The 102,042-nt window shown below is 45.4% G+C and overlaps 1 protein-coding gene and 1 long non-coding RNA gene across 5 annotated transcripts; both read left to right on the top strand.

Moving 5' to 3' along the window:
• Nucleotides 1-1,219: 1,219 nt before the first annotated feature.
• Nucleotides 1,220-5,379, top strand: LOC146428891 (uncharacterized). The gene is made up of 2 exons (XR_014855978.1): nt 1,220-1,734; nt 4,668-5,379. It is a non-coding gene; the product is annotated as an uncharacterized LOC146428891 (long non-coding RNA).
• Nucleotides 5,380-16,150: 10,771 nt separating this feature from the next.
• On the top strand, nt 16,151-82,194 carry RALGAPB (Ral GTPase activating protein non-catalytic subunit beta). 4 transcript variants are annotated; one of them, XM_085079227.1, is made up of 31 exons: nt 16,151-16,369; nt 22,952-23,164; nt 23,837-24,039; nt 28,151-28,314; nt 28,914-29,100; nt 34,113-34,244; nt 35,437-35,615; nt 37,921-38,069; nt 38,178-38,394; nt 43,617-43,652; nt 45,342-45,543; nt 46,961-47,128; nt 47,873-47,987; nt 48,220-48,367; nt 51,034-51,098; nt 51,267-51,399; nt 53,409-53,530; nt 55,600-55,782; nt 57,807-57,958; nt 60,454-60,641; nt 63,087-63,193; nt 64,777-64,929; nt 65,538-65,747; nt 66,723-66,881; nt 68,827-68,992; nt 71,721-71,843; nt 72,552-72,688; nt 73,450-73,558; nt 75,947-76,025; nt 76,440-76,588; nt 78,167-82,194. In XM_085079227.1, the coding sequence occupies exons 2-31, from the start codon at nt 22,982-22,984 to the stop codon at nt 78,358-78,360; spliced, it is 4,512 nt and encodes a 1,503-aa protein (XP_084935353.1). In that variant the 5' UTR covers nt 16,151-16,369; nt 22,952-22,981; the 3' UTR covers nt 78,361-82,194. The 4 variants fall into 4 exon arrangements, with proteins under 4 accessions (XP_084935353.1, XP_084935352.1, XP_084935355.1 ...); XM_085079226.1 differs by having other exon boundaries at nt 16,152-16,369; nt 53,397-53,530; XM_085079229.1 differs by lacking the exon at nt 43,617-43,652 and having other exon boundaries at nt 16,153-16,369.
• Nucleotides 82,195-102,042: the final 19,848 nt, after the last annotated feature.

Genomic DNA, 102,042 nt, shown 5'->3' with positions numbered 1-102,042 from the left:
TGAGAACAATTGGAGAATGGTGGTTGAAAAACAGATAAAGGACAATATGTCCTTGCCTCCTGAGGACCCTAGGAGCATGACTGGGGCTGATGTACTTATGGCTAGAGGATATTTCACTAACCCCAATGTCCAAGCTGCTTGGGATCCTCTGATTCTGGAGCAAGCCCAAAAGCTTGGTATGGGAGCCATTGTAAAAACTATAGAGATGATCACCCCACAAACACAATATTCAAAAATACATTGGGGGCAATCTGAGCTTTTCCTGACCTTTGTAGAGAAGCTAGCAGCAGCCTTGGAAAAGCAGGTGGAAGATGATACATTGAGACAGATATTGTGCAATAAGTTGGCAAGAGACAATGCCAATGGTACAAGCTTGTGCTAAGGTGCAGGCAGACAGTCAAGGGAAATCCACCTTGGCTGCATTTCTATCATCTGGTCAGGAACCCCCTGATCAGGGACAAAAACAGCCCAAAGCTGGGAACAAATGCAAACAAGTCAAATCAAAGCAGAAGGGAAATTCGGGGACTGGGATTCCTCAGTGTGGGGGGTGTGGTAGGCCAGGTCACTGTCCAGAATATTGCAGGTCCAAGTACCATGCAGATGGTCGAGAAGAGGGGTGCAAAAAGGGGGATTTGCCCCCCATCATGACAGTTCCCCCAGAACAGGGCGGTGACACAAGCCTATCCAGTCAATGTGGAGGAGGCACCTAAGGCTCAGCCCAAGTCAACGCCTCCACTGCAGCAACAGTCATCTGTCCTAGGTTGCAATATAGATGTATTTAAGTATTCTATTACCACCAGCTGTGGGCCGTTAGCTGCTATCAGCTGCTAATGACCCACTCCGGATGACAGGCAATGGGCCATCAGGGACCCACCGTGTGACTCATGGACTTATCCCATTGTGGGATGCTCTGCCCAGGAGGGAAGAGCCAGGTGTTCCCACCTGCATATAACCTGGCCTTGGAACTGCCTGAGCTAGCCCTGTCTACTGGGTTCCCAGAGGACAAGAGCTACCACCGGATCTTCAGCTGGAGACTAGACCTTCACAGGATCACCGCTTCAACTGGACTACTTCAGTTGGACTGCTACTACCATCCTAACAGGGTGTTAGGTTGTATCTGGCTTTGTCAGTGCTTTTCCTTGTATTATTTCACTTATTTTTAATTTCAGTCTTGCCTTGTGATCTCCCACTGGTTTGTTTTCAAACCAGTACATCGTCCTAGAATCTGGCGATGCCAATAGGATACCCTTGGATGTGCATGGACCCCTAGATCAGGGATTCAGTGTGCTGCTTGTGGGAGGGTCTGATGCCACCAGCCAAGGGATTCTTGTTATTCCAGAAGTTATAGATGCTGATTTTACAGGCCAGATTCATGCTACGGTTTCCCCACTGGACCCCCCGTCACCATCCCTGAAAAGACTCACATTGCTCAATTGTTGCCTTTTGAGTCTTCTGTTCCCAGGGTAGACCAGCAAGTTGGCGGAGGTAACAGCACTGAACTACTGGGACTTCTGCAGGTCTACTGGGCTGCTGCCATCTCTAATGAGTCACCACAGATGGCATGTACCCTCATCATGCCGAAAGCGCATCCGCATCGAGTTCGGATCCAAGGTTTGATTGATACAGGTGCTGATGCAATGATCCTTTCCTCCACTTCATGGCCTCCTTCATGGCCTCTAGCCCCTGCAGGATCAGCTATTGCAGGGCTGGGAGGAACCACACAGAGCCGACTGAGTAAGCAACCTGTGTTGGTGAAGGACTCAGGGCCTCAACGTGGCCCTTTGTCACTCCAGCTCCAATTAACCTCTGGGGATGTTGCTGTTGAGCAGCTAGCAGAGTAATGAAAGCACCAGTTCTCAGTGGCAAGAAGGAATGACCTTTATTGTTTTGATTTCATCACATATATAGAGTTCTCAAAAGTGACCCAGATTGGTCAGTCAGAAGCCTTCCCCCAGGCCTGATTGGCCAGGCCTGCACTGTCCAAGTTCTGAAACACTGTTCCAATAACATCCAAACTTTATCTTTATTTATAAAACACAAGAAGAATTCTCGTGGGAAAAACCTGTGCTAGCCACAGGGGGATGGGACATGTTGGAAGCTTGGGGGGTGTGAATCTTGATGGATTTTTAATAGGGGTCACTGTGTGCAAGGGTGCACCGTATTCCATGCTATCTCTGCGATGGCTGACCAAAACACCTATATGGGAACCACAGTGGCCCCTGCAAAAAGACAAATTAGTCACCCTTTGTCAGCTGGTTCAGGAGCAACTGCAACAGGGACACATTGAGTCCCTGGAATACCCCTGTTTTCGTAATTAAGAAAAAATCAGGGAAACGGAGACTGTTGCAAGATCTCTGAAAAGTTAATGCAGTGATGGAAAGTATGGGGAGCATACAGCCTCGCATGACCTCACCTACGATGATTCTCACAGGGTGGGAAATCTTGATCGTTGATTTGAAGGATTGTTTTTTCACAATCCCTTTGCACCCCAATGACAAGCCAAAATTTGCCTTTACTTTGCCTGCAATTAATAATGCGGAGCCTGTAAAGAGATTTCAATGGAAAGTGTTACCTCAGGGCATGAAAAATACCCCGAATATCTGTCAAGGGTATGTCGCTCAGGCCTTGTCTGGAATCTGTGAGCAGTTTCCTGAGGCAATCTGCTACCATTATATGCATGATATCCTGGTGGCAGCATCCACCCAGGATGAGTTGCGGAGGTTACAGCCTCGACTGCTCGATGCCTTGCATTCTTATGGGTTGCAAGTGGCTCCGGAGAAAGTTCAAAAACAGCCTCCTTGGAAATATTTAGGAGTCAGAATTTTGGATCGAACCATACAACATCAAGAGGTGCAGTTTTGAGACTCTATTAAGGCTCTGAATGATGCCCAAAAATTGCTAGGTATCATCAACTGGTTACGTCCGTATTTGGGACTAACCAATGCACAACTTTCCCCACTTTTTAAAATTTTAAAGGGGGACTCTGATCTAAACTCACCTCAGAAATTGACTCCTGAGGCGCGACAGGTGCTGAATGAGGTGCAGCAAGCTGTTTCTGCTCGTCAGGTTTATTGAGTGGATCCCTCTACTGATACCACTGTTTTCATTACTGCCCCAGACCTCCATCCTACAGGTATCATTGGCCAGTGGAACAAACAATGGGATGACCCTTTGCATATCCTGGAATGGGTCTTTTTGCCCCATCAGCCAAAGACAGCACCCACATTGTTCGAGTTGATAGCTTGCCTGCTAATCAAATGCCATTATCGGTGTTTACAACTGATGGCAGCAGATCCTGCAACGATTGTTGTTCCGGTATCATGGGACAGCTTTGAATGGAGCCTTGCTAATAGCACTCCTTTGCAAAGTGCACTGCAAAGTTTCTCAGGGCAGATTGCTTACCATCTGCGCAGCCACAAATTGCTGCAGCTGGCAAATTCAATCAGTTTTACATTGTGGCCAAAGAACAGTTGGGTGCTAGTTCATGGACCCACCGTCTTCACAGACGGTTCTAGAAAAACAGGAAAGGCCATTGTTGCCTGGAAGGAAGGATCTGAGTGGCAGGTGCTGAAAGGCCACGAGACAGGCTCTGCTCAGTTGGTTGAATTGAAAGCAGTTGCCACGGCTTTTCAGCGGTTCTCTCGGGTGCCTTTGAATTTGGTCACCGACTCTGCTTATGTAGCAGATATAACCAAATGTTTGGATTGTTCACTTTTAAAAGAAGTCAATAATGCAGCTCTGTTCTCACTATTGCGAACCTTGTGGAAGGCGATTCAGGTTCGAGTGCATCCATATTGTATTTTGCACATTCAAAGCCACACCAAATTACCAGGTTTTATAACAGAAGGCAATGCCAGGGCTGACATGTTAGCCAACCCTGCATGGGTGGCACCTCAGCCTGACAAAATTGCATAAGCCAAGGCATCGCACAATTTCTTTCATCAGAGTGCACATACCGTGCAGAAGCAGTTTCAATTGATGCCAACTAAGGCTCGTGACATTGTCAGCGCTTGTGCTGACTGCCACGGACTTGCTGCACCTCTGCCACCGGGGGTAAACCCCAGAGGTTTTTGCAGTTGTGGCAGACGGATGTGACACACATCCCTGAATTTGGCCGATTCAAGTATGTGCACATGTCTATTGACACTTTCTCCTCAGCTATGTGGGCAACTGCTCATACTGGAGAAAAAAGTCGTGACACCATTGCCCATTGGAAATTAGCCTTCTCGGTCCTGCCTACGCAGTGGGTGTGCCAGCCACTGTGAAAACCGATAATGGTCCTGCCTACGCCTCGCAGAAGACACGGCAGTTCTTACACCTATGGGATGTAGACCACACATTTGGTATTCCGCATTTTCCTACTGGCCAAGCCATTGTTGAACGCGCTCACAGTACTCTGAAGCGTGTCTTGGAAAGACAAAAAGGGGGAATGCATGGGGAAACACCACAGAGCCGATTGGAAAATGCTTTGTACACAATCAATCACCTTACAGTGCCACCGAATTTGAATAATCCTGTGATTTTGAACCATTTTCTCTCATTGCAGTCGTCAGGCAAGTTGCGCTTGCCCCGGGCAAAGGTATGAGTATGGAACCTACTTACTAACACCTGGGAAGGCCCACATGAGCTTATTGCTTGGGGTCGTGGGTATGCTTGTGTTTCCACAGACACTGGGGTACGATGGCTGCCTGCAAAATGCGTTCGCCCTGACCTGCGGCTCCAGAGACAGAACCAGCAACCTCAAAATAACAACCAGAATGCAGAACACCAACCAAGTGATCCTTCTGATGATGACCAGGACACTGACCATCAGGAAGATGGTCCTTCCACAAGCAGAGACTGAAATTTAAATTTTTATGGAGTCAGAAAGCAAGAACTTTGAAAGCATGTTTTAACTGAATTATAGAATTATAATACAGAATTAGGTTTTATAGATGCTTTATTCAGGGTATTGCTGGAGAGTCTCTCTGTTCACTTTAAATCAGCATCTGGTTTGGGCTCTGTTCGGTGGCTGGCCACCGCCGGGCAGACCCCTCATCGTTTTTCCATCTAGGCTCTGTTTGGTAACTGGCCACTACTAAGCAGATCCTTCATGCTGAATTCACAGAGGTTCACAAGCAATGCCTTCTGGTTCTTAAATAAAAAGGGGGAGCTGTGGCAGCACAGATCCTTTCCCATGGGAATTTCTCTCTTCTTCTTCTATGTTTTATAAATAAAGATAAAACTTTCATGTTATTGAAATGGCCTTTTGGATACAGGCAGTCAAATGCCTGGACCAATCAATCCCTGGGGGGCGGATGGTTGTTGGTCCAATCCGAACGGCCCTCTGATGTCCATATAAATTGTTAATTAAATAATAAAAGTCGCTCTTTTCTAGCACTCGAAAGGTCTCGCCTCTTCACTCCGCTGGCGGTCCAACAGTGACACCACTGCTTACATTTTTAGGGATTATGTAAATTAGATGAGCTGTTGAACAGTGGTGAAAAGAGGGGAATTCTGTGCCACAAGACTGTAAATCATTGCACTGACTCTCCCACCCAGGAAACTGGTTTTAGGCTCTCTGGTGTGGCTGGTCCCCACACTGTCCATGCTGTTGTCAACTAGTATTGGGTGCTGGAGCATAGGCAGAGAAGGACAACACAGCTGGCAAAAGGTGTGCAGGAAAAGGTGGTGAGGACTGGCTGAGGGAGCTGGAGGGGGTCAGCCTGGAGAAATGGAGAATCAGGTGAGACTCTGCAACACCCTGACAGGAGGGTGGAGCCAGGCTATTCTTTCAGGTAACAAGTGACAGGGTAAGAGGAAATGGCCTCAAGTTCTACCAAGGGAGGTTTAGTTTGGATATTAGGGAAAATTTCTTCAATGAAAGGGTAGTCAGGCATTGGAACAGGGTGCTTAGGGCAATGCTGGAGTCACCATTCCTGGAAGTGTTCAGAAACTGTGTGGATGTGGCGCTTGAGTGTTAAGGAAACTTCCCAGTCTGACCATTCCTAAAGACTCTCTGGCAGTCACTCTCCCACCACCAGTGACTTCAACTGCTGGGATTGAAGCCCCTTTGCAGGGGCAGCTCCAGTGAGTGGAAGAGTGCCCTGCTTGACTCCCTGCACTCCCCATTCTCACAGTCAGACCAGGTTTCCTCACTAGTTTGGCTTGAGGTTTCCCATGAGAGTCTCAGGTGTCTTGTTCCATAAAGCTGTTTATTCCTGGCACAGTAACAGAGAAACAGCTTGAGCTGGTGCCTCCAAGGAGCAACCCCAACAAAAGACTCCTGGGCTTTTATGCCCTCACAGTCCAAGCCCGTGCAAGTCCTGGCTCTTCCTCCCTAGTCCTCAGCTCCTGCAGTGTCTCCAAGTGAGCCTGAGCACCTGGCTGGGCCACAGGTCCAGTGCCCTTTGTTAGTGCCCTTTGTTAGGCACAGGCTCGGCAGTTCCCCGCCTCTTGCCCCAGGCGCCCTTCACGGAGCTCAGTCTGCAGCTGTCACTGCAGCTGCACCACCAGCTCCTGCACTGAATGGATTCCTTGACAGGGGGACATGGTTCAGTGGTGGCCTAGGCAGTGCTAAGTTAATGACTGGACTTGATAGTTCTCAGAGGGCTTTTCCAGCCTTAGTGATTCTATGATTCCATGATTGTTTCACTTGTGCATATGCTGCAGATCAGCAGTCCAGGACCCTACAAAAGGCAGCAGCATTTGCCCTAACACCACCTCCTCCCCATGTGTTTTTGACTGACCTGTGTAGTTTTTTCTTGCAGTTCTCCCAGAACCTGTTAGTTTCTATTTTTCTCAGGGAAGACACTAAAGAAAAGCAGTGTTGCTGGCAATGACGTGTGGTGAGGTGTTGAGCATTCAACATAGCAATAACCACCATGTGGGCTTGGGTGAGATCTGGGAAGCAGATGGCTCTCTGGCTGTACAGGCAGTCAAGACTGGGGCTCTTCAATGCTTTTGGAGTCATTCAGTTGTGCCAGGTGTCCTCAGCATGGCTCAAGGCTAAGGCTCCAAGTGGATGGGGCTGCAGAGGCCCTGGATGGGCCAGTTGACTTCACACTGATACTGAAATCAGCCAGATAGAAACTTTCTAACACAGTTTTGAGCTTTAGAAGCAGGCATTCTTCGGTGCAGCACCGGTCACTTGGGGGTTCCTCCATTCAAGTTCAAGGAGTATTGGGTGAACAGGGATTTTATCATACACACTGATTACATATTCATTAGCTATCTCCACATCCTGGACTTTATTTGATATAGTCACACCCCTTATCAGAAGTCTCTATATGGTTCTTTGGGGTCTTCAACATCTGGTGTCCATTTTAGGTGGCTGTTCCTTGACCCCCGCTTTTGAGTAAGCAAGATATTGTTGTTTTGCATAACTTCTACTTTGTCAGCCTTGCAGAGCTGAGCTGGCATCCTGCTTGCATTTTGTTGCCTGCCTGTTGACTTCTATTTACCTAATTTACATCCTTTCTTTGTTTCTCCAAAGCTGTGCTGTTGTATTCCACTGTCCTTGATAAGAGTAAATGCTGTTCTGTTGTACTGTCCTTATCAACATCAGGACACCACAGGTTTCTGTTCATTTCTGAACAAGCAAGATATAGCTGTAAAAGTTTTCATGTCAGCCTAAATCCTTCACAGAGCTTTGGCCAAATATTCATTCTTGTCAAAATCTACAGCTTACACGAGTCAGTCTAGGAGATCAGTAGTAACGAAGAAACTACGGCCTCCATTCTGGTCTGTGGTTCAAAATACTAAGACAGTATTGAAATAATACTGTATTTTAATTCAATTAATTATTTTTCAACCTTTATAGAAAAATGAATTGTTCACAACAAAGTGATAAAACTGTCTTAAGCCAACATAACCTCACCCATCACTTGCACAATGTGCACATTTAGTGCAGCTAAATGGAGGGTTTACATTCAGAGGAAAGGTGTATTTAGAAAATAACAGCTAAAAATCAGTCTTTCTCTGCCAGTCTCTCTTCTAACTAATCCAAGCCAGATTTTCCAAAATGCTATTGGTTTTTGTTGGAAGCAAAGATGTTGGAGCATCACTGCATATTTGCCTTCAGCCCTCTCTGAGGAAAGAGTATCTGCCAGAGATATCAGCTTTGACAAAACTGAGACCCCATCAAAGAATCTAACTGGGCTAGAAGGCTGCTGGGATTGGTCTGATTCTGCAAGGAGTTTAAAAGCTAGCCTTTTCCCCTCTGACAGTTCTTGTGACAGAACAGAAAGAAGCATGCAGCATGTATGCTGCTTCAGTGCAAGGTGAAGGGAGCCTATTCCATTGATTTTCCTAGAGGAGACTCATTTGATTGTTGAGGGCTGTCCCCGTTGATGGATGGCTTGTTTCTGCTGAGCACCAGGAAGGGTCAGTAGGGATTAGGTGAGAACCTGTGAAGGACCTGGGGCTGGTCCTGAGCAGGCACCTCTGTCTTCTGCTGCAGTAGTCATGGAAACATTGGGGCAGAAACATAACTGTGCCATCCCTACATCCACAGGCCTCACCAGGTTGGTTCAGATCTACTGAGCTAGGGAGGTTGATTTTCCATGCCTTTCCAGTTTCTTGCAAAAAGCAAAGCTGCCCCAGCAGCTGCCTGCAGCTCTGCCTCACCAGGATGGGGCTCTCCTGCTGGTTCCACTTGTCCAGCATCTCCCTAGGCGACACATTCAGTCACAGCCAAGATATGGAGCAGCGTCCTACTCCATCCAGAAAGCTCCCTGCATGCTGTGCCTTGGCTCACACCAGCAGCTCAAAGAAATACTGCAAAAGACTGCTCCTCCCCCTGAGACTGCAATGTTGAGGGGGGGCGGGGGGGGGGAAGGGGGGCAAAGCTGCTCTTCACAAACTTCATTGCTTTGTCTCACGGCCTGTGGTTCACTTGTGTCTTTCTGGGGCTTTCATGGAAAAGTTGAAAGGAACACTCTGCTTGTTTCATGGACATATTGAAAACACCTTTCACACCATCACTGCACATCTGTCATGTTGACCATTTACTGAGGATGTCCATGGGGCAGTGCAGCTCACGGTGCAAAAAGGGTCAGGCTGAGGCTGGCTGCTCAGTGTTCTCAAGGCAGAGAACTCCTTCTGTCGGCTGGCTGGTTTGTGGTTGAGAGGCACAAACCATGTGTGAAGGAACCATACGCCCACCCAGCAGCCAAACACAAAACGTCTTTCTGCTCCTTTTCAGCAAAACTCCCTGTTTCTGCCTAAGCTAGGCCCTACTCCAGGCATAGCACCTGAGAGCACTTGCTTTGTGTATGAAAATAGGGGTGGCTCCCTGTCTTCCAGCCTAGAAAATAGACTACATCAGATTCCTTTTTTCCATTACAAATCCATGCCTTTCCGTTAGTGTTTACTTGTTTAGTAGTTGTTTTCTCTGTGTTCACTTCCTTTTACGTATTAATGGAAAGTAAAGCATGTTCAGCATGCCTGAAAGTATAGCTCCATGTTAGAGATGTGCAGTGGAAGCAATGGAAAATGTGGGAGTGTGACTGATGGAATGCATTTTTTCACATCTCTTTTTCTGAAAAATCTCTAAGTAGGACAGTGCCATCAGAGTTACAGTAGAGGGGAAGAAAATCTTCACAAGACACCTGTGGTATTGTCACGTGCAGAAGAGCAGGCTGAGGAAGTAGCCAAAATATCCAGATTAAAGCTATATGCATAAATGTATATGTATGTAAATGAATGGTTAAGATTATACATATGTTATCTATGATATGTTAATGGTATATGACTTATATATGTTATATGTAAAATATATAGCAAACTGATGTAAATGGATATAGATTTAACTCAGTGCATGGTCGTGAAGAGTGAGTAGCTTGGGCTGGAGCTTTGGACTGGAAATATGCTCAGTGTTTGTAGAATAATTAGTGAATTAAAACATGAATGATAGAAAGCATCCTCTATGAAAATGCATGGTGCAGTGTAATAAGAAACTGATGAAACGCTTATTAAAAAGAGGTCTACTTTAGATACAAGTTCAGTCACAGCTTCTCTACAGGAGACCTGTGTGACAAATCTTGTCCCTAATTCAGCTGGGCAGGAAAAGTCCTGCTTCTCACAGGGCTCAGAGCAGGCTCTGAAGCAGGCAGTTGTGGGCTGTGGTGTCTTTCTGGGCAGGCAGGTTGGAATGAAGCTCCCAGGCCCTCTGCCCAGCTGGGTGCCAAATGTGGGCAGGGGGAGAGGGAGACCCCAGGAGAAGCAGCTGGACAAGGGTGTGATGAAAAATCTCTCTGAAGCCCAAAGTCAAGATAACTTCCATCTTTTTTTGCTCACTATCCAACAGCACTGAGGTTCATGCCTAGAGAAAATCTGAAAGGTTTTCAAGTAGACAGATGAAGTTGTTGCAGTGTTGTTTACTCCAAAACATCTTCAAGCTATTCATTGGCTGAGGTTTTTACATATATGGAATGAGTCAGCCAGAAAATCTGTTTCAAACCAAGTAAGTAGAAGAAATCTTGAGACAAATTGCTCTTAAGAAGGAGCACTAGATCATACTCCTATGTTGTAGACTAAACCACCATTAGTCATCTACCTGCTTATGCAACCACAGGATAAAATGCCCTTGATACAGAGGACTGGGACATGGCAGATTCCATTCCACTTTTCAAAAGGGATTTTGAATTTTATGGATTTTACTGCCTCTATCAGGCAAACATATGGAAGCTATTCCAGAGAATGTGATTGATAGAAATATGGAAAAAAGTCTGGTAGAAATAGTGATGAGTCATGATGATTTTATAGAGGGGAAAATGTTTCATTGTCGAAGCAGAGAGGCTGGAGGTCTGCAAGAAGTGAGGGCAAGGGTCCATTTGGGTGCCAGGAGACAGCAGAGTGCCTGGCAGAAAGTCCTCTCCCCTCCATCAGGCCAGGCTGTTGCTCCCTGGCAGCTGTTCCCACTGCCCACTCCACAAAAGCGGTGGGTGGTGGCACCCTGGGGTGCCCAACGTGCCTGGGGCGGGGAGAAGTGGGAGGGGGCAGAGGTGGGGGCATGGGGTGGTGCCCCCTGCCTGCAGCTGTCAGTACTGAGTCACTGGACAAGGAGAAACCAGTGACTCCTGACCAATGCATCTCAAACGAGATTTAAAAATGAGCCATGAATTTTGAAAGAAGTTTTTCAGAGAAAGCTGAAAACTGTATTTTTACTTCCCCATTCTTCATTGGGTTTACATAATATCGTGTCCCAGATGCTGCTGTCTGCAGTGTAAAACCACAACAGGACTTGTCAGAGAATGTAACTAGCAGAGACTAGAAAGCAGTATTAACAGTGTGATTAGTGAATGGATAACAATCTCTATCTTGCAAAAAGGCCCTACAACAAAACAAACCTTTTCCTCTGGCTCTTTAAATGCCAATGGCCTTCCTCTGATGTTGTTCTTTTTTTGAAAGGTGCTGTTCCAATCCTGGATGAAGAGTGTTGGCTGAGCACTGCTGTCTTCTACCTGGTCAGCCAGGCTTGTGTTTGACAGCACACCATCAAATCCTCTTGGGTCACACAATGAGAAAACAGCTTCGCACAGTCTGGTATTGCAAAGTGGTGACTACGAGCAGTTTTAAGCTCTCGTGGTCACTGCTGTGGCAAAGGGAACTCCCACCCAATACCGACAACAGTTTTCTAATTCCCTGGCCTCCTTTCTCCCAACACATGTGGTCTTTTCCTGGAATTTCTCATGAGTATGTCTGTAATACTCCTCCCTTGTCCATTCAAAACCCTAGACTAGGCTTGGATGAAAAAATATTTTATAGATTTGTCCAAGACTTGTGAGCAATGAATAAATGGGTGACTGTACCACAGCCAGTACAGTGCTGATCCTTTAGCAATGATAACCATGTTGCTTTGGCTAGTGCCAAGTGGCTTACAGCAATTGGGTTGTGTGAAGCCTTTGTCCTATTCTGGTGCATCTGGAATCTCAGTATATTTTTGCCTTCACCTGGGAAAGGAAACAATTCACATGGACTAGATCCCAACATACCGGGTGGTTGTGTTATAAAATGTGTGATCCACTCAAAAGAAACATAGAGCTATCATTTCAGAGGTTCAGCTGTGCCTAATATACATTTGTGCCTGCTTATCATCCTACACCAAAGGCTCTTGATATGCACAAAACTATCACCAAGCCCCTCCTTCCCTCTCAGTGCAGCCTGATGTTATGGTCCTGTGAGCCGTCAGGCCCCCCTCCGAGTTCCATGCCCCACAGCTCAGTGCTGTGCAAACTCCACCACACAGTCCTCCGTGGTCCAGCAGCCATGGAGGAACTTTGGAGTGGCCAGAGGTTAGGATTAGCCAGCACTTCACATGGGCTGATACTAGCACCCAGCAAACGAAAGCTGTGGTGAAAGCTGGGTAAGGCTCCACACAGGTGCTGTGTGAGGCAAACGAAGAGATTATTTCACACATTGCACATCCTGGGGAACATGGTGAGGAGTGTTTCCTGTCCTTCCAAGATGAAATACATCACTTCTGGCCCATGTGCCACCATTTCTGCAGAGATGGATCTTCCCTACCAGGGGCTGGAAGACTGTAAGAGGGCAGGCAGCTGGGAGGGGACACAGCCAGGACAGCAGACCCTGACTGACCAAAGGGGCATTCCAGACCATATGACATGAAGTTCAGCAATACTAGTTGAAGGAAACAAGTCAGTGAAACACAAATGTTGTCTGTATTGGAGGCTGAAGTGAACTTAACATGGCACAAGTGGCAAAGCAACCTGTGACAACCGGCCCAGAGGCCCATGTATCCTTGGCATAGACTGCCTCAGGGGAGGGTAATTCAAGGACTCAAAAGGGTACTTCTGGGTCTTCAGTGTAGCTGCTGTGGGTACAGAGAAAATTAAGCAGCTGTCTCCTTTGCCTGGACTCTTGGAGGATGCCTTTGTTGGGGGGTTGCTGCGATGCTGAAGATGCAGCAATAACCCACCACCTGATGCTCCCTGATTCCCAGCCATGAGCTGATTGTCAGCTGGAGAGACCAGGAGTGATCAGCAGGACCCACTCACCCTTTAACCGTTGCATATGGACACTGCTAAAATTTGATGGAGCAGGGAGATAGTAGTGGGCTATCATGACCTCAACAGTCACAGCAGCACCAACTATTGCTGTCCCAAATGTGCTGGAGCTCCAGTACCAATTATAGTGCAAGCAGCCCAATGGAATGTCACAACTGATATTACCTCTGTGTTTTTCTCAGTCCCTGTAGCAGCAGAGCGCAAGCCACAGTTTGCTGTTATGTGAAGGGGTGTCCAACACATCTGGAATCAACTGTTCCAGGGGTGGAAGCACAGCCTTACTGTTTGTCATGGATTGATTCAGGCTGCACTGGAACAGGGTAATGCTCCTGAATATCTGCATCACATTGATGACATCATTATTACAGATGCAGAAGAAGGGCTGAGACCACCTCTCCTCCAGACCTTGGTGAGGGGACTTGTGGTTTGAAATCACAGGAATCCAGCAGTGAATACAGCAGAGAGTCCCTGACTTTGGCTGGGAGGGTGAAAGGATGACTGCACCATGTGGATTCAATGGCCTGCCACATCAGATCCATAGAGTACAGGGCTGCAGGGATAGAGAGTATGCCCTAATGCCATCAGGGTACAAGGCCTGCACCTCTTGGAGGAGCACATGCATGGATCACTGGCCCCTCGATGCCCAGTAGTGTCCTGTCAGGATCTATTCGGGTGCTGGGGATGGGGATCTTCCATTGTGCTCCAAGAGCAATCCTGATGCAGCTTGGCTTTGGAGAGAGAACCCTGAGTGGACAGGAAAGAGACAGTGATTTTGGCTTTTTTATACAAAAATAAAGGTTGCATGACAATGGTAAGGTGCATAAACCTTGTGATAATACATGGAGAATCCGTACAGGGTTAACTGCAGAGAGCTGGGAGGCAGCACAGCAGCAGCCAGCAGCCCTGAGGCCACTCTCAGTGGTTTTGAAGTCACAGTATGCACACAGGGAAAGGTGGCTCTCCATGGCCTGCTGCAGCTTAACTTCAACTTCCCATGCTCTGCTGCTGTCAAGCTTAATGTAGGAGATTGGAAGGAGTGTTTGCTCCTCTGATCTAGCAGGTAAGGGGCCAAGAGGAAGATAGGCATGGCAAGCAGACTGTGGTTTGGGGAACAAGGGTCCATGAGCCAGTTTTGCAGAGTTCCACCTTTGCACATGTGGCTGTTGGCTCTGAGCCTCTTCTTGTGTGACCAATGCCCCTTCCACTCAGTCCTCTCCATCTGTGCTGCATTGTATCACCTCAGCAGCCTCATGAACACCCCTCCAGAGCCCTTTTGTTTTTTGATTAGGCACCAGAGATCCATGGTACTGTGAAGGGATGTGTCCTACAAGGGCCCTGCTCTCCCCTTGGGGGCAGAACAAAGAGGAAGAAAAGATTTACAGTAAAAACACGAAGCATATATTTATCATGAAACACACATCTCTTGCTGTCAGCAGCCTCCATGCACAGGATCTCTGGTGCAGACCAGAGGTCTTCCTGCCAGGAAGGTGACAGGAGTACAGTTTGCACTGTGATATATGGTGTTCCTTCAATGGATGGCAAGACAAGGGGTTAAAAATCTCTTTGCAAGCTGCTATTTGTTTAGGTTAACATCTCGGTGCTTCACTGAACAAGGGGCAGTGCAGGTGAATGTTGCAGAAAGGACTGGGAGACCTGGCCCATGTGGGGCAGCCCATAAGGAATTTGCGAGACTGGGCTGACTTTCCCACCAGTGCACCTACTGGAGTACTTGCAGAAAGCAGAGAACACTGCAGAGAGGAAAACACAGGGTGTCCTGGGGGGCGATACAGGCAAGTGGTTGGTGCCACTCTCCAGCTCCACTCTGCAGCAGGGAGTTAGGTGAAGTGGCCCATTTTCAGGGGCTCTCAGGACATGGGGACCTTGCACCATCCCTAAACAATGCTGGTCTGTGGACTGAGGCACAGCTCCCTGCACAGTACCTTGTGCTGCCTTTTCCACTGGCTGTTTCACAGAATCAGAGAGTAGTTGGAAAAGACTTTTTAAAGGCCATCTATTCCAAGCCCCCTGCAATAAGCAGGGACACCTTCCACCACACCAGCTTGCTCCAAGCCCTCTCCAAGTTGGCCTTGAACGTTTCCAGTGGTGCGTCGTGCACAGCTTCTCTGGGAAAACTGTTATACTACCCTCACGGTAAAGAAATATCCACTCTAACCCTGCCCTCTGGCAGCGGGAAGCCATTCCACCTTGTCCCGTCCCTCCACCCCTTGTCCAAAGTCCTTCCCCAGCTTTCCTGGAGCCCCTTTAGGCACTGGAAAGAGCTCTAAGGTCTCCATGGAGCCTCCTCTCCTCCAGGTGAACAACCCCATCTCTCCCAGCCTGGCTTCAGAGCAGAGGGGCTCCAGCCCCAGGACTATCTCCATAGCCTCCTCTGGACTTGCTCCAGCAGCTCCCCATCCTTCCTGTGCTGGGCCCCCGGGCTGGACGCAGCTCTGCAGGTGGGGTGTCACCTGTGCAGAGCAGAATTCCCCCCCCCCCCCATGCTGCCCACACTGTTTGAACCTAGATAACCCACGTCGCTGTGACTCACTGTCAGCATCTGCAGACTAGTCAATACTATGGGCCAGGGGAGCAGCAAATGAACGCGGTATGGGAATAAAGCCAGCGGGAAGGGCGAGGCACGGCCTGGAGAAACAGAACTGGTGCTGTCGCTGTCCCCTCCCAGCAACGGCCGGGTCGCGGCGCAGCAGCAGCGCGGCCTGAGGGCAGGGCAAGGCCAGGCCGGACACCAGCGCCCTGCACACCCCGCGGTGGCGGTGGAAGAGGAGCGCAGCCGGGCTGGCGGAGCGGCACCGGCGGCTCCCGGTCGCTGCCCGCGGGGCTCGAGCTGGACGGGTCCAGCTCTTCCTTTGAGGCCGGCAGCAGAGGGCTGCCTCCGGGCACCCGAGGGCTGGGGGCGGTCGGCCCCGGTGAACCGCACAGGCCCTGCGCGGGCCCGGGTGCAGCGCCTGGGAAACGGGGAGATGGCGGACTCTCGGGGCCGGCGGGAATCGCAGGCAACAGCAGCTGGAGGCGGGGCCGGCGTGTGCGGCCCCTTTAAGACTAAGCGCAACACCGCGGCGCCAGACATAGCCGCGGCCGCTCCGCGTATGCGCACAGCCCGTCCCTGCGACTTATTCGCTGCCGGCGGCACAGGGCCCGCGTGCAGGGGCGGGGAGACGCGCTGTAGCGCGGTCGCGCAAGCGCAGGGCACGGCCCTGCCGTGCGCTTTGTGGCGCTGCCGGAAGCGGGCGCGGGCCGAGCGCAGCGAGCGGCGCTCCCGGTCGCGTGCGGCCGCGGCCCCGTGGCGCCGGCGGCCTGAGGGAGCCGCCCGCTCCGACATGTCTGCCGGGCTCTCGGCGCAGGTAAGGCGTCCGGGCCTCCCGCCACGGCGCTGCCGAGCCCGGCCTGCTTCGCTGCCGGTGGGGCCTGGGTTGCGCGGGCGCCGCCCGGAGCCTCCGCCGCGCTGACCTCTGCGCTGCCGCCGCCGGGCCCGAGCGGGGCGGGCGGCGGGCAGGCTTGTCTCCGGGGCTCCCCGAGCGCCTCGTGTCTAGTTGGTGCCGCGGAGCCATCGTAGGGCGGGAGGGAGCGACCCTCGGGGATCCTCCACGGCCCAGGGCCTCTCTCGGCCCGTGATCCGGCCCCGGGGTCGAACTGCGTTTCGGGTCCCTGGGAGGCGCGTGAGGTGTCACACGCGCCCTTCTCTCGTGTGCATCCTGCGAACAGAGGCAGGGCCTAAGGAAGGGAAAAGTTTGTGTCGCTCTTTCCCCGCCGACTCCGACCAACAGTGCCGAGCGTGCCCGGCTCAGGCCTCCCGGGCTCTGTCGGGGTTCTGCTTTCCCTGGCTCATTTGGTCTCCTGGCCCAATGAGCAGTAGATCGTATTTGTTTGGCAAACAGTGGACTGCAGTGGGGCTTCTTCTCAGAGTAAGGGGGCTAGGCCTGCAAGAGAGTCCTTTCTGCTTCAGCAGTTTGGGGACTTCACAAGCAACTGGACTGATGAATGAGTGCCATTGTAAAATAAAGTATTGAGTAAAAATTTTTGTCAGTGTGAGTCAGGCGAATGCATTGTATCGTGGTCGAGTTCATTAAATAGTTTTTGGCTCAAATGAGGGGTTTGAAAACTTACTAAAGTCTCAGATGACCTGCCTGGAAGATAATTTTCTCAAACCTACTGTTAAAAGTGAGAGTGATAGTGAGAAGCAAGGTAGTACTGATGTCTGAGTAATGAAGCTTGAAAGCAGAGTAACAGCCATAACACAGGAAACTGACTGATGTTTTTGCTTTTGTATGGCTCTGCTCATCTTCAGCTGTTACAGTATGCAACTTCTAGGCAGTGGCCTTTTCCATGGCAGGTGCCCTGCTTCCTGCTTTGGCGAGGCTGTGTCCACCACTGTTCCTGGGAACAAAGGAGGCGATGGGGTTCATGAGCAGGGAGTGCTGAGGATAGTGAGACCAGAATCCTGTGGCTTAAATGGCACCTTGTGTTTGAGACCCAGCCTTGCCTGTGGTGCATTCATGTATTAACTTCTACTACAATAACACAATAAAATCTGACAAATTCATATTCTCTGGGCAAGGGCACCTGAGATTCTCTTCTCGTACCCTTAGTAGTGCTGTGTCTGTATGGCCTGGGAAAGGATGACAGGAGTTCCTGCTTTTTTTTCTGTGCCTGATGTCTTCCTACCATGGACTACTATGGACTTTTTTTTTTTTTTTAATTTAATAGTTACCTTGATGTGCATATTTGTTTATTCTCCAACAAAATATTTAAAATACCAACTTTCTCCTTGTCTTTCTGTCAGATACGTCTTCTATTTGGCTCTTGCCACTTTTAACGTTTTTCCTGCTCTCTGCTCTGCCTGTTGTCCTTTACACACAATGCATGCCTTAGGCAGAGCTGACCAATTAGATGGCTCCAAAGGTAAGCTACCAGGAGGGCTGTGCTTCCTCAGGCCTGGTAGACTTAATACCAGAAGTGCAGTTAGTCTCAGCTAGATCTACCTTGCTTTCTCTAACTTCAGCTTGGAGGGCAGTGAAACGAGTGGACGTATGGCAGCTATTCATGCTCAGAATGTCCGAGGACTGAGAAAAATTGCTCATAAACCTCTTTGGTTTGTGCTTTGGGGGAAGGTGCGTTGTGGCAGGATGGCTTTCTGGCACAAATTGTTTCCTCTAGAGAGCAGTTGTCAGTACTGTTAGGTAGGAGAGGTCATGTTAAACAAGAAGGCTTTCTTTTTTTCCAGGAAATACTTATCAAGTGATACCCCAGAACTCTGATGTAGACCTTTTATGTGGCTGCTTCTCTGGTTTAGGATCAATTAGGCCTTCAGCCTTCTTTGAGCATATCTCTGCTGATGGTCTTTGTGTCTCTTGTACTACTAACAAGAGCCTCTGCTCTGCTTTTTTGGTTCTAATGAAAGCCAAGAAGGCTCCACTTTTGGGACAGCTTGTCTTTGTGCATGAAATTCTTTCGCATTGTAGGAAAACACTTCATTTTACATATGAAGCTGCTGAGCACAAAGACTAAATGTTCGCTTTTGCCCCCAGCACTTCCCTCCCTCAGTGCATGTTGTCGGAGGAAATGGTCTGTATGTAGGTATTGATTCCCTGACCTCTCCCCTGCACACACTCCAAACACTTCAGCTTCAGGCTCAGAGCTCCTGCACATTTCCTGTAAAGTAGCTGCAGAATGTGGCTCTGTTTAGTTAAATAATTCTCACTGTCTTAACTTTAGTGATCCAGGATTTTAAATATTTTAGCTGTGGCTTTTCATATTAAGTCTCTGGAAACTGGAAATAGGACTTAATTTTCTGGGTTTTATGGACTCATTATTAAATTTTTTTTGTGCTCGTTGGCTTCTGCAGTGTTTGAGAACTGAGGATCTTGGGTCTTAAATGCTGAGACATCCAATTTCAGTGGTTTATATGGTGATAACTACTGAAGTTCCTAAGCTGAAACAGATTGGGAGGACATACATTGAAAGCCAGATTATTTACCATCCTAAGGAATGTTGGACTTAATGCTCAGTTTCATGGTAAATGATAAATATTTTAGCTTCACCTAGTTTTAATGCTGGCGATTTCTTTTTAGGTCTGTCTGTGAGATTTTGGGGATGTTTTATTTAGTGCAGCCTGCAGGAACACACAGTGAACATGTAGCATACAAGAGTGTGTAAAACCGCTTGGTGAACATCAGAGGTTTGTTTATGATTGTTCTCACCACTCCTCTTAATCAGCTTTCTGAGAGTCTTTAGTAATTTGAACCCCAGTAAGACATATGTATATGTGAAGTGTGAATATTCAGCTTAAAGAAACTTGGGAGATGTTCGTTGGGCCAGTGAGGGTGCTTTATTGAAGCTGAAATATAGAAGCATTGCAAAAACAGAAGTAAAAATCAGGTGTGGTGTGACCGTTGCTTTTTTGGCCTTCAGTTTGCTGTTGCTGCTTCAGTACTTAGTGATAAATACAGCCTCTTGGAAGGGAGGGAGTCCTGCTGCTGCACAGCATTAGGTGTTTCTTGTCTAAGGCAAGTTATGAAACTGTCAGTGAGTGGAAGCTGTCAGGAACATTGTCTCAGATACCATTGTGTGGAGACTTTCCAGCCTTTTTAAACTCCTGCCCAGTTAGAAGATGCTGTGCATAATAGACGGATTTAGCAATATTCCAATCCTAACAGATTGCAGCCATTTCCAATTCAAGTGGCAGTTGGAGTCTTAAATGAAAAGTAACTTCTAGTCCTTGCAAGTAAAAAATTTAACTGCTAAATGTAGGGGGTGAATAAATAAATACCCTGATAAATCTCCCTCATGAGGATTTTGCGTCCAAATTAATAACTTGAGTATTCCTTGTGTATTGCTAAGACTAACAGAAGACTTCTTTTACAGCAACACCAAAGGAAGCCTCAAATACTAATAGGATAGAAGCTGATCATTAAATTTAGGTATGAATGTCAGGCAGCAGGCTGCAGGTGTTTGGTACCAGATGTTTTGGTTGTCCTACTGCTAAACCTTTTCAGCATGGCATATTGTATATATGCTGTATCTGTTAAAAGTGCTACTCCTCAGAGGTGTGGGTCACCCAGAAGAGCTTTGCATCTTTGCTTCGTCATGTCAGGGAGCTGCATGAAGGCAGGTGATTGTTGCATTCCCCTGCTCTAGTGCAATGAAGGTTTTCTAAAATGCAGTGGGATTTGGAAATCCTTGTTCTTTGAGTTTTTCTTCTAGATGAGAAAGCTCCTACATATGCATTGCCTCTGTTGTTTGCTTGTGCTGTCCAGCAGTTCCACACACCTGGGCATCCTGCTCTGGGATGAGGGCAGCCACAGTGAGTGTGCTGCACTTATCACATGCTGATAAGCTCCGGCCATGAGCTGTTCACTGCCAGCGGGAGGGCAGGAATGGAAAGGATATGCTGCTTCAAATCTGTTTATTTAAACCAACCTTCCTCAAATGCTGCTGCAGGGTTACATGCTTCTCATGAACTTGTGTTGCAGGAGAGGAATGGAGAGTGCTTCCCCTCTTCCTATGTGGGATAAGGGGGAAGGGACTGTGCTCTGGGGGTAGAAGCAGAGTGCTGTGGAGCTGAGAGGGGAGGGGGAAGTCTTGGAAAATGGATGATATCCTGCTTCTGTCCCTTCTGCTTTAACTCCAAACATAAGGTGGAGACTAAGATGGTGTTTGGGTGGGACAGAAGGGGGATGATGAATACTGTCTGTGGCTATAGGATATGAAAGGAAAAGATACCCGTATGGAGACCTAGATAGTGAAGCTAAGCAGTGACTGAAGCCATCACTGAGGATTGGGATTTTGTGGGTTTTGTTTGGTGGGTTTTTTGTGTGGTTTTTTTCTTTGTTCAATTTTTTTGTTTCGGTTTTTGGTTTAGCTTGGTTTTGGGGGTTTTGTGTATGTGTACATGTGACTTTTCTGTGTCATGGAATTGCCATTTTTCTCTAAGCCTAAGGGTTTTGACTGCAGTAATATGAGCATTCCCCCTGCCTCAGCCCCCAGAGGAGGTGCCTGAAGGATGCAGAGGTTGTACTTCCCACAGGCTGCTGTTGTACTGGTTAACTCTATCAGATAAGCACATGTGGTAGCTGCCTCAGACTAGGAAGGATGTAGTTTGGAAGACCAAGATCTTGCTGCCTCAGTTTTTCTCCTCCCTTGAAGGGAGTCATGAGTCTTTTTGCATAGGTCTTTGGTATAAACATTTGGGGAGTCAGCTAAATAGGCAGACTTATTTAAATGGTGTCTTGTCCCTAGGAATGTGTATTTTCAGGCCTGGCTTCTTGTTTGGTTTTGAGCCAAGGAATGTCTAAGGGAAGTGTTCAAAATATTCCATGTATGACTAACTGACTTCCAAATTGTGCCTGGTAGGTGTAGTTGGCAAACCGATACTGGAGTGCCCTCTGTGACAGTTGAGCTGATATGAGCTGTGTGTCTTGAACACTCCTTGCTTTTCTCCTATGCCAGCCCTGTTTTCCTTGTTCACGTGGTCAGCTGGCTCAGATAATGAAAAAGACTGCCGGTTCTGGTGGGAGAGGAGGAAAGGGAGGTGGTGCAGTTCCAGCTTTGGTTGCACCGGCTGCTGTGGTAGCACCTGCTTGAGCAGCAGTACAAAGCATTCTGCTCTCAGAGGGTTGTTCCTGCCACCTCTCTGGCCCTGGGTCCTCACTGCTCTGTTGTGTTGGCACAGATGTTTCTCATCTGAGTGTGTTTGATGTGCGAATCAAAACTGGCCGTGTGTGGTGGGTGTCCCTGAGCTGCCCAGTGCAGTCCCATGATGGGTGCTGCCTCGCCCCACTTGTTCCCATGGCAGGAGGCTGGGGCTGGGCTCCCAGCCCTGCCCCTGCATGCATGTAGGTGTTGGGTGTGCTGCTTGTGCAGCACAAGCTGCTGCTTGGGATGCAGGGGTGCTGCTGCCTTAGAGGGACTGTGAGAGCACAGCTTAACTTCTGCTGCTTCTAATCACCTCTCTTGGCTTCTGATTCAGAACAATCCCAAAATACCCATCCCAAGCCCCTGTCACTGCAAAAACTTGGTTAGTTCATGGTCAGCTTGGATTCCTGATCTCAAACTGCAGCGAGGGGAAATGCGTAACTGCAGTTGTGCTGGGATTGTTACTGAATGGAGAACTGTGTCTAGTTCTGAGATCGCTGCCTGGGAAATTTCGTAGTGGTTTTTCTGTCTGGAATCTGGGACACATGTAGATTTTTAGGGAGTCACTCTGTGTGTGTATTGACTTTACAAGGATTTGAAATGGACCCGAATACCATAGATTTGGAACTTGTGATGTAATGAAACTGTGAAGTGATGCTGGGTTTAAGCTAGTGATGCACTAAGGCTCAGCCAGTCCTGAACTCACTGCAAATAAAGGGCACTTTTCATTATCACTTAATGGCATTTTTCAACTACCAGTTTTGAGTAATGCCTGCTGTAGAAATACCTTAGGAATGTAAAAGAGGGTGAGGTTTTGTCTTCTGAGATCACTAAGGTGTTCCTGGAAGTTTCCTGGTATCATTTTTTAACTGTTGTTGAGGTGGAAAAGGGAACAAGGGATGAATTGCAGCCATTGCTTCTATGAGCAGAATACTTGTAGAACTATTTTCTACTTATCTGAAGATGTCATATAAATGACAGCATCTTTCCTGCAAAGATGGTGCAAGCAGAAGTGTGAGGTGAAGCCACTTCTCAGTTTTAATTATCTGAAATGGAGGGATAGTCTGATTACAGCAAGTTTCAGTCCAGGACTGTATTAATGCTTGTCTCTGTTAAAAACGTACTTAGGATGAGGAACAACTGTTGGAATCTGCTCCGGGTTGTCAAATGCATGAAATGGGTATGCATCTTGAATTTACAAGTGTCTGGATTGTGATACACAGCCTCGGTTTTGCTAACTCGTATCATAGACATTTTGACTAATTGTCTTTTTTTTGTTTCTTGTCCCCCAGGTGGTGTTTGGATTGTAGCATAGAGGCACTATGTACTCAGAGTGGAGATCCTTGCATCTTGTCATTCAAAATGATCAGGGGAATACCAGTGTACTTCACAGCTATCCTGAGAATGTGGGGAGAGAAGTGGCAAATGCAGTGGTGCGTCCTCTTGGACAAGCTTTAATTACATCATCTGTTGGAAGTGAGAGTTTACTGAAAACAGACAAAGAAGTAAGTGCCTTTCCTTGGAGATGATAGTTTCCTTCACGCAAGAGTGACAATTTAATGGTTTTCTATACCCTCTTTTATTTTTCTCTCTTTATTGTCCCAAGTTTTATGAAGTGTGTTACATTTCTAGTTTAGTAATCTCCATAGGGGTTTTGTTACCAACTAGATCATAGCAACGGTGTACTTAGTGACTTAATAGTAAATGTTTGTCTGAACTGTACCAGGAAATTCAGGCTAAAGAAAACCAACAAAAAAACCTCTAAATAAACCCAATGAACTTGGCATTTAACACAAAGCCTTTCTAATTACCTTCAGTTTTGTAGTAACAGTATGTGACTTCAAAAAAAAAGTCTTTGTATCATACAAATATTTACTAGAATTTCAAAGTCTTTCACCAACAGCTTTTGTGTGTTCTGAAGAGTTCTCTCTACAGTTTAGAAATTCAGGATTTGGAGAGTGATTTGCCATTTATTCATATTCTTCATAATATCATGACATGAGTTAATGGCTTGGTGTTTTCTTGCAGGGTATGTTAAACAGAATTGCCCATACAATGCAAACGCTGGTTTTTTGTGGTTTGTTTTTTTTTTTTTTTTTGAGTTAGAACTAATGTGCTATGACCAGTACTTACTTATGAATATTTATTTTTAATAACTTTTGCTTTGTGTTTGGTAGGTAAAATGGACTATGGAGGTGGTTTGTTATGGACTGACCCTCCCTTTGGATGGCGATACTGTGAAATACTGTGTGGATGTGTATACAGATTGGATTATGGCTCTTGTGTTACCTAAGGACTCCATTCCTTTACCCGTTATTAAGGAACCAAACCTTTATGTTCAAAGCATTCTCAAACATCTCCAAAATCTCTTTGTACCAAGGTGAGTGTTAGGGCTGGCATGCTCAGGAGGCTGAGGGATTCCAAGCTATAGTCAGCAGGTGACCTGTCAGAGGACTCATGAGGCATGGAGGCTCTTGAAAATGAGGCTGCTATTGCTGCAAGCTTGGGAGGAAGGTGCTTCTCCAAATGTCTTTTGTAAATTTTCAGTAGCAAATTGAGTTGTTGCTGCTGTGGTTAGGTAATTAGAATCACTGATGGTTCATAGACTTGAATGTTTACTGTCCTAAGAGCTTCAAGATTTATCTTTGTTGGATGACTGGAGGATAAGGGGAAAGGCAGAAGAGCATCACAGTGTGACCATGCTTTTCATTGTGTAAAACTGAGATTAACTAAGAGCACATCATGACAGTCCCAGTCCTTGTTATTCAGGATATGACCGCATTTATGATGTACTGAAGGATCTTGCAGTAAGTGACTGCTCTGTGCCTGCATCTTGCTACCTGTTAAATGGGCATGGTTATGTTTTCAAAGAACCCCGTGGTGGAGTGCTTGCTGCCTGACATGCTTGGATGATGGTGTTGAGATCAACATGTTTCTAAGTCTTGGACACAGCTACGTTATCAGAGTGCTCAAACATCATTACCTTTTTTGTAGTTTCTGACAAGCTTATCTGTTGTTGTTGGACATATGTACTGAATAAGTAAGATTAAATAATAGTGCCCCCAGAAAACGTACTTAACTTCAGATCAGTGGTTAGCATGTGTCTGTAAGTATCAGATCATCTGCTTTTATCAGTATTAATAATGTATCACTACAGGTGGCCTTCAAAGTGCTCTGCTGCACTTTACCGAAGTTTGTTAATAAAGGACTTTGAATAATAACTTGTGCAAATTCAGAGTAGTTCTTTGATATTCATTGATTACTTCAAAGTCTACCACCTACCCTTAGCTGTTGTTGCTCTTAACTTGTAGTGAAAATGCATTTTAATTCCCATTAAAGGATGGTCAAGGCAAGGACACAAGTCCGAGGGAAAGCAAGCTTCTGGGTTAGACTGCTGCAGAAGGTTGTCTCTAAGCTTTAATAAGTGCAGAATACAGTCTGCTGGGATCTTTTATTTCCTTGGCACAGCAGAGAAGGAATTCTTCACTAGTCCATTAAATAGTTATTTCTGTGATCCCTTGCTTGCTCTCACACTGGGGGCCCTAGTAGCAGGCAGCTCAGTAGTACAGCTTCTTGCATGCTGTTGGCACAGACTGCCACTTCACCCTTCTCTCACAAAATGATTGTTGCACCTCAGTGTAGGCTGGTAGACTACACGCAATAGCTGTCGAATGAAATAATTAACACATAGAGACAGGGAGGGCTAAAAGATCATTATTTTAAACACTGTCCTCATAGTAGAGCTGTTTTATAGTTTTTCTTCCAAGAACCTCTGAGATGCATCTGAAACACTGATTTTTCACAGCTGCTGCTGTCAACACTTGATGTTCAAGTTCCTACTCTGTTTTTAAGTTTTGCCCTCCAGGGAGCTGTGTTCAGAATTCACTCCAGTAACAGGAAAAATTTCTATACCGCAAATGAAATGCAGAACTGAGTTGTGCACACCTGCCTTGAATAAAAGCAAAGACTTGGTCTTATGTGTCTATGGTGGGGAAGACAAGAATAATTGCTGGGTTTACCCAATTGATGCAGGTTGCCAATGCTGATGGCCTCATGTAGGATACTTATCCAGGAGTAGGTAGGTAGGTAGGAGTTATAACTACCTACATTGAACTGTCTCCTGGAAAAATCTGTTCTTGTGTTGAAAATACTAAACCTTTATTGTAAGCCTGTGTCTTCTGGAAGATTGCAATTAAAATAACTTCCTTCCTTATCCTGGTTCTGTGGAATCGATATAGCTGTTGGTTTGGCTGCCTTAAAAGTGGTGCCCCAGAGTTGTGAAGGTTTCAGATCCAGAGAGGGATGTATAGCTGAGGTATGAAATGCAGCAGCCTGAAGCGGGCACTTCAGTGTTAATGGCATCTCAGGAGCTTGTGTACAGCCATACAGAGTAGGTGTGTATAGATTATTCTAATCTGAGTGCTCAGCTGAATCAAATATTTTCATGCACAGTCCTTGAAAGGATGTGGAGCTGGAAAATAAAACTGTGAAAGCTGGATAAGTCAAGTTGTCTTTCCTCTATCTGCTGGAGTTACGAGAGTGAGGGTGTTCGCGTACTTCCCTCCAGCAGTGGCCTTCTGTCCACCCTGAAGAAACAAGCACTTTGTTGACATATTTGAGCAGTCTCCAGGCAACCCCCAGGCTTTCCATTTCTGGCAACCTTAGAATATCCAAGAGGTCTTGAAGATGACTTAAGCAGTAGTGGTTGTTAACTGCTGTCAGATAAAGTTTCAGTGCCACAGAAACTGTTGGAAGGAAATATGAGAACTCTCTCCACCTGTCACACCTCCCCAGGAGAGAGAGTGAGGTACACATATCCAGCTCCTCTGAAACAAAAATGTCTGGAGTTGCCTGAGAGACCACGGATCACGTCACTGCCCAAGTACTTTTTTTTTTTTTTAATAACTTCATATTCATATGAAATCATGGGAACAGTACTTGTTGCAAAGGAGTGTGGCCAAAAGGCCAAGTTTTCTAGAAATCTAGACATCTAGAAGTCTAGAAATAGTGTGAGCAAAGCTTGCACTGAGTTAACTTTGTGGACAAGGGAAGGTCAGATGGACAGGAATCTTCAAACAGCCTTTACAAGATTAGCACAGAAGTTAGTCAGCTTGCATATAAGTTTGGGTTTTTTTTTGCTTTTTTTTTCCTCTTTTTTTTACAGTTTCTCTAAATAATTAGGGAAACAAGTCTTGAAGCAGCCTTGAAAGCTTCAAGCCTATATGGATTAAGGGTATCTTTTGATTTAAACAATCTGCTCTCTTGTTGCTCAGGCAAAAAATAGGGCTATAAGCAAGGCAGGGCTTACTTGTCCCAGAATTTGTTGTTCTGCAGAGACACAGGGTTGTGGTCTAGCACTAGTGTGAAGTAACCCACTGAGATCCTGAACTGTGGCTAGTAGTCTGCAGTTTTGCATTAGACATTATCTTGTGTCTTGTAATCTTGTTTCCAGTACTGTAATACAACATTCATGCTATCAAGATAAAAGCTGATAGTATTTAGTGGGCCAGCACATTCTTGAGGTGCTTGCCATGCAACATGAGTTGTGGGTTATAGCACATTGAAAGTGTTTGGTAGGAATCTGGTAATACTGCTTAGAAGTCCAGTGACAGGTAATACTTTTATGATTTTTTTTTTTTGGTCATCTCTGCAGTGAGTGGTGAGAGAAGGGATGATGAAATGATGCACAGGTTGAAATATGCCTTACATATATTGCACACTCTAATTTGTAATCTCCTCTTTCATCCTTTAAAATTTAGGCTTTGTCAGGTTTTTTACCAGTGTCCTCAGATACTGTCCAGAAAATGTCATGTTACTGTTTTGTATCTGTTCTGCCATATACAGATTAACTGATGGAAGAGGTGATGCTGCTTTGTGCTGCTTCTGCATAACTGTGTTGAGTGACTCAGCAGTGCCAGTGTGGATCTGATTATTACTACAGGGAAAACCTTGCAAATATGAAATTGTTTCCTTTCTTCCTTATTTACTCCCAACTGTTTGGATTTACAGAAGAGTATCTAGAAGGGGATCTTTAAATAGGAACATCAGGCTGAAGGAAGAAGGGATGAGAGTTGATTTGGAAGCAAGAGGAAACTAGGAAGAATTAAAACTAGTTTGCTAACAATATGTTCTCCGAGTTTTGCCACTTCTGAAGTATGTATGCAATAATTCATGATGTCTCAATGGGCTTGTCATTGTTTGGTCTGAGATAAATCCCTTTGCCATGATGGATTGTGCTTGCTCTGATGAGTGCTCACTCTGTGGCATTGAGCCTCTGTCACATAGAGACAAGCGTTATGGTGCATCTTGTGCTCATTAAGGCAGAGTTAGGATGCCTAGAGACAGAGTTGACATTCATAGAAGCATACTGGCTCACGTTCTTGAGTCTCGCTCAGTAATATTTGTTTCCTTTTGTAAATGCTGAAAGTTCATGTTATTGGAGCCATAATTTTATAGTTCTGTTTCTTGGGCATTGTTTTCTTCTCTTGCAGGCCAGACCCGGGATCCAGTCAGATCAGACTGTGCTTGCAGGTTTTGAAAGCTGTCCAGAAGCTGGCTCATGAATCGACAATTATGGCAAGGGAAACCTGGGAGGTTTTGTTATTATTTCTTCTTCAGATCAATGACACTCTTCTAGCAGCTCCAACTGTGCAAGGTTCATGTTCATCTTCCATTTGGTTCAATTACTGGAAAAACTTCTGACTCTTCTTGGCATTCAGCTGCCAGCAGGAACCTGTTAAAAACTTAGCAGCTACCAAAGCACAATAGCTGACTCCTAACTCTGCCCCATTACTCCAAAACAAAGCATTGCCAGAAAAGACTGAATGATTTGGAGCTGAGTTTGCCTAAAAGTACTTTTGCAGGATAGGGACTTTATAAAAGAACAGTTTCAGGCAGTGTTGTTCCCTGTTTCATTGAAAACCCTTTGTCTTGCTGCTTGGCCTGCGTAGTACAAAATAGTAGTGTCAGTTTTACTTATTAAAAAAAAAATCAATATAGACATAGTGCAATAGAAGACTGCATAAGATTGGTGAATTCCTGCTGTCCCTTATTACATACATGTGGCTGGGCTTTATCTATTGTATTTGGTCTTGCAAAAAGGCTAATTGGCTGTAGGAAGCAATCAAGAATCACTCCTAAAAATCATGATCAAATTAGCTTAATCTTTATGCACTTTAACCAAAACCTCCTTGGGAAGATATTTGGAGTTATTTCGATGGAATACTAACTGAAGTGTGCTGTTTCTGTTGTAAGGTGGCATTGCTGAGAATCTGGCTGAGAAATTAATTGGCGTGCTGTTTGAGGTATGGCTACTCGCTTGTACGCGGTGCTTTCCAACACCTCCTTACTGGAAAACTGCCAAAGAGATGGTGGCTAACTGGCGACATCATCCTGCAGTAGTTGAGCAGTGGAGCAAGGTCATCTGTGCCCTTACATCCAGGTAGGAGAAATACCACGGAAATTCATTTATGTATGGAGATGATCATGGTTATACGTGTTTTGAAGTTGCTTATTTGTTGTATGCACAACAATCCAAAAGTGAATGAGCAATGCATAGTGAGAGATTTTGCTGTATCCTGGGATTGTGTGTGTGTATTCCTTTGTTCTGCAAGGGAAGATCTGAGTTGGATCGTCTCTGTTATTGTGTAAGCTCAGCACGTCTCTGATATTTAGCACTTTGCGGTGTGTGTGTGTATTATTCTCCATCATGGGCTCTTCATCATGTGTCCTGAGGAAGGACTCAAGAATATTAGTATAGCATTATATATGTGTATTTAATGGCAGTCACCATCAGAATTATTAGGTGTTTGTTAGTGCTCATGCTGCTGGGTTTGAGGTGATTCTTGGACTCTGCTTGGACACTGGGGAGCTGAAACTGTGTTACAGCTGCCTGGCACTGGTGCCCTAGCAGTCAGGATGTGATGGGCCAGAGGCAGGCTACAGGCTCTCCTCTGCTCTAGAGAGTAGGGAAGAAGAGCTGTACCACACCTTGCTGGGTATGGGAGCAGTGAGGATCATTAAATGATAGAACTCTTTAGGTTGGAAAAGACCTCTAAGATCATCAAGTCCAGCCATTCCCCCAGCACTGACAAGCCCACACTAACCCGTGTCCCCAAGTGCCACATCCCCTTGTCTTTAATATCTTTTGCTGACTCCACTACTACCCTGGGTAACCTGTACCAGTGCCTGACAACCTTTTCCATCCAGTCTAAGTGTCCCCTGGCACAATTTGAGGCCATTCCCCTGTGTCCTGTCCCTTGTTACCTGGGAGAAGAGGCCAACCCTCTGGTGGCTCCAGCCTCCTTTCATGTTGTTGTAGACAATGAGAAGGTCCCCCTGAGTCTCCTTTTCTCCAGGCTGAGACCCCCCAAGCTCTCTCAGCTGCTCCTGGTTCTCCAGCCCCTTCCCCAGCTCCGCTCTCTTCTCTGGATACACTCCAGCCCCTCACTGTCTTTCTTGCCATGAGGATGGGAGATGCCTCACCAAGATAGTCACTGCCCTGGTCCTGCTGCCACACCATGGCTGGTACAGGCCAGGTGCCCTTGGCCTCTTGCACACCTGGGCACACCTGGCTCATGTTCAGCTGCTGTTGATCAGCACCCCCAGGGCTTTTCCTACTAGGCACTTTTCAGCCACTGCCTCAAACCTGTAGCTCTGTGTGTGGTTGTTGTGACCCAAGGGCAGGATCTGTCACTTTGCCTTGTTGAACCTCATAGAGTAGCTTCAGCCCCTTGATCCAGCCTGTCCAAATCCCTCTGGAAATTCTTCCTGCCCTCCAGCAGGTCAACTCCTGCCCACCTCAGGCCACTGCAAACTGACTGAGGGAACACTCACATCTGGGGATTGCAAGAGAGTTTCAGCTGTAGTAGAAGGCTCTGAACAGTGAGAGGAGTCTCAGTACCCTTAATATCAAAGTAATTTTGGAATGAAGTCTTTGTAGGACAAATCTCAGCCTCCTAGAGGAAAGAACTGAATTAATTGCTGGTAAGAGTGTTGGAAAATATATCAGGTTAAAAATTTTGTAAAACTTTAGTCAAAGGTTTTGCTTGTCTTTACCCTGGGAAAAGGAATTTTAGGTTTCTTCCAGGGCATTGCTCCACCAGATGAGGTCTGGTGAACTCAGCATACCCACAGATTGGGAGTGCCCCCGAAGATAACCAGAAAGATAAAGACTATTAACAGAACATTGGCCAAGACCTTGTAGTTATCAACAAGACATGATGGATATCACAAACGGCTACCCCAGACCACCTCCAGCAGAGCTAAAGACATCATAGCCCGGAAAAAAGACTGATAAGAAAAACTGAAGAATGAGGAATCTAATTAGCATCAGAGGCGAAGAGATTCGGATCCAATAGAAAACTGAATACTAGGAGTTTGCTCAACTTTAGACCAATGAACACTGACCCAATGCTTTCCTATATATTTTTACTGTATAAAATACCTGAAAAATCGAGTAAAAGCTGTGTATCATGGAATGATTCTCTCTGCACACCCGGGCTATGTGTGGATGAGATGATTTCTGTGGTACATCTGGCCAGATAATAAAGTAATGCCTTGACTCTCTATCATTAAAATGCTGTTAGAGGGTTTTTGTATTTTTTTTCCCGCAGATTCGGTGACAAGAGGATCTGAGTCTCCTCTTCCCAGCTCTCCTGAAATACCAGTAACTTACTTCTGTGAAAGTTCAAAGATGTGTTAAAATTGCTGCATTGTGAAATATTCAATAGTGTATTTTTCTGCAAGGGTTTATTTTAACTTTGAAAACTTTTGCTTTGTATTACCTGTCAAAATGTGAGGTGTGGATAGATTTTTCCAGGTTATGCAGCTACTTCTTAAACCTGTGGGAAATGAAGCTGCAATACAAGTTATGTGTATTTCCCACGCTATTTCTTTAGCTATTTTTAGCTTGTTAGATGTAGTGTTACATAATGGAAAATACTTTATGATTCACTGATCTAAAAAGAACAGCTCTGTCTCAAAATGTGTTGGTGTTCTGCACCATGCACGTGCCTACACTTTCTCTCCCCCTGTTGACTAACAGTCTTGGTTCTGTTGGTGCAAAGGAATCTGCAGGGTTTCTGGAATGTTTTAGTCTGTGTTCAGTAATGTTGGTTTATGCCTGATACATGGAAAGTTAGACTCCTCTGAGGGTGGCTTTAAGTTCAGTGGTATTTTAAGCTGCATTTTTAATATTTCAGTGAAGCTCCAATGAAGTTAAAATGTTTTAGTAAATAGTTCTTTGAATTGAGTCATTAGCAATAAGCTGAGAGTAAATGTTTGAAATTAAAACCAAATGGAAAATTATATTTGGAAATCTGTACACATATGCAGTGTTAATTTATGTCCTTGGCTATGATTTCATAGCTGGATGAGACTAGAATCTTAATTGTGTTGCCATACCAATAGATGCTACTTTTACCCCATCTAGGTTGCTTTAAGTATATTTTATCTGTCTTGGATGTTTGGCTTAGAATTTAGGTCTGTCTTCAATCATTCTTGAAAATGTCCCATATTTCATTAAAGATTTGGCCATGCTCTTTGAAAAACTAGTTTCTTGCAATCATAGGGAAAACTAGCAGAGCACTGTGTTGCCAGGCAGTTGCATGACCCAAGACTCTTTTGGGTCTTTCAGAGCCAGGTAATTCTTAAGCAAAAACCTACCATGGGGTTGGGCCTCTGGGCTCTAAAGGTAGATGGGGGCAGGGCTGGAGAGCATTACTACCTGGTACAGATGTGTTTTTCTGGTGTTAAGGAACCTTCCCAGTCTGACCATTCCCAAAGACTCTCTGGCAGTCACTCTCCCACCACCAGCGACTTCAACTGCTGGGATTGAAGCCCCTTTGCAGGGGCAGCTCCAGTGAGTGGAAGAGTGCCCTGCTTGACTCCCTGCACTCCCCATTCTCACAGTCAGACCAGGTTTCCTCACTAGTTTGGCTTGAGGTTTCCCATGAGAGTCTCAGGTGTCTTGTTCCATAAAGCCGTTTATTCCTGGCACAGTAACAGAGAAACAGCTTGAGCTGGTGCCTCCAAGGAGCAACCCCAACAAAAGACTCCTGGGCTTTTATGCCCTCACAGTCCAAGCCCGTGCAAGTCCTGGCTCTTCCTCCCTAGTCCTCAGCTCCTGCAGTGTCTCCAAGTGAGCCTGAGCACCTGGCTGGGCCACAGGTCCAGTGCCCTTTGTTAGTGCCCTTTGTTAGGCACAGGCTCGGCAGTTCCCAGCCTCTTGCCCCAGGCGCCCTTCACGGAGCTCAGTCTGCAGCTGTCACTGCAGCTGCACCACCAGCTCCTGCACTGAATGGATTCCGCATCATCCTTGCATCTGGAGGAGGCCTCATGTCCTAAAGCTCTTTTGCTTTTCTATCCAGGCTTGTTAACAGGCTGTGATTTCAGACAGTTGTATTAATTGGCTGCAGGTTGCTGTAGTCCCAGTGCTGCGAGAATGGAAGATGGAAATTCAGCCTGTTTGACTCTTGGTTTAGGAGTCAGCCATAGACTACTTCTCTCCTCCTCCTAGTTGTAAGGACTTCATTACACTGTACGGCTTTAAAAGTGAGCAAGGGTGAATGGGCCATATCTTGACCATTACAAGGAAGTTAGCTTAGGGAGTGACACAAACTGATTTCTGGGAATGCTGGGATATTGAGAAGGTGCAATGCACATCTCTTCCATTCCTTTAGAGAACAGCAAGATTATGTTGATCAGGGAAATTGAACTGTAATTCGGTGAAGCTGGGTATGAAGCAGGGGTCATATTAGACAGCAGGACCTCAGTGAAGGTCACTGGTGACTCTTCAGGTAGTTATCCAGTGATCCAGATCCTTATGGCACTAGATCACTGTGAACCCCTCTGTGGGTTTGCTCTTTGCTGGTCTGTAGCTCCCAGCCTCTGGCAGATGTGGTGCATCTGTTTTGAAGAACTCAGTGGACTGTGGGTTGCAAGCCCCGTGCTGCTTGTAGGTCAACTGTGAGTGCTGCTCAGGATGCTATGGTACAGTGTAGGTCATCAATCATGAGCTAGAATTTAGAACTGTAACCTAATATGACTTGTTAGTGTCATTCAATGCTTGAGCTAAAAAGCTCTGAGGATAAGGGCTTAAATTCCTTCTTTTAAGTTTTTTCTTCCTTCTCATGTGACATCCTGTCAGATGTGCATGTGGCTGTGATAATTGGTGACCCCTCTGGCTAAGCAATGGGAGAGATGCTGGGGTCTCTTGTGCCTTAACAGCTCTTGGGTTTGGCTGGAGCTTTAGGACGGCTTCAGATGTCCACCATCCAAAGCTGTAAGAGGGCTGAGTGATTGTATAAAATGGGGATCTCTAGGAAAACTTGGGATGTTGCATTGTTGCCTGTGTGCTCACCTGTGGGCTGTTGATACCTTTGGGGCTCAAATGCACTGTTAAATTTTGAGAACTATGAGCTGAAGGACAGGTCTGTCTGACTTGCTTTCTAGGTTGCTGCGTTTTACGTATGGACCTTCATTTCCTCCATTTAAAATTCCTGATGAAGATGCTGGTCTGATTCCTCTTGAAATGGATAATGAGTGCGTTGCACAAACTTGGTTTCGCTTTTTACATATGCTGAGGTATTGTAATTACAGTCATCCATTGTTCCTGTTCTTGCATCAGCTCTATACATTTGCATGACATATAAAACATTTCTCGGGAGGTTGCCAAGATTAAGCACCTAAATAGAATAAAATGAGAGCATTATTGTGCCAGTGCCCTGCAGCAGCTCAGGGCAGGCCATGAGTGGTGTTATTCAACTTTGAGCTCTGACTCTTTCAAAATATAAACTGGGGGGTATCCGTTAATTAAAACCTATTTTAGCTATTTGGCATTTTGGAGGATCTGAAAAACAAGAGTTCAATAGAATTTTGTTTCTCTGAGATAGCAAACAGGAAAAGCAGAACAATAGTTCTGGGAGATGCATACGACTTCCATTTATTCTCCAGGGTATTAAATTCCACCTACAAAAGTTTATTTTTAAAATGGGTGTTTTTCTTTAGTTTTATGAAGAAATCTATATAGTTAATTTTAACATATGTGTTAATCTTTCTTAAATGCACAACTGAGCCAGGTGCTGTGTTTTGTTTTAAAGATTTTTGGGCATGGCATTACATTATTGCTCTCAATGGCCAGAATATGCAACAATTCATATTAAATGCTATTTAATAGTTAAAGCTAGATAAACATTAGACTCTTTAAAATCTACTTCTTTAGTAACTAAAAAACCCTCTTTTTCTTCATTTGTAGTACTGGTATTACAAGTACTGTACTCTTCAAATTTGGATTTTCAAATTTGCTCTTTCAGGATTTGAGTCAGTCAGGAAAAATTGCTCAAGCTTTTACAATCCACTCCCCTTCTTGTCACTGTTGGACAATATTTAATTCATTGCTTACCTTTCTAGAATAACTTTAACAATGTAAGGAACTCTTAACTGGGTTCAAAAGATCTCATAGGTAATTAATATTAGTACAATAATTTGTCTACCAAGTGTATGCTCTGTTTTATTTTACTAAAATTGGTTTGTTTTATTTTACTAAAATTGTTCCGTGTGTTTGGGTAATGTTTGAAATGAAGACAGTTAAATACTGCCAATGGAGAAAGTGAAAATTGCCTTCCTGTGATGGAGTAACAGCTAAAATGTATTGACGTTGGATGCTGCTTTGTGGTGTTATTTAAATGCCTTAAACTATAGCATCTTCAGGTGTTTTTAAAATCTTAACAGCTGTTCTTAAACTGACTAACGTATATTTTGCTCTTTTTGTGTGCAGTAATCCTGTGGATTTGAGTAACCCAGCCATCATTAGCTCTACCCCCAAATTTCAGGAGCAGTTTCTGAATGTGAGTGGGATGACTCAAGAACTGAATCAGTACCCCTGCCTTAAACATCTGCCTCAAATATTCTTTCGTGCCATGCGTGGAATCAGCTGTTTAGTGGATGCATTCCTAGGTAATGCTTTTGGTTTACACACAGATATCTAGGAATATTAACTTAATCATTGTTTTATTGTCTTTATGTTCTCCATAAATACAGCAATAACAATTTGTCCTTTGCAAGTATATCCTGCAATTGATAAGGAGGGGATCTCAGATAACTTCTAAAAAAACCTGTGTACACACAATAACATTTGAACATGCAGTTGTGGATGGCCTTAATTTCAAATGCAAAACAAATAAATCTGAAATCTAAAATAAAACCATGGATCTCTTTCCCAAACAAGACTTTTTTCTCTTTCCATCTAATCACCAATGCAAGTGCTATGCTTTAGCATGTTGTGAGTGCTCACCACTGTGTTTCTAATCTTTGTGGCAGCTGCTGTGTGCCTGTTTTATAAGGTGTTGAATTTGGACTATCATCTTCAGATCTTTGTGAGAGTTTTACTTACTTTATGGTTGGTGGGTGACTACTACTGCTGAGTAGAAAAGTTGTGTTTCTTTGTGTCTGCTGGTGACTGAGTAGCTCAAATTGGACTGAAAAGTAAAGCAGAAGTAAGCATTGGCTGCTCAGTTTTAAGTAATAGGATGGAGTCCCTGAAATTTAGAGCATTATATTTAGTGTGCTTCAGACTTACTGAAAGTTCTTCAGGGAAATAATGCTATTGTAAACTCGGAAGAGCTGCCTGTCTCCAGCTGCTTTTCTGTTTAAATGTGTGTGAACAAATGTCATCTGCCATAAATGTGAGCTGATGTGAGACTGCAGGAGACTCGTGCAGATACATAAGCTCATATTAGTAAAAAGCCTGCCTGTGGAATGAGACTGTCAGCCTGGAGAAGAGCAGGCTCTAGGAATGTAGAGGGCAGGGTTGGATTGGATATTGGGAAGGAATTCTTCCCTGTGAGCATGGTGAGGCACAGGGTACAGCGTGCCCAGAGAAGCTGTGGCTGCCCCATCCCTGGAAGTGTCCAAAGCCAGGTTGGACAGGACTTGGAAGAATGCGGTCTGGTGGAAGGTGTCCCTGTGCATGACAGGGGGTGGAATGGAAGGTCTTCAAGCTCCCTTTGAACCCAGACTATTCTGTGGTTTTATGAATCCGATGCTTCAGACTTCCGAAGATCTCATAGCAAGGAGAATCACCCAGGGCGATGATAGCCCACCTGGAGTGCAGAGACAGAGACTGCAATGCATTTGAGCACAGGAGAGTTCTCAGTGAAGTTAAATTCAGTCTGTAGGTGTGGATTGGGAGAGTGTGCCCAGGCAGACTTGAGAGCTGCAGAAACCCCTTCAACGACGGCTGAATTGCCTTCTGTCCTAAGTACTAAATTACTGGGTTTTATCTGGCTCTCCCTGGTACCTACATGATGTGTTTGGTAAAATGGTGCATCCTCTTTTCCAGCCAGGTGTACCAAAACAATAGGTTTCATAGTGCATACTCTGCCTTGAGTGTAACACGGATGGTTTAGCAGGAGCAAGTTCTGTAATGTGTTATGAAAAGTACTTGGGTGCTTTAATTAACATGGTCAGAAAAAGTCTGTGTCAAATTCCTAACCACATTGCAGTTCCCCACTTCATTTTTCAAATGGAGTGCAAGGGTATTGGTATTCATTAAAATGGGTAAAGTGGTGTTTTTCGCTTCAAGTTTTGCAGATGTTGAGTTGCTTCTGATTCTGACTGGAAAGAGCTCTGTACACCATGAGTTTTCCTGAAGCTGGATAAAAACTGGTCTAATGTCCTGCTGCTATCAGAAAAATTATAGCTTGTTCCGCTTTCTTGTGTACTGCCTTAGTATTTGCCTGTTCAGCAGGTGATTCAGCTCAAACCCAGCAGAAAGCTGTGTGGTAGATGGTTTTCATCTTAATTTAATGAGCTAAGGTGGCTTTAAGGGCCAGACATCTTAGAGATGTCTCAGGAAAAGGTGTGGGAGTTATGATAGGGAAAGAGAGGCAAAGGTGAGAGGCATCTAAATTTTGGCAGGACAGAGCTGAGAAATTGTCTTTGGCAAGTGAACCTTGCTCCTTTCCCTCTGCCTACTTCTAGACTGGTTCCTCCCATCTGTCATTTCCCACAGCCTTAGGGTGTGGGGTCTGTTGGTGTTTTTTAATCAATTGCTTATCTGAAGTAATCACTGTTTTCATTTGCTTATGGATTTGTTTTTGCTAATAGTAAAAAAGGGAGAGGTGTTTTTCTTGCTACTGCTGTTTTGAGGAACAGGGGGAAGCATGGCTGTTGACCAAAGGCTCCAGTGCTTACTAATGGCCGGCTCTGTGTGAGCCCATGGAATTCCTACTGTAAGCTTGCTTATTTTCTGGCCCTACAGGCATTTCCAGACCCCGGTCAGACAGTGCACCACCCACGCCAGTGAACAGGCTGAGCATGCCCCAGACCACTGCTACCAACACCACTCCACCCCACAACAGGAGGCATCGGGCCGTGACTGTGAACAAAGCAACAATGAAAACCAGCACTGTAAGATTTCATACTGTGTATTTGAGTAGCTGACCCTTTGGATTGCTTCCTGTTAGAATAAAGAAAATTACTTCCTCTAGGAGCTGATCTGTTCTTCTCTTCAAACAGGTATCTACTGCGCATGCTTCAAAAGTTCAGCATCAACCCTCCTCTACTTCTCCACTCTCTAGCCCAAACCAGACAAGCTCTGAGCCTCGGCCACTTCCAGCTCCTCGCAGGCCAAAGGTTAACAGCATCTTGAACCTCTTTGGATCATGGCTATTTGATGCAGCATTTGTTCACTGTAAACTTCATAATGGAATAAACAGAGAAAGCAGCATGACTGGTAAATATTACAAAACAATATATGTACACTTTTTTCCTTTATTAACATTTCCTACCTGCCAGATTAACATATGCATAATCAAAAAAAGAAAAAAAAATCTCAAGTGCTCTGTTGTGGTTAACCCCTCAAGCTGATCCAGCATGTGCTATTAGCTGAGCAGGTGTTTGGGGATTTCAAAGTTTAAAAAAACCCCTACTTTTTACTATTAAATACTCCCTTGCTCTAACAAGCATGACACTTCCAGTTATACTACTGGGAAAAATGCTATTAAGTGAAGGAAATCATACGGTAGGAGTCTACTTCTTAGTTTGAAATCTGCTTGAGTATCTACTATTAATAGCAACTATTAATATTGACTCCTTAATATTTGAAAATTATCCTACATCACTCCAGGTAATGCACAAAGTGGTACTTTTCTTTGCTTTTGGAGAGTGTTATGAAAACAGGAGTCCTTAAAATAGCTAGTGAAGTTGCTGCCTATTAATGATGGTTGCTTTGTGTTTCCCCAAATGACCTGATATCTGTGTCTTCAACCCTTAACTGCCAAATTTGTCTCCTGTGCTTTGCTAAGCTGCAGAGGTTAGATGTCTTGAGATATCATAGAGGAATTAGTGCTTTGCTCAGACAGGCTTTTTAGCTCTCATCTTACTTTTGGTGATAATACTCAGAAAAGAATAATCTTTCTTACTCCTTGTATTTTTCATATTCCTTCTGTATTTTGAATATCTGCTAACTTTTCCAAGAGATCTATCAATCTGTCAATCTGTCAGTGGCTCACTGGCCTAAGAAAAATAGGGGAAAGACATTTGTTACAGCAAGTTGGATGTGTAGTGGGACTTGACAGCAGCAGTTAAACTGGTGATCTTCTTTGTTTATTGTGTCAAATTCCTGTGTGAATGCTTAGGACTTGGGATCTTCTAAATGTATTTTTAGGTATGTAGTATACAGTTTTTGAAAGTGTTTGCGTTGGATTTCTGGGGTAGGAATTCGGGGTTTCTCAGTAAAAGGCCTGTGACTCATGACTAGGGAAACAGCTGAGCTTAGGAAGGAGCAAGGCATCCTTTGAGGGTGTGTTCTGTTGCATATGCTTTTAATGTATCTCTGCATTTAGGGCTTTTCAGATTGATTAAATCTTTTTAATTTTGACATAACGTGTTTCTTGAGCAATTTTATTGAAGTGCTTAACCTGTAAAGGATGTCAGCTGAGATGCTGCTTGTGCAATAGTGTCAGCTGTAAACAGAGGGGTTGTGATGCTGGCAGAAGTACACAGTCATCCAAAATCAAAAGCATTAACTTCCTTGAAGTGGTTCCAGGGCTTTCTATTCATATATGCAATGCCTTAAATCACCTAACAGCAATTAGGAAATCGGTGTTGTTAGCCTTACAGAGAGATTTACTGGCTTTCTTAAAAATAGAGACTGCTGTTTGGAATTGGGTTAATACTGCTCCTCCTCTATGCTCTTCTGAGCTGTCCATAGTGAGTCCAGTCTTTGCATATCACACAATTTGCTGTATATGAACAGCAGTGGTTCTGAGGCAATCAATGATGCTGATGGAGTCTCAGGAACCTGACTCTCATGTCCTGCTTTTTTAGCAATGTGGAAGACAGAATTAACTTACGGAAATTTAGTCAAGTGTGTGCTGCCCTTGCGGGGTGTTGTTATTGCTGCGTAAGGTCACTGGTCCCGGCAATGCCAAGGTGGGCTGGCTGAAGGAGTGAGAACTGAGGATGGATCCCTACTGCTGAAACTCTGTAGAGGGGCCTCAAACTCTGATTGCCTGATTTATCCTTTTGGTCAGCCTCTGCTTAAGGTGGAGAAAATGAGCAAGATGTGGAAAGGGCCAGGCTCCTGGAATTTCTGCTGACTTGAAGCATCTATGTCTTTTGAATGAGCTTTAAATCCAAATCAAAAGTTTTTGTTCTGTGTGGCTAGCACAGGTCTTTCCCATGAGAACTTTCTCCTGTGTTTTATAAACAAAGATAAAGTTTGGATGTTATTAAAACAGTGTCTCGAGATTTGGACAGTTCAGGCCTGGCCAGTCAGGCCTAGGGGGAGGCTTCTGACTGACCAATCTGGGTGATCTCTGAAAAGTCTATATAGGTTGGAATCAAAATAATAAAGCTCTTTTCTATGCCACGCTGAGAATCTGGGTTTTCTTCTCTGCTAGCGGCTCAACAGCGACAGTTCTGGGAATCTGATCTGTGACGCCTAATGCCTCCAAGTGAAGTCTTTTCCTTCTTGAACAGCATAAGGCAGGTCATCCTATGCTGGCTGATGAGATGGGCCAGGAGATTCTGTATTGGAGCCCCCCATCACAGAAGTTAGGCCCATCAGTAACAATAAGATCTGTATATTATGCCAATCCACCTGCTCCTGCTGCCCAGTGTAGATGTGGCTTGAAGGAGGAGAGCCAGCAGAGAAGGGACAGTTAGCTGCCACAGTCCCTACCCTTAGGAAATATGTACAAAATAACTGCTTTATAGCTGCAGTTTGGCTATTTTTGTATGTCATGGTCCATCTGCTGTCATATGTAGCCACGACACTTAAGCCACTAGCTTGGGGTATTCTTACCATGTCTGGCACTGCTGTTGATAATCTTAGCATTAGCTTCAAGAAGCACTGTTATTTTCATGGGTGCTTTAAATGTTTTGATTGGGAAGTGTCTGCACTTAAAGTCATCTTTGCCATGTGGTATGGTCTTCCACTGGCCCACACACACAATTTTCCTTTTACTGGGCTGGAACTGTGGCTGTGTAAGATCTCAGCAGCTTTAAACCCTTCTAGTGTGTGCTTTGTTTCAGTGCCAGGCAGTTATGAATTCCTTATCTTTTGACTGTCTGATGTGGCTTCTTTGTTTCACTGCTGGCTGATGGACCGAGGACCACTTCGCAAAAGTGTTAAAACCTGTAATTCCTTGGTCCTGTAGAGATCCCCCTGCACTGGGACACCTCTGGAATGCTGCATTTTCTAGTGTGTGTTTCTTGCTCCTCTTCTGTCGTGCGGCACAGTCTCAGTGAGAGCCTCTGTGATGTGATTACCAAAGAGAGATTCATGAGCTTAGTGCAGTGCCTACCAGGTGACCCTGTGGATGAGCCATGGTCTCAAACTCTAGTTCAGAATTTAGTTTGGTTCTTTTAAACAAATACTGCTGACTCACATCACCAAGCACATTGTTCTCACATCTTACAGCACACCTTTTTGATGAGCTCTAGGAAACAAAGAGCATTTGATCAAGGCTGATGTGAATGAGTACCCCTCTACCCTTCCTTTTTTCCTTGTCCTTGGATCTCATGTTTTACCTCTGGAACTCTTCAACCTACAGAAAGGAAGTAATGAAAAATGACGGGTGGAAAAAATGTCCAGTTTTTTGTAGGTCTTGAGATGAAAAACTATCTAAAGGGTAACTGAACTTGTTCTGCTTGACTCTGCTTTGCTGAGGGCTGACAATCTCCAGAGGCCCCTTCAGCCTCAGCTCTCCTGATTCTGTCGGTTTAACTGCTGCCTCACAGTTTGTCAATTTCTCTGTCATCTTCCTGGGTGAACTTCTCGTGCCAACCTTTGACTGGATAATTGTAGGTGTTCCATATTTGTGGTTGTTCTGGTTTTGTCTATCTTTGGGAAGAGAGAATTGTTCTCTCTCGAGGTTAGCTGGAAGTCATCTCTATACAGTTGACCACTGGTGGGGGTTGTCACCTGGAAAGCAGTTGTTCTGTTTGCTTTTTGAGCCCCGTCCTTCAGGGTAGTCCTATATCATTGTTTGGATTCTGAAGCAGAGCAATGATCTCACCATCACTGGTGTATGATGCTTTTGGGCCTTGAGTGTCCTTACTGAGTTTTAGTTTCTGCACCCAGACCTTGATGGTAAAACTTTGAGGGGCAGCTGATAAACATCACTGTGTTGTGGTGAGAGAGTTAAAATGGCCTGTTGAAAGATGCATAGGTGGTTTGAAAGCAGCTGGATCCTGCTGCCGTAGTCATTAGAATTAGATGGGTGTGTGATATTTATGTAGCTGATAGTGCGGGATAAATAAATCCCTATGATAGATAACAACTTCATAAGAAATTGGGTATGGATCCTATAGGAGGTTAACCCAAGAATGACAGCTCGAGAGTGTGTGTATCTGTGCCAGGGCAGATTGAGTGGCAGGATGTTTCAGGCAAGCTTGGCTGTGTGGTGCATGCTACTGCTACCTGCTGTCCTCAGCCTTTGAGAATGGGGAGAGGCTCACAAGCACCTTGTTGCCAGCGTTCCAGTAATTGAATCTTCCAGTCTGATGGGCTCATTCTCAATCCTTGTACCTAAAGGTTGCCAACTTGGCAGTTTATAGTAGCTGAAGGAGACGCCTCAGAGGCTTGCTGGTATTGCCCAGGGGCTATTGGCAGTGGGGAAGCCTTGGGGTATAGCATTATCCTCCCCTCTTCTGGCTCTACTGTCATTAATGTCCCATAGAATGTTTCTGGGGCTCTAGGAGCCAATTCTAAGCAGCCCTGACTGGTGACATCATGAGTGCTGCTGAGGGCTTTGGTTACAGGTCTCCCCCTGCCTGTTCAAAGTAGTTCTTCCCAGGTGGTGAGTAGTGCTTGTCTACTGGAGTCCTTACTCTCTTCTTTCTCTGGATATTGTTTGAGGTATTGATGTTTCCGGGAGTGTTCTACTTTTTGTTTCTGCTTTGGAAAATTGCTAATGGAGCTGGTGGTGAGGGGAGGCGTGCTCAGGTATCCTGGTTGTTAGCAACTTGGCTAAGGGAAATGGGAGCAGTAATACTGTCGGGAACTCCTGGTTTGGAAGCAGGAGTACTGCTCTGAGGAGAGTGCTGGTAAGTAACTTCCCCCTGCAAAACACACCCCAATTCACAGGAGCCTGAGAATAACCTGGTGTATGCTCCATGTGCAGTGCGACATGGGGACAGTTCTGTGAGCTGAGAAGAGTTAATACATATTGTTAAAGAACTGATGTATGTTGATATGAACAGCTCTAAATCTTAGTATTTTGTAACTTTTTGTTCATTGTTTTGCATGGTACTTTCAAAACCATAATTTTGGACCTGTATGCCAATTTCCTATGTGTTTAACAAGCTTGCTGTATCATAAAGCTTTTAATCTATTTTTTAAAAAGCTAAAAGCTTCTTAACTTATATTACAATTTCACCATCTTAAAAGTATTTTATAACTACTGCTGTCCTTTGATTTGTTTCCATTTTATTTCTATTATCTTGCAGCATCTTTTATCCAAATTCTTCTTTCTTATAAATCTTGTAAGTAGGAACCAGTAGCTTTTCCTTAATTGCGGTCATGCTTTTCTTTTTCCATAATCCCATATTTTATTTGTAAATTCATTCTCATTGTCTCTTGTAGCTTTTGCACTTTTACTTGAAAAAGACAAGTAATTTTTTTGTGTGTGTGGTTTTGAATGGGGAGGATTGTTGGCAAAAGCAAATTAATCTGCCTGAATCAGTCCCATCTTTTCTGTACTTTAGTCTGTGATCATGTCATGAATTTCAGGACTTTGCACTAACCATGTTTTTTTTTTTATTAAAGCTTATTTTACAGACCTAGTGTTTGATTTGTATGCATTGTGCATGTAGTGTTTTTTTCCAACTACAGTATATTGCTGGATAGCTTATTTAGGACAAAAAATGGCTCATGGGAAGATGCATAAAGATTTGTGCTTATTTGCTACTTAACATCATGAAAATTTGTAAGGTAAATGTAGGTTAAATGATGAATTTGAGGGCAAAAAATTAGGAGTAGACACTTGTCATTAAGATATATATTTTAAAACAAAACAAAAATGCACCTTATCTGTAAATTATTAGGTATTCCAACTGCTAAAGTGTTAACATGCCTTTGCTTGCAAGGGTGACTGTGAACCTGCTGTTTCCCAGTGTCCCAGAGCTGAGACAGAAGAAGGTGTCTTTTGCTGGTAGAAACCCATAGGTGTAATTCTGTTAGGAGCACCCATTGCCTGCTGTTTGCTTTTGTAGTTTATAAAAGTTTTGGAAATCCATCTAGTCTTAGCGAAAAACAAGAACACACTTTTTATGATGTTAGTAATCCTAGAATGAAACTGTCCAAGGAGAAAGAAAAAGAATTGAAAAAAAATCACATTGAGTGCAATACATATTTTGTTTTGGTAGCCATCCTGTAAGAAAGGATGTAGCCCACAGAGTGAGTGGTCTCGTATCTACACAATGCTGACTTGTGAAAAGGAGACCAGAAATCTCTCTAGAAAGTCATGGATTGGAGTGGTGTGGACTGGCAGAACTGGCCTGCGGGGAGGGAGCACAGAGTTGGGCAGACCCAGTTAGGTCACAGCGGACTCTGTGAGGGTCGTGGAGCTGTTGTGGGATAGCTCATAGCTGCTGTCTGGAGAGAGTGACCAGATTAGGAGAATGGGATTCCACAACCTTCCCTTTCTCATATGGGGCCTTAGAATTTTTTTGTTTGTTTGTTTTTTGTTTTAGTAAGTATGTTTGTACAACAAAACTGGATCAAAGCTGCTTGGTGTTCACGGCAGCATCAGATGAGTTGGCCAGCTGGAAATGAAGCACTTCCTTGGAGGTCATTGTAATGGCACCGTTGATTTTTTTTTTCTTTTTTAAGGGAGTAAGGTGAGGTGGCATTTCATTTTTGTGGGGACAAGAGCTAGGTGAGGTGAGGCCCTTCCAAGAGGGTAGCAAGCTAGTATTGGATATAAGTACACTCTTCCCAGCAAAAAGCTGGGACAGTCTCTAGTATATGAAGGTCAGTTGTTGTCATCCTTGTGAAGAAAACAAGTTAGGTACACCCACAAGTACTTTCTAAACAGAGGCACTGGCTCAAATACAATGAACTAATAGCTTCATGTTAACTACTAAATTGGACTTGATCTTTGTGTCCAGGATCCCATGAGCCTATTCTGTACATTAACATGCACAGTAAAATGCTATTTTTTCTCTTCCTAGCTATAGCGACCCAGGCTAGCGTGGAGCTCCGCCGGAAAGGATCCCAAATGTCCACAGACACTATGGCTTCCAACCCCATGTTTGATGCAAGTGAATTCCCAGACAACTATGAAGCGGGAAGGGCAGAGGCGTGCGGGACACTGTGTAGGATATTTTGTAGCAAGAAGACGGGGGAGGAAATATTACCAGCTTACCTATCCCGGTACTAACCTGTCTTCCAGTTGCTCTATTGGTGTAACTTTATGATGCAGACTAATTCCCAGTGAATAGCATTCAGTTGCTGTCTGAATCCTGCATTGCCAGTTTAGAGACACCTAGCTGGCTGTCAGAGGCTGGAGGTGGGATTGCTGGCTAAGCCCAGCACTGTTTTCCTCTCACATTCTCATGATGTTGCTTTTCATTGGGTTTTCTTCAAGTTCCAGTTGAAGGGGAGACCCTTAAAGTGCCTCTAGCTGGTAGGAACATTTTCTTTGGCACTTTCTTGCCTCCTGTGTTTTTTATTTTTGTGTAGTTTGGTGCTGGGTATTGCTCAGATGAAAAAAATAAGTATGCAGGCATAAGACTTTGTACACTTTATTAGACCACAAAAGTTCTTATGTTGTCAAACACCACATCATTGGGGTTGGTTTTTTGTGGCTGCTTTTTTTTCATCCTCTGAGCATTGAAATGCAGTAATATCCCAGTAATATCAAGTATCAGTAATATTTGAAACAGTTGTGTTTAAGCTACCTCTGTGTTTAGTTTTATTTCTAATAAAGTGAGGCAGTTGTCTGTCATAGTGTACCTTTTCCACAAATTTTTGATCTATAAAATAGCAAAGGCTGGAGGCAGAGAATCAATTATAAATCACGATTCTCTCAAACTGTTCAGGTACATTTGTCCCAGATGGCATAAAAAGTTCCCAGAACAATGTTATTTCTTGAATGTTGTAGTATTTTGTGTATAGATAGTTCATATTTCTCTTGCCCAGTCAGTAGGATTCTTCTGTCTGTGCAAGACTTTTGAAATAATTAAGAGGGCATACATGTTCTCTAACAAGAAGCTGCAAAAGAAGCTAACTGCTCTAAGGTGGCTGGGTTTCTGCCTTTGCTTTTTCATTTGAACTAGTTATGATGGTTATGTTTGGTCTCGTTTTCCAAATTGCTGTTCAGTGTGTCCTGTCCTGACATCCTCCTCATTGTCGCATCCACTGCCTCCCCCAAGATTTCACAGTATTTTTCTCGTGCTGGGGAGTTAAAATCGAGGTCCTGGTCCCACCCTTACAAGGGAAGGGAGTAGTGGAGAACAGGTGATCCAAGCACTGTTAATAACTAGCTGGCTGTGCTTGCACAGCTCCCATTCTGGATGTTGCAACAAGTCAGAGATTTCAATAAAACTGTGCTGCACTGGCTTTTTGTATGAAATACCTGTGATTTGTGAGGGTTTATTAAGCTGGCCGGATGTGCTTGCCTGTGCTCAAATAATGTGGGGGAAGATTCATATTGATGTTTTGTAGCTCTGCTTTTGAAACTTACTCTATTTTATGTAGACAAGATCAAATAGAGGCTGCACATTCTATTTCATGTGGGATTCTGATGCTTTTTATGTGCAAATAATTGAATCTTATCTTTCTTTGTCAGATTTTACATGCTTTTAATTCAGGGTTTGCAGATAGCAGATTTCGTTTGCCACCCTGTTCTTGCCAGTGTTATTCTAAACTCCCCTCCTCTGTTCTGCTGTGACCTGAAAGGCATTGATGTTGTGGTTCCCTACTTTATTTCGGCTCTGGAAACTATTTTACCTGACAGGTAAATTGCTATTTCTGTATAAACATCATTATAGATGTTGGGAGGTGTTTGTCTTCTCTCATTCCTGAGTAGTTTCAGCAAGGAATTCTGCAATGTGGGGCCCACAGTGTCTGTGTATTTGATGGTGATAATAGCAGCACTGAGTAAGCTCAAATTTTCAGTTTTATTTAGTGCAATTTTCTTTAAACCAATAATAGTGCTTATTTTAAATGTAATATGTGAGTTGTTAGCCGCATATTCATTGATGCCGAACAGTGCCTTTAAGAATAGGAAACCGTATTGAAATACATTGAAAGCCTCCTGATTTTAAAGTAAATTTTCACAAGGTATTCATTAGTGGCTGTTGTTGCAGTGAATTCAATAAATAAGTAATCTTACACATCATTAAATGGAAAAATTGATAATTTAGACCAGTGAAGTTGGAGTAGGTTCTTATCAGAGCTTTATAGATTTCTAGTCGTTTTGCTAAGTAAGGCACTTAATAGTACTCTCTGCATGCCTTCTTCAGTGTATGTGTTATGTCTTGGTACTGTGTTTCATTTTGATGTTAGACATTTAGACATAAAGCATTATTTATCTCCTGGGGTTAAATCTGAGCTACTGCTTCTTTTGGCTAGGTCTTAGAAAGAAACGGCTACATTGCATATTGCAAATTACTTAAGACAATTGTTTGGGTAACTTAGTTACACATGGCTCCATGTTCTTGTGAAAAGCTGATTAACTGTCTGATGCTTTGATTTGCAGAGAACTCTCAAAGTTTAAAATCTATGTAAACCCCACAGAGCTAAGAAGAGCTTCCATTAACATCTTGCTATCTCTGTTGCCTCTCCCTCATCATTTTGGAACAATAAAATCTGAGGTAGTACATTTGTCACTACGTTCTGCATTTCCATTTTTCTTTCCCTGGGAGTGGGATTTGGATGGGTTATGGGTTGTATTGGGTGTTTTCTTTAGCACTGGAACTCTTCCAGTGAACCTGGAACAGTAAGACCATACTACAAGGTATCAGTAGCAATGTGTGAATGTTGACTTTTGAAACCCTGCTGATGTGATCTTTAATTGATACTGAAATAAGTGTATTTTTTCTTCAGGTTGTCCTGGAAGGGAAATTCAGCAATGATGACAGCTCAGCATATGATAAGCCAGTAACATTCCTCTCCTTGAAGCTGAGGCTTGTGAATATCCTTATAGGAGCTTTGCAAACGGAAACCGATCCCAACAACACTCAAATGATACTAGGTTATTTCAGCTTTTTCATTTATTAACTGTATTATAGAAGTATCTTAATCTGTCCTGGGATAAGATGGGTTATTAGTAATTCGTTGCTTTGCAAGAAGGTTTAAATTCCTGGCAGGTTGTCATATGTATAATCTCCCTCATACTGTGAAAACATCTTAAAAAGCCTCACATTTTTGTTAATCTCTCTCTTTTTATGTGGAGTAGTACTTGAAAAGTAGAGTCAAAAGTAAAGCACATTCTAATACGAAAAGTCAGTCATAACTAGAAGTGAAAAGAGGTAAAAATGTCATAATTTTGGGAAGGATTCTTGAGTAATGAATTCAGAGAAAACCTTATGTTTTGACACAGTTAAGTTTAAGAAATGTTGAAATACTGGTGCCTGATGGGTGGTCCAGCACTGGCAAAATACACATGACATTTGTTTAGCAGTGTGTAAATCCTCAGACAAAACCCAAACGTTTTGGAATAGAGAGTGGAGGTACACTGTGCACAGTGTGGCAGCAAACTGTTTTCTGAGGTAATGAGTGGGTTAACATTATGCTGAATACTCAGAAAGGAAGTAGAAGATGAAAACGTGGATAGTGCATAATTTGTCAAGGTAAACATGTTTTCAGATAAGTAAAAATGTACTTGCCTGTTATTCTCCCTTGTTACATCAAGGGAGAATGTCCCTTCTCATTCTCTTTTGAAGTGCTTTTTTCAACATGATGTTGTTCTTGCCCTTACCACTTTCCTTTTGTCTGTTTAAAAAGGCTAGAGTCTTGTGCTGTGTGAGAGGTATCTGCCTTGTTCTGGGAGGTAACAGTTCCTTTTCTAGCAGAAGTCTAGAGGGGAATAATTTGAAAGAATTATTTGCGTCCAGTGTTGGTGAATGGGTGAGGATATCTGTGGTTTCCAAGTGAGAGCCACAGAACGTTGCTGCACAGAGTGTTGTCCCACCTCCAGCACTATGTCTGGCACCATAGGGTGATGCTCTGTTAAATCCCACCCATGTGGTCTTGTGCCCCTCCAACGCGAGTTGGTCTGCAGCCAGCTGGGTAAATGCTCTGCCTTGAATGGCTTTTCTGTTGGGAATTGTTATTCCGATGCTAGTCCCTGCCAGTTCACCTGCCCTGTATTCCTCCTCTTAAATTCATGTTTCCATATGTGAAGTTAGTTCCTGCCGGCTTTAGCTGGAGGGGATTAATGAATTTCCAGTTTAGCCAAAAATAGAAGATGTGCCACCATCTTCTCAACAAAACTAGGGTTTGTTTCCATCTGCCAAGAAATGTTTGGCAGCAAGTGGTGCATTTCATAGATTCACAGAATGGTTTGGGTTGGAAGGGACTTTAAAGCTCATGTCATTCCACCCCCCTACCCTTCCACTAGACCAGATTGCTTCAAGCCCCATACAGCCTGGCCTTGGACCCTTCCAGGGATGGGGCAGCCACATATTCTCTGGGCAACCTGTGCCAGGGCCTTACTGCCCTCACAGGGAAGAATTTCTTTCCAACATCCAACCTCACCTTGCCCTCTCTGTGTGAAAACATTCCCCCTTGTTTTGTCATTTCCCTTCATAGAGCAAGTTGTTTTCCTTAATGTTCATTGATGGATGAGGCAGGGGAGGGAGGCAGAAAATTAAAAATGCCACCAAATGTCAGTGTCAGCAAGTTTCAGGTCCATGTCCTTATTGCTTCTTCCCTCATCATCTGGAGGTGATGCTGCCAAGCAGGTACAGGCTATTCACCCTATTTTACCTAAGACACATCAGCAGTTTTGATTTAGGTGAGCTGGTCTTAAATCTTTCCCAAGGTTGAAGACAGAATACTTTCGTGGCTGGTTTGGATGCAATGGGGTTGGTGACTCGTGCAGTTAAGAGCTTCGGCTTTCTGAATATTTTGGGCACTGATGGAAATTAAAGCATGGAAAGTGAGAGGCTGGGGAGGACTTCCAGGTAGAGGAAATTACAGTGTATCCCACCTCAGAACTGGCCTTTTGATAGATATCCTTAAATAAAACCTGAGTTTTTAAATAAACACAATCTGGTGTGAAACAAGGAACCACTCCATGCCTTCTGTGAAGCCAAAATCCTTCCAAACTGAGGAATTTGACAGACCTATCACAGAATAGTTGAGGCTGGAAGAGATCTCTGGAGATGATCCAGCTCAACTCCCTGTCAAGGCATGGTCACCAGGAGCAGGCAACACAGGAACCTGTCCAGATGAGTTTGGAATGTACTCAGAGAGGGAGACTTCATGACCTCCCTGGGCAGCCTGTTCTAGTGCTCTGCCACCTTCCTTAGAAGGAAGTTTTTCCTCATGTTGAGGTGATTCTTCTTGTATTTTAGTTTGTGCATTACTCCTTGTCATGTTGATGGACATCACTTAACAGAGTCTGGCACCATCCTCTGGACACCCACTCTTGAGATATTAATATGTAATGGTGAGATCTCCTCTCAGTCTTTTCTAGACCGTGTTCAAAGCATTTTTAAAATAGCTGAAAGTATTCTCTGTCTCAGTTTTTGTCTGCTTCAAATGGCTAAGTCTGAAGCAAATCCTATGTTTTAGTAAGAGATTTTATACAACACGATGACAAACCTGTATGTTAAACCTCGTGTGCTGCTTCGTAATTTTTAGTAGTGAATTCTACTGCAGTCCGTAGTTACCTTCTTTTATCTGATTCTGCAGGTGCAATGTTAAATATTGTTCAAGATTCAGCACTGTTAGAAGCCATTGGCTGTCAAATGGAAACAGTGAGTATTTTTTGTTTATGGAGTTACTTCTTCAGAAAGACCGCCTTCCTCACTTGACCTGCTACTGAAGGGGGCTCAGGTAGCATCTTGAGGTTTGATCTTTTGTATCTGAGAGGATGGGGAACTCAGAAATTTTCTCATCTCTCTAAACTGTCTTTCACTTCGCAGAACGCTGGTGAAAACAACCTCTTCAAAAGCCACAGTCGGACTAACAGTGGTATTAGCACTGCAAGCGGTGGCAGCACAGAGCCCACGACACCTGACAGTGAGCGGCCAGCACAGGCCCTCCTTAGGGATTATGGTAAGGATAGCTCTTTGGAAAACCCTGTCACAGTGTGCCAGGGGGACGTTTTCTGGGTTTTTCTGTTCCAGTTCTGGCTAAAGCATTAATGTGCCCAGGTGTTTGAAGCCAGGGGACAGGCCAGTGCTGCCAGTCTGAGCTCACACATTCTCTTCCGGTGGTTGCCTTAACCCTTCTAAAGGACTCTTAACATTTTCAAAATCAGAATATAAAAGCTTATGAAAAAGGTGTTTGCAAACTTTACTTTAACTTGTGTTTTCAAGACACTTGGTTTCTGTCAACAAGAATGGGATGTGTGTACACCATGTGTAAATTAATCACTTCATTTGTTTTGGTAGCATTCCAAATGCTCCAAATGCCAAGGACCTCTGCAGCACCTTATCTTAAACCTCATTTAAAGAACATTTCAGAGACTCTGGCTTTTATAGAGCAAGTAGGCAGAAAGCTTGTGATATGTTGTATGTTATAACAATAGCATTTAGTAATTAACTTTAGTTTGCTATGTCTTGTACTGTCCATTCTTGACTCTCTGTAGTAAAATCCATATTCTAAGTCTGTGTGTGGTAAGCTGGCTGTCAAGATCCTGCAATTTCATTTGCTTTTTTGGTCTTCAGTTTAACTGATGTTGGCCAATTAAATGTGAGAACAAATCACCTTTATTATATTGTAGCCTAGACTGACAATTCTGTCCTCACCAACCAAAAATGTTTGGTGGTGGTTTTTTATCTAGTTCATTTTTATCTAGTTTTATCTTGTAAGTAGCAAGAAGAGGGAGATTATTATGAAAGGCTTCAGTATATTTTAGGGATTCATATAAACATGTTGGTGCTTTCCCTACAGGATTTGCTTGTTTGAAATTATTAAAATGCTAGTTTTCAGCACACCATTTGATTTGTGTGTTTAATTTGTGTGGGTTTTCCTTGACAAGTGCTTGTAAAAAACTCATTTGTTGGGTTTTAAAAAATCTTCTAAGTATTTGCATTAATCAGTCTTCATACCATGATATAACTTGAAATATATTTTTGTAGTATATTAATTTTATTGGAGTTTTAAAATTTCCTGAGCACAGAAGGTAAGGTTGTAAGGAGCTTATGAAAATAATTTGTGTTTCCACTGGATGCTTCAAACAAGAGAAAACTGAAAAGGAGGTGGTCTACTGTTACTGTTTAGCCAGAGTAGACTCTTGAATCTGCTCCTGGTGTCATGTTGAACATGGCTCTTGAGTGCTAAATATGGTAATTTAAATTTTGGGAAGGATATACCTTATTTGTCATAGTTCTCATGTTTCTTTGTAACTAGTCATTGAGCAGTTTTTTATTTCTGACATTAGTTTACGTACTTAAATTTTAACGAATACAGATAGTATTTAAGTTTCCTAGTATTTGGAAGTGAGAACAACTGATATTTGAAACATTTTCTATTTTTAATTTTAAGTTAAATGTTCAAGGAAATGAAAGGTTACAAATAATTGTTTCTTTTTCTTGCACTGGTTATTTTGTTATCTACACCTATTGAACTAGCGCAGCTTTTGGTAAACAACAGGTGTGGAAAGAATGGTTAACTTCTGGCATAGACATCTGAAATTACATATGCTCCTTTACTTTGTCAATACAACTACTGATGTTTAATATATATTACCAATGCTTACATTTTTTGGAGACTGAAAGACATGGCAGCAATTTAAGTACAATAATAAAACCTGAAGCTGGCTGTTGTGCTTCTGAAATGCAGCAGACCTCTGGAATTATTCAAAATTTCTTTAAAAAAAATTAAATTGAGCTATCTAGTCTGAATGGGTTTGTATAATGCCTGGAGTGTACATGAGGGAGTTAGCCTGTGCAAAAGTCATCAACACAGTTTTGAGATTCTGGGTTGGTTAGGGTTTATTTTATGTCTGTATTGTGGCTGCTTTGCCTTGTGCCTGTGCTTTGCTTATTGTCACTAATGCTTAGTTATTTTCCCTCCCTGTGGTATGTGGTTTTGGGGTTATATCCTAGCTCTTCATACAGATACAGCTGCTGGATTGCTGATCCGCAGCATCCATCTGGTAACCCAAAGGCTCAACTCGCAGTGGAGGCAGGACATGAGTATCTCTCTGGCTGCCCTGGAGCTGCTCTCTGGACTGGCAAAGGTGAGACCTGCAGTTTGGTGTGCTCTGGCCCCTTCTCACAGGGTGGTTGTAGTTCTGCCTGGGTAAAAGTCATGCTACCAAACAGATTTCTGCTGTGGCTGTGCTTGTCAGCAATTAATCGGTTTGGAAATGAAAAAGAAACAGCACTGCTGTTGTAGATAATTTTCTGCCACTGTAAACGCACTGTGGCTCAAAGAACACGGGTCCTGGGAATGCCTCTTGGCTGAAACTTGCATTGTACCACTTTTTCCCTTCCGTCTCATCTTGGAAATAGTTTTTAGAGCTTGACAAAACATAGCGTATTGCTGTTGTGAAGTGTTACCTTCTTCAGAGCTTTATCTGCACACATTTCTTTCATTCAACACAAATAACAACTAAAGCTACTAGGTGGGGGAGAAGAGTTGTTGAGAAGCAAAATGCCTCTTTCTGCCTGAGAGCTCTTTAGTGCCCAGACTGAACTTCATGGCCTTTGTTAAGCAAAATTCCAGTGTACTTAGAGCAGCCATGATAACCTGGCGTGGCAGTTCAGCATTTCCTGTCATAATCCCTCAGGAACTCAACAGATATCTTTTAAATGTGTGTCTCAGGCAATTTTAGAACATAAAGTCAGCACTGAGCCATATTGGACTAGATATTTATTCATTATTGCAGTAGCATGAACTGAAGAATGCATTTGAAAGTGTTCTGAAAATGAATTGATGTGTATTATTGGATCTTAGAGAGCACTGTACAGAACCAGGGGTTCCTGCAACTTGTGTGGTTAAGCCAGGATTTGTTTGGTTTGGTTTGGTTTGGTTTGGTTTCTTGCAGGGTTATGAGAATGTGGAAATAGATTATCTTTTCAAATGTATCCCCAGGTTAATATTAAATATTGTAGGCTTTGTATAATTCTCATGCAACTGAAGTAATTCTTCCCCCTGGAATATTTTTCCTCTTTATAACAAAGTGGGTAGAAAGAGATCACTTCTTCCTGCAGAACTACAGTGGGGAACTGTTCTGCTTCTGTCTTTGGACATGACAAGTCCTAAAGCCTTTCTCAGGTAGGGGGCTGCCCTATCTTGTGTCTGTTCAACACCAGGTTATTAGTGGGACATGGAAAAGTCAAAAATTTTGTTTCCTTCAAGAGTGCTGGTTCACAAACCTGCCTTTCATGAGCTCACCTTGAGGGGACTCTGTTTGCTGTAGATCTTGGGCTTCTGAAGGATGTGCTGCCTAAATCCTGGGGATCTGAATTGTCACTCCTGTTTTTGGAGTACAGCTGCCTGGCTCAACAAGCCAGTGCTGGCACCAGCAAGCCCATCCACGTTCCTGCTTGGATAAGGGTACCTCTGAATGAGTAAAGCTTTACAGACCATGGTCAGATGCTACAGAGTAGAAAAATCCATGCGTTCCTTTGCTGAGTTACAGGCTGTGAATAAGAGAGAATAGAAATTCATTTCTTTAACCTTACAGTTCAGATCCTCGTGGCTCGTTGTGCAGTTTCCTGACCCTCTGGTCTGGAGCCTTGTTCTCTGCAGCCGTGAGCTGGCAGAGAAGTGTTTGCAGAGAGTTTTGAGGAAGAGGTTGTGGGTTTTTTGTCAGTATGCTTGTTGAAGGATGGCTTTTTTGTTCCTTTTTCTACTGGTGAAAGTTACTGTGCTGAGAATATGTCTAGAGGAAAGTTACTTGAGCAGAATGAAGCCCTGTGGATGGAGACTTAGCAGTGACTGGGCTCTTGGAGATAAAAATGTATCTAGAGCTGAAGAAGGGGCATTAGTGGAAAGTAAATTTCAATACTGCAAGTTAAGCTTATATTTGGTTTCTTATCAAACCACACTGGTACCACCCGTGCTCTTGGAAACCAAGCCATGCAATGTGGTCACACCTCAGTGCAGCCTTTCTTTACTTTTAGTTTTAATATCTATCACTGTTAAATAATTTTACCCACAACTTTAAGCTGTAATCAAGAAGGAGCTCAACTGTTTATTCCTGTTTCTTAAAACTGCATTTAGAAATGTTTTCAAAAACTGTTTTTTCTCTGAAAGATTTTTGTGGAGGAATTCTGAACTTGTTGCCCTTGTGTAACACAGGTGAAGGTGGTGGTCGATCCCTCAGATCGGAAGCGCGCGATCAGCTCAGTGTGCAGCTACATTGTGTACCAGTGCAGCCGCCCAGCCCCGCTACATTCCCGGGACCTGCACTCCATGATCGTGGCAGCTTTCCAGTGCCTCTGTGTCTGGCTCACAGAGCACCCTGACATGCTGGATGAGAAGGTCAGAGTCTCTGGTTTTGAGTGCTGCAGCTGTAATGCCTGTCATGCCCAACCTGTCTGTTCTCAATACTTTAAAATAGTGTGGTTTGATTACCTTTCTTAGGAATTTCAGAACTAGTTTCTGTGCAAAACAGTTTGAACTTTAATTCCTGATCTTTATTCACCAACACAGTTTTTGGCTTTAAAATTACCTTTATAGTTACAGGAATGTCTCAAACTTTCTTCTTGTTTTGTGAAACTGGAAAAAGAGAGAAGAAAAAAACCTGGAAGAAAACCAAAAGAGAAATAGAAATGAATGGGGTAACCCATAGCTACCTGCTGCAGGTAGCCATGACTCTCCTCATTTCTCAGCTCTGACCTGACTAAAGCAAAGCATCTTCTAAGATTAACTTAACCTTTCATGCTAATATTTTTATAAACAGTTTGTTTCACCAAGAAACCAATTTTCTAGAAACTGAGCAAAGCATAGTTCAATATAAGGTGGAATTTGCTTGAGAAGTTTGAGAAGAGCAGGAAATGAGAGACATGTTTTCAATTGCCTTCTACCCTGCTGCTTAAGAAAAAATGAAAAAATTTGAATGCACATTTTCATTGTTGGTCTCCTTTCAGAGCCAACTAATGATCTTCCTGTGTTTTTATAGATGATAGATATTTATGTAATATGGAATATGTCGTTACCTTTTTAGATAGAGCATTACATATATTTATATTTTGTTTATTCTGTAGCATATAAAAATATGTATATTAAAAAAAATTAAGATTGAAAACCCACAAGCAGAGCTTTAAATAAAGATGCTTTCTGCATGTGCTTTCGAGTACTGGCATGGCAGTAGGTGACCAGGATAGGATAGGTTCCCTGGATGTGGCCCAGGTTGTGTTTAATCAGATGCATAATGCTTTATTCCATTTCATTATGGTCTTTCTAATTTCAATTACCACTATAAGGAGATAGTGTTACATACTGTGTGCATTATGTACTGGACACTGAGTAGCTCATTCCTGGGTCATGATAGATGAGAATCTTTCCCTGCATTTGCAAGTATTATAAATGCAGCTTTCCTGGTGCCTCCCCTTACATTTGCTTTGCATTTCACCTGCTGTATTACTAGCTAACTCTGTAAACTCCTGCTGCAATTCTTCGTAGCCAGTCTTTGCAGCTCAATGCTGGTTAATTTTGTTCTGTTAGAAAACATTGATTTTTCTCTTCACCTTTTATTCTATATCAAGAATGAATGTAAGGAAAGACAAAGGCCAAGCCATAGAACCCTGTCTGGTTTCTGGTGGTACAACCTGATCACTTTTAATCACTTATTTGTTCAGAAGTCTTTCCTTGTTATTCTGTAGCTCAGGGCATGAGATCTGAACCTTTGTTGTAGCAATCTGAGTATTTTCAGCAGGTGATTTTGTTCTGCACATCGCTTGTGAGTCATGTGCGGCTCTACTGAGTGTTGGCCTGTCCCGTAATAGATTTGTTGAAGCTTTTATAGTGTGCATTTAGAATGTTCTAATTTTTCTCTTGGTGAATTAGATACTGTGATGTATTTTACTAATGAAAGATATTGGCAGTTGAAAAATCTGAAAAGGATTTCTTGCATTTTTCCAGATGAGTTCATTCGTAATGTGCTTAGAACTTAAAACTTCTGTAAAGAGTCACAGAAATGCAGTTACTATCTTTTAAAATATGTTTACATTTTCAGTTGCATTCATAATAGTCCTCTTGGCAATTTGGTATGTAGGCAATGAAATCCATTGTGTGTATTTATTCATTCAGAACATTTTTTACCATTAGAATCCAAGTATAAATCGACAATATAAGTACGCATCCATAAACAGAAAAAAATACCAGTTCTATCACAAATGTGATCTTATTTTAGCAGTGTTGGAATAATCCGCTTTTAAATAAAGAGTTCAAATTACCAGCAGTGGGGTTTTTTTTCTACTTAATGATACATCACAGGTTCTCTGAGGTTTTCGAGACGTTTATCTGAGTGCTTGTGCTTCAAGGTGGTTCCTTTTGTGTTTTAGGATTGTTTAAAAGAGGTACTGGAGATTGTGGAGCTGGGCATTTCAGGGAGTAAATCCAAAAGCAGTGAACAGGAAGTCAAGTACAAAGGAGATAAGGAGCCAAACCCCGCATCCATGCGAGTGAAGGATGCTGCTGAAGCTACACTAACCTGGTATGTAATTTATCAGAGCCCTTTAATGTTCAGTGTTGCCTTGTTTGAGAGTGTTTAATTAGGAGTTCCCAGCTGGTGATCTCTGATGTAACGAGCATTTTTTAAGAAGCTAGGTAGACGCTCCTTCTCTTTGCCATTTGGCAAGTCTGTGCTCTGCCTTAGATCTCCCCGTCTCCCCTTGCAGGTGTTAACAGAAAACAGATCCCTCTGATCACTGTTTTCCTCTCCTGCCTGCACTCTTCCTTGTACAGCAAAACCCAGACCCTCCTCCAGCCCTGGTGCTCTGTTCTTGGCCAGGCCACTCTGCAGACAGCAGTTTCCCCTCTCTCTTTTACTTAACCTAGTGATCCTGTCTTCCTATTCCCTCTTCTCCTCAGCCTGGCAGCATATACTGTCCCCACCCTGATTAGGAAACTGATAGACACTGTATGACAACAGGGAATGGCACATGCAGCACATGTATGCTGGAGCAGGATGGGATGGCTTTCTGCCCCCAGCTTTGGGCTTGCTTAATATATTTGAGAGGTTCTGCTGAAAATGCAGTAACAGATAATGTGTGGGTTGGCGAGGGGAAGCACAGAGAGAAAAATTGGGATTTGCTCCAGAGAAGTTGGAAAGTACTGTGTTACGGGCTGAACAGCATGATGGCAGACAGGACAGATTGAGGATGGGAAGGATAAATATGTTTTGGAAAAGGCAATAGCTGCTTTCTTTTTTGCTCTGGTTTGAAATCCAATGTTATAAATGTTACTGTTAGTGAAAACAGCTGTGTAATTTCCAAGAAAAAGCAACTACCCATTGGAACTTGGGGACAAATCCTTATTGTTGGCTGAAAGTGGTTTTTTCATTTAGAGAGATGGAACTGTTTTCATAGTTGTCTCAGTTTTGAGACAAGTTTTGGGAGAAAACACTCTGGGAAAACACTTTCTTAGTGTTTCCTCTAAGAAAAGGGGTTTTAGCAATCCCTTTCTGCTGATATGAAATGAATATTGGTGGGTGAAAGTAGAAAAAAAGCCTAACTGTTTATTTGACAAAGTGCTCACGTAACATAAAAAGAAATTAACTACTGTTAGATATTGAACCTTCAGAACCTTACCCACCCCCACACATACACACCCACAGCAGAACAAACAAACCAAGATGCCAGGGGAAGGGAAAAAAAGCCTCCCCTATTGAACAAAACAGTCATGGCTTTGTCTCAGGTGAGGGAAGAAGAGACCACACACCATGTCAGGGGCGAGAAAAAACAGATGAGAACCTGGTGAGCTCTGATGTTGTTGGTCTCCTCTTCGCTGCAGACGAAACGGGTGGATTTTAGAATCCCTTCTTTCGCTGGCTCAGCTTTTTCCCCGAGGTCTGGCCGAGATGGAGTGTCCCTGCAGCTTTTCCCTGCCAATCGGTGCCAGGCGGCCCCTGATGATCTTGGATAAAAGCCAAGCCAAACAGTTCCAGAAGAAAGCACAGAAGCTGCCGGAGGACTACTGTTGCAGTCCGGGGAAAAACTTCTTGCCTCAGCTAACACTAACCAAGCCAGCTGATGCGTCCCAGGCACAGGCCGAGCATGCCGGGAGTGAGAGCTTGAAGAAAGCAGGCTGAGTTCCCCTGGCTCTCACCCCTCCCCCGGACTTGGCTGAAAGCCACAGGACCCATTTCTGGGCATAAAGCAGATGATCAGGAATAGAGTGTCATCATAAAATCACCCCAAGACAACAGTAAAGTAGAAAAGTGTGTGGGGAGGGCAATCAATAGACTTCCTTTTTGTCTGGATGCTGGTGTTAAGCATAAAATCCTGACTTTGATCATATGAACTTTAGTCTGACACTGGACAGCTCTCATTACTGGTTCCTGCCATAGAAATTGTCTATTTCTAATAGTGTTAGTTAGATCCTTTAGAACTTCAGATGATTTAAAATTATGTTTCTAGGGACCTCCTAAGGCTGTGGCTCCAGGGAGGTAGGCACTATTGGACCCCACCTGGAGGCTTTCTTCCAAGGAAGGTTAGCATCTGTGGTGGTCTTGCTTGTATGATCTTGGGCCTTTTAGGGTCCTAACCCCTTAAAGGCTTTAAAGTTACTGTCATCTGTACTTGAAGAAAGCAAAGGCAATTGTAACTACTGCACTGCCATGACTGTCCTGCTTGTTGATGTGAGGGGGTTAAAGTGTGGATGATTGGATTAATAATATTTTAAGAATAAGCATAAACAAAGCTTTGGAAGGGTACAGATTTTCATGCTTTAAAGCATGTCTTAATATCTTTGTAACCCAGGTTATAAAGAAGCTCATTCTATAGGCAGGGTACCCTTCTTTGTAAGTTTTCATGTATGTTTTTTTGAAGATACTGGTTATTTTAAAACAACTTGATGGGCAAGGGCAGATGTGACAGATAAGGTAACTGCTAGGTCAAGATACAGATGAAGAATATAAGGGAAAGTTTGTACTTGGGTGGAACAGTTCACTTAATCTGTCATAACTCTCAACTTTTTTCTCACTTGCAGCATTATGCAGTTACTTGGAGCATTTCCTTCTCCCAGTGGTCCTGCCTCTCCTTGCAGCTTGGTGAATGAAACCACATTAATTAAATATTCCCGACTCCCTACCATAAACAAGCACAGTTTCCGTTACTTTGTTTTGGATAACAGTGTCATCCTGGCCATGTTGGAGCAGCCTCTAGGGAATGAACAGAGTAAGTTCAGATTTCCCATTTCCTTCTTTCTTGGGTTAAAACTTTCTGTATGGAGCTGCAAAACAAAGGTGCTTCATGAAGTGTGTCTCTCACACTTCAGGGACTTTCCTGTCCATGGGTGTGCACACAGAACAGGGTGTTGCTCTGGGATGAAGTGGTGGAAATAACTTTAATGCCACTGATAATCAAATATGCACAAGCCTACCCAAAATGTTCATGCAGTTGTCCAAGTCTTTCAACCATTTAGATCAGATACTTGCTGCTGACTGCCATTAAAGTAATAGGTGATGGACAAAAGCAATAGCATTACATTTTGAAACATCCTTGTTCATACAAGAATGAAAATGTAAAGAATATGGGAGAATTGATAGGGATGAGTGTCGCTGTTGAGCCGCTAGCAGAGAAAAGGATTCCAGTTCTCAGTGTAGCAAGAAAAGGCGTTTATTATTTTGATTTCCATATAGATATAGACTTTTCAGAGGTCGCCCAGATTGGTCAGCCAGAAACCTCCCCCTAGGCCCAGTTGGCCAGGCCTGAACTGTCCAAGTCTCGGGACACTGTTTGAAAAACATCCAGACTTTATCTTTGTTTATGAAACACAGCAGAATGTTCTCACGAGAAAGACCTGTGCTAGCCACAGATGAATGCTCAACATATGGTTAGTATGTCTCCTTTATGCTTGTGCCATTGCTTCTACTTGCTTTTAGGCCTCCTATTACTGCGTATTTCTGTGGGTGCTTTCAGCTCAGGTGGTTTTAGTTGCTTAAGAGCTGTTACAACTTTCCCATGTCTGATCCTTTTCGGTCAATGACACCTCCTGTAAAGGAGATTTGTCACTGGGCATTGGCTTTCACAGCTTAGTCTAACTCATTTCAGCCTCATATACTTTGACCATCGAGAATTTATATTACAAAAATCTGGTATTAAAAGATGCTTTGAACAGATTAACAGACCACCCCCATGAGTCTTTTCGTGTCATGGCATTACCTAATAGAACTGATGAAAATTCTCTAATGTGCTACCTCAGTTAAAGAATAACTTTTGTTAGATCTGATGTTCTGTCCCCATTACATTTTCCTCATCTGTGCATAGGATGGAACCTAAAAACTAGTCTTGAAAGCAGAGATTGCACGGAACTGCATGAACTGGTGCCGGGAAGTTATTTTGAATTGTGGGCCAGAGTGCTCTGACCATGTTGAGAATCACTGAATAGATCTTGCAGGAAGTGACAGTGCTAGAAGCTGTTGCCACGTGTCCACCCGCAGTCTGTGCTGGAGCAAGTGTGTTCCTGACTGGAATGGATTAGAGTGTGCTATAATGGCTAAGCAGTCCTCATCCTCACTCTGCCTCTGCTGAATGTATTACTGTGGCATCCTACAGAACTGTTGGAATCGTAAATTAGATTATCTTGCTGTGCATAACTTGCTTACAAATCCCCTTTGAATTACAAGATTAATTGCAATAATGCACAAGTACATCCGGCCACTTCTGAGGCAGATTACGGAAGTGGGTGACTGGGGAGCTGGTTTGGGTGCTCTCTGTGTGTGCTTATATACAGTGTGTGCATTGGCTGTGCTGTACCCTGTACTTTCCAGGGAATACTAGGGAAGGAATAGAGTTCTTCTAGTTACCTGATGGTGCCAGTGAGTGGTTTATGTGCACGAAAGATAAATGCAAATACCTTTGAGAAGAAAAGCTGCAGAAGTATGATGATCTCATCTAAGGTGACTAATATCAATGGCCTTTTAAATCTTGAAAGACAGCTGAAATGCCTGCAACACTAAAACCGTCATTGTGCCAGTAGAAAGGCACCTCAGGACTCTGTAGTCTGACCTCTTGCTGTAGACTAAGGCCAGAACTGAATCTGAACCAGGATGATACCACCTGGTGTTACCCAAGTAGGTCTTGCATGCCAGAGAGAATAACTTCTCCATGTTCCTGTTCCTTGTGGGGAAAAATCTTCCATGATGTGGAGTCAGAATCTTCCTGAATCTTTGTTTCACCATTATCTCTTGTCCTTCCACTGTTCTTATTGCTGCTATTTGTGAGGAACTTTTACAGATGGTCATGGAAGCATCATGGAATCTGTGTCTCCATATAGTCATTCATTGTCTCACCTAAACAGGCAGTAGCTGGACAATCTTCTTTGATTTCCTGGAGATATTTTGGAGAGAAATGGTGATCTGCATGAATTTGGGTGAAAGTTGCTGTTAATGATGAAACTGAGCTGACAACTACTGAACTGACAAAGTAGATAGCACTTTCCTGCTGCAGAGAGGTTTGCTTGCTTCTCACCAGGAATTTTCTTCAGGATCAGGGAGGAGTTAACATTGAAAGCAAAACCTCTACAATCATGCCTACATAATCTTCTTGTTAAATGATTACACAGTGAACTATTTGCAATATATGATGACGTATTATACTCTTAACCCATGTGCTTTGCAGATGACTCTTTCCCCTCTGTCACGGTTTTGATCCGTGGGACATCTGGAAGATTTGCGTGGGCCCAGCAACTCTGTCTTTTACCAAGAGGAGCTAAAGCAAATCAAAAGGTCTCTATCAAAGCCTGTAAAGAAATCTTTAACTTAGAGATGTTCAGCAGAAATTCCACTAATGTGAGACAGCCCCCCAGAGCTGGTGATTGTACATTAAGGCTGAGCCATGGGGCCTTTAGCTGTAGGTAATGTGCCACATCTCTGGTGACTCTTTACCATTTGTGATTAATATGAACTACAGGCTGTGAAAGTGCTGTAGCTTTCTAGACTTGCAGACTTGCCTAGGGGAGGGGGAATTTTCTCTTTTTTTTTCTTTTTTTTTTTCCTGAAAGCATCTTCTGAAGTGATGGGGGTAAGGCACAGCATATTTAATGTGTAAGCAGGAGTGTTGGTGCTAGTTTTCAGGTGTCAGGCACCTTTTTCCTTTTAGCACAGGGAGTGAAGTCTGGAGGTGTAGAATGTGGTGCTGCAGAGAACAACTCTTCAAACTACAAAGCCAGATGTTGCAAAGATGGCTGTAAACTTGCTGTGAAAAAAAGGTATCTAGATGAACTCTGGAACAGCTCTAGAGAAATAGTGGAAGAGAATAATGGAAGAGAAATACCCCAGTGTTATTTTACAGTGAAGTTTCTTACTGCAATTGTCTCGTGGAGCATGTTCTCCTGTTACGAAAATTTCTGTCTCTGAACTTCTCCGAATCTTTAAACTCTTCCCATGACCCTCAGTAAAAGAAAGGCAGTAATGAGGACTTGTCAGTCTCAGCTGGCATGTTCACATTTTGGTGAATGTGGTCTCTGCAAAGCAGCATTCAGGAAGACCCTCCAGGTTGTGTTTGGAGCTCTGGTGTGTCTGGAGGTGAGACTCTTGGCTAAATAATGTCAGTCCAGGTGTGCTACTTCCTACACTAAAGGACAAGCCATGACCTGACTGCTGACCTCCTCACCAGTTATTAAGGGAACTTTTCCAATTTGAAGGCATTCTATAACTTAATTGTTAATGGCTTTGCCCTTTTGAAATATAATCAGTAGGAAACAGCACTGAAGGTGCAATGAGAGGTCTTGCTTGCTTGAACCTGGTGCACCTCCAAACCTCCACCTAGATAATTCATTTCTCTCCTTGGTAACTTGAAGTTTGGAATTACATGATGTAGTAGCAATGTCAAAATTGCATCATGATCCATGATGCAAGTCCTTCGGGTATTCTGGCAGTGCATCTCCCTTCTGACCCACAGTATTGCTGCTCTCCTTGAGGCCTTGGCTTGTTGTGATCATCACAGTCAGGAGGGTTGAAATGCAGCTTCTCAAACACTTGCCTGCTCAACACAGTTAGAATGGGCTGAAAATAAGATGTTGCCATGTAAGCTTGCCATTTTCATTGGGGTTTGCAGCTGTTTAGAGGCCAAGTGGTAAGCAGGGTTCATAGGTTTCAAAATGAGCAGAGTTGTGTCTTTTTAAAATTTGCAGTCACGTTTTTAATACGAGTCTATTAGCTTAAAATGTTTAATGTTTTTTAATGATGTTGCTCGCTAATGGATTAGTGTAGTTCTGGTGGGGAGGGGAGAGGAAATGTTTTTCATCTAATAAAGTATTGTCTAGTGATACAATACCTTGAATGTAAAAACAACCTCCTTTTTTTGTCAGACATTTGTACCAGAACCTCGACCAGCTCCTAAAAATGATGTTGGATTGAAATACAGTGTGAAACACCGCCCTTTTCCTGAAGAGGTGGACAAGATTCCATTTGTGAAAGCTGATTTGAGCATTCCTGATTTACATGAGATTGTGAATGAGGAAGTAAATAACTGTCTCTGACTTGATTTTGTTCTTGGGGTTTTTGTCTGTTCGTGAGTCATGCACTAATGTCTTAGTTTAAATAGCTTTACTCTTTAGCTTGTCCAATTTCATATCAGTGGAATGAATAGCCTCTGCAAATTAGTTAAATCTGTGCACTTTGCCAGGAAGATGACAATGCTTTGGATGTGTTATTTGGGAGACACTGCTCAACATGTTTTATTACTGATCCTAATATCCTGGTAGGAAGCAATGACTTGCATTTTGTTGACTTTACTTCTGGGAAATTGAAGGGTCTTTTTTGAGACCTTCCTGGGGGAAGAAGAGAGTTTGTGACTCAAATATTTTAAAATTTCACAGAATCTCATGTGTTTTAGTTTCTGTTCACTTGAATAGGAGAAACCATAGCTGATATTGGATATTCAGAGCTCTCCTATTCAAACAGGGCGCTCACTTTGTAATGTTGCAAGCTCTTTTTTGGAAGTGTTTTAGTAACCATTCTGGTGGTAGATTGCATCTGCTGCTGCAGAGCTTTCCTAAATAGTGGAACTGTTTTCTTAGTGGATCTCTGTGCTTTTGGTGACATCAGCAGTTCACGCAATGTTTTCCAGCTCGAGGAGCGCCATGAGAAGCTAAGGAATGGCATGGCCCAGCAAATTGTCTTTGAGACTTCCATAGATCAGAGAAGTGAAGAGGAGTGGCAGAAGAAGAGCTTTCCTGATCCCATCACGGAGTGTAAGCCCCCACCACCAGCACAGGAGTTCCAGACAGCACGTCTGTTCCTGTCTCACTTCGGCTTTCTCTCATTAGAGGCACTGAAGGTGATCTGTTACTTCTTGGTGTTGTCCAGTTCCTCCAGTTCCCAACTGGTCTGGCTTGGCAAGAGGGGAAAAACAAGTTGTGTTAACAGAAGATCATCTATGTAGTTCCAACTACTATTCAGCTGCAGTCTAATCAAATTAAATTATAGATTCCAGTCTTCCAGGAAGAGCAGGGTTGTGAAAAAGCAGCGTCGTAAAAGGCTGGGCCTTGAGTTGAACATGCTCTGAATAGGTGGCTGTATCTTTATTTGCAGTGAGTGCATAAGCCATCACACTCACATGTTCACATTTGAAATCATTCCACTCCTTGACTTAGGTTTTGGGGTGGTACTTGAAGACTCTGAAATATGAATTCCATGAAAATTTTGCTTCAGAGGTGGTTGTGCTGAAGTTGTTTAATCATACTTAAACATGTGCGAGTACACAGTAGACATAGTGGTTTCTTTTTAAAATTAAAATAATTTATAGAGATGGTCCATATTCTTAATTTGAAATTCTGCCTCTTACCTGTGGATTCTCCCTTTTATTTGTTGCTTTTCCTTCCAGAAAGCTGTCAAGAAAAGTAGATTACAGAGCATTTGCAAAAATTATGTCTGAAAGTGCTCAATATTTTACATATTACTGGTATTTAGGTTAATCTGAAACTGTACATGACTGTGCGCATAGCTGTGACATTTTTTAAGCATTTGCTGGTTATGTTGTGTGCCCTTCTTGAGCAAAATATTGTCTCACTGGCAAAGTACCACTTTTATTTAATGAGATTAGAATGCAATGAATCGTCAACCTGTTATGCTCTTATGTCAACCTATTACTCATTTACAGTTACAAGATTATATTGCACCAGAAATCCCTGTATGATTTTGCCCTTAAAGAAGGGAAACTGTCTTTTTATATTTTAATGGATTGCCATTGAAGCTGTAAAAACCTTTCAGTTAGGAAAGATGGGTTTTTAAACTGTTGAACTCTGTTGGACAGGAACCTGCTAACAGTCGTCTACCTCCTCACCTGATTGCACTTGACTCTGCTCTTCCTGGGTTTTTTGATGACCTTGGCTACTTGGATTTGCTGCCTTGTCGTCCTTTTGATACTGTTTTCATTTTCTACATGAAAGCAGGCCAGAAAACGAGCCAGGAGGTAAGTGAAAGTGTAGAGTGCCAGCTAGTCTATATTGTCTTGTGCCTTGTAATTTCCAAGTGAGTAAAGCATCACTGCTGATGATTAGAATGAAGTGTCAGAACCAGTGCGAGCTACAAGTCACTGCATATTTTCTTCATCTGTAGGTTGAAGTACATTGCTCACACATAGGATTATTGTAATAAATTTAATATATTTTTAAATATAGATGAGGTATATATTAAGATATTAATAGTATTTTTATTATCTGTTCTGTCCTTATTGTCCTTATTTGTAGAGTTCAAAGATTCAGATCAGAAAGGCATTTCAGCTTTGTTGGCTCAGCTTGCAGGGAAGGTTGCAGTTTGTTCCAGCAATGTCAAGGTAGTTTGGTTTCATTCTAATGTTAAACACGTGTTAAAGGAATGAAAAACTTTCTGCAACTGAGAAAGTATTACTGCATTTTAAGTCTTTATGCTCTAATATTTAGATTCAAAGGCGATTAGGTTAATCAGGTTAATTTGTGCGAATCTAAATCGTGACTTCTTTGTGACCTAGAAATTTGCTAAGAGGGTTTATGGGCTCATTAAGAAGGAATGTTTCTTTAGCACCTTCTCATTCCATTCATAATTTTCATAGTAAAGAGTAGAAGCATAGCTTACATAGTAAATCATTGTGCCAACTCCTCGTGTCACTGTGAATACACAGTTGACAGAACACTGCAGGACCTTCTGCTTTGGTGTAGGACACAGTAATTCTTGAAACCAAGATCATCTGTTTGTGAGTGTTCAGGTTGTATTCAGAGTAGACAGTACAGAGTCTTTTCATCTGTGAAGTCTACTATGAAACAAGATATGCTAGGTTTGCCTTCAAGCTGAGATGTGCTCATGCTGAGCTAGCAGAATGTCTATATGCTCTTATGGAGCTCTTATGTCTTCCAACCCGTGCTTATCCTGACTTGTTCTGAAGCACAGCTGCGGCTTCAGTGTGCTTAGTAATGAGGATTAATAATGATATTTCAATGCAGTGTGTCTAGTCTCTGCTGAACACTGTACAAGACATTAGGATGGAGTGTCAGGATTGTGTGGCTACACAAAACCTCCAGCCTGCAAGCTTTCCTTCAAGCACCCATCTGTGCAGTTTCTGTTTTGTTGGGGCCTGTTTCCCAGTGTTCTGCCCCTGCACAAGTCAAAACCAATGATGCCTCTGCCACAAAACAAATTCCTGCGTAGTCTGGAAAGGATGGATACATAGTTTTTTCCACCAACCCCAATGGTTCTGGTACCCGAAACCCAAATCACATGTGTCCCTATGTGCTATTTGGTGAAGGGCTCAACTCTCACTTGGTCATAATGAGGTAAAAATTGCCTTTGCATGTGCCAGATCTCTGTCAGAAGAATGATTGAAGTTTAATGTGAACAGTAAACTGTGATGTTTGATTAAAGTGCACACTCAATACTGCTAAAAATTCTTTTGGAAAATCTGTTTCATAATTTAATGTGCTGTGAGGTTTGCCCTGTAAACCACTCTATGTCATGTACAGGTGAGTAGTGACTAAAAATACCTTTCTCTTCAAATTTTAACTCAGTCTAATAGTGAAAACTGTCCAGAAAACCTTTATGTTACCTTTAGTGCTAATGCACATTCTGCACTGAGTACTCAGTGTTTTTTCTGATGCATGATTGAGTCTCAAAATTTCCATTTCCAGCCATTTAATTCACTGTTTTACAGACTTTGAAAATGCTGGCAGAAAGTCAAGGTGATTGAGTAGGACAAGGTGAAGCAGGATAGGAGGATGCTGAGGAGCAGGGAGTAATGTCCATGTAGAAAATCTGGGGTTCCAGGCTTGTTCTGTAGCTATATTTGGGCAAAACCATGTTGGTGACAAAAATGTTAATTAAAAAGCTGGGGAGGAAGAGGCTTTTTTCCTCCTTCTGTACCAACATGGTGCTGCTGGTGGTTTCAGATCCTGAAGAACATGGAGTCTTCCAGAATTGTTCAGCCTCACTTCCTGGAGTTCTTGCTGTCTCTTGGCTGGTCTGTTGATGTCGGGAAGCACCCTGGGTGGACTGGTCATGTCTCAACAAGCTGGTCAATCAACAGCTGCAGTGATGAAGAGGGACCTGAACAAGGTAAGATACATTAAATGTCTTTTATAGTAAATTAAAATGTTTAGCCTCCTTTAGAAGACAATTTTCTTGCTTTCTGAACACTGGCTTCTTTTTTTTTTTCTACTTCTCTCCTCTTTTTAATAAATGCTGACATTTGCTAGAAAGAAATGTGGAAGTACTAAATTAAGCTTCAAGTCAGAGTGAGCAAAACTAATGTCTGTATGTTGTTGGGAGGAAGTAGCCTCAGCAGAAAAATACATCTGGCTGTATTTTTGAAGATTTGACGAGTCTTTAGTATACTATCCCAAACCAGTATTCAGGTGAAATCAGCTGCAGATTGTTCTGTGTATTGGCAAATAGGCTTGAAATACTGTGTGGTTTTTTCAGTGTTCTGTAAGTAGATTAAAATGAGATGATGACTAACAAGTTAGCCTTGTAGTCATGCTTGGTACAAAGGAACGAAAACAGACTTCCCTTTGTAGGTCTTGGAGGTTGGAACCCACATGCATCTCTCTCTCTTGCTTCATTGACTGCTTTTTTTCATTAGAGCAACTCCTCCCCTGCGCTCCTCATGCACCACCCTCTCCCCATTCTGTCACCCAGAATGATCCTCAGGAGTGTGAGTTGCTATCCCAGGATGGAAAACTGGGGGTTGGGTTAACTTCTCTCCCTTGGACAACTCGATCAGATTCCCTGGGAATTGGTTGTGTCTGTGTTGGTTTCAGTGTCACTGCTACAAGGGCCAGACCTGTTCTAGGTGATCTCCAGAGCCACAGCCTCCGGTGTGCCACCCGAAGGCAGTTGTAAGGCTGGTACTGCTTGTTCATCATCCTGGACCTAGTGTTGGCATAAGATGTGACATCATTACAGCTGCAGGTGCTTAAGCAGCACTTGCTCTGCTGTACATTCACTGTGTCTTAGGAGTGCCCTTCACCTGTATCTGCAGCCAGCTGGAGACTTCTCCCTTCAGTTATGGAATAAAAATACAAACCACAGAAGGCTGGAGGTGCTGGGGAGAGGTTAGAGAACAGAGGCATTGCTTTCTCTGAGTAAGTCAGGATGGATTACAAAATGGCCAGGTCTGGATTTAATTTTGCTTTAACGACAGGTTGAGGCTGTGCTTTCTTAGAGGCAGAGCTCTCTGACCTCCCTTTAATTAATCAGAACAGTTAATTCATCAGAACATTAACTGCTGAATTAATTCAGCAGTTAATTCATCAGAACAACTGTGAAAGGCAGTGCCCTGAATTAGCGAGGGACCTGATTTGATGTGGACTTTTCAACTAGAATTTTTTCAGCCATTTGAGTGAGAGCACAGACCACTAAATTGCTGAATTAGTGCAATAAGCTGGAGGAAGAAGGAACAGAAAAAACATTCAGAAATGGAAGGGAGGAAGGGCAGGTTATTTCTAATAACCTGGTTCTCCTGGTGAGTGCGCTGGAGCACAAGTCCGATGTGGAGTAGCTGAGGGAGCTGGCAAGGTGCAGCTTGGAGAAAAGGAAGCTCAGGGGAGACCTCCTCACTCTCTGCAATTCCTGGAAAAGAGGTAGCCAGGTCAGGGTCAGTATCTTCTCCCAGGTAACAAGTGACAGGATGAAACAGCCTCAAGTTGTGCCAGTGGACGTGTAAGTTGGATGTTAAAGAAAATTTCCTTATGGAAGGGGTGGTCAGGCACTGGCACAGTTTGCCTAGGGCAGTGGTGAAGTCACATCCCTGGAGGGATTTAAAAGTTGTACAGATGTGGGACTTAGGGACATGGGTTAGTGGTGAGTTTGGTAGTGCTCAGTTAACAGTTAGACTCAGTGATCTCAAACCTAAATGATTCTGTGAGTCTAGAATAGCTTCCAGTGAGCTGTGATTAAAATAATTTCACGGGAATGCTTCCCTGCACCACCCCCAAAAGCAAAGAAATTGTTAAAGAGCTGGGTTTGAGTTGGGTGTGGCTCCCTGGGAGCTCCCTGTGCACTGGGGATGTGGGAACCTTTCCCTGATGCTGAAGCATGGCTTGGAGTCTTGAACATGCCTCTGGCCAGTTCTCTGTCAGTATGCTGAATTTCACTGCTCCAGTGGCTTTGTTGAGGCAGCTATCCCAGGAACCCTTCTGTAAACTGGATCAGAAAAATAATTCATTTTAAAGTCCTTGCTAGTCATTCTGGAGGTGACATGGGGAAGGAAAAGTGGGCAGGGAGATGCTTTATGTGCTCTGAAGGCCTGTATTGGTGAGTTGTGGTGAGGGAATCACTGGGGACTGAGAATGAAGTGTTTTCTTGCATTGATTGGAGGCAGATCTTTTTCTAACTCTGCTTGACAGAGAAAAGACTGAAGAAAGTCTGTAGAAACTGGTTTGAATTCTAGAATAGTATCAGACTAAACTGATAAGTGTTAGAGTCCTTGGAAATGGAATGACTAACTGATCCTGCTAAATGGAATGCTCAGAAATAGATAGTAGATGTATTCCAGTAGCAGATGTGCTTACTAGAGTACTAGGAAATAAAGAATCCAGTGCATTGGAAATGTGTTCAAAATAAAGCCCCTTCCAAGCCAAAATGCCTTTTCCTTCAAGACAAAGCAAAAGCCTTTATCTGAGAAGGGTTGTTAGCCATGAGATTTAACTCCTTTCATTTTAAAATGAGATTTGCATGGTTTCTTCTCATTGATTGCACCTTGTATTTGAAGGTCATTTCTGATGCAGTGTGTAAAGAAGTAGAGCTTCCTTCTGGCTAAACCTTCCCTTTCTGTCCATTTCAGATGATCTAATTATCTCAGAAGATGTTGGGGCAAGTATCTTCAATGGGCAGAAGAAGGTGCTGTATTATGCAGATGCCCTGACAGAAATAGCCTTTGTTGTCCCATCACCGGTGGAGTCCCTGAGTAAGATTGCTCTGTACATGCTCTTTACAAAAATGAAAACAACGTTTTTTTGTTTGAGAGCTCTTTCAGAAGGAAAACCTAAATAAACTTACTAGTAGTGTGTTTAGCAAGACCTTTGTCAGAAAGTTGTGAACTTTTAAATTACAGCATTCTAATCCTTAGACTCCTTCCTGATGTGGCATCTGTTCTATGCCTTTTACTCAGTCTGAGCCTCAGTAGATGTCCAGGTGTCCACAGCAGTTTTATTGTTACCAGGGTGCTTAAGGTTGGACATGTGGTTCACCATCAACTGGCGATGCCAATTTTTCCCCCTTTCCTGTCAATGATGTGCTCCTGCAGCACATGGAGGAGTGTGTGCACCACTACTGTGTAGGGAAGCAACAGCTTTCATGGCATCTTTCGCATACTAAAATTTGCCTGGTGTAGCCATAGAAAGGAGGAGACTGTATTCTGTAGGAAATTGCTGGGATAAGTGTAAGTCTGTAGGGAGTGCTTTATTGGCAGTCTGTTTCTGGAATAACTGGCAGTTGTCTCCTAACTCATCTTCCTATTTATGAGTGCTATATTGACTTGACCATACATCTATGCATGTTTAGTTTCAAAAGCCTTACAACCTTTTTTTTGTATCAAAACCTTATATATGATAACAGTTTAAGTTTTTTGGCAGAAGAACAGACAAAACTCATCTGTTTTTCTTCTGGATTACAGCTGATTCACTGGAAAGCAGTGTCTCTGACCAAGAAAGTGACTCCAATATGGATCTGCTACCAGGAATATTGAAGCAGCAGCCTCTAACGCTTGAACTGTTCCCCAATCACACAGACAATCTCAATCCCTCCCAGCGGGTGAGGCAAAACTTGCATTGAGAAGTGCCTTTTTTTTTTTCCTTTTTTTCAAGAACCATGCTGGCAATGCTACAGGATTTTTGATAGTATATGAGCTGTTTTCCTGGCATGTAGAGCTACTTGTTCCTTGCCATTAATCTTTGATAGCTGCTTTGGTCCTGCCAGAATTGAGACCTACAGCAGGGAATAACAAGATTACATTACTTAAATATAAAACTTGGACATGCTAAGTGGTAATACTGTGCATCCTGAAATCTTGAAATGCATGCAGGAAAATGTATATGCAGTATTTACAGAGTAACTTGGCCTCAAATCCATACTTGGAAATTGATGATGGATAGACGTGAACACTTTTCCTACTTGCCCAATTTAAAACAGTGTCAGTTGTGACTGAATTACCAAAAGTTGCTTTTGTGCACCAGCAAAATCATGAACTGTTAAATCTGTAAGCAAAGGATTTATTTATGCTTAATTGTTTAAAATTCACTTCCTAATATATATTTAGTTACTCATTTAAGGTCTTCAAGACCATTAAGAAAAACTCTTAACTGATTCAAGGCTGAATATGTTAGTTTATATTGAATATAAGTAAGGTGGAGACCCAGAATTCAGTGTGTAGTTCCAGCACAACTGCCCCTGCTCAATAGCTGGCAGAGGTTGTATGTGGCTGAGATATGAGGAGCATCTGGGAAATACTTCTTGGCTGCATTATTGGACTCACAGTGTTTGCAAATGCTACTCTTCCCTTATGTTCAAAACAGCTCAGTCCTACTTCCAGATCCAAGAGGATGCCTCAGGGCCGAACCATTCCACCAATGGGACCTGAAACCAAAGTGTTTGTGGTCTGGGTGGAACGTTACGATGATATAGGTATGTACAAGTTCTTGAAGTTCACTAAAGTAACAACAGGGCAGGAACCAGAGGAAGAATTCTCTTCCATTGTTTTTTAAAATAAAATGCTAGTTCATGGAACCACAGACTGGTTTGATTTGGAAGGGACCTTAAAGCTCCCCTAGTCCCAGCCTCCTGACATGAGCAGGGACACCTTCCACTAGACCAGATTGCTCCAAGGCTTGTCCATTCTGAGCACTTCCAGGGATGGGCCAGACACAGCTTGTCTGGGCAACCTCTACCAGGGCCTCACCACCCTCACAATAAAAATAAATCCTTATTAATGTCTATAGCAATGCTTTTAAGATTCTGGATCAGTTCTTTGATATTTGAGTTGTGATCCTTGGGGTGTACATGAATCAGTGGCATACACAGATCTGAAGTTTCCTTTAGGTCTGGCAGTACCTGTGAAATGCTCTCATGAGCCTTAAGCACAGCACACAAGGTGGGTGTGTTGCCCTGCTTTTGAGTTCCCTTCAGCGGTTGTCTCCACAGAGTAGATCTGGTTTTCTTCCTTTAAAACAGTGGCTTCTGACACCTGCTGCTTCTGTGCTGGAGGGATTATCATCCTCCTTGGTTTGATGGCACCTTTGGAACTCCGTGTTCTCTCTTTGTGGGAGGGCTCAGTTTTTTCTGCATTCAGAGTGCCTGCTTCATGCTCCCTTTCTGCTGTTTTGCTCAGGCAATGTCCTGCTCCTCATAAAACTTTTGAGTTTTTTAGTTTGGTGTTTCCCCTCTGCCTCAGAGTACTGGCTGGTCTGGGGGAGACCCAGCTTTGCTTATCTTGTTACAGCCATGTCATTGCCATGGTGGACAGCTGGCTCTATTCTTTGTCCCCAGGAGCTTTTTGTGTGCTGGTTCAAAGCCATCGTCTGGCCTCAGTGCTATTGCAAGAGTCTTCCTGCACTGGCCTAGCCCAGCAGTGTCTGCAAGACTGGCCAGGAACTGGTGCTTTAGTCCATCTTTGTTTTCTAATCCTGGCTCTCAGTATGGAAGTAATGGTGGACCTTAATTAAGGCCTTAGCTCTTTCTAGAGTAGAGCAACCAAGGGAATGGCAGTAATCAAGAGGAAGTTTCCTGTTAAGTATAGATGTAAATTCTCAGGAAGACCACATTGTCCACAGCATGTCCCTCAGAGCCTTACTGAGATCAGGAGGCAGACAGAAAGTTATGCAGCATCATTTCCTTATCCAGACATTGGCCCAGAGTGTGTTCCAGTTTCCAAACTGGTGTCCCTGATTCACTTCCTTCTTGGGTGGCAGCTAAAGCCAGCTCACTGCAGGCGCAACAGCTGTGCTACATAGGCATGTTTCTGCTTGGCTGTTCCTTTCAGCAGCTGTAGGAATCTCTAAAAGTTCTGGACCTAAAGCTGGAGAAATGAGTTTGTGAGCCTCTGTAAGCCTGGCAGTTTGATGAAGGGGAGGACATCTCTTGGAGTGACTCCTAGCCCAGAGGTTTTGGCATATGCTTCTTACAGCTTTTGCCTTATGCTTCTGGTACATCTTTAAGTCTGGACAGTGAAAAACTTACTTTGTAGTCAAGGTTATCACCCCGCTGCCAGCTGCCTGCTCTCCCTCTTGCTCCATCTCAGAGTGTGTCCATGGCTTGCCATGTTTTCCCTCTGCTTGCTACAGCTGTTATGTACCCTTAGCATCCCACTTCTGATGGCAACATCTGGGTTTGGGCCTTAGACTCCTTCTGCTGGAAGCACTGTCCTGCTGCCTGAATTGTACTTCTGTGAGTGACTCTCAACATCTCTCAACCCCTAAAAAAGGTGTTGGGAAGTACCAAATCTCCTTCAAGGATACAAGTTCTTACTTTTTCCTCCTTCACCTCCATTATTCTGTCTTTGTTGGCAAGTGCATGGCAGCAGAGTTGTAGATTGTGGTGGGGATCCACAGAGCTTGGATTTGAGGAAGCACTCTGTGTTTGTGGGAGCAGGGCTCAAGGGAACTGTAAGTCTGAGTGGTGGCATTGTTCAGTGCTCCCAGCACTGTTCTTGAGACTGATTCCTTGTGGATGGGTGAAGATGCAATGAATAATAATTTGAAAGGTTTTTTGTGGTTGAAGTAGTTCACCTACTTCCTGCTTTCACAGTTTCTCTAGAGATTTTGACCTTTGGATTGAGAGAATGGAGGGGTCTGGGACCTCATCTGTTGTGTGCAGATGGCTGAGGTGTGCATACCCTCCATGAATGCTTAAATTGAAAACCAAACAAAGACACTACCTGTGCAAGAACACTAGCAGTTACAATGCTTGAGGATTGCATGGTTTTGGCTGATGATAAATAATCTTTCCTTGTACACAAGAAAAAAGAATCCAAAACTAGATTAGGTAAACTTTATATGGCGCATCCTGTTCTTACAGAAAACTTCCCTCTCCCTGATCTGTTATCTGAGACTAGCACTGGTGTGGAAACCACAGCCAATAGTAGCACTTCCCTGAGGTAAGACCGCTCTTATTTTCATTATTTTTATTGATTTGTCAGTGGACTATTTCTTGGTTGAAAAAATGAGAGAGCTTTTCATATCACTGCAGATAAAACAGGAATTAAAGAACAGAAAACGCGCAATTTTGTCTGAGTCTCTGATGAGCTCCTTACTGGCTCCCTTGTGAGGTGGTTAATGCTGCATACATGCTGTGCCCTGGCTGCAGGGCTCTCCAGTCCTGTGGGGACAGAGATCATAAGCACAGCTCAACTGACAGAGCCCTTTTGAGGGTCCAGAGCATGCCCCAGGAACCTGCTGCCTTAGCCATGAGGCATTTTTAAATTTTAACACTTGAAGGGGTCATTTTTTCTCTGTTGATTAATTGAAACAGTGCTTTAAAACTGATTTAACAGTTGTGTTTTTCCCTTAAGGTCTACCATTCCTGAGAAGGAAGTTCCTGTGATCTTCATCCATCCTTTAAACACTGGCTTATTCAGGATAAAACTTCAAGGAGCAACTGGAAAATTTAACATGGTTATTCCACTGGTGGATGGAATGATAGTCAGTAGGAGAGCTCTTGGTAAGCTAAGGGGTTTTATGAACGTTCATATTTGGTTGTTTTTTGGGGTTTTTTTCTAATAATAATACATCTGCAAAGTACATGGTCTGCAGTCTTTCTTTGGAAAAAGGTGGGCAACGCTGAACAAATGAAAGCCATGCTTTTTGCAGTGGGAGCAGAAACAGCAGAGGGAGCAGGTGGGCAGCGCTTGGCTGCCAGGATAGCAGGAGAAGGGCTTGGAACTAGGAATGGAGCCTGTTTATATAGGAGAGATCTGAAATGTGACCCTGCTGTTAAGAGCAGAAGACCAAGTAACATTTGTTACTGTGCTGGCACGCTGTGTATTCCTTCTGGTTTAGAAGCCAGATATGGTTTTAAACTACAGCAATTGAGGATTTTCTAATGTGTTCAATAAAAATACCATCCAGGCATGTGTTAACAGGGGCCCATGTGTGCCCTCTGCCTTTTCCTCTGTTCCTGGATGAATTCATGGACCTGTCCTGGTGTTGGCGTCAGTACCTGGAAATCCCACCCAGCGAGAGCAGTTCACAGGACAGAGTAAAATGAAGTAATAAACATTAGGGTACCTGTACATAACCGTAAAGCTGCTGCTGGGAGTGACTTTCATGTTCTGGGGTTTGCGTGCTTAATTCAGTGATTGGCAAATCAAAGCCAGACCTGGGCCCTCAAATCACATTTATGAATTCAGCTGGTGACAGTGGCTTTTACTGAAAAATCATCAGATATGTTTTCCTAGAGTTGAGCTTGTTTTTCAGCTGCATCAGGACTGTTAATATAGTGAAATTTGTCTCGTCTCTAAGTTCAGCAGATGTAGCTTGTGTGCAGTGAGGTCCTCTAAATGTTGGTGTCAATAAGAAAGAGCTGTCTGTAAGGAACACTTGCTTCCTTAGAGGCATAGGAATTTCACTTCAGAATAAAATAAGATAAAGTTCACTGCCAGCTTTTGAATGCTACTACTTCTATTTCCAACCTCCTCCTCCCTCCACATCCAGCAGTGTGAGTTACAGAGGGGTGACAAAATTGGCAAGGCAGTGAGGGGAAGAGAAACTTGTTTGCAGCCACAACCCACGAGGTCTTTCATCATCTCCTTTCCAAGGGGAAGCCTCTGCAGTACCTACTGGGAAAAGGTACTGACAGGTACTTTTTCATTCTCAGGGCTCCCCTGGCATTACCTGGTGTGACCTCAGGGCCCACTTGAGGTCCACATGTGTGGCATGGCTGGGGCTGTGGTACTGTGACTCTTGGATTGGTTGCTCTGGGTTTGCCCTCTTGTCCTGAGGGTGCTGCTCCAGGCAGCTGCTTGGCTCTGGCAATGCAGACAATACTTCTTCTCCAGCCACTTTAGGATAACACTGAGTGAGTCCCTTTCTTCATTTTTTACAGTGAAGGTCTTTACAGGCCTGTGGACCATGGCTATCTGTTATCAACTGCTCATGGAGAAAAGTTCGTGACTTAGTGGTGTTGAACATCTCCCCTGGGTTTAGATGGGACAGCACCCAAAATTGTCTTTAACTGGAAAGCCAGCAAAGGAGTTCAGGACCAAATTTAAACTTGATTCAAATGTTGTTTCTTTTTCAGGTTTTTTAGTGAGACAGACAGTAATAAATATTTGTCGGAGAAAGAGGCTGGAAAGTGATTCCTACAACCCCCCCCACGTCCGCCGAAAACAGAAAATAGCAGATATTGTCAATAAATACCGGAACAGGCAGCTGGAGCCGGAGTTTTATACCTCGCTTTTCCAGGAGGTTGGGCTCAAGAACTGCAACCCCTAGGTCGTTATCCTTCCAGGACAATTAGATCAGAGCTTGGTGGCTGTACTAATGAAAACAGTTAAATAACAACAAATTTCCTCAGCCCTCCAGAATTCAGGAAATCGTGTTCTAGTACAAGTCAGCAGATACCATGTGGGAGGAATGAGAAATGAATCTGAAACATTTCAGTTGGGATATTGACTTGATTCACTTACCCTCAGAAGATTACTGAATTCCAGTCTTCCTAGATGCTAGCAAAATAATCTCTTCACCCAGTCATCCTTTCCAGATTAACTGGGAGCTATAGGTGTCTCACTATGAGGGGAAAACAATCAAAGTAAAGTCGTCTCTGCAAATGAGGATGGAAATAAGAATAGAAACAAACCTGCCGTTAGACACCTTGCTGCACCCACGTGTCAAAGTGCAAGTGAGCAGGATCTCTCCTTGAAGGAGGAGTCTGTTCCAGAGCATTAACTTTCCCTGCAAGAACTTCAAAGACATTTTCAGTCCCCCTTCAGTGCTCAACAGAAGTTCCTTCACTGGTTGTAAAGCATCTGTCTACCAGAAGCAAGAGGGGGAATATTGCTTGGAAAGAGCAGGCCCCGAAATCCAAACCCAGATGCTGTATGTGGCCACTCCCTCCAGGGCTTCGAGTGAGTACATCTGCATAGGAGATGTGTCCTGCTGACAACAGCCACCACCTGAAATTAGCTGACTTTCCAACAGGAATTGGTATTGGATAAAAGCTTTTGGTTATATAAAAGCGAGGTTATGACTTGCAGGGCTGTTGCAAAATGTCACATTTAATTTCAGTAGCTTGATTTTTATTTTAAATTTTTTTTAATGCACCTACTTAATTTATTTTGAAGTGTCTGTATCACCTACTCACCATTTCCATAAAAAGCATAAACATCACTTGCCTTCCTTCCATTGGATTGAAATCTGAAATTTTGGGGCTGCCTCCTCCCTGTTATTTGTAGCAGGAACAGTTTTTGCAGCTTCTACAACACTTTCCAGAAGCTCCTGTTAAACAGACTAAACAACTAGGAAAGAAAATTCACAAATTCTGCTTTTCCTCATTAACTTCAATTCCATGACAGCCCCTTCGGAGTCATAACTTCACCTTGTTTTGAATCTCGTGTACACCCTCACATTCTGCATCAGCACTTCTCTTCCACCTAGGTCAGGAGTTTTCATTTTCAGCCTGTGGTTTTGATGTGTTCAGGACTCAAAGGATGTTTGGGGAAGAGATGTTTACAGCTACAAGTGTGATATTGGGACCTCAGAGGTGCGGTGCACGCAGGCAGCCCTGGGAGCACCTCTGGCTCTTGGCACATCCTAGCTGGTGTTGCAGCAGTGAATTGTGGCTGGCACTCCTACGGAGGTGCAGCCTGGCAGCACCAGGGATCCTGATCCTTCCAAGACCAGGTAATGGAAGAGGATGAGTGAGCAGGAATGTGGGGAGCTGTTCACTATTTCTAAAGTGATTTTAATAAGCTGTGCTGTGCATTGCAGTAATATCTGTCAGACATTGAATTTTGGTATTTCAGACCTACTTTTTGCAACAGTTCTGACCTGAAGCACTCTTGTACTTGTTTCATTACAACTTGCCTGCCAAGGACAGACCTCGCTCCTGGCTTTCCACGTAGTTTTTCACAGAGTTTGTGGAAATACAGGCCCCTAAAAATTACATGTGAAAGGACTTTCAGGTGGTCAGCCATGGGGGTTTTAGGTGAAGTGTGCTTGTTGCAGGAAACAAGTACACTGGCCTTTCAACTCAGGAGCTCTGGAATTTGATCCAGATGAGTAAAAAATTAAAAAATGAAACCACCCAAAGAGAACTCCTGTAGCAGGATGTGTGCTGGCTGGCCCATACCTGTGTGCTGCCTAGGTGGCACACAGCCGGAGGAGCTCCAAGGCAGCAGTTGGGTGCGTTGGCCAAGCTGTGCAGGGAACTTGGACAGCCTCATTCCCCTGCCAAACTCTTGCCAGGAGCAATTTAATGCACGGATTCTAAATTTACCCGCACTGTGTATGTACCTATCGGGTCTAATTGATGGCCAAACACACTTGAGCCCACTGGCATGAGCAATGCATGTGTAACCAATAAACATCCTGAGCAATCTTATGTCTGCACGTTGATAGTGTAACAGCAACCCCACCTGCCATGGCTGAGTGTTACACAGTCCTGGCTGATGCAGCACAGCTGCACCAGGTGCTGCTGTCAGGCAATCATGAGCAGTCATGAATGCAGAGAGGGGTGTTGGGACAAACCCTGAGTGGTTTCTGGCAGGGATAGCCAAGTGGACTGCCTGAAGATTTACTTTCTATAAAAAGGCCTGTGCTTCGCTGAGGAGTTATCTTGGGCCTTTATCCATGTTCATCTAAAGGCACCTATGGGAGCAGTAACAGCTGTGAGAGTCATAGGACTTGGCAGGAGTCTAAAAAGAAGGGAACCTGGGCACATTGTGGCTACTCCCAGTGCCAGGGAATGGACACTTTTAGAACATGTGTCAGTTGAGTTGTAGAAACCAGTTGGTGAGCAGGTGATGTGGGATTGGCTCTCTGGAAAGGTGAGCCTTCAGGAAAGTTGCAGTTCAGTATTAAAATGTGATGCAGAAATATGCTGCATCCCTCGTGGTTTGTGTGCTGGGCACAGCAGTGGGCACCCTAGGCACAGTTGTGCCAGTGCAGGGTGCCTACAGGGACTGTCCCTCCCTCCCTGGGGCGTGGGGAGGTCTCAGGCTTCATAACAAAATGCACACCACCAATCTGGGAATTACATCCATCTGCTGTCAAAGTCTGGCCAAACTCCAATGGCTTTAGCTAGTCCAGGGTACTGTCTTGATAGCTTTTCCCCTAAAGGGTCAGAGCAAATGAGGTTTATTTCCATGGTGATTGCAAGAGTGAGTCAAGAATCCAGATGTTTTTTAGTGTTACAAACAGCTGCATAGAATTTCTGACTTGATGCTTGAGAGGCTTGGGTCAGCATTCCTGTCCATTGGAGGGGACAAGCACTGACCTCCCCACTGACCTGCAAGTGTTCCACAATAACTAAACTGAGATGCTTTCTTTTCATCAAACCTTTTTGTTTGGGTTCATAATTCTATTTTAACAGAGCAGGAGGTGATCACTTGCACCTTGTTAAACACAGTGTTGAAATTACATTTTAGTACCTTAATAGAGACTTTTAAAGAAAAGCCATTCTTTTAAAGCTACTTTCAAAAAGGCATTAGAACCTTACAGCAAGCAGGAGAGGGGGAGGACAGTGCCTGTGGAAATTGGGGTGTCTGTGGGTAGCAGTGTATGCGAGGCCATAGGGAAGAGCAGCCCTGGCTGCCCCTGGACTGTACTTGCGGGGTTCTTTATAGGTCACAGCATTTCTTTCCACAAGATTCTGCATTCCCAGGAAGAGGAGAGGACTAAATTTCAGCCTCACAGACAAATTTGATGCATTTTTGTGATTGTGTAATTGAGTGATACCTTTGAAGGCAAACACAGCCCTTTTCCCCATGGATTTAGCAGGAGCAATTAGAAGTGAGAACGCCAGATATCATGTGCTTCAATCATAGACAATTTGTATTAATTCTTGTATGTTGCCAAGACATGAACTTTTTGTTCTTACTGTATTTTTCTGTAAATATTCCTGGCGCTAAGTTGTAAAGTAAAGGCAAAATGTAAATATGAAGATGTGAACTATGTTCCCTTGTCTCTAGTACTTTATCTCTTATTTGTTTAGGGAAGGCACACAAAGGCTTGTTTGTATTTATGCCAATTCTTTGTCCAGGAGAAACACATCAAATATTGAATGTAACACAATTAGTCAAATAAATTTTAAAGATTCTTATCTAGTAACTTTTCAGTGGTCAATTTTTGTATTTTCCAAAGCCTTTGTTGAAATTCTCCAGTAGAGATGTTTCCCAGGACAACAGCATACAGGGGTAGCAGAATTGCACACCGTCTGCACCTCAGTAGCTCTGGGAATAATGAGGCTCATTATTCATTGTATCTCAATGTTGTATCTCAATTACGTTGTAACTCAACAGAGTGGGGAGTGAAAACATGGAAGACTGGCTTTTGAGGGGAGCCTGATGCTGCTGCAATGCCAGCGTTCTCCAGTCACTCCATGTGCTGCTTCCCATCGCAGGTGTGGGTCCCCCATGGTGCAGTCACTCTGGACACCCACCCAGGACAGGGAAAAGCCATGTGCTTTGGGTGCAGAATCCTGTGAGAGTGAGGGCTCTGCTGTCCAGAGAGAGAGGGGAGGAAGGATAGGATTCCTTAGCTTTGGATTTGAAGAGAAGCTGGGCAGCACTGGGGGAGGGCCCTGTGTCCAATGAGGATGATGCACCCAGGGAGCCCTGGGGGACTGGGCTGGGTTAGAGATAGGGTTTGTCAGTGCCATCCAGCTAGGTCCCCATGGACCATCTCTGAGCTCCCTAGGGAGGGGATGAGTTCCCAGTGCAGGTTCCCTAGGTCAGGGCTGCAGGACTTGTGTGTATGTGTGTGTGTGTGTGCTTCCTGCTGCAGTGCAGGGGCTGGTTCTCTGGTAGGGGCCTTGCACTGTCCTGGGATTTCACCTTTGCAGCAGCTCTGGTTCCTTTCCCAAGCTGCCCCACCTGAGGACTGGAACAAAAGCACTGAAGTGACTGGTCCAGAAACCTCAAGCTGGGATATGTGAACATCTGTTTTCCTGCTGGCTTCATCTTCAGTAACTTCAGCTGGTGCCACATGCCTAGGCTCCTCACCACAATACTTCAGGGAAGGTTAAGGCAAAAGTCCCACAGTGGTCTCTGAACTTAGCAATAAATATCTTCGTCTGCAGTCCCGAAGTGCAGGGCCAGGTGCAGGAAGGGCATTCTGGGGCTCTTTTGGAGCCTGATGCTTTCCTCCTCCCTATTGGGGAGGGATCAATCACTGCTCTGCTGTTCTGGGAATCTGGAAATCCCACCTAAGGCCTTGGATTGGAAGTGGGTCTCCATCAGCCAAGCCTTGGAACAGGTCGTGTTTAGCATATGAGGCCTGTGTAGGTGCACAGTGAGGAATAACCTTCCTCTACAAGCCCAGAAACTCCAAGGCAACGCCAGTGGCTCCATGGGCAGGAGGCAGGGTGGGCTCTATCTCCTCAGGGCAGGAGGAGGGCCCAGCTGGGAGCAGCTCTTTGGTTTCTGTGAAAGGTCCCCCATACACCCACAGGTGTTTAATTCCATGTGAGTGACATGAGCCAGCATCACCAGGTGACTGCTGCAAGAACAGGAATAATAAATCCCAGGATGAGGGAGGAGTGGCCACACAGTGAAGCAGCCAGGGCCGTGCCCTCTGCCACAGCCAGAAATTAGAATTAACTTCTAATTTTCTGTTAATGAAGAGAAGCTGCTCCATGGGGCACACAGCAGCTGGCAGCACCCCATGTCAAGCAGAGGGTCTGGCAGATTTGCCACGGGGTTGTAGAGGAGATGACTGCTACACAGTGTCCTCTGTTACCTTCATCAGCTTAATTCCTATGAACTTCCTGAGGAAGCAGAAGCAAGGAACACTGACATCTGAGATGCCTGTTCTCCCTGCAGCACAGCTGGTTTTGACCATAAATGAAGCCAAGTGGCAGTACAGATAATTTTCAAGGGTGAAATGTAATTTAGTTACTGCTTTAAACTGAGAAAATATTTGGCTGCCTGCAGTAAACACATATCGGTCAGGAGCAGGGGAAGAGGCTGAAGGTGGAACTGGACTGAGCCATGGCCAATGGGATCCCCCAGCGCACTTGCTGCAATGGGTGAGTGCTGGCAGGGTGTGTCCAGGCCGGGCAGGTGCTAGTCGTGTGTCCCTGGGCTGTGCTGGTGCTGCTGCCAGAGTGTCCCTGGGTCACGTCAGCGCTGCTGGGATGTCCTTGGTGACACTGGGCTGCCCAGTGGCCACAATGACTAGGTACACCAGGGCTGTGGGAGCCACTGGGCATCCTGGGGAGTGGGTCAGGTCATGTCCATGACAATGTCACAGCATCATGGAGGAAGGCAGCATGTTGCCATGTCAACCGAGAGCATCTCAGGGGCCTCGGCCTTGGCTTTTGGCTTTTTGTACTGCTTTGGGGATCCACCTCATGCCCAGCAGGGATGCCCTCTGGAAGCTGTGGGCAGCACCAAGGGCATGACAACAGCCACAGGAGCTGGATGGAGGCTCACCTGGGTGCAGGTGAGGTTTAAACCTGTTTTCTCCTTTCTGCAAGAACCATGAGATTTTCTGCTTTGTTATATTTACTTTTATAAATTGTAATTAATATTAATAAACAATATATTTATTATAGTTCTGCTGTACCAAAAACACCCACCCTGCACACAGGGCCGAGCTGTGCCTGGCACCCCAGCAGAATGTGACAGGAAGAGGTGACCCGCTGCAGCTCTGGGCTCACACCAGAGATCCTTACAGAGGTGTTACTGGAAAGGCAAATCCATTCTTGGCTGTCCCCGGAGTCTGTTCCGGTGGGACAGGAAGAGCCGCAGTCGTCGGCATCCTCACCTTTTCCAGCTCCGGGGGAACAGGCTGCTTTTGGATGGTAAAGACTCCTCCCACCAGGGCAGAGCCCGGGCAGAGCAGGAATGCCCCAGGAGGGACAGGGGTGTGGAGCCAGCATGTGAAGCCACAGGGGTCCTGGGCTCCCTCCCATTATGTCTCAGCCCTGTCCCCAGGCTGGGGGTTGAATTCCCCAGCACTGGCCACCCTTTCCATGTGCCCATTGCCCACATCCCCGAGGGATTCCCACCAGGAGCTAGTGTCTGCCAACATGTGCCCTTCAGCCATCCTGGGGTCCCACAGCCCCCCCCCCCCCAAGCCCTCCACAGACTCTGGTGAGCCCTGGGGATCCCCACCCGGCCCCCTTTCACCCCCCCATCCATTCCGGGGGAGGGTGGTCTGCTAGGATTCCCCTAGCTGGGGTCCCTCCTGTCCGGGCCCTGGGGTGCTGCTGGCAGAGGCTGAGGGCTGGGAGGGCCGGGGGGCCCCAGAGCAGCCCCTCCATGGTGCTCCAACCCCATCCCAACAGAGGCATTCCCAAGCCAGCACTGGGGCACATATTCCTTCAGGCAGGGCTGAGGGCCCAGTGCCCTCATGCTCCCCCAGCAGCCCCTAACGAAGCCCATTTGATGACATTATTAAATGATGCAGTGCGTTTTCTGCCTTTTAAAGTACTTAATATATGTGCCTGCATGATTCATTATTATTATTATCTAATAAAAGATTATCTGACTCACTTTCATGTTTCTTCCAATTACAAATTGAAATTGTTCCCACTCTGACCTTGCAGCTGCTGGATTTTCTAAAATTAGCCATAATGATGCATTTTACTAAGATAATTAATTATCTAAACTGAGAAAATTGAGTAGTAGAACTGCTTCACATGCTGCTAATTATCTTTTATTGTGTCATCGCTACATGCAAATAAAGAAATATTGTGATTATTTTAAGTACTGTTTTCATTAGCTAATTCGCTCATTAGTTCAGCAATGGCTCTGTCTTCCCCAGCAGCAGGAGCCTGTGGGCACTTGCTGCTGATTGACTGCAGGACTCTGCCTTTCAGGTTGAGAAAATAGTGTTACAGCCCAAATTAGGTTTATTTTGTCAATTTATTTTAATGGCAGCTATAGACAGCCGGTGGGATGGGGTCAGGGATGGTGGGAGAGCCAGGAGTACTGAGGACTCCTGGTAAAGGTAGGGGAGCCTCAGGTGAGAGGGGAGTGTGATGCAGGGGTGCTGCCTCCCCCAGACTCCTCTTCCCCAGGAGCCCTCCTTGTTCAGGATGTGTCCCATGATCCCAAGCTCTGTTCCAGCCATTCCAGAGCACCCAGAGCTGCTCCTGGCACCTTGTGGGAGTTTGGGAGCAGTTGGATGGGCACCATTCATGGTGCTGTGCAGAAATCTTTCCTGTCAGACACTGGATGTGTGGCCACAGGGGCTCCAGGGCAGCAGTAGCAGTGCAGTGGGAGCCCTGGAACCTCCTGCTTCCATCAGAGGTTTCCTGCTCAGAGAGCCAGGTTGTCAGCAGGAGACAGTGGGGGATGCTGAGAAGTCCCCATTGCCCCCTGAGGCCTGCAAGTCATGCTGATCGGGGTGTTGGCCACAGGCAGGAGCTGCTGCATTTGGGGAGCCCAGGCCACACACACTCACACGCCTGCCAAAAGCTCCTGAAGCTTCTTCCCAATTCCCCACTGGCTCCTGGGCATTGATGATGCTCCAGCATGGCTCTGGCACCCAGGTCCCTTCCCTGGCACAGGCACGATGGGGCAGGAGATGCATTTTGCTCCCTCCAGCCTTTTGCTCATACTTAGGAACTGTATTAATTCCAGTGGGAAATTTGGGGGGTAAGGAGGGGCCGCTGTTCAGGCAGGTGGTTTTTAATGGCCCTGTAGTACCCCAGAAGGATGAACAGGGATGAGAACTGGCCTTAGGGACACTTCTGGCTCACTGCTCTGGATGAGGTTCCTGCTGTAGACGCGGTGAAAGCAGCATTGCAGGATGCCACAGGTGTTACTGGGCAGAGGGGCCACAGCGCCTGGCCCTGGGCACTGCAGGCACAGCCCACCCCTCCCTGGCTGAGCACCAGTGTGGTGTCACAGCCTTGGCAACGCACCTGCCTGTGGGGACTGGACTGAGGGAGAGCCAGAAGCCAGTGGTGCCAGCTGTGGGACAGGATGGGGCAAGAGGGGACAGGGTATTTGGGACCCTGGGGGCAGTGGGACGGATGAGCAGGGGTGGGATGCAGTCACCTGGCACAGCCACCACATTTCGGGTTGAAGCTCCCGGCAGCGCGGGCATAGTGGAGCCTCCTGGAGCACTGGTGTGTGCCAGAGAGTGGGAGCAGCCCAGCTGCCTGCCTGGAGCACAGGAACCATGGAGCCCACTGAGCCCCCTCCTTGCAGCAGAGCTACTCCAAAACCTCTAGGCCCAAGATTTGTCTCCTTGAGGACACTTCTGCAGTGGAACAGGCTCCATCCTGGGAGATGTGCAGCCCACTTCAACTGCACAGGTGACCTTGCTTTGGGCAAGAACTGAGACTAAGCACCTCCTGGGCCTCAAAGGACTCAAACTCATCATCCCATAATCCTGGGGCCCTGGGGCCCTCAGAGCACCATGCCATTGCAGCCTGGCACCTGCCCTGGTGGCCCAGCAAACTGCCTGAAGTCAGCACACGTGCTGGTTTGTCATCAGTGTGACAGTGGGAAAAGCCAGTGGTGTCAACAATACCCTCTGCCTAGAATTTCTGGGGAGAGATGTGCCCAAGCAAGAGGGAGATGTTGGCAGACCCAGCACCAGCTGCCTCCTGGAAAGCCCCACAGTGCATCCAGCAGGTGCCAAGCCCAGTGGGCCTAAGGCACTGCAGCCTCTGCTTCCCCTGCTGCAGCTCCAGCCTCTGCTCTCACTCACCACTACTTTTGTGTCCATGCACAGCCTGAAAACTGTCTTGTTGGAACTTCCCATAGGCTTCAGGGACCTATTTTTGGGCAGAGCTGCCATGAGTTCCACCCTCAGCCTCCCACAGCCAGCAGAGACCTGGTCTGGCTGCCTGCATCCTGTGGCACTGCCTGGGACAGCCGAAATAATATCTCTACGCCCCTCTTCACCATGGACATATTTAAGAAACTCCTGACAGCTCTATACCAAGGAAAGCCCATCTTTTGGTGGCAGCAGCTGGACAGGGAGTAGGACAGTGGCTGGGATGAGCACAGGGCATGTCTCCAGCTCTGTAGAAGCCTGGAGAGTGGAGTACACATAGTTATGCCTCAAACACCGATGACCACTCAAGTTGGCAAGTTAGAACAGGACATGACTGGAAAGGGGGGCCCTACAGAGATACGGAAGCATCTTTCTGGAGTCAGTTCTCCTGTTCAGGTCCATGGTGACCACACAATACAGCGCAAGTGCAGAAGTGGAGTCAAGGGGTGGGCAAGACAAATACAGGGGGATCAATACCGCCAAGAATCCCAAAGCAACCCCTGATTCTTTTCAGGAACTCTCCAGCAGAAAACTGTGCATGTCCCATACTGTTACATCAGACATGAAGAATCCCCTCTCTGGAGAAGAATACAGGCATTCCCATGCAAACTTGGATGTATACAACCTGACTTTTTGTTTCACAGCCCCCATTCCCAATGAATCTGAGACCATTAATCTAACTGCAGACATTGAAATTGCAATGATCAAGTCTTGTCACTGGATCCACGAGTGGTGATATTTGCCCTCTCCCTCCCTCCCTCCCTCCCTCCCTCCCTTCTCCTCATATGTTTTCTTCATTTTTTTTTACTTTTATAGAAAAAAAAGCCAGCCATCTACCTTCTTTCTGCTGCAATTAAATTGCTTTAAAATAAATCTGCCTCATATATACACTGGTCATTCAGTGTTATTTCACTCCAATTCACCCCAAGGGATTTATTAACAAGAACTTACTCTGCCTCAAAGATGGGTCATAACAAGCACCTAGCCTGCCCTAGACCCAGAGCTTCCTCACTGAGGCTGAGCATGTATGAGCAGGGTCAGTCCAGTCCCACAGCCCCTCATACGTCCTGCCAGCTTAACCAGGTCCTCCTGATGACTGCACTGCCCTTATGGAGATGGACCTTGCCTGGTCCCCTGAAAGGGGAACCTCCCTGGGTCAAAGATCAAAAGGAATGAGCTGGAATAATGACAAGGGAGGTTTAACAAAAAAACCATAGGGGACAGCTAAGTGCCTTGCTGGGAGAGGAAATCAAGAATGTGGAGCAGAGTTTTCTCATCACAGTTTGAAAGTGGCCATCAGGAACACAGGGCTGCATGTCCCTGGCAGGACTGGATGGATTTCAGCCTTTGGCTTCCTGCTCCACAAGGGAAGACAGAGCCAAGCCATGCATAGGCCTGTTCAGCCCTACCTACAGACAGTGCTTATGGAAACATAGAATCACAGGCTGGTTTTGATGGGAAGGGACCTTTACAGGTTATTTAGTACAGGCCCCCTGCCATGGACAGGGGTACCTCCCACTATCCCAGGTTCCTCCAAGCCCTGTCCAGCCTGGTCTTGGACACTTCCAGGGATGGGGCAGCCGCAGCTTCTCTGAGCACCCTGTGCCAGGGCCTCAGCACCCTTGCAGGGAAGAATTTCTTCCCAATATCCCATCTATCCCTGCCCTCTGGCAGTGGGAAGTCATTTTGCCTTGTCCTGGCACTCTAGGCCCTTGTCCCAAGTCCCTCTCCAGACTTCTTGGAGCCTCTTTAGGCACTGGAAAGAGCTCTACTCTCCCTGGAGCCTTCTGCAGGTGAACACCCCCAGCTCTCCCAGCCTGGCTCCAGAACAGAAGTGCTCCAGCCTTTGGACCATCTCTGTGTTCTCATCTGGACTCACTCCAGCAGCTCCACATCCTCCCTGTGCTGGGGATTCCAAAGTTGGAGGCAGCTCTGCAGGTGGGGTCTCACCTGAGTGAGGCAGAGAAGGAGAATCTCCCCCTCACCTGCTGCCCACACTGCTGGGGATGCAGCCCAGAACACAGTTGGCTGTCTGGGAGGTCAGCACACACTGCCAGCAGCCATTTTCCCTTGGAATTACTAGAGTTCTTCTGCCTTAAATCTCACATCCACCACAAGTATGGCTGGTGCTGCTGTTCCTGATAATTCCAGAATAATTCCAGGCTGGGTTGCCCTGGGGATGGGGATAGTTATTTGGTCCAGAGCCATCATGCACATCCATCTTCTGCAAGTTTCTTGCAAGGCTGGGGACACTGGGGACACGGGGACCACCCAGAGTGGCTGTTTGCGACGCACACACCCCCCTTCATTCTGTAGAAACTTGTTGCAGCAAAACTCTGCTGAGCTGTGCCCTGGTGCCAGCACCAACCCAGCACAGAAGCAGCTCACCTTTCCAGTGAGAATAATTACACAGTGATGAGGAATTCACATCAGACCAGACCCACTATCACTCTGAAAATAAATTTCTTTGTAATTTTGTGTAATTAAGTAGTAATTTCCTCCCTAAGCAACCCTAAGCAGTTGCTGGCCATTGGGACGTCAAGCAACATTTATGGCCAGTGACTGCCATGAAAGAGGAGGAAGAGCAGAGCCAGCATGGTGGCAATGGGGAGGGGACAGCGGTGCTGTCGGGGCTGGCTGGTGCCAGGCTGCCCTGGGACACTGGGGAGGGCACTGCAGGTGTCCTCAGGAGCTGCTCCTTGCTGACACCCCACTACAGGCAGGGAAAACCCACTGGCTCTGCAGGCAGATTTAGAGAGGCAGTGTCCCCATCCCAGCTATGAGAGGGCACCAGTGCCCAGGCCAAGGCCTCAGGGTGTGCCAGCTGGCCTGTGCTGATCCTGAAGGCCAGCAGAAGAAAGACTTGCTGGGTTTTTATTCAACTATCTGTCACCTTTCAACTGGAGCTAAATCTCCGGCAGTGCAGGGGCCAGGAACCAGTGGGCAGTGGGGTGGGCAGAGAGGTGGGCAGTGGGGTGGACAGCTCAGGCAGCTTAGCCAGGAGCTGTGCCACACTAAGCACTGCTGGCAGCATCACAGCCCATCCTTTCTGCCGTGCCAGTAGAATGCCTGGGATGGAGGAAGGAAATGGGAAGGCAACACAGGAGGCCATGAGCTGCATCCCTACTCCAGTCTCCCACACCATGTGGGAGCACCCTGTGGATGTGGCAAGGAGCACCCTAATTACTGCCTCTAATTAGGAGAGCAATCAACTCTACAAGGACTATGCAGCCATCTCTGACATGGAACAGGGATGCCCTAGCATCACCCCAGGCAGAATGAGGTCCTATGGTGGGGGATCACTGCTGCCGTTGGGCAACGCAACAGCACAGATTCACTTTTGCTGTAGCAGTTTTAGGATGTTCAGCTTCCAGATTTCCAGCTGTGACCCCTCAAATTATGGTGTTATTAATGTGAGGAAGCAGCACTGACGCAAGTAGTGTTTAGTGTCAGTAGGAATGAGGGCACCTTGCCAGTGCTGGAGCAGACACCTTGGAACGGCTGGTCCAGGCTTAACCCTGGGCAGCTGAAGGTCTCCCTGAAGAGCAGGTTGCCATAGAGGGGCAGAAAGTCACCCCAGGCTTACCAGAGATCAATTGGCCACCCAATGCAGGCACCTCTTCTCCCAGTTCTAGTCTCTCTGTAGGAATATCTCCACGCCAGGGACACAGGCAGGGAACATGGTGGGCGAGGGAACCATCCTGACGATGCATTCCAAACCAAGCACTTCCTGGAGCCCTGGAGAGGGAGACCAGAGGTCCTGCCAGTCCAGCCATGTGCCTCCTCTGGCACAGGGCTCCTCATGGCAGGTCTGATGGCAATAACACCGCCAGGGCACGAGGTCACCTTGTACGTGGCCACACAAGAGAGTGGACACAGTGATGGAGCACATGGGGATGGTGCAGTGCTTGCTGAGGTGACCCAGCACACCAACTCCCATGGCCACAGCAGCCCACACCTGCAGCCAGGCAGTGGCTGTAGAAGCCACTAGTGTTTGGGGGCAGGGGAGCAGTAGCTGATGAGCTAATAAAGGTTTACAGAGTGGCACACACCACTCCCACCTGCACAGCCACAGGAGCCAGGGTCACCTGGGATCAGGGGCACAGGGAACGTGAGGCACCTTTGGCAAGTGGTGGGGCAGGGTGACAGCTGGAGACAATGCCGAGAGTCACCTCCCTCATGATGTTGCGTGGTGTTCTCCTGCATGTGCTGCAACCCTGGGCTGAGGCTGGGGTCATCCTTCAGGGTCTCTCAGCCTGAAAGGGTACTGATGGCTCCCCAAAGCACACTCACACCACCAGATCCTTCTCACTCTCCTGAAGTTTGTTCTTGCTGAAACTTGCTGGAAATGGCTGCTCCTCGTGCCCCTATTCCTTCCCACCTGCCTGACCGGTCCTGCAGGAAACACGCATTTTTGCCCCAAAAATATGTGCCTGAAGTTTTTCTTGTTTGCTTCTGCCTTGCCCTGTCCTCTCTTTCTTCCTCCCCCACAACTCACCTGCTTTGAACCTGAATAACTCTTGTCCTTCCTCTGGTACAGCATCACTGTCCCCTGTGAGAAGTCCCCCAAAAGGGACAAATAAGGATGAGCAAGGCCCTTCCTTCATGCCATCACCGGGCTCAGTAATGAACTGACATCCTCGTGGCTCTCAGGTTTGGGCTGTTTTATTGTCAGTGTTTCAGGAACAGCAGCAGCAGCCACTGACATGGTGGATGCAAAAATTAGTGACAGCCGGCTGCTGCCTGACTCAGTTTTCCCATCAGTGACACACAGCTGATGCCCCAAGGCCACATCACGCACCTGCCAGGGCTGCACAGCACCAGGGAGCCTGGGGGTGCCAAATGAGTCTCGGGGTGCTGTTCCAGGGCACTGTCTGTGGTAGGACCCACCCCTCTGCCCACGTAGGGAACTGGGAATAGTCAGTACCATTAATTCCCACTAAATAATTGTGCTGGTTCAGCAGAGTTTGTAACAAAATGATAAGGAATTGAATTTTTTTAGTTCCCTAAGTATTGCTATGATATATCCAAAGATAAATTATTTCATTGTGTCAAGGAAAATGAAACTGAGTTCTGCTTTCAGAAAGGAAACTTCCCTATGCTATGGCAGTCAGCTCCAGCACAGACCTTAAAAAATGTCCTTGTTTCCTTCCCTGTTTATCTTCAGTGATGGCTTGAAGGATGGCAGGATGACCCATGGGATGCTGGAAGCCTTCAGCCCCAGGCTGAGCTTTGCTTGTCCTGATGTCTGCTGCTTGTCCCCTTACTGCAGAGCAAAGAATCTGGTTCTGCCTCTGCTCCTGCAGCCCTGGCTGCTCCTGGTCCTCTATGTTGAGACCACTCCCTTCCCCCCAGCTCCCTCCTCCCACCTCCATTGACTCATATCACCTTGGAAAAAAGATCTCCCAGGAAAGTTGCAGAAACAGCCTGGCTGGGACTGTGTTCCTCTCCGGAGGACCAGTGTGTCCCAACAGCTCTGTGCTTCTCTGTAGGGTGCTGGTCAAAGAGAGCATGTTGGCAGCTGGGGATCCCTGTGATGGGAAGGTGCTGCTCATGCCTGGGGGTCTGGCAGGGCCAGTGGCAAATCTTGTACCTGGCCCTTGCTCTGGGCTGTTCCAGATGAGGAGCTCCCAAAAGCTGCCCCATTCATCCCCACCAGACCAAGGAAGTCCAGCACCCACATGGGAGTTGGTAGTACTGGGTAGCCCAGCACGTGCATCTCCTCCTGCTGCCAGCCTGGCAGCTGGGCTTGGCTCTGGCCAGATCCAGGAACAGCTCAATGATTGCAGCAGGAGGATAGGAGGCTCCTTGCATTGAGCTCATGGCTGTTTAATGAACTCATTTTCCTTCACACTATTGATTTCCCTGGGCTCTGCTGTGAGTTGGTTTATCTCTGGGAAACAAGGGCTTGGCACCTCTGAGCAGGGCCCTGCCTTGAATCCACGGGATCCTGCTGCCTGGGGCTGCTCCAGGCAGCTTCCTTTGAGTGGGCTCATTTTCCATCTGGTGTTGATGACAAAGCACGGAGCTCCAGGAGGGGGTTCACACCGCTGGGAAGTATGTCCAGAGCTTGGATTTACACCAGATACTGACAATGTCCAAGTGTGGCCTTGCAGCTGGAATAACTCAAACATGGCTTTTCCAGCTCCGGTGTTCAGCTGCTGACTGAAAAGAACTCATGCGGCATATAGACATGTGGACCCCTTTCTTGCACCATCATGGACTCTGCAGCCAGCACAGAGGGGCCTGGGAGTCCCATCCCCCCCACCAGCCCCTTGCCTTGATTCCTGCAGTGCAGATCATCCCCAGCCAGTGGCACCCCTGCCCAAAGCTGCCTCCAGCAGCTCTGGGGCTGCTGCACAGAGACAGATGCTGTTCAGAGCCCAGCCTGGGTGCTCACTGTTCCCCCTTGCCCTGTTTCCTCCCTGGCCACCTTCACTCACCTCCTGGCACCAAGGTGCAAGGGGAAGGGGTGCCAGTCTGGCCAGCCCCAGTGCTACCAGCTGCCCTAGCACATAGATAGATGTGAAGCCTCACACACAACCTGCAGGAGCCACAGGAGACACAGGAGGGACATGACATTGCCAGAACGGCCCTTGGGTACAGAGGAGAACGGGGGTCAGCCCCCAGTGGGGGGGACATGCCCATCCTGTTGGGACACTCCAGAGGGATAAACAAAAGGAGATGGAAGTCTAAATGTGCAATCAATATTATGATTTAATTGGCATAACAAAGGCTTGGTGGGCTCAGGCTCATAACAGGAATATTAATATGGAAGGATGAAGCCTGTTCTGGAAAGACAGGCAGGGGATTAAGAGGAAATGTTCTGTTTTGTATAGGAAGGCTGGATATATTTGGCTTGCAATTCAGGGAGAACCTGGATGCCATCCTGCCAAGCTGAGGGGCTTTCCATGAGCAATTGTCAGACTCACGTAAAACTCAGGACATCATGGTGATGGAGAATGTCCCTGCCCAAGAGGCTGGTGTGGTACCAGGACAGCAGGGACAGACTGTCCAGAAAACACTCCGAAGGCTTTAAAAGTGACTTTTTTCTTTGGGAAGAGGCAAGTAGAAGAGAAAGGCTATGGCTTTGCTTCTAACATTCAGGGTGTGGATGTGGAGTGTGGGGGAAAATCAATGGGATGAATGCCACCCAGACTGGTGGCATTGTCTTTCTTGCCTTGCAAGAAAGAGCTCCTTGTCTTGCAGAGGGAAAGAGCTAGAGCTTGGGACCTGGACTAGGGACCTCTGGGGCATGGGAGAAGGATGCTCGGGGCTTTGTTCAGGTATGGTTCAAACAGCTCCATAAATAGACAGCCCAAAGCTCTGTGAGCCCAGGGCAAGGGTCTGGCCACCCTCCTGGGGAAAACCTGGTCCTTACAGCAATTTCCCTGATCCTTCTGTGTGACGCCCTGCCCCTCTGTGCACCTCAGGCATCTCCAACTCCCCTGATATTGGCCACGTCTGCTGTTCACTGCTCACTAGCCCAGCTGGAGAGAGGCTGTGGGAGACCACAGCAACAGCCACATCAAAGGCCATGTCAGGATGGGGAACATCCAGTGCTGTCTCCAAACTCCCAGAGCAACCGGGAAGCAGGCAGGCAGGTTTGAGTGTAAATGCATCCACTCAGAATGCAAAATCAAGAAGGCCAAAAGGAACAGGAAAAGGATTCAGCAGGCTAGGCAGTGAGAGCACATGGAGAGGAAGGAGACAGGTGAAGCCAGGGCTGATGCTGTGGGATGGAAAGGGAAAGCTCCTGGTGGATACTGTGGTGCTGAGGGCATTCACTCAGTGCCTCAGCCTGGGCCAGCCAGGGTGTGCAACCAGCACCAGTGAGAGGCAAGAAACTTGCAAGGAGCACGGCGAGGGAGCTTGGAGAGACAGAGCAGTGCAGGCAGGCCACGTCTGGCAGCCCTGTGTGGATACAGGAAGAGCAGGCAGCAGGAAAGCTGGGAGCAAGAGGTTTGCAGCCAAAATCAGGGGGCTGGGACAGCAGAAGGGCAATGCTGTGTGGCTTTTTAAAAGAGGAAGAAACCTGAGTGCTCAGTGCTACTTTGGACCTCTGAAAAACACGAGGACAAGCAGCAAATCAGCCCAGAGCCCTGCAGGGCAGCACAGTGGGGAGCAGTTGCCAGCCCCAGCTTCTCGGGGCAAATAGTGGCAAACCCAGTCTGGTTCTCTCCTCTGACAGAAGAACTGGAAACATAGTATATACGCTTGATGTTCAAGACTTTGACACAGGTCCATAAAAACGTCGCAGCAGCAAGCTGCAGGTCATATCCAGCTTAACCGTGGTGTGAAATGAGTGCTGATCCCAGCTCAGCCTCTAGGCTGTGGCTGCCAGCAGGTGAGATCATGAGATACACAACTCCAGGCACAATAGGAAGACAAGAAGTGTGGGGATTATGTTGGAAGGCAGATTCCTAAACCCAACTCTCCCTCCACATCACCCTCAATGAGAAATTAATCAAACGGGCTTGGGCAGCAGGACATCATGGAGCACAGCCCCATGCTGGCAGCATCCCAGCACAGCCATAGCATAAACAAGGAATTGTATAAACAAAGAAAATACTTGCAAGAAGCAACTTTTGTGGGAGGGATCTACATGCTAATTAATAACTGCAGAGCAGGGGGTTAACAGCAAAAAAGGAGCAAACACAATGCTGGGATGTGTAACTGTGAGAGGGCTGCGGAGATGCTGGAGGCAGCTCTGACATTCTCACAGCAGCTGGAAGCAGTGGCTGGAGAAGGCAGATATGTGTGGACATTGCCCTTTGGGCTGGCTGGAGATAATCCACATAAGGACGTGAGAGACCTGGAAAACATGACAGCAATAAAACACAGCAAATGTGGGACTGTTTAATTGGTAGGAGGGAGTGAAGTGGGCTGCGGCAGCAGTCTGCAGGAATGTAAACGATTCCTGCAACAAGGAATCTGCCCATGCCAGATAACACAAATAGAAGCAGGTTTAGATTAAGATAGGGAGAATCAAAGTAGGCAGTGGGAATAATCTTCCCAGTCATAAGAAGGAGGAGCCGGAGTCTCCACTGCTGAGGTTTCTGAGAGAGCCGGGTCAACAACAGCATGGCGTTACCTGGTATTAGCACTAGTTGGTCCCAAAGGTTCCCTTGTTTCCAGGATTTAACCATTTCTGGGCACAAGCATATGGAAAACCCTTATAGCAGAGGCCTGTCTGTCCTTGTGGCCTGTGAAGAATGAAAGGTGGAACTGGACAAGAGACCTAAAGGGATGAATGGGTCTGCATGGGCCATGGGGGCACCACTGTCACCATCCCACAGAGCCACGCAAGTTGGTGCTGGGGATATCAAACTTGCCCCGGGAATTGACAGATGGAAAAGTCACAAGAATTAAATGCTGGGGTGAAACAAAGCAGATGAAGCTCATGTGGGCAGCAGAGCCCCTGCCATACCGGGTGCTCAATGGGAGCCTGGGGAAAGATGAGCCCAGTGAGAAAACCTGGCTGGAAGCACAACCAACTGGGGACAGCAAGAGGAAAATGCGTCAGGGAGAAACAGTGTTTATAGATACAAGGGCTGTGTAATTTGAATTTGTGAAGTGATTTCTGTTGTCTCAGCCCAGGGGTACTGATGGCCAATATCTCTGCTTCAGTTGCATGCACTGGATGAGCAGAGCTCATGCGGAGACAGGTGATGGATGTTCAGGGGCCTGGCTAATGATAAGCAGCATGTTAAACACCCTTCACTCTCACTAACTGGAGGAGTGCTCAGAAGCACCTCTGAGCTGGCTGCTCGAACATAGTAAGAGCCACAAAACTTGAACAAAAACTTAAGTCCAGGGGATGTCACTGAGAAAGGGCTGCTGGTGGATCTTTCTCCCCCCAGGTAAAGCTGCTGTGCACAAGGTGCCCCTGGGATCAGGTCTGAAGAGAGGAAGGTGACACCTTCCGCCACCGTAGCTGACCATGGCAACACCATAAGGGCTGGTACAGCCCCAGGCAGGAGGATGCAGAACACCACAGCTGCCTGCTCAGCACTCTTCCTCAGTCCAGGACTGCAGCTGCAGAAGAGCAGCAGTAAAAGAAAATTAAGTATGAATTCTTCATGATTTAAAGTTTCATGTGTAATTTTTGATCCATACTTGCCTGCAGGATAAGGTGAGCTGTGATACTGTGTCCTAGGGACAGCTTTGTGGGACAGCCTCCATGGGACATATGGGGTCCTGTGGGGAAGGAGGGTCCCAAGTCCTCTCTGTGTGATCCATCACAATATCCCACCTGTGCCGTGAGCAGGGTACAGTGTTGGACAGACCCCACGTCTACAGCACTGACAAAGCACAGAGCTCGCACAGGGACAGGGTGAATGATGGCCCTGTGCACAGCACCCCACCTCCCCTGACAACAATTATCTGCAACAGCAAAGCCCAGGAAACCACTTAATAATCCCAAAAAATCCCATAGGAAAATTTACAATAGCAATCACATAACTTATCTGATACAACCTCCTAAGGATGAGGGAATTTCCTCAAATAACCACATCCATAGAAACCTCTTGTCCTTGAACAAGGAGTTTCCAGCTGCAGCCTACCTTGCCAATTCCCTAGAACAAGGCCAAGGGAACACTGGTCCATTGGATCCCTGGGGTCTCCTGCATAGGCTGGAGGTTGACTGCTCCTACCACAGCTGGCCGGAGGAAACACAGACAAGATAACCCCACAGGCAACAAGCAAAACCAGGGCCAAGAGGCATCTGGGCTGGAGCACCTCCAATCTCACATGCAGTTTGGCCACCCCTTCACCTGCCCATGGAGGAGCCTCCCAGCTCCTTACTGTTGGCTCCACTGAAGAGCACCTGACACATGGAAGCTTTCACAGGGGTCAGGTCATGGTGACCCCTGGAGCTGGGGAGTCCTGCAGTGCCCCAGATGTGTCCAAGCAGCTCACCTGGGTTCCGAGTGTTCTTCAGATATTGCGCTGGACTTCCTTCTGCCTTAATTCTCTCTGCCACACCAGTCTAGAAGATGTCGAATTCTGCCTTGATAACACAGTTAATTACGGCTGCTCACAGGCTTCGCAGGGACTTTAAAATCTGTTCCCTCTCCTTTGACTGCCTGCAGGCTCTGTGTTTCACAGGAGCATAGGTGTGCTCCAATAACAGGGAAGGGACGGAGGAGTGCTGCAGCACCAGAGGAACTCCCTCTCCTTCTTGCTGTGTTGGATCCGGCTGGAACCACAGCTGAAGCTGGTGGAAAAGGGCTGCAAGTGCAGCTCCATCCTCCAGTTTGTCTCACCACAGGCATTTGGCTGTTGAGCTCTGCTTCTTACCCCCTTTGCAGTGTGGCAGGGGCTGGGCTGGCACCCAGCAGGACCTGGTGGATAGACCTGCATGTCCCCCTTGACCAGGCAGCTTGGGGGTCACTGCCCATCATCAAGTGCTCCCAAGAAAATCCCCCCAAAAGCCGTTTGCAAATATAACTGATGCTTTTGCTGTTGGTGTGATTACAGCCTCCATCCCTCCTTCCTGGCTCCTGTCTCTGACATGGACCTGACTCCTCTGCTGAAGGAGACCCATGACTGCAGACAAGGGACTTGTGCACAGGGAGGGCCACCAGCACAAGCAACAGGGATTTATCTGCTCTGGGGATATAACAGCATGAGCAACAAGGGCTGGTAAATCTCCCTGCAGCCTCTCTGCAGAGCCATGGCCATGCCTCGCTAGGTGCTGGGTCCCAGGTGGTTCTCCCTGTGCCTGGCAATGGGCCATGGGCCCATGGATGCCCAGCTTTATAAAATATCCCCTTCAAGGGTGTGAGATGGTTGATGCAGGCAGAGATGGGTTTAGCCAAAGCATTTTGCAAAGGAATTGACCTTCACTTCAAGCAGAGCAAATCTTTCCCAAATCAAATGACTTTTGTGACCTTCCTGAATCAGCTTAAGGTGGTTTGTCCTAGCAGAGAGCCAGAAACATTAGGTTTTTCTCTAAAGGACATGATTTTATGTGACCTCTGGTAATTAAAAGTCATCTCCCCTTTGAACCCCAGGCCAGAGACCTGTGTGTCTCCAGCCCCTGAGCTGGTCCTGCATTGTGTCTAGTTCCCAGATACAGGACTCCTGTACTGGGGTATGTGCACAAACCCTCTGGTCTGCATTGAGCCTCTGTCAGCATCTGCATCATGGAGGCAGCAGAAGAGCAGAGGCTGAGCAGCCCAACAGCCCTGTCACACACAAACTCCAGTCTGAAGTGACAGACTGGCACTTTCTGATTGTGCCTGTGCTGCATATGGAGAGGATGCTCGAGGATGCTTGAGCTGACCTGACAGCCAAGTGCAGCATGCCTGGGCTGTCAGTGATGCTGTGTTATGTCCAGGACATGGTCTGTTCATGCTGATGGCTGTTCATGACTGTGCATAACTGTTCATGCACAACAATCCCAGCCGTTTTGCCCACGTTTTTATCAGCATAAGCAATCTGTCTTGAAATTTGCTTCTAAAGAAGGAGGCAGTAAAACCAGCACTGTCTGCTGGTGTACACCTTAACATACCTCATTTATAATCCATTTGGAAACTATCTTGTGTGTCCACTGTGAAGTCTGCAGGACAACTTCTGGACAAATGTGCCCTTCTGCCTCACTTTACAAATGGAGCATCAAAGATGGATGGGAGAACTGAAGCTCCTAGTCCTCAGTTCCTTCTGACCTTCATTTGGAAAGCCAGGATGGAGGTCAGACAGAACACCTTGGCGGTAATGAGAGCCAAGCTTCCCCTCCAGCCTGGACCTGGTGCTATTTGGCCATTCATTGGCAAGGGAGGATGCAAGGTAGAAAGGAGCTGAGGACAAATGGGACAGTCTGGCAAGGCTATTCTTTGTGTAAAAGCTCCAGAGCCCCAACAAAGCCACTGGCTTGTAAGGAGACCACAGGTAACCATCGGAGACCCACCAATCTCCCCAGAGCTGGGAAAGTGAAGGATGCTCTGAAATGTGCAAACATACAGAAGGCTACAACAAGCCAGGGGTTGCTGTATCAGCAGCTGAGACTAATTTACCTATTTGGAAAAAGCCCTGCATCCCTCTATCCACAAAATCCCTATGGCTAACAGCAGTTAGCTGCTCCTTTAATGGTCTCTTCAGCCAGCTTCCAAAACATGCCCTGATCCCACGTGAGGGCTGCCACCACAGAGAAATCTTTATCTCCATGGGCTTCTGTCACAAGGTGAGAGATCAGCCAGAGGGGACCCCACTCATTCCACCTGTCCCTGGAGAAACACAGCTTGCCCTGCAGGCAGCTCTGGAGCACGCCTCTCTGTAAGGGAATGAGATTGGCCTGGAAACACTTGGCATTTCTTCAGCCTCAAGGGACTCAGTCCTTTCTGTTGCCAAAGCTGTCCCTGTAGCCACTAGGCCCTGTCCCTGTGTTGGTAGCATACCCAGCACTGTACTTGTGGATAGCCAAGGGTTTCCCAGGCTTGCGCGTGCCAGCTGCCCACCCAGCCAATGTGCTGCAGCCCCGAGGTTTGCCTGGACAATCTGTACTGCTGCTGCATCTTAAGCAGGGATTGGAAGTCTCCAGGGCTCTCAGCCAGGACATGCAGCGCATTTTGCACTGGTCTGCAGGCACAGCACAGAGCCGTGGAGCCTCTCAGCCTAGCGCTCCTGGGGGGAGGCTGCACCTTCTGCTGCAAAATCTGGGCTTGAAAAGATCAGTGACATTTGTGAGTGGCTTGTGACATTGGAGGTACCCCATCCCTGGTGGCAGCTCAGCTCTTGCTGCTCCTCACAGAGCTGCATGTAGGGGCTGCCAGAGCAGATTCACTGCACCAGTGACACAGGGGACACGATATAGGTCACAACCACCTAACTGGACACAAAGCATAGGAGCTTGTGCCCAACTCCCAGCAGACCCTGGGTGTCCTCAGGACCTCTCTGCAAGAAGCACATCCTTCATTTGGTGCCACCAGACACCAAATGACGCTGCTTCTCCCACTTCAGGGACAGTGGTCTGCAGAGAGTAACAGGCATCCTAAGAGCCGATGTCCTGGCAGGAGAGGAGGCTGAAGCCCAGACTCTGCCTTTCCCCCTGCCAGTCTGTGAAAGCCAACAAAGTGCATTATTGCTTTAATTTTATCTGCTTTCTTTGCATTTTTTGCTGTTGCCTGGCTGATGATGGAGTAACCGCCTTCATTTGTATTTTGCTTTTCTTGATTCCTGGGAATCAAGTGTTTCAAGGGAAGTACACTTCCCTTGAAC

This window comes from Lichenostomus cassidix, chromosome 20 (genome assembly GCF_008360975.1).
Source record: "Lichenostomus cassidix isolate B80296 chromosome 20, HeHo_3.0, whole genome shotgun sequence".
NCBI classification, from domain to species: Eukaryota; Metazoa; Chordata; class Aves; order Passeriformes; family Meliphagidae; genus Lichenostomus; species Lichenostomus cassidix.
The sequence above is the reverse complement of the archived record's forward strand: the minus strand, read 5'-3'. Positions and strand labels throughout refer to the sequence as shown.

Excerpts from the sequence above, each read along its gene's own strand:
- RALGAPB (XM_085079226.1), top strand. The coding sequence starts at position 22,982 with ATGTACTCAGAGTGGAGATCCTTGCATCTTGTCATTCAAAATGATCAG. Across the intron at positions 47,129-47,872 it reads GAAACTATTTTACCTGACAG|AGAACTCTCAAAGTTTAAAA; the intron begins GTAAATTGCTAT and ends TTTGATTTGCAG. Across the intron at positions 71,844-72,551 it reads ATCACCGGTGGAGTCCCTGA|CTGATTCACTGGAAAGCAGT; the intron begins GTAAGATTGCTC and ends TCTGGATTACAG.